This window comes from Dama dama, chromosome 23, assembly GCF_033118175.1.
Source record: "Dama dama isolate Ldn47 chromosome 23, ASM3311817v1, whole genome shotgun sequence".
In the NCBI taxonomy this organism is placed as follows: domain Eukaryota; kingdom Metazoa; phylum Chordata; class Mammalia; order Artiodactyla; family Cervidae; genus Dama; species Dama dama.
The window spans coordinates 70,267,517-70,411,695 of NC_083703.1; the positions used below are offsets into that span (position 1 = coordinate 70,267,517).

General features: G+C 43.9%; 1 long non-coding RNA gene and 1 other non-coding gene across 3 annotated transcripts; one reads left to right on the forward strand and one right to left on the reverse strand.

The window, feature by feature from the left end:
* Positions 1 to 855: 855 nt before the first annotated feature.
* LOC133044472 (uncharacterized) lies at positions 856 to 92,899 on the forward strand. Of its 2 annotated transcripts, none has more exons than XR_009689943.1 (3): positions 856 to 1,970; positions 3,066 to 3,229; positions 92,360 to 92,899. It is a non-coding gene; the product is annotated as an uncharacterized LOC133044472 (long non-coding RNA). The 2 variants fall into 2 exon arrangements; XR_009689942.1 differs by having other exon boundaries at positions 856 to 1,241.
* Positions 41,906 to 41,978, reverse strand: TRNAG-CCC (transfer RNA glycine (anticodon CCC)). The gene has a single exon. It is a non-coding gene; the product is annotated as a tRNA-Gly (tRNA).
* Positions 92,900 to 144,179: the final 51,280 nt, after the last annotated feature.

Sequence of the window (144,179 nt, forward strand, 5' to 3'; positions counted from 1 at the left end):
CCTGCCACTTCTCAAGGGAATATTTTTGGGTATAATCTTTTAATCTTTCTGGAAGGCTGGCAAAAACAGGGCCAATGCCTGCTTTTCCATCAGAAACATGCAATCTCTTTCCATCATAATGGTTTCTAAAGAACTTTGTCTTGCTCTCTGGGTTCATTTACAATTTCTGATTTATACCAACTTAGCGTCTTGGCCACGCTTTCCTGCCATTTCTCATTTCATTTCTTATGTTACTTAATATTTGCTGGAGACTTTTAGTGTCTTCTTTTTCACCAACGCTCTATTCTAGAATATTCTCATCACTAATATGTTGCTTTGCTCTACACTTCATTCTCAGATTGTAATAGGACAAACACGAGGTGGATGCAACAAAGCTAGACGTTCTAAAACCTTGTACTCCCACCAGAGGTTTCAGCAGCAAATTATCGGCCTCTGTTTTTTCTGGCCTCCCAGCGCGGTCCCAGTGCACTAGGTTTAGGCCTTAGATGACGTCTGAGATCTTGATTCCAGTGGCACCTACCTGTGAAGTTAGTGATGTATCTTTTCCCCACTCCAGGAGCACCTAGCAAACCCAAAGCGGTCGATTGTATTAACTGACGGTCTGGGGTTGTTACAGAAGCACGCAACAGCGGGGCAGGATCTAAGCTGGGTAGGGAAAGAAATGAAATGGGAGGGGGCCCGATAATGAGAAAAGAGACGGGTCCCGCGACTTAAGTTTCCGAGGAGACAAGGCATGGGTGAAGACAAAAGTGGCCGAATGAGAACAGCGCGTAGAAAAGATGAGGCGATAACTGATTCATCATCCAATCACTGATGAATGATTTATTCAGAAAAGCTTTGAAGCAGCAACTCCAGTGTCTCAGTTCGGCAGCTGCAGTGGCCAAGGTAGGAGATGAACACTGAAAGGTCCTCTAGAGCCAAGTTCAAATATATGCAAATGAGCGCTCTCATTGGCCAGCAGGGACGGCTCGGGGAGTGCTGAGGACGCCAGTCCCGAAGTCCAGACGGCCGTAGCAGCTCTGCCCACAGCTCGAGACGCCCCCTCCCGCAGCCCAGCCCAGACTCCAGAGCAGCTGACCACGCGGGCCACGTGACAAGCCCCAAGCCCGGCGCTAATTGGCTGCCAAATCCTCGCGGCCTCCCTCCGACTGTTTCCCAGAAATATTTTGGAAACTACGTTTCCCAGAGGGTCTTGCGACGCTGATTTCTTTCTGCTTTATTCCTACGGGGCGGGGTGTGAGGTACCGAGCTCGCTCTCTGTCCTTCCGGGGTGGGGGGTGGGTTCGGTAAGCTCTGCCCCGGGAGGGCGAGACCTCCGGGTGTGAAAGAAAATATCCCGCGCTGTGGAGGAGGGGGCAGCGAGCCGCCGCCGGGCCGCCCTCTTTACACAGAGGCCCCTGGGAGGTGCAGTAAATTGAAGTCGAGCCCCTCCAAGTTCAACTTGCGGGAGCTCGAGCCGCCCCGGCCCTCGGGGGTCGCGGGTGCGGTGGAAGTTCTAGAGGGAAGCGGAGGGACCAGGTGGGCCTTCCACACCTGCCCTGCCCCACCTCCCGGCGGCGCCGCGCCCGAGCGTCTATGCCTCTGCCTCCGGGTTATCACCAGCCGGAATGTCCCTTCTACAGTGTAGTCCTGAGAGTTTTCCAAGCTTAGGTTTCGATCAAGCGAATCTTTGAGAGATCTGAGAAGCTGGGGGCGCTATTTCAAAAGAAACATGATGACGGCCCTACATTATTTCCCCAGCTCTTGCTTCTCATCGGACACTTTTAAGTGGTGCAAAGAGTCACGGCGTCCGGAGTGTGGGGGATCTATTTTATGTTGGGACTTGCCGCGGGCACTGACTTTTCGCCCTCAGGGGGCGCCCGCGGGGCTTCTCACTTTCCTCAGCGGATAGCTGCCCCTGTTCTGGGCGACCCTCCTCTGGCCTTCTTGTTTCTGCCTTGGAGGATGTTCCTGCTGCCCAGCTTGCTGGGGTACTGTTCTTATCTTATTGGAAGGGAAAACTGAGGGTGTGGTGGATAAAGGTTGTTGACTTGACCAGACTACACAGCTGAGTTCTGTAGTGTGGTAAGAACTCAGTACGGTTGGAACTAATTCTGATTCTTGTCTCAAACCTGAGAGGAATGGAACCTACATCTTTCTGACCTTAATAGTTGAGGCCAGGGGACTTCCCTGGTGGTCCAGTGGTTAAAACGTCACCTTCTAATGTAGGGGGTGTGGGTTCAATCCCTGGTCTGGGGAGCTGAGATGCCTCACGGCCAAAACAAAACAAGGAGTCCCCCCCCCCCCCCCCCCCCCGCCCCAGGGAAAAAACCCAACCGAAAAAACACCCAAAAATATAAAGCAGAAGCACTATTGTAACAAATTCAATAAAGACTTGAAAAGTGGTTCACATTAAAAAAAAACAAAAAAAAAAAAAACAGTTGAGGGCCGCTAATACTTCCTTCATGCCCCTATTCTGGTACCTTTTACTGGTATAGACTTCTGAAAAGTTTAAGGAGTTGACTTCTTAAGTGCCGTCTATCTCTGGTGGGTCATTTGTACCTCTGCAATATCAGGTATGGCACAGCCAGTGGGGTTCTGCTCCTTCCAGAAACAAGTGACTCATCACTCTCTGCTTATGTCTGTATCTGAAGGGCCTGGAAGAACTGGCAAGATGCAGAAAATCCAGGAGAGGGCTGGTGCTGTCTGGTAGAACTCTCTGTGATGATTAAATTCTTCTATATAGGCCCTGTCTGATAAAATAATGTCTCAAATTCTGCCCAGACAGTAGTTCCAGTTTTCCCGGGTGGGCCTTGACTCTAGGCTGTTTCAAAAACAGTTCAGCCTCAGACCTCAGACCCTTGGGCTAAGTCTTCATGGGGCTCTCCAGATCCTTAGTTGTAACTATGCTATTCCTTTGTCAGCAGCTCGAGCCGTGTGCAAGAACACACATAGGGTACAGACAGATGGAATGTATATGGCATCCAGATATGGCTGATGCTTTGCGATCTTGCCACTTCAGCATCCTGCCCAGAGCAGATGCTGGTCAACATTGTGGATGGATGAACCTATCTTCTCTTCCCCAGGCTGGAGCTCTCTCAGCTACTGCAGTTGGCTTCTAGGATCCCTCGCCATCATCGTGGACTAATGGCCTTTGCCATCCAGTGGAGGTTAATGACACCAGTGTTTCATAAACCATCTCTTCCATCCTGACCCTTTGTGGGTGTGTCAAGGGGCAACTGCAAAACCAGTGAGTAATAATTCCTTGGAAACATGCTGGATCCAGCAATTTGGGGTGAGAATCTGATTTTCTATTTTGAGTCCCTGTGTGCAAAATAAAAGCCCAAATGAGCACCTGCTACATATGATTAAGGGCAGTGTCATTCTGGAGAAAGAGGACTAGATTTGGAGTCATCCTGGAGCTGTCAGTGAAAAGCTATATGACTGGACAAGGTGTTCAGGGTCTCTGGGCCCCAGTTTTCTCCTGAGTAAAATGAAAACATTGTAGACTCTAAGCTTCTTCCTGTGGTTAATGTGAATGCTTAAAAAATGGCTGGTCACGTTTGCGGTCAACTCACATTAAGTACCTTTCAAGTGATCTTCTTCCTGAATCAGGTATTTTTTTCTTGGTTTAGTTTTTCTAACACCTTTCACTTAACCCTTCCAACTTCCAGTGCCTTCCTCATTTGCTACATCTTCGCAATTTTTTGGCTTCTTCATATTCAAGTAAATCGTGTCGGATACCAGCCAGTGAATCACCTGCTCCTTTTACCCTGCCTGGAGTCTCTTTACTCCCCAGCAGTCTCACTTCCCTGACAAAGCACAGAGAATGGCTCTAGTCTCCATCTTCTCCCATCCCGCCTGCCAGTCCTTCGCACTTCCCTGAAAAAACAGGGAGGTTTCTAATCTGACAGTTATCATTCTTGCCACTAGGTGGCACATGTGTGCAAGTAATCAGCCTTTGACACACAACCTTAATTTTATGTATTTATACTCCAATTCAGAAAAGCTTTGAGAGGAATTATAAAAGCACAAAATACACAAAAGAGTAAAATGAAGATTGGACGGGATATAGAATAAGTAGAAGCGATAACTTCAGGGTGACATTAGCTCAAGGAGGTGGATGCCAGCTGAGGTTTATGAGGTTGACTCTGAGCTTCCCCACAGCCAAAGTAAAGAGGGAAACATGTGTGGTAATAAAATCCCGAATTTTACATGAGAAAAATATAGTAGTTATAGAAGAGAAGACACTGACTAAAGTATAGAAGACACCGATTAACTGTGGAACAAACACTTATGACTTAATTGGAGCTGTTTCTGTTGCAGGAAAGGAAACCCCCTTCCAGGTCCCAAGAGTGGGCTCTTGTCTAACACTCGGAAATGAATTGTCCAAGGAGACACATGTAATGACAAAGCAAGAGACTTTATTGGGAAGGGACGCCGGGTGGAGAGCACCAGGTTAAGGGAGCCCAGAACTGCTCTGCCACATGACTCGAAGTTTCAGGTTTTATGGTGACAGGGTTAGTTTTGGGTTGTCTCTGGCCAATCATCTGACTCATGGTCCTTTCTGATGGTGCCTGCACCACTTAGCCAAGATGGATTCCAGTGAGAAGGATTCTGGGAGGTTGGTAGGACATTAGGACTGACAGCTCCTCTCTCCTTTTGCCCTTTCCTGAATTCTTCTGGTTGATGGTAGCTAGTTCCATATTCCTTACGAGGACCTCCTGTTGTATTATGACTCATGCAAGTTGCTACAGTGGTGCCTGGCCAGGGCAGGTGGTTTCGGTCAGTGGTTCCCCTAATGCTTCTGTGATGTCCTTCTTTGCAGGCCTATGGTGTGATGCTGAAGTAGGGTTGAGGACAGGCAGTTAGTTCTCTGGGGTTCAAACACTGGGTTTCCAGGACAGAGTGAATTTATTTCTGTGTGCCTTTGTATTTTTAAACTGTGGAATTTGCATGCACTCCCTCTCCCTCACTGGGATTTGGGTGGAGTTTGGGGAGAGTCAGACCAGCAAGCTAAGTCAGTCCTTAGCTCTGTGAGAAAATTAATGTTATTTTAAGCTGCTAATTTGGGGAGTTAACTGGTTACACAGCAGTAGATAACTAATGCAGAGTTATTTAATGGAAACCCAGGGTGGCATCATGGATCATTTTACATGGGTGGTTCAACTTGGTTTCAGAGACAATGAAAATATTTTAGGAGAAATGAATAGGCTTCAAATCTGATAGACATGGGCACCAATTCAAGCTGTGTTTGTGGAAAGACAGAGGTAGCAGGACTCACATAAAATGTCTACAAAGGAGATTTCCCTGCAAGAGGATGGTAAAGACAAGGGCCTCAACTGTCCTGTTCACTGTGGCACTCTCAGGGCCTAGCACAGGGCCTGGCACATAGTAGGATTTCTACACATCTTTCTTCGATGTATGAATGAATGATGAACTATAACCTTGGGTGAGCCATTCAGTTATCTGGGCAACCATCATTAACTGAGGTTCTACCATGTGCCGAGTATACAATGTTGATTAAGGTCTCTGGGACTTTTGTGTCCTATCCAGGTTACATCCACCTTTCCCCCTCATTGTGCTTTCCCTGTCTTTTTTTTTCCCCCACTTGTTTTTAATTAATTAATTTTATTTTTGGCTGCACAGGGTCTTCATTGCTGTTTGAGGGCTTTTCTCAAGTTGTCGGGCGTGGGGGCGGCTCTCTAATTGTGGTGCACAGGCTTCTCATTGCTGCTTCTCTTTTTGCAGCTCCAGGGCTCTAGAACTCAGATTTAGTAGTAGCGATGCACAGCCATAGTTTGCTCTGCGGCATGTGGAATCTTGCCTGCCCAGGAATCAAACCTGTATCCCCTGCTTTGGCAAGCAGATTCTTAACCACTGGACCTCTGGGGAAGTCCCTCCTCACTATCTTATCGCCTTGAAATTCTTTATTATTTTTGTAGAGACTTGCATGTGCTTTAACTTTTATGCTGAAAACTTTCTCCCCGAAATAGTGTTCCTAGGTCCTTGTGCTATGCTTTGCCAAGCTGCTTCAGTTGTATTTGACTCTTTGCGACCTTATGGCCTGTAGCCCATCAGTCTCCTCTGTCCATAAGATTCTCCAGGTAAAAATACTGGAGTGGGTTGCCATGCCCTCTTCCAGGGGGTTCTCTTCAACCCAGGGATTGAACCCTTGTCTCTTGTCTACTGCATTGGCAAGCAGGTTCTTTACCACTAGCACCACCTGGGACGCCCTCTTAGGTCATTACAAGAAGAATGACCTCTTAGGTTATTTTGGTCACAATTTTTCTGTGAGAACCAGAGTTGCCCAGGGCATTGGGTTTATTTTGTATAATTTTGTCTTAGGGCCTGCCCTATTTCTTCCCCCCCTTTCTTTTTTGTAGAAAAATGACTTGAATTGGCTGATGCTCAGTAGTAACAGTTCAGTCTCCCTAAGATGACCACTATCTAGGGTCTGTTTTGTGCCTTTCACACTGACTTTGGTGCTGACCTTTTTTTTTTTTTTTTTGGCTGTGCTGGGTCTTTGTTGCTGCTTAAGGTCTTTCTTTAGTTTTGGTGAGCCAGGGCTCCTCTCCAGTTGTGGTGCACAGGCTTTTTCATTGTGGTAGCTTCTCTTTTGGTGGAGCACGGGCTCTAGAGCTTGTGGGCTCAGTAGTTGTGATGCACCGGCTTAGTTGCCCCATGGCATGTGGGGTCTTCCTGGACCAGGGATTGAACCTGTGTCCCCCAGTTGTAAGGCGGATCCTTAACCACTGAGCCACCAGGGAAGTCTGTTTGGTGCTGATTTTAACCAGATTGTACTATAATAGAAATTTTCTGGGGGTGGAGAAGATTGAAGCAGAGTAATTTGCTTCAGATTCTTGTCCCACCAATTTGTAAACCCTCCTTTCTCCATAATTAGCTCCTGGCTGCCGCCTATGGGGTCTCACAGGGTCGGACACGACTGAAGACTGAAGCACCTTAGCAGCAGCAGCAGTTCTTCTCTTCCTCCTCCCCCACTTCTTCACCTTTCTCCGCCTATACCAGCATTATCACCACACAGCCATTATTTATTGAGGGTCTACTACATGCTCATCCCCGAGTTATGCAGCTGCTACATGCATTATTTAAATCTATGTGACAGCCTGAAAATTGCCTTGCTAATTTTGTTAGTCCAGGTCCATCAAGAAGCAGACACCAAGCTGGAGTTAACTGTGCAAGGGTTTTCCTGGGAGGAGCACCTGGGTGGGAGCTAGAGAAGGCCAGAAGGGCCATCAGACCCCAAGTGAAGAAGAGAAGGCGGGGCAAGTGTCCCAGACTGCCCTGCAGTTTCAGGAAGATTCAGTCTAACAAAGGTTCGGCAAAGCTGTAGGGCCTTCTTGAGTCAAAGTTAGCCAATAAAGGAGTCCCTTGTCCCAGGACTGGATCTGACTTTGTACGCCACTGAACTCAGCCATAGGTTGGGGCAGCCCCTGGGAAGCATGGCCAATGGATTTCAAAGCACAGGAGCTGGTGTCTTCAGCTCCCTGAAGCAGAAAGAACATTTTTTGTGACAGCCAGTTTTTGTTAATCTTTCTTTTCATATAGCAGAAGCCTGATTTATTTGGGGGTGGCAAAGACCTGATTCTAAATGAAGGGATTTTAGTTCCTAGCCTTCCTTGCAACTAGGTGTGGCTCTGTGACAATATTGCAAGACTCCTGGTCATGCAGCATAAACAGGAATGTTATGAAGATCTGCCAGAAATGCTTCTTAAGGGTATCTGACTTGACTAGCAGGTGCATCCCTTTTTCCCTTCCTTCTTTCAGGGACTATAGACAAAATGGCTGTAGCCTTAGCAGCCATTTTGTGCCAAGAGGCAATATGTTAATAATGACACGGCATACCAGAAGACAGACAGCAAGAGTCTGTGTCCCTGATGATTAGAGACCTCATACCAGTTCTGGATTTCTTAGCTCCAACTTCAACCTGAGAGGAAAATAAACTCATTTTGTATAAGCCATTATTATTTTGTTTGTGTTATAAATAGGTAAATCTAATCTTAATTGGTACAGTTTCTCATCATTACCACAACTCTACCAGGTGGGCCTACTTCTGCCATTTTACAGCCAAGGAAGAGGAATCATAGCATGATTAAGTGTTAGAACCTAATTTAGAGTCCAGGGTGGTGCTTATAATACTTTAAGCTGCAAATAACAGAACAAACGAATTGCATGGGAAACTTGCTAAATACACAGATGGCCACACTCCTCTCCCCTGGAAATCCTCATTTCCATGTTAAGGAATCCATGTTAAGGCCTGAGAATTTGTTTTATCTCAGACAAGCAGTCCAGGGTGTCTTTATCCTTGAGGAAGATTGTGAATCCCAATGTGGATGACGACCAATGATAGGCACCTCGCCTAGGAAGGAGATGTAATTCTTCACATAAGATTTCTGGGCTTCCTTGGTGGTCCAGTGGTTAAAGAATCAGCCAGTCAATGCAGAAGACACGGGTTGGATCCCTGGTCCAGTAAGACTCCACATGCCTCGAGGCAGCTAAGCCTGGGTGCCACAACTACTGAAGCCCACGCATCTTCGAGTCTGTGTTCCAAACCAAGAGAGTAGCCCCCACTTGCTGCAACTAGAGAAAGCCTAAGTGCAGCAATGAAAACCCAGCGCAACCAAAAATAAAAATAAATAAACAAATAAATCTTTTTTTTTTTTTTTAAAGAAGACTTACGTGAGCATGAGAGTCGTGCGGGGGAGCTGGATAGAAGCGCAGATTCTAGGCTCCACTTTCATAGATTTGGAGTCAATAGATCATCTGTGCAACCTGGGGATTTGCATGTTTCAAATGCTCCCAGGTGACACTGATGTCTGTGATTCCCGGAGTCCAGCATGAGGGACCCCAGCTTCATGGTTCGGAGCACTGCCGGGAGAGGGCAGACCTGGGTTTGAATCCTGACGCTGCCATTTACTGGCTGGATGCCCTGTAGCAGGTTGATGAAGCTCTGTGCATCTCAGGTTTCATCATTTTCAAACTGGAGAACATAATAAGGCCTACCTCACCGAGTTGTTGTGAGGATTAAACGAGGTAATTTATGTAAAGCTCTTAGCTCTGCATAAATAAGCTCTCGGTAAATGGTGACTGTTGTTATTATCATACTTCATGCATAGGTCTTGCAAACAGGATGAGCACAGAGTTCTGTCACTATGGATAATTTATACAAATCCCTAGGGAACCATGATTCTGCTGAGGCTGGTATAGGAAGCTGGACTCCCACTTTCTCTCTCTTCTGGCCTTGAGCATGAGTAAACTGCCTGTGCAGAGGCAGAAGTGGAGTGAAGGTCCTCTGAGCCCTGCTCCTAGGTTCCCCCAGAGGCCACGTCCCCACCTTTCCCTTTCCGACCAGTCTGCCAGCCACCGACATGTCTGCACTCAACGGCCCTGTTTTCTCACTTCCCATTCCCTCTGGAATCACTGCAATCTGGATTATGCTGTCACTGCTTTACTGAAGTGACTCTCAGGCAGGTCACCAGTGGCTTCTGGACTGTTACATCCAACAGTTATTTTAATTTATTTATTTGACTGCCCCAGGTCTTCGTTGCAGCACACATGATCTTCAATTTTTGTTGCAGCATGTAGGATCTAGGGCTTCCCTGTGGCTCAGACAATAAAGAGTCTGCCTGCAATGCAGGAGATACGGGTTTGATCCCTGGGTCAGGAAGATCCCCTGGAGGAGGGAATGGCAAGCCACTCCAGTATTCTTGCCTGGAGAATTCCATGGACAGAGGAGCCTAGTGGCTACAGGCCATGGGGTCACAAAAAGTTGGACACGACTGAGTGACGGAGCGCACGTGCATGCACGTGTGCACGTACACACACACACACACACACACACACACACACACACACACACACACACACACACACACACACAGGATCTAGTTCTCTGACCAGGGATTGAACCCAGCTCCCCTGCATTGGGAATGTAGAGTCTTAGCCACTGAACCACCAGGGATGTCCCCTCTGTAAGGTGAGTGCGGAGAAGAAGAGAGCGATCTGGGCATTCAGGCAGAGAAAAGATTTATTATAGGAAGAAAGAAAGAAAGAAAGTGACTGGCTTTAGAGAAAAACCAGTGCCCTCCCTTTACAGCCAACCCTTCTTGCACGCTATCGATGGGATATTGTGCCCTGAAGGGAGGGGGCCTTAGTTCATCTTTAACCCAAAACTGGGGTCTTGTGGTCACATAGTCGAAGGGGTATCATGGTCGGGTGGTCACGTAGTCTTGAGAAATTGACACCAGCAGGGGAAAAACAGGATCTCGCCTTAAGGGAAAAAAAAACAGGATGTCCACTAGGGCAATGTGGCCACTGTGACTTCATCCCTTGTTTGTCATGTCACCACAATGGGCCATATTTTAACTATACACTATGAGCCCCCGGTTATTTTAAAGTCTTCTCCTGCCTTGAACCCCTGCAGCAACTGTCCTAGCTGTCTCCTTATTCCTTCCAGGAACTTGGCTCTCTTGGCTTCCAGGACTCCATGGCTCTTTTCCTTTTTCTAAATCTGTGATCACTTCCTCTAGCCTTTGCTGAAACTCTCCTTGCATCCTTGTCTTACACAGCTTTGTTCTTTGCCCTTTGAATCCTTCATTTGCCTTGAATTCCTTTTCACTCTTCCTTTCCTTCCCCTGACCAGAACCCACCATCACAGGTGAATGATCTGCCTTCTCAGGGAATCCTGAATGTCTTCCTTCATCCTTCCATGAGACAACTTCAATCAGGCCCAAGCAGCGTGCTTCAAAGTCTTCTTCCCTGGTGTTCCTAAGGGGCCTAGCAATGCCCATGAAAACAGGACCTGGGTTTCCTGTCAATCAGGCCCCAGCGGGACCCTGAGACACCCTACACTGTCCCACATTATACAGGTATCAGAGACAGTCACTCCTCAGGGTATGTTTCCCATCCATTCTCTTAGCTCAGATGCTAAGGCCTCATGTCCAGTTTATTGCTCCACTGATAGCCAGGGCCTTTCAGAGGAGTCGGGGCCATTCTTCCTTCTGCCACTGACCTATCTGACTTTGGAGCTCACTTTCTCCTTACCAGTTTTGATTTTCTCCCCAATAAAATGCATGAGTTGGACTAGTCATCTCTGGATTCACCTCTAACCATGGCCACCATCCCAGTCAGCTTTCTCATCCATTGAATGACACTTGACTCAGTGGACATGAATTTGAGCAAACTCTGGACATAGTGAAGGACAGGGAAGCCTGGCCTGCTGCAGTCCATTGGGTTGCAAAGAGTCAGACACAACTTAGCGACTTGAACATCAACAACAAGGCACACAGATATGCTCATAGAGGCATAAAACATTTCTGGAACAAGTCCTAAGAAATGAACAGGGGTTTCCTGTGGGGTATGCATGTGGGATTCTGGGGTGCTGGATATCCAGACTCTTCTTTTGTACATCCAGCCTGCTCTTCAGTGGATCCTACTCTGTATAGTGGCTGGAATCTGTTCTGATGGGTCTGCACCCTTCTTGCAGTTGTAAAATGTTTTGAACGCAATTCCTGTTATATCCTTTTGATGACTGAACTTTAAAAAATAACAACTGTGGGGATGTATCACTTTCATATTTAGGCACTGGAATCAAAGAGATGTTTCCAACTTTGTTTTTCTTTATTTTTTTTTTAAACTGTGTGACTTTCAGAGTCTTAGTTCCACAACCAAGGATCGAACTCAGGCCCTTGGCGGTGAGAGCATGGAGTCCTAACTTCTAGACTGCCAGGGAATTTCCTCATTTCCCTATTTTAAAACAAACTAGTTAGAGAATACTAATGCTTCTAGAACTCTACTGCTGGGTAACAAGCCTCCTTCTTTTCCACGTTGCTTCCCTCTATTCTCTGTGAATGAGTCCGTTCCCTTTGTCCCATGGCTGGCAGCTTGCCTCCTGCAGATCCATTCACCCTGAAGCCTTTTGGATTACAGCCTGGTGATGAAGACGGCCCAGGGGCCACAGGGTTGATTATAGTTGTAATTTACAATTATACAATGATTTTTCACATTGCTCATGAAATTCTGACTTCCTGATTGAGTTGGAGAGTTACAGTGTTCTGATTTGGCTGAAGTAGTATAGGCTGTGCTTACCATAAGAACTTGGCATATGAAACTGAATTCGGAAGTATTGGACAACAAATGTAAATGATTTTCTTCCGTTCCTTTACTCCTACACAGCTACGCATGTATCGTTTGCAGCTCACCCTGTGCGGAAAAGTGAAATGACTTATCCTGATGCCTTTAAATTAAGAATTGTTGTGACATCTAAGTGGCCTCTTTAAACAAGATGCAGACAGACTGTGCTGTTGGAAGCTGCATGAACCTAAGACAGTGTTGCTGGAATCTGGTAGTTTTTGGTTCAAATGCTCTAGGTCCACTCTGTGTGTATGTGTGTTCAACATAAGTAAGTATAGTTCGTTTACAGTGTTGTCTTATGTTCAGGTGTACCACACACTGATTCATATGTGTGTGTGTGTATATATGTATATATAGTCATAAATATGTGTATATATGTATGTATATGGGGAAATCTGAGGTAGTTCAGTGGTAAAATGGTTAAAAATCTGCCCACGATGCAGAAGACATGGGTTCAATCCCTGGGTTGGAAAGATCCCCAGGAGAGAGAAATGGCAACCCACTCCAATATTCTTGCCTGGGAAATCCCATAGACAGAGGAGCCTGAGAGGCTACATAAAATCCATGGGGCCTCACATAGTCAGACACAGCTTAGTGACTAAACAACAACAACAACAACATGTATATATATGTGTATACACACACACATTCTTTTTCAGATTCTTTTTCCTTGTAGGTTATTACAAAATACTAAGTATAGCTCCTTGTGCTATATAATAGGTCCTTGTTGGTTATCTATTTTATATATAACAATAGTGTGTATATGTTAACCCCAACCTCCTAATTTATCCCTTCCCCCACTCCCCATTCCCCTCTGGTAATCATAAGTTTGTTTTCTATATTTGCAGGTCTATTTCTGTTTTGTAAATAAATTCATTTTTTTCCAAGATTCCATATAAGAATCTTGTGGGGCATTCTCCTACATGACCCCATTATATGAATTGGTCTCTGTTTGACTTACTTCACTTAGTATGATAATCTCTAGGTTCATTCATGTTGCCGCAAATGGTATCATTTCATTCCTTTTCATGGCTGAGTATTATTCCACTGTATATATGGACCACGTCTTCTTTATCCATTCATCTGTTGATAGACATTTAGGTTGCTTCCACATCTTGGTTATTGTAAATAGTGTTGCAATGAACATTGGGGTGCATGTATGTTTTCAAATTATAGTTTAGTTTTCTCTGGCTATATGCCCAGGAGTAGAGTTGCAGGATCATATGATGACTCTGCTTTTAGTTTTTTAAGGGACCTCTCTGCTATTCTCCATAGTGGCTATACCAATTTACATTTCCACCAATAGTGTAGGAGGGCTCTCTTTTCTCCATGCCCTCTCCAGCATTTATTATTTGGAGACTCTTGATGATGGCCATTCTGACTAGAGTGAGGTGATACCTCATTGTGGTTTTGATTTTCATTTCTCTAATAATCAGAGATATTGAGCATTTTTTTCATGTGCTTTTTGGTCATCTGTAGGTCTTCTATGGAGAAATGTCTATTTAGGTTGTCTGTCTACTACTTGTGCTTTGATGCCGGTTTTTTTTTCCTTTAATTTTTGTTGTGAAGTTTTTGTTTTATTTCTGTGTAATAAAGAAGTTGGCTGGCCCTCGTCCTTCATTCCTAGGGATAACTTCTAAATCCTTGGAATTTCCTGAGTGACAAGAATGTCTTTGTTATCATGGTGGGGCAAGAAGAGTTTATGTAATGAGATGACTCAGGATGGAGAAACGCCATATCAGAAAGACCAATGGTGTATTTAGAGGGTTGGAGCTTTGAGCTGTGTGCTATCGGCTTGAGCTCTTGGGAAGGAAGAAGGGCATTGCCAAGGATTCAGTTGATCATGGTCATGTAATGAAACCCCAGTAAAACTCTTGACACCAAGAATTTTGAATTGTGAATTTTCCTGGTTGGCCATACTCTATGTGTTTTTTTTACAATTTTGAGAGATTAACATGTCCTGACTCCAGAGGCAGAGAACAATGAAGATTCTATATTTAGAACACTCCTAGATCTTGCACTGTTTGGCTAGTTCTGCTTATTGTTTTGCTATATAAAACTAATCAGAGACTTCCCTGGTGGTCCAGTGGCTAAGACCCTGTGCTCTCAAAGCAGGGGGCCTGGTTTCCGTCCGTGGGTGGACTAGATCCCACATGCCGCAGCTAAATATCCTGCATGCCATAGCGAAGATCCAAGATCCTGCGTGCTGCAACTAACACCCAGTCTTTATATATAAAGACTGATCACATAGGTATAGCACTTTCCTGATTCTGTCAGTTGGTCTGGTGAATGACCGAATCTGCGGGCGTTGTGATTGGCAGCCAGCTGATCAGACGTGAGAGTGGCCTGAGGATACCCAAACCTGCAGCTGGTATCTGAAGTGAAGGTAGTCTTCTGGAGAGCTGGACCTTTAACCTGTGAAGTTTGACCCTAACTCTAGATAGTTGGTCTCAGAAGTCATTGCAGTTTCCCTATTTAAGAAATTTAAAACTGAAAAAATTCCCAAGAGGAATACAATATTCACATACCCTTCACATCTAGTCTTCAATTTGTTAACATATTTCAGTATTTGGTTTATTTCTCTGTCTTTCTATATATTAAATTTTCTTTCTTGAACTAGTTGAAAGTTGCCAACATAGTATCCTTAAACACTTCAGCGTATACTTCCTGAGAACCAGGGCGTTCTCCTACATGACCCCAATATCATGATCACACCCAAGGTGTGTAGCATTTTCTCTAACATACCATATTTAAGTTTCCCCTTTTGTCCCTATGGGGGAGCAAGTTTTGCCACCCCAAAGTGTGTCTCTTTGGTATAAGAATTAATTCAGGCTAGTTGTTTATTTATTTTTTGGCCATGCAACATGTGGGATCTTAGTTGCCCAACCAAGGTTCAAATTTGTGTCCCCTGCATTGGCAGCTTGGAGTCTTAACCACTGGACAGCCAAGAAAGTCCCTAGGATAGTCATTTTTAAGAAATATAAGACTCAGGAGATGTTTCTTTTTATCTCCCTCTTAGCTGCTCAGAGAATTTAGGTAGAAGTTCTCTTCCCCACTAGAGCTATCACCAGAGATACTTGCAAAGAATCTCGTCTATGACGTGGTAGTGGGAAACTGGGCAGGGCTTAGAGATCAGAGTCTGTTCTGTGTCCCTTCATCTCTGCAGAGCCCTGAGACACTAACTTTTATATCTCCAAGTGAGTTGTCTTCCACTCCTTAGAAATTCCAAACCACACCCCCAATATCCTCTTTTGTCTTTAGCTGAAGATGGTATTTATGGTGAAGGCTTTGGCCATTTTGGTGAATTACTCTGTTTCCCTGGGTCTCTCCCATGTCTACATGTTATTAAACTTGGTTTGATTTTTCTCCTGTTAATCTGTCTCATGTCAATTTAATTCTTAGGCCAACCAGAAGAACCTAGAAAAGTAGAGAAAAATTTCTTCCTCCTTAACTTCCCCAAAATATCCTTGATAATTTTTAATCTTTTGACTTGTGATCTAATCAAGGAGCATGCATTGCATTTGATTGTCATGTTTTTCTCATCATCTTTAAATTCTAGAACTGCCCCCCTGATTTATTTTATCTGATTGTTTTTTTGGTCTTTCACGACACTGACAGTTTTGAAGGGGCCAGGCTACTTGTCGTGTCTTGTACCTGGATTTGTCTGATTGTTTCTTCATGATTAAATTCAGGTCAGATATCCTCGGCAAGAATGCAAACTTTGGAGATGGTGTTTTGATGACAGGTTTGGATTGGAAAAGGGAAAAAGTACACTAGCAGTAAGATATGAATATGCTACACACGGCACACAGAAGGACTTCTTGGGCCAATGGCCAAAGGGCATGATGGAGACAGTTTTACAGAGCAGGATGGTTGGAGTTGCCCACAGATTCTCTTGTCTTCTCACTCTCCTGACGTCATCTCATCCGAGCCCAAGTCAAGGCGTAGAGGGCTCTCGCTTGTCCACCTCCAGTGCAGACTCCTTCTCCAGACAGTCTTTATTTCATCTCAAAGGTGTCTCTAGAGTCCTGCATATTCAACATGTTCAACAATGACCTTGTGAGTCTCCACAGCAGCCCCCTCCCCAAGTGTGGTCCTCCTCTGGTGTTCCTGGTTGCCATGAATGGTGCCACCCATTCACTTATATGAGCCAGGAACTTGGACATCATCCTTCATACAGGCTTTTCTTTCCCCTCCTGTAGCCAGCCCATCATCACCTCCTGTTGCTTTGACCTCCTAAGTAGCTGTCAAACCCATCTGTTTTCTCCGCGTTCTCTACCACCAGCTTAGTCCACTCTTGCCTCACAGCTGGTCTTTAGACTTCCACACAAGCTCCCTTTGGACTCTGCTCTCCACGAAGTGTTAAGGCAAGTTTGTGTGACTGGCACACAGTGAGGCCAAACAAATGGAAACGTTGGGTTTTGGCAAAGCATTTTTAAAGTGCAGGTGGCAGGGGAGGGTGGAAGGGTACAGTTCCCTTTGGCTCATGGTGAGGCAGCAGCATAGTGCCACGTGGGTTAACATGGTCAGTCCTTAGACTCCAGGAGGCCCAGTATTATGTGCTCATGGTCATCAAGTAGTTCTTTCACTTGGTGGGGGGCTTTCACATTTGCAAAACAACTCAGGAGATGTGCATCAAATACTATATCTAGGTACTTGAGAGAGGAGCTAAAGAAGAAGATATGGGGGGAGGCCTGTCCAGGGAAGACCCCACAGGGTCCTGGCCTGTTACAGGAGCAGCCAATATGTTTTTCAAATATGTAAATTTGATCATACCATTCTCCCACTCAGAATCTTTTAATGGGTATTCATTACTCTTTCAAAAAAGGCCAAAATCTTTACAAGGGCCCCTGGCCTCAATCCACCTCATTTTTTTGCACCATTCTTCCCCTTGCTCTCAGCTCTGCAGCTGCACTGTTCCCCTTTCAATGTCTTAAACTTCAAACAACTCCTATCTTCTGCTCCCTAAGATGCATGTACATGTGTTTTCCTTATGTATGTTTTTCCTTTACATCTTTGCTCCTTAGTCCCTTCCCTTAGGGAAGCCTCCACCCCGCCCCATTCCACAGTCTTGTGTGTGTCATATGTGTTAGTCACTCAGTTGTGTCCGACTCTTTGCGACCCCGTGGACTGTAGCTTGCTAGTGTCCTCTGTCTGTGGAATTCTCTAGGCAAGAATACTGCTGTAGGTCACCATTCCCTTCTCCAGGGGGTCTTCCCAACCCAGGAATCGAACCCGGGTCTCCAGCATTGCAGGCAGGTTCTTTACTGTCTGAGCCACCAGTGAAGCCCTGACAATCTTAGAGCACTCTATTTTATCCTCTTATCTCTCATTACATATTATGTTTCTGTAGTTGTTCAGTGTTTCCTTAAGATGTATTTCTTAGATTGCCAAGCTCTGAAGGACAATTACAGTATCTGTTTTCTTGTTGGTAATGCATGTAGCACAGTGCCTGGTGTAGGGGAGGAAGAAATATTCCTATCATTCTAGCTTCTTCTGGCTGGTCTAAAAATTAAATTGGCATGAGACAGGAGAGAATCCAATGAATTTTAATAACATGTATACATGGGAGTGGATCCTGGTGAGCTACAGTCCATGGGGTAGCAGAGTTGGACATAACTGAGCACCTGAGCATACACGGGAGAGACCCAGGAAAACAGTAACTCACCAAAGTGACCAAAGCCCTTGCCTTAAATACCATCTCATACTTCTTAGTAAACTTATGTAAGTAACTATATTGTCATAAAAATAAGAGTTTTCTTTTCATTCACTAAGAGTTTCTGAATTCTGGAGGGATTAGGTAGGGAGAAAAAAGATAAATGTTTCAATTCTGCTTACAAAGGCATAATTTACCAAATTGCTGTAAGTAATAGTTAGCATAAGAGAAAAGGTTTCCTTATAACTGAAAAACAAAGATAAAAAAGCCAGTAATATTTCATACAAAGTCATAAAAATTATAATCATATTCATCAGTTCATTCAGTCCCATGTAATTAATTCTCGTTGATCTTGATCTTTTGTTAGCAGTGTTATGAAGCCATCAGATTTTACATTAAAGTTCTATAATTTCTTACCCAGTTCAGTGGTATGAGGTGAAAGTTATCAGAAACATGTATTTGTCAAAAAGTTCTTTTGATGAATCTTCTTGAATATGAAGCATTTTTGTAAAAGCATCAGAGTAAAACAATAATTGTCTAAAAATGACAAGACAAATTGGCATGGTTAAAGATTGGATTCATTATAATGCAGTTGACAGGGGAACTTGGTTATTTCTGTGATGCATAACATTTTAGGATAATAACTAGAATTATGACTGATAACATTATACCAAGACATCAAGTTTTAGTAATTTCATATAATTTTTAGAACAAGTTTTAATAACATTCTTCTATGCAATAACCTAAGAAGATTTATCAACACTTATTTAACAATGCTTCCAATGTAACTTATCATGTTAAATAAACCTAATTAGTTTAATTTCTCTCTTTGAGATATTTCAGGGACCTTCTGAATAAGCTCCAAGTTAGCTAGAAGTCAAAAGGACTTCATTTATAATTTGACTTGGGAAGTTTGTCAAAGATATTAAAAGGTTTTTAAACACTTGGTCAAGTAGGATCATAGGTCACTCTGAAGTAATACTTAACTATCCATTTAACCAAAGTCACAATAAAATATTTCAAAGGCAAATATAGAAGATTACAACACATTACTTAAAGAAACTTTTACAGTATGTTATCAAAAGCAGATCCATAGTCCATGAATACTTTGTCTTGTTAGCAAAGTTTTTATTTTTTAAAATTTATTTTTTAATTGGAGTATAATTACTTTACAGTATCCAGTAGACCATTCAGGTATGACCTAAATCAAATCTCTTATGATTATACAGTGGAGATTTAAGGGACTAGATCTGATAGACAGAATGCTTGATTAACTATGGATGGAGGTTTGTGACATTGTACAGGAGACAGGGATCAAGAGCATCCCCAAGAAAAAGAAATGCAAAAAAGCAAAATGGCTGCTTGAGGAGGCCTTACAAATAGCTGTGAAAGAAGAGAAGTGAAAAGCAAAGGAGGAAAGGAAAGATATACCCACTTGAATGCAGAGTTCCAAAGAATAGCAAGGAGAGATAAGAAAGCCTTCCTCAGTGATCAATGCAATGAAATAGAGGAAAACAGTAGAATGGGAAAGACTAGGGATCTCTTCAAGATGATTAGAGATACCAAGGGAACATTTCATGCAAAAATGGGCTCAATAAAGGACAGAAATGGTATGGACCTAACAGAAGCAGAAGATATTAAGAAGAGGTGGCAAGAATACACAGAAGAACTGTACAAAAAAGATCTTCATGACCCAGATAATCATGATGGTATGATCACTAACCCAGAGCCAGACATTCTGGAATGCAAAGTCAAGTGGGCCTCAGGAAGCATCACTACAAACAAAGCTAGTGGAGGTGATGGAATTCCAGCTGAGCTATTTCAAATCCTGAAAGATGATGCTGTGAAAGTGCTGCACTCAATATACCAGACAATTTGGAAAACTCAGCAGTGGCCACAGGACTGGAAAAGGTCAGTTTTCATTCCAATCCCAAAGAAAGGTAATGCCAAAGAATGCTCAAACTATGGCACAGTTGCACTCATCTCACATGCTAGCAAAGTAATGCTCAAAATTCTCCAAGCCAGGCTTCAACAATACGTGAACCGTGAACTTCCAGATGTTCAAGCTGGTTTTAGAAAAGGCAGAGGAACCAGAAATCAAATTGCCAACATCTGCTGGATCATCGAAAAAGCAAGAGAGTTCCAGAAAAACATCTATTTCTGCGTTATTGACTATACCAAAGCCTTTGACAGTGTGGATCACAATAAACTGTGGAAAATTCTGAAAGAGATGGGAATACCAGACTACCTGACCTGCCTCTTGAGAAATCTGTAGGCAGGTCAGGAAGCAACAGTTAGAACTGGATATAGAACAACAGACTGGTTCCAAATAGGAAAAGGAGTACATCAAGGCTGTATATTGTCACCCTGCTTATTTAACTTATATCCAGAGTACATCATGAGAAACCCTGGGCTGGATGAAGCACAAGCTGGAATCAAGATTGCAGGGAGAAATATCAATAACCTCAGATATGCAGATGACACCACCCTTATGGCAGAAAGTGAAGAAGAACTAAAGAGCCTCTTGATGAAAGTGAAAGAGGAGAGTGAAACAGTTGGCTTAAAACTCAACATTCAGAAAACTAAGATCATGGCATCTGGTCCCATCACTTCATGGCAAATAGACGGGGAGACAGTGGAAACCGTGTCAGACTTTATTTTTTTGGGCTCCAAAATCACTGCAGATGGTGACTGCAGCCATGAAATTAAAAGACGCTTAATCCTTGGAAGGAAAGTTATGACCAAACTAGACAGCATATTAAAAAGCAGAGACATTACTTTGCCAACAAAGGTCCGTCTGGTCAAGGCTATGGTTTTTCCAGTGGTCATGTATGGATGTGAGAGTTGGACTATAAAGAAAGCTGAGCGCCAAAGAATTGATGCTTTTGAACTGTGATGCTTTTGAACTTTTGTTGGAGAAGACTCTTGAGAGTCCCTTGGACTGCAAGGAGGTCTGACCAGCCCATCCTAAAGGAGATCAGTCCTGACTATTCATTGGAAGGACTGATGTTGAAGCTGAAACTCCAGTACTTTGGCCACCTGATGCAAAGAGCTGACTCATTTGAAAAAACCCTGATACTGGGAAAGATTGAAAGCAGGAAGAAAAGGGGATGACAGAGGATGAGATGGTTGGATGTCATCACGACTCAATGGACATGAGTTGGGTAAACTCCAGGAGTTGGTGATGGACAGGGAGGCCTGGCATGCTGTGGTCCATGGGGTCGCAAAAAGTCCGACAGACTGAGCGACTGAACTGAATTGAACTGTTGTACTAGTTTCATGAGCTTACTTTTGGTATTAAAATTCATCTACTCAATTAAATTCATTCTAATCTTACCCTGTCTTGATCAGGCGCAACACTCTTTTTCTCAGGATTCCATTCCATAAACTTTTATAACTCCCTCTTTTACATTCAGATTTTGTCCTATGCTTTTCATTTTGTAGAGCCCCTTTTTAAGGCAAAATTACTTTCTTTTTCCTTAACAAAATGCTTTCCATTTTTAATATATATTTAAAAATTTTCCATGTCTATGAAGATGTTTTCTTTATTAATTTTAGTTGTTTTAATTACACGTATTAATTAGAATTTGATTAATTATGAATTTGAGTTTGAGCATGCTCCAGGAGTTGGTGATGGACAGGGAAGCCTGGCGTGCTGCAGTCCCTGGGGTCGCAAAGAGTTGTACACGACTGAGCTACTAAACTGAGCTGATTAATTAGAATTCTTAACCCTCAGAAACCTTAATTTCTAGTGAAAACTAAGAAGTTGTGAGCTATTTGTTCTGCCAGTGCTTTTTAAATTAAAAAAAAAAACGATTTATTTTTGGCTGTGCTGCGTCGTTGCTGCTGCACAGACTTTTCTCTAGTTGCAGTGAGCAGGGGCTACTGTCTAGTTGGCGAGTGGGCTTCTCACTGCAGTGGCTTCTTTTGTTGCAGAGCATGGGCTCTGGGGTGTGCAGGCTTCAGGAGTTGAGGCACTTGCTCAGTAGTTGCAGCTCATGGGCTCTAGAGCACAGGCCGGATAGTTGTGGCTCAGGGGCTTAGTTGCTCTGCTCTTCCTGGACCAGGGATTGAACCAGTGTCTCCTGCATTGGCAGGCAGGTTCTTTACCACTGAGCCACTGGGGAAGCCCTCTATCAGTACGTGTTGATTGGAAAACTTATGGATACATTTTATAATTTCTAGAAACATGCATTTCCTCATAGCATATTTTTTCCCCAATATGGTACAAGTAATGTTTACTGATAAATCCAGCATCTTTCTGTAATAAGACTAGAGTAGGTAAACTTAGACTTTTTTAGTAATTAATGTCTTTGTGTTTTATCTTATTTAGAAATGAACTAGACATCCAATGGATGCCTATCACTGACCTTAACTTAGCAAAACTCTACAGTTTCAAGTTACCAAAAAGATTTGCAGAAGCTCAAGTCCATGTACCGTAATTATTGCTATAGACTTCACCTGTAAACTTTTATCTCATTTACATCATTTAAATCATTTGTCCTCAACAATTATGTTTAATTACCCATGAAACCTTCATGAGACTAAAGTTAGCCATCCAGGCTATTTTTCTTGCTGATAAGTTTTATAACAGTGGTAATATAAACCCATTTGAAGTGGTACAGCCAAGTAGAGTTAAAGTTTTATTTTTAATGCTGATAACTCTATAGACATGTCTATTTTAAGTAAACAAATAAGTTAAATTTTGTTTCTATTTACTGAAGATTAATCCTAAATCATGTGAACTTTAAAAATATTTGAATTAGTTTCTGCTATATATTTGAGAATTTTTCATAAGCACTTGTTTGTTTTAAAACCAATTAAATAGAGCTCATTTTTATAAATTAATTTGACAATAACATCCAGAGGTAGAAAAATACTTTATCTATAATGTACATACATTGACATCAATACATGTAGATACAGAGATCTCATAGTTTTCATTTAAAAACTAGTCATGAATTAGGTACAATATAAAACTCTAGCTTATAGCTAGCTTTTAATTTAATTGGAATAAATTAAGTTTATCTGCTCAGAGGGCCAAAGCTTTTTGTTATTTTTGAAAAGACGTTTAAGCTTTGTGAGATTGACCCTTGAGCAACATAGGTTTGAACTTTGTTTGTCAGTTGTATGTGCATTTTTCCCAACAAGTTTATTGGAAAATATTTTGTAGATTTATGGCAGTTTGAGCAAACTCGCAGATGAACTGCATTGTCTAGAAATATTAAAAAGACCTAGGAAAAAGTTAGGTATGTTATCAATGCTTAAAATATATGTACATGCTATTTTATTACTATCGTAAATATACTCAGGTCTAGAATTTATTAAAACTTACGCACACAGGCACTTACAGGTTGTGCATGGTGTCATTCACAGTCATGAGAAATGTAAACAAAGATAAAGATGCAGTATTAGAACTTCCCTGGTGGTCCATTGGTTAAGAATCTGCCTGCCAGTGTAGGGGACATGGGTTCAGTGCCTGGTCCAGGAAGATTCCAATGCTGTAGATTCCGGCTAAGCCTGTGGGCCACAACTACTGAAGCCCTTGCCCTAACTACTGAAGTCCACATAGCCTAGAGCTTGTGCTCTGAAACAAGAGAAGCCGCTTCAGTGAGAAGCCCGTGCACTGCAACTAGAGAAAGCCCCTGCGCAGCAATGAAGACCCAGCACAACCAAAAATAAATAGATAAATAATTTTTAAAAGATGCAGTGTTAAACCATAAGTGCATAAAAGTAACTCTAGTGTGTACTGTGTACTGTCGTAATAATTTTATAGTCACCTCCTGTTGCTGTTGCAGTGAGCCTAAGTTTTGTGTATATCTGCTTAAAACACTATGTGATGCTAATCATCTCCATGTGAGCAGTTTGTTTCTCTAGTAAGTGGCAGATCCCAGTAAAAAGTGATTTCTCATGGTTCTCACATATTTTTCATTGTGTTTAGTGTAATACCATAAACCTTGAATGACACCATGGGACCCATAGGAAGTGCCACTAGTGATGCTAAAAGTGCTTTCAAGATGCAGAGAAAAATCATGACATTACAAGAAAAAGTTGAATTTTTGTTATGTATGATAGATTGAGGTCTGCAGCTATAGTTGCCTGCCATCTCAAGATAAATGAATCCAGTGTAAGGACCATTGTAAAAACAAGGGAAATTGGTGAACCTATCACTACAGCTACTCCATCAGAGACAAAAACCTTGCACTTGTGCAAAATGCCTTTCCATCTGGCGTCAAAAATGCAGCTTTTATGTGGATGCAGGATTGCTATATGAAAGGAATGCCTATATATTTTAATGATTCAAGAGAAAGGAAAGTCATTGTATGACAAAGCAAAAGGAAGGTGAGGGATCTAAACCTGGAGAATTTAATGCCAGCAAAGAATGGTTTGATAATTTTAGAAAGAGATTTGACTTTAAAAAAATGTCAAGATAACAGCAAGATAACAAGAGACAGCAGATGAGTTCCCAAGCCACTAAGAAAATCTTTGAGGAGAATGACTGTCTGTCTGAACATTTTTTTTTTTTTTAAGTTGAAGGATAATTGCTTTACAATATTGTGTTGGTTTCAGCTGTACAACAATGTGAATCAGTCTTTGTTGTTGTTCAGTTGCTAAGTTATGTCTCTTTGTGACCCAAGAACTGCAGCACGCCAGCCTTCCCCGTCCTTCACTATCTCCCTGAGTTTGCTCAAACTCATGTCCATTGAGTCAGTGACACCATCCCACCATCTCATCCTCTGTCACTCCCTTCTCTTCTTGCCCTCAAACTTTCCCAGCATCAGGGTCTTTTCCAATGAGTCAGCTCTTTGCATCAGGTGGCCAAAGTATTGGAGCTTCAGCTTCAGCAGCAGTCCTTCCAGTGACTATTCAGGGTTGATTTCCTTTAGGATTGACTGGTTTGAATCAGTCATAACTATATATATATATTTATATCCCTTCCCTCTTGAGCCTTCCTCCCCTCGCCCCCAATCCCACCCCTCTAGGTCATCACAGAGCACCAGGCTGGGCTCCCCACATTATACAGCAGCTTCACACAGCTATCTATTTTACACTCAGTAGTGTATATATGGGCTTCCTTTGTGGCTCAGTGGTAAAGAATCTGCCTGCAAGGCAGGAGACCTGGGTTCGATCCCTGGGTTAGGAAGATCCCCTGGAGGAAGGCATGGCAACCCACTCCAGTATTCTTGCCTGGAGAATTCCATGGACAGAGGGGCCTGGCGGGCTACAGTCCACGGGGCTGCACAGAGATGGACACGTCTGAAGTGACTAAGCAGCAGCAGGGTATATATGTCAATGCTACTCTCTCAATTTGTCCCACTCTCTTCTTACTCCACTGTGTCCACAAGTCCACTGAGCAGGTTTTTATCACAGATAAAAGTGCCTAATTCTGGGGAAAATGCCTGGGGACAAAAAGGACATTTGTTAATAAGGGAGAAGTGAATACAGGATTTAAGGCAGGAAGGGATAGGCTGACTCTGCTGGTTTGTACAAAGGCTGTTGAGTTTATGATCAGGACTTCTCTCAACTATAAAACTGCTAACTCCTGGGCCTTGAAGGGGAAAGATAAACACCAGCTGCCAGTCTTTTGGTCATACAACAAGAAGGCCTGGATAATAAGAATCGTTTTCCTGGATTTATTTGTCCCTGAAGTGAGGAAATACCTTGCCAGTAAGATACTGTCTTTTTAAAGTTCTTTTGATATTGGACAATGCCCTGGTCATCCAGAACCCCATGAATTAAACATGGATGAATTCAGTGTGTATGGTGTTGCAGTAGTTTATTTGCTCACAAACACAAGGCTTCTAATTCAGTCTCTTGATCAGGGGATCACAAGACCCCTTCAGGCTCATTACACACAGTACCCTATGGAAAGGGTCATCAGTGCTGTGGATGAGAGCCCCAACAGAACATGACGAGAGTCTGGAAAGATTGTACCATCAAAGATGCCATCATTGTTTTAGAAAAAGCCAGGAAAGCCATCCAACCAAGAATAATAAAATCTTGCTGAAGAAAGCTGAGTTCAGATGTTATGCATGACCTCACAGGATCTATGATAGAGCCAATCAAGGAAAACATGAATGAGATTATAGATATGGCCTAAAAGGTAGGGACTGAAATTTTCAAGATAAGAATTCAAAAGCTAATAGATCCTCTGGAGAAGGAAATGGCAACCTACTCCAGTATTCTTGCCTGGGAAATCCCATGGACAGAGGAGCCTGGCAGGTTACAGTCCATGGGGTTATAAAGAGTTGGACATGACTTAGTGCCTAAACAACAACAACAATAGACACCACACCAGAGGAATTAATAGAAGACAACTTGATGGAGATGAATGCTTCTGTACCAGTGCCATACAATGAGGAAGAAGCTGAAGAAGCAGTCCCGGGGGGCTTCCCTGGTGGCCCAGTGGTTAAGAATCTGCCTTGCAATGCAGGGGATGTGGGTTCAATCCCTGCTTGGGAAACTAGGATCCCACATGCCATGGATCAACTAAGCTTACACACTGAAACTAGAGAGTTCATTTGCTGCAATGGAAGATCCCTCATGATGCAGCAAAAATCCCATGTGCTGCAACTAAGACCCAACACAGGCAAATCAATCAAACAAAAAAAGAAAAAAAAAAAAAAAAGAATCAGTGCCAGAAAACAAATTGGTATTAGGCAATCAGGCAGAAGTGTTCCAACGGTTCAGGACTGCTTTTGACTTCTTTTACGACATGGATCATTCTGTGATACGGGCCCTGAAGTGAAAGCACATGGTGGAAGATGGACTGGTACCCTGTAGAAGCATTCATTACACCCAGAGTGCCTGTTTCTCCTGCTGCCCCTTCCACATCCTCCACTTCTTCCTCCTGTGTCTCCCCTGAGACAGTAAGACCAAGCCCTCTTCCTCAGTCTACTCAACGTAAAGACGATGAGGATGAAGATCTTCATGATGATACACTTCCACTTAATGAATAGTAAACAATCATCGTGCTGCCCAGTTAATAAACTAGAACTATATGAGACTTTTTTGTATTATCGTCATTTCATCAACACCTGAGTATCCCCTGGAGGAGGGCATGGCAGCTCACTCTAGTAATCTTTGCTGGAGAGTCCCATGGACAGAGGAGCCCGGCGGGCTACAATCCATAGTGTCACAAAGAGTCAGACACAACTGAAGCGACTTAGCACATGTGCGTTCATCATGTAGAACATCATGTGCAAAACCTGTATTGAAGTGGACAGCCTGTTCTTACATAGGCATAGGTGAATTATATTTAATGTAAAGTTAATGTTGTGTTTAGTTCTTTTTTTTTTTGTTTTACTGTTTTATAACTTGCTTTCCGGACTTCCCTGGTGGCACAGTCAGTAAAGAATCTGCCTGCAATGCAGGAGACCTGGGTTCAGTTCCTGGGTGGGGAAGAGCCCCTGGAGAAGGAAGTGGCATTCCACTCCAGTATTCTTTTTTTTTTTTTTTTTCACTCCAGTATTCTTGCCTGAGAAATCCCATAGACAGAGGAACTTGGCAGGTTACAATCCATGGGATTGAAAAGAGTCAGACACGACTTAATAAACCACCAACTTTGCTTTCAGAGAATTATATTACCATACAGTATCTCTCTCTGTGTCTCATAATTGGAGAAACTCCACATATCAACCTATCATCACAGGTAAGTGGGTTCTTAAAAAAAAAAAAAGTAACAATGTTTCCTATGCTGTATTATGAATATGACTGTAATATTTTATGCCATAAAATTTTGATAACGATTCACTTATTAATGTATAGGCTAAGCTACTCTGAAGCAATCATACACCAAGCTGCCGTAAACCAATCACATTGCTGCTTCATCATTATCAATGTGTGAATTGTTATACCTGTAAATAAATGTGAATTGCTTTTCACATTATCTTTTCATTTTTTTAATGTTTAGTGTTAGTAATACATATAATATTGTGGTGTTTTGTATCGTATAAGGCAATATTGATGCAAGTAGTGACAATTCATCTTATAAACATAAACGTACAGTATTGATAGCTGTATTTTCTCTTCTTTGTAATTTTCTTTAAAAATTTTTTTAAAAAGATTTGTTTATTTTTAGATGTGCTGGGTCTTCACTGCTGTGCTCAGCCTTTCTCTAGTTGCGGCGAGCAGGGGTACCTCTTCATTGTGGTGGCTTCTCTTGTTGAGGAGCGTGGGCTCTAGGGTAAGCAGGCTTCAGAAGCTCTCAGACTCTAGAACTTGGGATCAGTAGTTGTGGCACATGGGCTTAGTTGCCCCGAGGCATGTGAGATCTTCCCAGACCAGGGATTGAACCTGTGTCCCTTGCCTTGGCAGGCAGACTCTCAACCACTGGATCACCAAGGAAGCCCCCCTTATGATTTTCTTAATAACACTTTCTTTTCTCTAGCTTGCTTTATTGTATTCTTACAATAACATATACAAAATATGTGTTAATCGACTATTTATGTTGTTGGTAAGGCTTCTGGTCAATAGTGGGCTGTTTACTAACAGTTTTGGAGGGGAGTCAGAAGTTACATGTGGATTTATTTTTTGGCTGTGTCACATGGGATGCAGGATCTTTAGTTTCTTGACCAAGGATTGAACCCAAGACCCCCACAGTGGAACGGCAGAATCTTAGCCACTTGACTGCCAAGGAAGTTCCCTACATGCTGCTTTTTAACTGTGCCAGGGGCCTCAGTCCTCTAATCCCTGTGTTGTTCAAGGGTAACTGTATTTGTCTTTGATAAATAGTCTTAATTAAAGTGGTTGTGATTTCATAAAGATTTGTAAGACAAAGACAGTTGTTTTCAATTCCTTAAATAACTGAGCTGCTGTCTAAATGATATCAAAAGGCTGATCTGCCCATCCAACTACATTTTCTTCAGTTTGCTTCTTTATACAGAGAAGATTTCCAACTAAAATGGAAATCCAAAGATTTCTCTGTTCTAGATCTTCAGGATTCAATGCATCATATCTTCAAAAAGTTGAACACAAAGGTGTTTAACAAGGGTCTTCTTTTGGGGTACACAATTCACCTTAGGGTTAAAAAGCTCCACTATTACTCCTGTCAACCCTGGAATATCAATCCCCAGCTTCCATTGCACACTGTGTGGACTCAGGCAACCCTCCTGACTCCCTATTGATTACTTTATTGAGCTGCACTGGGTATTAGTTGCTGCATGTAGGATCTTTAATTGTGGCATGTAGGATTTTTTTGTTGTTTTTGTTGCAGCATGTGGGATCTTTTAGTTACAACACGTGGAATATTTCCCAGGTGGTGCAGTGGTAAAGAATTTGCCTGCAATGCAGGAGACCTGGGTGGGCTACAGTCCATGGGGTCACAAAGAGTAGGACATGACCGAGCAACTAAGCAAAGCACAGTGGAACATTTATCTTTATTTTAAAGAAGATTTATTTATTTGCCTATGCTTGGTCTTAGTTGTGGCATGGAATCTTTGATCATTTGTTGTGGCATTCAAACTCTTCATTGCAGGATCTTTAGTTGTAGCATGTGGGATCTAGTTCCTGGACCAGGGATTGAAGCAGGGCCCCCTGCATGGGGAGCATGGATTCTTAGCCACTAGACCACCAGGGAAGTCTCAGCATAATGTTTTTATTAGCATCTGTAAGACCCATGAGGGGAAGATGAGACCCAAATTTCACTAAGTCTTTCCAAACTTTTTTTAAAAATTAAGGGAGTTTTTAACAATAGCTGTTTTATCTGTCGTTGTTGTTGTTCTGTTGCTAAGTCATGTCCAGCTGTTTGCAACCTCAAGGACTGCAGCATGCCAGGCTTCCCTGTCCTTCCCTGAGAGTTTGCTCACACTCATGTCCACTGAATCGTTGATGCTATCCAACCGTCTCATCCTCTGTTGTCCCCTTCTCCTCCTACCCTCAATCTTTCCTAGCATCAAGGTCTTTTCCAATGAGTTGGCTCTTCGCATAAGGTGGCCAAAGTATTGGAGCTTCAGTTTCATCATCAGTCCTTCCAATGAATAGTCAGGGTTGATTTCCTTCCGAGTTGACTGGATTGATATCCTTGCTGTCCAAGGGACTCTCAAGAGTCTTCCCCAGCACCACGATTCAAAAGCAACAATATCTCTTTGTATTCACCTTTTAAAAACACTCCCTACCATTGTAAATAGGCTTCCCTGGTGGCTCAGCAGTAAAGAATCCACCTGCCAATGCAGGAGACATGGATTCGATCCCTGGGTCAGGAAGATCCCCTGGAGAAGGAACTGGCAACCCACTTTAGTATTCTTGCCTGGGAAATCCCATGGACAGAAGGAGACTGGTGGGCTACAGTCCATGGGGTGGAAAAGAGTCAGACACGACTTAGTGACTAAACAACAGCGACAGTCCACCTTTTAGTCTAGTCTTTTCATGCTGCTGCTACTGCTGCTAAGTCGCTTCAGTCGTGTCCGACTCTGTGCGACCCCGTAGACGGCAGCCCACCAGGCTCCGCCGACCCTGGGATTCTCCAGGCAAGAACACTGGAGTGGTTTGCCATTTCCTTCTCCAATGCATGGAAGTGAAAAGTGAAAGTGAAGACGCTCAGTTGTGTCCAACTCTTAGTGACCCCATGGACTGCAGCCTACCAGGCTCCTCAGTCCATGGGATTTTCCAGGCAAGAGTACTGGAGTGGGGTGCCATTGCCTTCTCCGAGTCTTTTCCATAGGCACCAGTTAAACAGCTGTTTATGATGAGAGCTCTGTAAAAACTTAACAATTTCGAAGTTTTTTCAATTCGAGGGTTCAAAATGTGGTCATTGATAAGTAGCATCTTGAAAGCAACTCAAGCCCATAAGCCTTTTTATAACTTAGCTGTGGGTGAAAGGGGAGCCCCACAAGAGAGTACGAACGATGCTGCCCTCATAAGATCCAGAAACTTCTAAGGCACCAAAGTTCTTCGTTGCGCAGGTGCTAAGGATGGTGTGGGGACAGCACTGACAAAGGAACAAAGGTTGAGACCACAGAGACCTCTCTGGACTGGAACCTGTCTTTGAAACCACTAACTCTGATTGGGGCTTGAACCCATGTGGCTGGGGCTTGAACCTGGCCAAAACCCATTGTTTTTTTAACTGAGATAATGCACCAGGTTTCAGGACCTAAGCTCTGATTCTTGATGTCTCATCACAGAGAGAATTCAGTGAGAGACAAAGTGATAGATAAGAAATGGATTTGTTTAGAGAGAAACACGGGTCTTCCCTGGGACTTCCTATGTGGCACTAGCGGTAAAGAGCCTGCCTGCCAATGCAGGAGATGTAAGAGACGCAGGTTCGATCCCAGGGTTGGAAAGATCCCCTGGAGGAGGAAATGGCAACCCACTCCAGTATTCTTGCCTGGAGAATCGCATGGGAAGGGGAGCCTGGCAAGCGATAGTCCATAGGGTTGCAAAGAGTCAGACACTACTGAAGCGAATTAACACAGAGACACACACACCGGCCTTCCCTGGTAGCTCAGCTGGTGAAGAATCTGCACATAGTGCAGGAGACCCCAGTTCTATTCCTGGGTCAGGAAGATCCCCTGGTGGAGGGCATGGCAACCCACTCCAGTATTCTTGCCTGGAGAATCCCCATGGACAGAGGCTACATACAGCCCATGGGATTGCAAAGAGTCAGACATGACTGAACACAGCACAGGGCACTCCTACTTAGTTTTCAGAGTTTCTCCTGTATCTGCTATTTTTTCGAAAATAACCAGCTTGAAATAGTTAATATGCCAAGGAGACATATTTTGGGGAGACACATTCTGCTCCCCTACCCTGGCACTAAGCTCTCAATAAATATCTAGGGATGCATGACTGGCCTCTATGGAGCCCAGTGAGAATTCCAAAGAGTCTGCGTGATCATGCAAATGTAAAAGGATTCATTCCACACTCTCCTCCAGTCTTGGCAAGTTTGATAAAATATTATCTATTTTATCTGCTCAGTCTGACTTCAAAAGTCCATAGGGAAATTTTTATTTCAAAGCGGTTCCTATATTTAAACTTTTTGAAGAGGAAAAGGGACCAGCATTTCTCCCATCTTTCCATTATGTCTTGAGCCATCTAAGCTCAGGGGGTGGCCGAGGCAGTAAATGAAGTGAGAGGCCATTGATATGCAAATGTGGTCATTAGGATGAGAGGCCCCACCCCAGAACTCTGTCTCAGTTCTTTCCAAGTCAGAGTCAATTTGCATTAAAAAAATGAATCTCCCAAACTTGAATTTATTCTCCAAATGCGTAGAAATTAAACTATTCAGAAACTGGAGCTTTCAATAGAACACATTGCCATTTCTTGGAGAGAGAGCAATCTGATCTTCAACAGTTAGATTCAGTTTGGCCTGTGAAAGGGCTACTGAGTTGTTAAGGACAGACACTCTTAACCTTGCTCGGACAGTGGGTAGTGAGAAATTTTATAGTAATGGTTCAAAGAGGGCGTGATCAGCTTGTATCATTCTTCTGATTGGTTGGTGGTGAGGTAAGTGGAAGTCAGCATCACCAACCTTCTGGTTCCAAGTGATCTGGAATCTATGTGCTTGTATACCATTAATTTCTCCCACCTAGTTGGGTCTGCAAAACAGCTCAAAGGTATGATTATGCATATTCCTTGATGGGAAACCAAGACCTTGCCCCAAGGCTTCATTGTTGTTTCTCTTGACTGTTCCTTCCTTTGTCTCCACAACCCCTCCCTTCCCTAATGAGCTTCTGTTTGAACCTACCCCTTGGAACTGAGCGTCCTGGAGGCTGAATGAAGCTTGTTTCCTGTCATCAAGAAGTGAGGGGCACAGGAAGGCTTTTGTGCCCAGGAGCCTCACAGGGCCAGGCTCAGTATCATTTCCATGGGGCAATCAAGGCAGGTACTGCTGGAGGTGCTGCTACCATTTTCAAGTTATGGAAACTGAGACCCAGAGGGATCATGTTTTAAGACTTAAACCTGAGCCTCCTGATTTCAAGGACAGAGCTCCATTCTCAACAGTGTTTTTAAACAGTCAGATCATCCAGAGGGCTGTGATTCTATTTAGAGCAGAGACCAGACTCACCAACGTTTGTTCATGCCCACTCTTGGCCCAGTAGATTTCACAGGAGTTTTGGAGTGTATTTCTAATCTCACAGAAAAGAGGCAAAGCAAATTTCCTCTAGGTAATAGCAAGAGGGTAGAAGCCCTTCATCCCGCCGCCTAAACTTGGTTTCACACAAAGCCCTAAGGTGCCATAAAATCACATTAGTGGCTGGATGCCAGGGTCAGAATTGATGACTTAAGAAGCAGAGGAGCAGAGCTTCTGTGATGATCTCAGGAAAATGGGATGTGACTGCTGAAGTCCAGAGCCTGGCTTCCTGCAAACCTCAGTCCTGGTGGCCAGTGCTATCTCCTACGGCTGATGGATAATGGGCCAGCAACTCATGCACCTGTGGACAGCTCCAGCTTCTGCTTGGAACCAGCAATTGTGTCACCTTAGAATATCGTTTTCTGATTCAAGTGTTCTTTCTTCTCTGCAACTGGGCCATGGTAGGAGGTATGCAGTGGGTGGGACTGTGCTGCATACCTGCTCTGTGGTCTTCAGCAGATGATTTCCCTGACTCTTAGTTTCCCTGTCTGTAAATAGAGACCACATCTCATAGATTTCACATGAGAATCAAATGATATGCTGTAATGGGAAAGTCTTAGCTTGGTGCCTGGTGCCAAAGATAAACAAATCTGGGCACTGGTTAAAGATGGTAAGGACAGATTTTAATCAGTAACATAGAAAGGGTCTAGCATGTACTGAACTCAAGTCTGATTTGTTGGGGTGTTTACACAGGTGACTGGGCATTTTAAAGGGAGAATGAGGGGATAGGGTGGGGGTGAGTGGAGCTCAGTAGAGTCAGGGAAGTGGGAATTTACAAAAAATGGGAAAGTGGGGGGAGTTGGCCCATGTGAAGCCTGTTTGGGTTTGCTCCCAACCTCCCACATAGGCTGCTTATGATAAAGGGTGACTGTTTTAGTTGGGTAATCAAGGAAGGTTTCTCTGAGGAGATGACACCTGAACATATAAATGACAAGAAGGAGCCAGCCATGAGAAGATGTTGGGCATGGGTGTTGCTGTTCCAGGCAGAGATAGTTACCAGGCCGTACTGAACTTGGAGAACCTGAGGACAGAAGGCCAACAAGAGGGAGAAGGGTCTTAGAGTGGATCACAGAATCAGAGGTCAGATACTGCAGAACCTTGGGGCTGAGGAAAGAAACTGTATGTTATTTGTCTAGCATGCTGACTTAGTGTAGCCCTTGGCTAGGGATTCTCTAATGTCAGACCAGGATCTAAGTATCCTATCTTTCATGGTAACAATGCTCACACCTCCATGCCTCTGTGTTAATACAAGCTGTTCTCTCTAGCTGCGATGCCCTCTTCACCTTCTCTGTCCAAAGATTGCTCAGGTATCCTTTAAAAAAATTTTTTTTCATCCAATTAAGCAACCTAAGCCCTCCCACCCCACCCCATCCTTTAATACCCAGCACACATAGCTCCTGCTCTCCAAAGCCTTTCAGGATAAAGTGGTCAGCGAGCCAGCCCCTCCTCTGTGCTGTCTCAAACCTTTGTAAATACACTTTTGTTTGCAGTGTATCATCACTTTATATTCTGTTTCTGTCTTCCATCACTCTCTGCTCTTCCTAGCAGGGCCAGTGTATGACTCCATGTTCTGCATCTACCACCCAGTCAACATCAGCAGTATGAATGTGCAATGAAGGCTCTAACTGAGAGACTGTCTCCAAAATCAGTCTTCCTTACCACCTCCTCCTCCTTCCTCTATCTAATTGCTTCTTCCCATGTAACTTGCAGCCATGCTGGGCCAGGAGCTCTAACTCTTCATTGCACTGTTAGTATCAAGCTTTGAGTCTTGGAAAGTGAGCTTTGGAAATAGACAAATACACATTGTCCTGCCTAGAATCTCTGCCCCCATGGTAGGTAGACATCAATTTTTGGCCATTCAGCATCTAGTCCCTCTTCTTCAGAACACCTATGGGAAGATCATAATAAAATCCTTTTATAGCTCCTTCTATGCCATAGGTCATGTTCCAAGTGCTTTATGTTTTTTAAAAATTTATTTCTAATTGGAGGATGATTGCTTTACAATATTGTGTTGGTTTTGTGCTTTATGTTTACTAATTTGTTTAAACCTAGGAACAACCCTAGAGCTGAGTGTTGTCATTATCCTTATTTTAAAGTGTAGCAACAGGGACACAGGGAGGTAAAATGACCTTTTGTTTTTTTTTTTTTAAATAACCTTTTGAGGGTCTTACAGCAATAACAGGCAGTCTGGCTTCTGAATCCATGCTCCTTACCATTACTTTACTGCCACGGTATATAGACATGTGCTGTTCTCCCCACCGCAAAGTCAAGGGTCCCTACAGTTTGAGAGAAATCCTTCCTCTCGCATCTCAGTAGAGCCAGAGAGTGGTAGGTGGTGTCGATTAGTCACTCTTCTCTGGGATTAAAGCCAAGAGCCTGTGAGGTGTCTGGAGCTGCAGTGGCCATCTTGGAGTGATGTGGGGTAGGTCTGCCTGGGAAGGCAGTTGAAAGGGGACAGGGAAGAGAGTTGAGCAGAGAGATCATGAGAAGAGGTGATAATGACTGCATTAGTTTCCTATGGCTGCTGTAACCAATTTCCATAACTTTGGAGCTTTAAACAACACATATTTATTGCCTGATAGTTGTGGAGGTCAGAAGTCTGAACTGGATTTCACTGGGCTGAAACCAAGGTGTTACCAGGATTATATTTTATTAGGAGGCTCTGGGGAGAATGCATTTCCTCACTTTTTTCAGCTCCTAGAGTTCCGTTCCTTGACTCAGGGCTCCTTCATTATCACAGCCAGTTGCTTAGCCTTTAAATCCCTGCTTCCATTCTCACATGGCTTTCCCCTTTGACTCTGAGCCTCCTATGTCCCTCTTATAAGGACTCCTGTGATTACATCATATCCACCCAGATAACCCAGCATAACCTCCCCATCTTGAGTCTTCCTTTAATTAAACATGGTAAGTCCCATTCGTCCTATAAGTTAACATGCATCGGTTCCAGAGCTTAGGATATGGACATATTTGGGGAAACGTTATTCATCCTACCGTACCAACAGCCTCCCCTCTGGGCCCTGCCGGGTTGGCAGGGTGGCCACCCTGGGGAGGAGATGTTCTCAGCCAGCTTCCCCACTTTTGTCAGTCCCAGCTGGCAGAATGTAGAGCAGCAGCAATGAAAGTCACCTTAGACTGCAAACTCTGGAGTCATGGCTACGGTTCAAGGACAAGCATTTCTTTGGGAACCATCTCCTGGGGTGCAGCAGCAGGATTCCATCTGCTGGAGTAATCTTGCCACATTCTCAGCACCTCTAGCTGAACCTCATATCTTATCTGAGAGGCAGCTGGGACTGTGTTGGCATGCACACATGTCCAGGTGGAATTGTTCCTTCCAGAGAAGACTGAAAATAGGCATTTAGTCTCCATAGTTTCCTGTTTCTCATCCTTCTTGGAGAAAAGGGAGGAAGGCAAGGAGGTAGGAGCCAGACCTTTCCAGGGAGCCAGAGGCAGGAGGCCCTCAAATGCCGTGTTAGCCAAAAAAATAAATATACATCCATTACAATAATATCATCAACAACAATATTTAATACTCAGTGGCACAGAGTTCTTAACACTTGACATGATCACTTATTAAAAATCATGAATGTAAAATTAAAATATTAATAGTGTGATATGAAGTAATATATAAGTCCCCTTCCCACTCCAGGCTCTGTTTCCCTCCTTAAGAAGCAAATATTGTTTCTTGGGTGTCATTTCAGAATGTTTAAAATTCATAAACCACTATATATGGGCATGTCATTTAGATAAGAACAAATGATTGCATTTCATGTATTTTGTGTGGCTCCTTGATTCTTACATGTAACAATATATCTCAGCAATTTTTTTCATTTTAGCCCAAAGAGATCTATTTTATTTATTTATTTATTTAAATTTATTTGTAAAGCTGCATGGTATTCTATTTTGTGGATTTGTCATAACTTATTAACTTATTTTCCTTTGGAGAGATATTTAGGTTGTTCACAGTCCTTTCCTCTTACAGAAAACAAGGCAGTGAAAAACTTCCTATGTTATTCCTATGCATACAGGTGTGAGTTTATCTGTAGAATAATTTCCTAAAAATAAAATTGTAGTAAAAGTGAAGTCACTTTAGTCATGTCTGACTCTTTGCGACCCCATGGACTGTAGCCTGCCAGGCTCCTCCATCCATGGGATTTTCCAGGCAAGAATACTGGAGTGGGTTGCCATTTCCTTCTCCAAAATAAAAATAAAATTGCTAGGTCTTATCTCTTTAGCCCTCACAGCAATCCTATGAAAAAGGCACTGTTACAATTTCCAGTACATAGGGAAACAGAAATACAGGGAGGCTAAAATTTGCGCAATTACTGGTGGAAATAGAATTAAAATGAACTCTGCTGAGCACTCTGGAGACTGCAAAGCATATCAAAACCTGAATCTTCTAGGAACTTTAGACTTATTGATATTATAAAGGGTTCCAGTTTCTTTGCTCAAGATCCTATGAGAATCTGCATCTACAGATGCATTAATCACAATAGGCTAGGTTACGCTGCTGTAACAAATCAGTCCTCAAATCTGAGTGTTTTAACAGGACAAAAGACTGGAGGATGGCAGATGGGAGGATTCCAGGGGCTTAGGTTCTTGTCAAGACTGTTGAGTTGTCTCTCCCTCAATCTACTCGTGAAATTCTTAAGTACAACAAATGTTCTTTTCTTTAAAGAAAGTCCTTATTTATTTGGCTGTGTTGGGTCTTAGCTGCCATGCGTGAGATCTTCACTGCACCATGCTGTATCTTTTGCTGCAGTGCTTCGGCTCTCTAGTGTGGCCCAAGGGCTCCAGGCACAGGCGCTCAGTAGTTGCCATGTGGGCTTAAGTTGCTCCACGGCGTGTGAGATCTTAGTTCCCAAATTAGGGATTGAATCCATGTCCCCTGCATTGCAAGGTGGATTCCTAACCGCCAGGGAAGTTCCAACAACAAATGTTCTTATGGTTTTTAAGCTGCTGTTAGTTGAGATTTCTGTTACTGCGGCTGCAAACATTCCCAACTGCTACAGTGCTGTGCCTTGGATTGGATGCTGGGGTGTGACCCTGACTCGGATACATCTTCTGCCCTCTGTGAGCTCACAGTCAGGTGGAGGAACTCCTTTTTGGAGTTGAATCTGGGCTTGAACCGAATGCAGTTGATGATAATGAGCTGAGAGCAGGTGGTGATATGGAAGGGTCAGATGCCTGGCCCCTGGGACACCCAAAGTCTCACATGTCCCCTGTCCCCTCATTCTTAGTCCCATCACACTCTCTGGAGGTAAGACATGATTGCCAGGAACTAGGTAACTCTCTCTCTGTTTCTCGTTGTAGGTAGACGTTCATTTTTCTGAGAAGCATTCAGATCATACTGGGGCTACAAATTAGCACATTATTTTAGGCCATTTCTGAGCCATCATTTCATCCTCCCCTTAGCTATTTACTGCATGCAAATTTTCCACTCCATGCAAATCGCTCACTTTATGCAAATCATCTACCGTATGTTCCTAAGCCCCAGCACCTGTGCTGTGCAGAATCGGATGATTCAGGCCTTGGAGCATTAAAGCGCAAACACTTAACTCAAGACATAGCTGAGCGGTGGGTGATGGGAAAAGCAACCCCTGCAAGCAGGCCCACTTCCCTTACAGCATGCCGAATCCCACTGCCTCCCTCACTTCCTCCTCCCTCGCTACCTGCAAGCCCCTTCCAGGTGGTAATAACTATTTGGAGTAAATATTTTGATGTGAGTGGAATGATTAAGCCCCGGCTGGCTTTGCACAGAACCTGAAGGCAATTAGGTTTCCCAATCAGTGGAGACGAGTGCATCGCTGAGCCTGGCTGGGCTCAGCTGGGTGTGCTCAGGAGCCTGCTTCTTTCAGGTAGGCCTCCTGGGGGAGGGTGTTCAGGGGGCAGCTTAACCTTGGACACATGTGGCAATTACCTGGGGAGCTTTAAAAAATTGCTAATGCCTGGGTCCTACCCTCAGGAATGCTGATTTAATTGATCTAAGTTGTTATTATATCTTTACAAGTTTTTTAAAAAAATTTATCTGACTGTGCCAGGTCTTAGTGGTGGCACTTGAACTCCTAGCTGTGGCATGTGGGATCTAGTTCCCCAACCAGGGATCGAACCTGGGCCACCTGCTTTGGGAGACCAGGGAGGTGCCTATTATTGTATCTTAAGTTTGAGTATCCATGGCCACACAACTGAACTATGATTCAAGGATACGTTGTCGTATAGGACGCAGGAAAACCTCTCCCAGGACACTGACCACTGTGTTCTTATGCATCCTCACGCCTAGCAGTGGCCTCAGCATAGAGCATGGCAACCGAGGCCCTTTTGTGGACACTATGTAGGAACCCCCCTCAGAAACTCTCTTGTGCAACCTATGATTTAATCATTCCAACCCTCATGGAAGGTAGCACTGGTCTCATTTTACTGACAAAATTCTGGCTCAGAAAAGTAGCTTCCTTAATGTCTCCCAGCTAGAAAGGAGCAAAGTTTCCCCTGGAAGCCGAGACTGCTGCCTCCAACTGCATGGCTAGCCACTCAGTCCTAGGACACACTTGTTTCCTTCTCGGATTTAAACCCTGTCGTAGTCACCCCACTCTTGGTCCCAAATCGAGGACCCTGAACTTTAAAATTCTGCTTCTCAGGTGAATTCCCTGACCCTCTGTAGACAGGCAATCTGGGCTTCCCCTTCCCATCCCAGGGACCATTCAGGAGATCTGGCATCACCTCCTGGGGGCTTCCTGGTAGTTCAGCTGGTAAAGAATCTGTCTGCAATGCAGGAGACCCCAGTTTGTTTCCTGGGTCAGGAAGATGCCCCGGAGGAGGACAATACAACCCACTTGCCTGGAGAATCCCCGTGGACAGAGGAACCTGGTGGGCTGCAGTCCATGGGGTCGCATAGAGCTGGACATGACTGAACGACTCAGCACAGCGTAGCATCACCTGAGGGGCCCACCCAGCTAGACCGGAAGATCTTTCACATTAGCTCTGTGAACTAGGCTTGAAGACAGGGGAGCCTTGTGCCAGAGGAAGGTCCTTGGCACCAAGTGGTTCTATTACTGGATTGGGAGCGTCGAGTGGAGGAAATTAGCAAAGAATACCATGGAGGAGGATGCGTTTAGAATCCAATACACCAGAGAGTTCCAGTCCAGCCTCTGCTCTTTGGAGAGACTGGAGAAGTCTCTTTTCCTCTCTGAGCTTCAGATTGCTAATTTATCAAATGAGGATTATAGCCACATGTTGCTTTAGGGGTTTCAAGGAGGCTGACCTAAGTCAATGGATGTAATGCCACTGGAACAGTGCCTGGTGCGTAGTAGGTATTCATCCAAGGGTAATTCCTTTCTTGTCCTCTTTCCCTCTTCTCTTGATTTTATTTGACAAATGACATAGATTGTGATTTTTAGAAAGCTTGTGACTAGCAAACAGGACACAAAGGACATAATCACAGAGAAGCTGAAATGGGGACATTATTGATTTAATTCTTTAATGTTAAAAACATTAAGCTTCTGAAAGAGTCTTTCAATCAAACATATTGTGTGGTTCCAAAAGCCCCAGCAGGGTGAGCACAGCGCCTGCTGTTTCACGTCACATTGCAAACCTGTACCTGCCGGGTTGTTCCCAGGACAGTAGTGAATGCGGAGCCACGGCTGGGCATTGCCGCACCCGCTGCGGGCCCCGTGGTTCTTTCCTCCTTGCCTTCCTTGGAGCATGGCATCTGAGCTCTTGAGGACCATTCTGATGCCTCCACGTCCAATAGAAGGCTTCTGTACTGGCTGACCTAAAAACAGCCAGACCAAGAAATGAATGAAGGTGGGAATGCGTGCTTCCCAGGTCTTGGATCCCAAGGGGAGTTTCCTCACTTTCCAGCATGACTAGGGTCCCATGGCCTTGGTGCACGGAACAGGCTGGGTTTGCTGAGGGGTCCTGTGTCCTGTGTGGTGTAGAGCTGGCTGCTCCCCTCGGCCAGCCTGCGTGCTGGGGCTGTGTAAGTAGCTGCTCTCAATTCACATCGCCTCCAGGTTCCTCCAGGCTGCAACCCTTTGCCCGATCCTCTGGTCCTTGGTTTTAGGTGCTCTCAAGCCCCTACATTCACATTTTGGCTCCACACCTAGTTCCCACCCTTAACTACAGCTGGTCTCCTGGAGCTTGGCTTGATCTCACCCAGCTTTTCTTCAGGACATGACTTCTAGCCTCTGTGCCGGCTACATACCCTGCTTACCATTGGGGTTCCCCATCCCCCACCTCCTCCCCAGACCAGAGGATTCAGGAGTCAGATTTTCCGTAGTTGGTTGATCTGGAGTTGGGTCCTGACTCCAGCACTTACTGTTTGTGTGCACTGAGGTATGTTTGTCTCCTTGAATTTCAGGGAAAGAACTGAGTCTCAGAAGGCAGCAGCCATCACTCATGGTCTCACACTGGATACTTTTTTTTTGCATGTCAGAAATGCATTTTTTATTTGAAAGCAAGTTAAATTTTTCAGCAAATGAGTTTAGTATATAAATTCAATTTTGTTTTTAGGCAGAATATAAAGATTTCCCTCATTGATCTTCCATGCAAAGGACATTACAAGCCTGAAGGAAGAGTCTTTTGCGTACATTGTGTGTATCTTACATGTAGGGTGTGAAGTGAAAGTCGCTCAGTTGTATTGACTCTTTTCGACCCTGTGGACTGTAGCCCACCAGGCTCCTCTGCCCATGGGATTTTCCAGGCAAGAATAATGGAGTGGGTTGCCATTTCCATCTCCAAACTTGCAGGGTTTGGAAACCAATGTGTAGTGCTCCCACACATTAATTAGGTCAAGCGACACCACATGTTATAAAAGGGATAAGAGAAATGTTCAATTAGTCAGATTTAAGAAGCAAGCATGACACAAGAACTGCAGCTAAGACCTAGTGAGTAACTTTAGTTAGGGCACTGCAAGTTATACTGGAAAAACAGGTTTGTGAAACTAGTGTGGACCACACATTGTATTCCATTAAAAGAATATTTATCTATTTATTAGGCTGTGCCAGGTCTTAGTTGCAGCATTCAAACACTTAGTCAAGGCATGTGCGATCTAGTTCCCTGACCAGGGATTGAACCTGGGCCCCCTGCATTGGGAGTGCAGAGTCTTAGCCACTGGACCACCAGGGAAGTCCCCCACACATGGGATTTTGTGAGACCCGGAAGAGAAGACTGGCTGATTGTAAATGTCTAACCAGGAGCCTGTCTATCTCCTACCTCAGTCTTACCTTCTTTTTACACAGGATTATATTATACTTTTCCTTATCAGATAGGCCAAGCTGAGTTAGTTTTTCTGTTACCTGCAGCTGAAAGCATTCTAAATGATAAAATGTGAAGGGATTTCTGGTTAAAGATGGTGGATTCACCAGGGATCAAACCCACACCTCCTGCATTGGAAGGCGAAGTCTTAACCACTGGACCACCAGGGAAGTCCCAGGGAAGTCCCAGGTTAGTCTTTTCTTGAGAAATTGGATGGTCTCAGAGAGGTGGTCTCTAGTCTTTGGCATCTGGGGTGGGTGGATAGAGCTCACAGTTCTTTTAAGGGAGAGATGGAGAGATTGTTGGGATAATGGCTCTGGACAAAGAGAGGGACAGAGGCCACTGCACTTTCCAGGAAACGTGTCCTGGGAGAGGAGGGAGCTTGGCTGGAGGCAAGACAAAGGCTCCAACCTAGACTCTGGGTGTCTGCTGGGCTGAGGAATTATTTCGAGTAAGACTCAGAATGGTGTCAATTTAAAAAAAATTCTGACTCTTCCCCTGGAAATCCACCTAAGTTCTTCGGCAAGGAAAACTAAGCAGAAAGAGCTCTTGCCTCCTTTTGGAGGAGGGAAAACAGTTGCTGACATGGCTGGAGAGCGAAAGTGATATCCCCGTGGCTTTGAAGGTAGCTGTCTGCCTCTTGAGAAACCTGTATGCAGGTCAGGAAGCAACAGTTAGAACTGGACATGGAACAACAGACTGGTTCCAAATAGGAAAAGGAGTACGTCAAGGCTGTATATTGTCACCCTGCTTATTTAACTTATATGCAGAGTACATCATGAGAAACGCTGGGCTGGAAGAAGCACAAGCTGGAATCAAGATTGCGGGGAGGAATATAAATAACCTCAGATATGCAGATGACACCACTCTTATGGCAGAGAGTGAAGAGGAACTAAAAAGCCTCTTGATGAAAGTGAAAGAGGAGAGTGAAACAGTTGGCTTAAAGCTCAACATTCAGAAAACTAAGATCATGGCATATGGTCTCATCACCTCATGGGAAATAGATGGGGAGACAGTGGAAACCGTGTCAGACTTTATTTTTTTGGGCTCCAAAATCACTGCAGATGGGGACTGCAGCCATGAAATTAAAAGATGCTTACTCCTTGGAAGGAAAGTTATGACCAACCTAGATAGCATATTAAAAAGCAGAGACATTACTTTGCCAACAAAGGTCCGTCTGGGTCAAGGCTGTGGTTTTTCCAGTGGTCATGTATGGATGGGAGAGTTGGACTGTGAAGAAAGCTGAGCGCCGAAAAATGGATGCTTTTGAACTGTGTTGTTGAAGACTCTTGAGAGTCCCTTGGACTGCAAGGAGATCTAACCAGTCCATCCTGAAGGAGATCAGTCCTGGATGTTCACTGGAAGGACTGATGCTGAAGCTGAAACTCCAATACTTTGGCCACCTCATGCGAAGAGTTGACTCATTGGAAAAGACCCTGATGCTTGGAGGGATTGGGGGCAGGAGGAGAAGGGGACGACAGAGGATGAGATGGCTGGATGGCATCACCGACTCGATGGGCATGAGTTTGAGTAAACTCCGGGAGTGTGTGATGGACAGGCAGGCCTGGCGTGCTGTGATTCATGGGGTCGCAGAGAGTCGGACACGACTGAGCGACTGAACTGAACTGAACTGAACTGTCCTGTGGGAAAGCTGCAATTGCTGACTATGGCCACCAGATGGCAGAGTGGAGAGCAACGCTATTTACAGCCTCCATTTGGTTCAGTTCAGTCGCTGAGTGGTGTCCGACTCTGCCACGTCATGGACTGCAGCACGCAAGGCTTCCCTGTCCATCACCAGCTCCTGGAGCTTGCTCAGACTCATGTCCATTGAGTCGCTGATGCCATCCAACCATCTCATCCTCTGTTGTCCCCTTCTCCTCGTGCCTCCAGTCTTCCCAGCATCAGGGTCTTTTCCAATGAGTCAGTTCTTCACATCAGGTGGCCAAAGTTTTGGAGTTTCAGCTTCAGATCATAGAAAAAACAAGAGAATTCCAGAAAAACATCTACTTCTGCTTTATTGATTACACCAAAGTCTTTGAATGTGTAGGTCACAACAAACTGTGGAAAAATTCTTTAAGAGATGGGAATACCAGACCAACCACCTGACCTGCCTCCTGAGAAATCTGTATGCAGGTCAAGAAGCAACAGTTAGAACTGGACATGGAACAACAGACTGGTTCCAAATCGGGAAAGGAGTATGTCAAGGCTGTATATTGTCACCCTGCTTCTTTAACTTACATGCAGAGTACATCATGCAAAATGTCGAGCTGGATGAAGCACAAGCAGGAATCAATATTGCCAGGAGAAATATCAATAACCTCAGATACACAGATGACACCACCCTTACGACAGAAAGTGAAGAGGAACTGAAGAGCCTTTTGATGAAAGTGAAAGAGGAGAGTGAAAAAGCTGGCTTAAAACTCAACATTCAGAAAACTAAGATCATGGCATTTGGTCCCATTACTTCATGGCAAATAGATGGGAAAACAATGGAAACAGTGAGAGACTTTATTTTCTTGGGCTCCAAAATGACTGCAGATGGTGACTGCAGCCATGAAATTAAAAGACGCTTGCTCCTTGGAAGAAAAGCTATGACCAACGTAGACAACATATTAAAAAGCAGAGACATTACTTTGTTGACAAAGGCCCATCTAGTGAAAGCTATGGTTTTCCAATAGTCATGTATGGATGTGAGAGATGGACTATAAAGAAAGCTGAGCGTGGAAGAATTGATGCTTTTGAACTGTGGTGTTGGAGAAGACTCGAGAGTCCTTTGGACTGCAAAGAAATCAAACCCGTCAATCCTAAAGGAAATCAGCCCTGAATATTCATTGGAAGTTATAGCCTAGGCAGAACTTGACCTGTGGCAGGAAACAGAAGGTGCTTGGGCTTCCAAGGATGCTCCAGTGAGGCCCCAGCTGGCCTGGCTTGGCAGTGTGGGCTGCTCGAAGGGAGAGGAGCACTCTGTTGTTCTTATGTCCCTATCAGTCCACTGGGCTGAATGTTTGGTGACCAGCATCCTTGGGGTTTTCATGACTCCTGGCTTCCCTCTGCCCACTTCCACTACCAATGGGCTCAGTGTGTTTGCTGGGAACACCATCAGATGAAAAAGAACGAGCAAGTCATCTTTTGTACGCGTGTCCACATTGCTTGGGAATTAAGGTGTGTATCCTGTACTGGCATCTACACTACGGCCAGGCTCCCACCTCCTCAGTCCTCCACCCCAGCTCATCACTGGCCAGGGTCCCCAGCAGCCACTCCCTGATCACTCAGAGGGGAGTTTGGCAGCCCTCCGAAGACCAGAGCGACTGGACCATTTGCTTTTGTAATTTCATCAAATAAAAGGGCAGGAACTACATTGCAACACAGTTCACTCCCTGCTTCATTCTCAGAATAATGTGTCTGGAAATGAATTAGAAGCTGATTTGACACGGATTTTAAATGAAAAGGTCAAAGGCATTGCAACTCAAAACATTCCTCCCTGTTTAGTCATGCCTGACAGCCTGGGACAAGAGCCTCCCAATGAGGGAGGTAAATAGACACTGGTGCTCATGGGCCAGGCAGGTGGCAGGGGCTTTCAGCTACTTTCTCTCTGTGAAGTGGGTGTTGTTATGACGAGCAGTTCCTAGCTTACAGATGAGGAGAGTGAGGCCCAGAGAAAGTATGTTAGCTATTACTGCATAACGAATTCCCCCCAGAACTTAGATGCTTAAAATCACAGCTATTTATTATCCCATGTGGTTTCTGCACCCTGGAATCTGGGGGTGGTGGCTTAGTTGCGTAGTTACAATTTAGGGTTTTTCATGAGGTTGCAATCAGGATGTTGGCCTAGGCTGTGATCACCTGAACATGTTGCTGTGGCTGGGTAAACTGCGTTCAGGATGGTGTTCTCACATGACTGTCGGCAGGAGGCCTCAGTTTCTCCCTGTGCAATACTGATGGGGCCTCCTCCCCAGGGGCCCTGAGGTTCAGTTGATTTCCACCAGGGCTGTGACCCAAGGGAGAACAAGGGGAAGCCACATGCCTTTTTATGAACTAGCCTCAGAAACCACATACCATCGTGGGTGCATGCTCAGTCGCTTCAGTCACGTCCGACTCTTTGTGACCCCATGGACCGTAGCCCACCAGGCTCCTTGGTCCATGGGATTCTCCAGGCAAGAACACTGGAGTGGGTTGCCATGCCCTTCTCCAGGGGATCTTCCCGACCCGGGGACTGAACTCGTATCTTCCTGCGTCTCCTGCATTGTAAGCCGATTCTTTACCCACTGAGCCACCCAGGAAGCCCCATAAACCATCACTTCTGCCTTATTCTATTGGGCACACAGACCCGCCATGATACAGTGAGGGAGGGGAATGCACATGTATATCAGAAGACAGGGATCACTGGGGGTTTTCCTGGAGACTGGCTACCACAGAGACTAGTAACTGGGCCATCAAGTGGAGAGACGGAACTTCTATTCAGGAACCCACAGCTCCCTCGCAGTATGGGCAGAGGCCTTGAGTGACATTCAGATAGGCTACACATTCAGTCATTCACCTTTTGCCCATTCTATCGAAAAACTGGAAAAATACTGATGATTATTATTTGTCAGGGTATGGGAAAAACTGTCACTTTCATTCACTGTAGGTGGAAGTATGATCAAAGTTTAAACTTTTCTTACATCTTGAATCAACTATCCTCATTCTAAGACTATTATTTATATATATAATACATAATGATCTATAAATATAGTATTTTATATAATTATATTCTATATATATTCACACAAACAAACACGTACAATACATACACAAGGTTTTGTAGCAGCATCATTTATAATAGGGAAAAATTGGAGACAAATCTGAGATTGGTTAAGGACGTGTTTATTATTATAATGGAGTAGTACACAGTCATGAAATAGACAAACATATAATCCAGGATATATTGTTGAATGGCCATAGAATGTCATAAGACCATATATATAATGTGCATATATGTATATATATATATTAGAATTCCATTTATGTATTGTACATAAGACATATGGATATCTTTGTTTTATTTATTATATCATCTTTGTTTTTTTAGATTTTTATTTTATATTGGAGTATAGTTAATTTACAATGTTGTAAATATGCATATATACATACATGTATATATATATTTTCAGATTTTCCATTATAGGTTATTATAAGATGTTGAATATAGCTCCCTGTGCTATACAGTAAATCCTTGCTGCTTATCTATTTTATTTATAGCAGTTTTTATCTGTTAATCCCATATTCCTAATTTATTTCTTCCTCCCCGCTTTCCCCTTTGGTAAACATAGGTTTATTTTCTATGTCTGTGAGTCTGTCTCTGTTTTGTGTATAGATTCATTTGTATTATTTTTTTAGATTCCACATATAAGTGATATCATATTTGTCTTTCTTTGACTTTCTTCACTTAGTATAATAATCTCTAGGTTCCTCCTTGTTGCTGCACATGGCAATATTTCATTTTTTTTGGGGTGGAGTAATGTCCGTTGTACAGTATACCACATCTTTATCCATTCATCTGTTAATGGACACTTGGGTTGTTTCCATGTCTTGGCTATTGTAAATAATGCTGCTATGAACATTGGGGTACATGTGTCTTTTTGAATTAGAGTTTTCATCTTTTTGGGATATGTGCCCAGCAGTGGGAATGCTGGGTCATATGGTAACTGTATTTTTAGTTTTTAAAGGAATCTCCATATTGTTCTTCATAGTGGCTATACCAATTTACATTCCCACTAACAGTGTAGGACGGTTTCCTTTCCCCACACTCTCTCTAGCATTTATTATTTATCGACTTTTCAGTGGTGACCATTCTGACTGGTGTGAGATGATTCCTCATTGTAGTTTTGATTTGAGTTTCTCTAATAATTAGCAGTGTTGAGCAATCAATACAATATTATTAACGATGCTACAGACTATTCAAATTTCATCAGTTTTTCCAGTAATGTCCTTGGGTGCAGGATCTGATCTAGGACCCTACGTTGCATCTAGTTGTAGTGTTTTCTGAATTTTCTCTAATCTATGAGAGTTTCTCAGGGTTCTTATTTTTTGGGAGGGAGGAGTCTTCCTAACCTTGATTGCTTTTGAAGAGTACCGGCCAATCCTTTTGTAAATGACTCTGTTTGGGTTTGTCTGGCTTCTCCGGCGGGAAACCTGGGTTTGATCGCTGGGTTGGGAAGATCCCCTGGAGAAGCAAATGGCAACCCACTCCAGTACTCTTGCCTGGAAAATCCCATGGACAGAGGAGCCTGGTAGGTTACGGTCCATGGGGTCACAAAGAGTCGGACACGACTGAGCGACTTCACTTTTGGGTTTGTCTGGTGTTTTTTCATGATTCAATTGAGTTTATGCATTTTTGACACGATATCACAGAGGTCACAGAGGTCAGGGGCTTCCCAGGTGGGAAGAACTAGTAAAGAACCTGCCTGCCGATGCAGGAGATATAAGAGATGCAGGTTTGATCTCTGGGTTGGGAAGATACCCTGGAGTAGGGCATGGAAACCCACTCTAGTATTCTTGCCTGGAGAAGGCCATGGACCAAGGAGCCTGGTGGGCTACAGTCCATAGGGTCACAGAATTGGACACGACTGAAGTGACTTAGTATGCATACCCAAAGGTCATATGTGACCTTCTCAGGACATCATATCACAGGTGTGGAAATGTCTTATTACCAGTGTCTCTGCTAGGTTTCTTCACCATGAAGTTACTATTTTCCTGTTTGTATTTAATAAATATCTTAGGGGAGATACTTTGAATTTATGCAAATATCTTCTTTCTCTTTGTACTTTCAGTGGTATTTAACTTGTGACAGTTATTACCTTGGAGTTTGCCTGCTGGTGATTTTCTATTTCCATCATTCCTTCTACATTTATTAAATGATATTCTTCTGCAAGGGAAAGCTGTATCTTTCCTCTAGTTTATTCAATGATTTATTTATATCTGTATGGAAAACATGTTTTAAAAATCTGCTTTTTATGACACTCATACAAATGAAAAATCTTGAATTCTGAGGGTTTCTTCTTTCCAGAAAAAAAGAACCAGTAATATTTGGTGAAACAATTCCCTATCATGCAGGGCAAGAGAAAGCAGGGGCTTTCAGGGGGGGAGAGCCTAGCCTCGGGGACCAGAACAGAGCAAGGGCCTCCTTGCAGCATGCTGCTGCTGCTGCTGCTAAGTCACTTCAGTCGTGTCCGACTCTGCGTGACCCCATAGACAGCAGCCCACCAGGCTCCCAAATCCCTAGGATTCTTCAGGCAAGAACACTGGAGTGGGTTGCCATTTTCTTCTCCAATGCATGAAAGTGAAAAGTGAAAGTGAAGTCGCTCAGTCGTGTCCGACTCTTCGTGACCCTGTAAACTGCTGCCTACCCGGCTCCTCTGTCCATAGGATTTTCCAGGCGAGAGTACTGGAATGGGTTGCCATTGCCTTCTCTGCCTCGTAGCATAGAGATTCTTAATTTCATTTTTCAAATGATGAAATACCTCAGAGGAGTTAATTATTGATATTATGCTGAAGCCAAAGCATTAGAACCCACATCTGTCTAAGACTTACGTGCATTCCACCATCAGTCAGATAATGGAAGGAGCTAAGTTTGAAGGTCCCAGAAGTTGTGTACCTATGAGGTCCCTAACTATACTGAGCCGTAACCCCATTTTCCCTTCCTTGGGAGACTCACGCTGGAGACTCATGGCTCAGGGGCAGTCTCAGCTGCTGTTCTACAGACTCGCCTTGTCTGTGCCTTGGAGATAAGGTTTCCTTTTATAGAGCCTTTCAGCTTTTCCCCACCTGAGCAGGACTCCATCTGACTGCAGTTCTCATCTGCACATAATTTAATTCTTCAGCACAAAGAAATAACAAATCAATTGTGCATGTGCATGTATGTATGCATATGTGTGTTTCTGATGGTGGTGGGGTTGTGAGAGGGGACCAGACAAAACACCGTCCAAATTGGTGACCAATTCAAATCCTATTGTTCTTAGGACTTCCCTGGTGATACAGTGGTTAAGACTGGTGATCTAGTGGCTAAGACTGCCTGCTTCCAATGCAGGGGACCTGTGTTCGATCCATGTGCCACATACTGTGACTAATTCAAACAAACAAAAAAATACCGCCCTCCAAACAAAAACAAAGAACTAATCCCATTGTTCCCAGCTGTTGTATCCCCCAGGCTTGCAGATGAAATGCACTGAAAGTTCTTGTCCTCTCTGAGTTTCCTGGAAGACAATTTGGACTTTTAGGTTTGGTTAAGCATCACAGGGGAAGCCTTATATAAGCCCCTGGACTACATCACACTTGCTGGCCCATCAGAGTGGTTCAGGCACCATGTCCTCCTTCATAGCACTTTCTCTGGGGCCCTGTTATTACAGGAATCTTTTAATTGATGCCTGACATCCTAACTGGACTATATGCAGCATGACGGATAATTACCACGTTTCCTTTTAAGACTGAGAAAGGAGTGCCTCCATAGGGAGAGGACGAAGACGTGGGAAGTGTAGTTTCCCTCTAGTTTGCCCCTGGATATTGCAGCCCAGTTAGCTCAGCAAAGGCAGATTTACTGTGGAAAGCTCTGAGTTTTCTGAAAACACAAAGGTCATTGGATCCACACTGAATTTGGAGATGGACTTTATGTTTTTTGATCTTTATAAAGGGTGAGCAGTGGGCTAGATTCTTAAGTAGTAGGACAGATGGCCTTATTAAGATATCAGAAATTGTGAATTCTCAGTATGTGCGGTACACACCCAGACGGAAGGGGCTGAAACAACCCTGTGATGTTCTCAAAAGAACCACCAGATGGCGCTGCTGCCGCTTTCCAGGCCAGGCAAGTCGCGGCTGCTGTAGTGGCTGTTAATGGAACTTTACAACCTAGAAATGATGGCATAACAAAACCCCTGGTTGTCTAGCAGTAGAAGCAGAGTCAACGGTGGGCCAGGTTAGTATGAGGGGTCCTGGCGTAGAACCAAGCCATGACTGACCTCCAAGAGATCGGGGGTGAAGGGGTCCTAGCAGTATTTCGCCAACAGGACCACTCCCGGTGTAGCCAGAAACGCCAGTTTTAGAGTTAAGCAGAATTGGGAACCAGAGAGGTGGCTGGTTGTCAAAGCGTGAGAATAAGTGACCAGTTAAAAGTGACACTAAAGGGGTTTCCCTGCTGGTTCAGTGGTTACAAATCCACCTGCCAGTGCAGGAGACACGGGTTCTATCCCTGGTCCTGGAAGGTCCTACCTGCCCGCGGAGCACCTAAGCTCATGTGCCACAACTACTGAGCCTGTGCTCTAGAACCCGGCAAGTGCAACTACTGAGCCCTTGCGCTGCACGTCCTAGAGCCCGTGCTCCGAAACAAGGGAAGCCAGCGCAGTGGGAAGCTAGAGAGCCGCTGTGCATGGCACCTAGAGTAGCCCCTGCTCGCTGCAGCTAGAGAAAAGCCCATGCAGCAGTGAAGACCCAGCACAGTGAAAAAGAAGTGAACAAATGGTTAAAAGGGGACACTAAGGAATTTTGTCAAATGTTTTATTAGTTCAACACAGCATCTGTTTCCCTTTGAGATGTTGTTGGAGGGGTGAGTCGGGCCAACCCCAAAGTCCTACTTAAACCACTTGCAAGGGATTAGCAATGCAGTCCCTTTGTTTTGGAAGGACTGATGCTGAAGCTGAAACTTATACTTTGGCCACCTGATGTGAAGAGCCGACTCATTGGAAAAGACCCTGGTGCTGGGAAAGATTGAGGGCAGGAGGAGAAGGGGGTGACAGAGAATGAGATGGGTTGGATGACATCATTGACTCAATGAATATGAGTTTGAGCAAACTCTGGGAGATAGTGAAGGACAGGGAAACCTGGTGTGCTGCAGTTATGGGATCGCAATGAGTCAGACACGACGCGGTCAGTGAACAACAGCAGCCCCTTGTTTTGCAAGCCTAGTGAGAGGGCCGTAGCCTCAGCAGAGAGAGGCCTTCGTACAGCCACACACCTGAGCTCTGACCTGCAGCTGAGCGAGGCCCCTGGGAGGGACAGTGGGGTCAGCATCACTGAGAGATGATGCCGGCGTGACCCCCAAAGAGAGCACGAGAGTGGTCAGCAAGGTCCTGCCAGGGGAAGACAGGCATCCAGGGGTCACTTGTTGCTGGAAGAAAGAGAATGAATAACCACCAAGAGAGGAGACAGGGCTTGCTCTTCTCCCCTGAAGCACTGCCTGCTAGTCAGGCCCTCCCCCACCAGGCAGCCCTCCACCCTGCGTGGGTTGTAGAGCTGCTGGGGTCTGTTTCTGCAGAACCACAGCTCTGCCCTTGCCTACGCAGAGTGTTATACATTGTTGGAAGAGGACAGGGAAGTCAGCGTGAGTCCCTCGGATTCCCACAGAGGAGGCTAATTAACCTCTGAAAGCCTCACATTTTCTCATCTTTAAAGACTTAAAAAAAAACAAAACAAAACAAAACAATTTTCTGGCAAGTTTGCTCCCAGGATTAAATGAGGTAAACAGGTACAATAGGTCTGGCATAGTCTCTAGATAGGTCTGGCATAGTGTCTAGCTCACAGTGTGTGCCTGGATTCCAGAACCACTGAACTCACGGCTCCCCAGACTTGTTTCATAAACCTTTCTTCCGGGCCACAAGGTCACACTTGTCATCACCTGCTGGGTCATGTCAACCCCTCTGCCTGCCCTGCACAACACTGCAAACTTGGTCACCAAACAGCCGGATATTCAAGAAGGTGTCAATACTAGCAATCAGTAGTCAGAGTTCACATCTGTGAGGGCCTTTTACAGTGTTTCCACAACTGTGACATTGATTTAAATGGCATTAAATCTTTTCTGAAACAAAGGTGAGGTGTAGGTTAACTTTATTTAAAAAAAAAAAATTATTTATTTAGCTGCGTCAGGTCTTAGTTGCGGCATGTGGAATCTTTCATTGCCGGATATGGGCTCTCGAGTTTCAGCACTCAGGCTTAATTACCCTTCAGCATGTGGGATCTTAGTTCCCCGACCAGGAATCGAACCCTAGTCCCCTGCATTGCAAGGCGGATTCTTAACCACTGGACCTCCAGGGACGTCCCACTGGTTAACTTTAAAGCAGACCCAATCTATATAATCTGAACACTAACCTGATTTGATTTTTAATCCTCATTTTATAGATAAAGCATCTCCCCGACCATAAAACTGGGTGTGATCTCTCCCCCCGTTTCCCTCACTGAGAACCAGGTTCTTCGCTTCTACCGCTGCTGCCTGGGTCAGTCTTCCTTACTTCTCATTTGGAACACGGCTCAAGTCTCCGTTCTTCCTGCCTCAAATTTCCCTCCCTCCATCCTAACGCTGTAGCAATTGGTCTTAGAGTAAAAAAATAATCCTACTACCCTCTGTTTAGAAAGATGCAAATTAGTCCCAAACACCGTCCCCTCCCCCACCCCCACCCCCAGAGAGCCCGCATTTGTTACTGAAGCCCAGGACTCTCCGCGATCTAGCATCTGCCTTCCTTTCCCTGCGTTCTCTCTCATCACACCTTGCCTTGCACCCCACGAGTATTCCTTCTTCCAAGCCGGTGTAGACTTCTCTCAGTCTGATAGTATACTGGTTTATCTATTTTATTATTAACATGTTGGGGGAGAAATTTGAGCTCTGGGAGCTTTTAAAAACAAATAGCTCAGTGTTTTCTGTTTTCAAGTGAATTCGTTCCTGTGTTCCCCTCCCGTGAGGATTTCTCTGCTCCTCATTCCAGGTGGGCTCAGTCTCCCTTGACAACAGTGAGGGGGTGGGCGGAACCGCACCCCGGCAGAAGTCTCCCTTGCTTGTTTTGATCTTAGAATTTGCCTCTCCAGCGCATGGATACTTCTGTGCAGCCGCGTCGACTGGTAGGATGGTGAAAGCTCGTGGATTGTTACCTGCCCCGACTGCCGAGGGTCAGTAGGGAGAAGTCAGTCCGTGGTGCCCCCAGCGGATTGAAACACACAACTTTGGTTTCACGCATTTATGAAGCTGGAATCTGCCGACTTTTTCCTTTGTTCAGGTCTCCATTTGTGGCTCCCTTGGCGGGGGGGGGGGTCTTCTTATTGCCACTTAATCCGACACCATTTTAGGCCGGCACTTGTTTCTTTTATCATGTTGTTTTAAAATAGGTTTTGTGGTCCTAGACAACATTGTTTGTGGTTCAGTTCAACCTTGTTTGGTATCTGTGAAATAATAATGAGAAAACTATATATCTTGTAGTAGCAATACCTGTATAGTTGTGCAAAGATGTTTGAGTAAGAATGTTCATTGCAGCAGAATTTTAATATCCAAAAATTGGAAACAACCAGAACATCAATCAACAGCAGACCTATTAAATACATATAGTCATCCATACATCATCATTGAGAGAAGCTTATATGTGCTAATATGGAAAGTTGCCATTTACATTGTTAAGTGAAAATAATTGTATGTCAAGTGTGATTCCATTTCAGTTAAAGAAAGATTACTATCATATACATTTGTTTTCTTATTAGTAGTCTAGAACAAATTTGAAGGAATATTCGGATTGTAACATTAGTTAGGGGAGTGGGTGGTGCGATAGGTGAAATTATAGAGTACTTTCTCATCTAAGCCATACATTACTGAATGTTTACTTTTTTATTTATAAAAATATTACTTTTATAATCAAGAAAAAAGTTTTAAATGTTTCTTCAGGGAAGCAACCAAAGCTACCATGGGTGGACAATTCATTGCATTTAGTAATAGTATTGCTGAACAGAAAGAATGAAAATAAACTTTGAGATAAATATTTATAAAATTAAGTTTCATGGTGATTTAAAAATAACTGGACTTAAGAAAGTAATTAAAAAGGCACAATTAGATGTACAAGGATGAGTAAAAAAACACAAGTTAGTTTTAATACCAGTTGAAGCCAACAACATATAGTGGGGAAGAAATTTAGCATCTATCTAGTTACGCTTCTTTGCAAAAGTGTGGTTTGCAAAACACTTGAAAGGAGTAATTTGAATTCGTAGTACATACAGTCAAATACAGTTTCAGTTGTGATTTCTGTTTGAAGCAACTTTTTCAAGAGGCAATTTATTTCTTAGAGATTTGGGTTTCTTTCTTTTTTTGTGTGTGTGTCAACTTTTGAGCTATGTTTTTATTATTCAGTTTTATGTCTTATATTTGCTATATACTCTTTCCATCTTGGTGAAGTTACTAAGGTTTTCTTTAGAATTAACTTCTCCAAGTACTCCATGGGTCCTTGAAAAGAATATGCCTCTTTTGAGGGTGTTGTGTTTGAAATTTATCTACTGGTTCTATCTTATCAATTTGATTGAGTCCTGTATAGAGCTGCTTATCTTTAGTGTCTTTGATCTGTCATTGGATAAGAACTGAGTCTTTTTTTTTTTAAGTTCTTATATTTACAACAGTTTTTCTATTATGTATTTTGATGACATGCTATTTGGTACTTAATATTTCAAAATGTCTGTATTTTCATTGTGGCATAAAACATTCACTATAAATGGCCCCATTCTTCCAGTTTAATATCTTTTTACTTGGAGTCAAAATTTGATCCTATTATCAAGAACACTAATTTTTAAAAAATACAATAGCTTCGGGACTTCCCTGGAAGTCCAGTGGTTAAGATTTCACCTTCTAATACCAGGGTATAGGTTTGATCCCTGGTCAGGGGACTAAGAGCCCACTTGCCTCCTGGCCAAAAAATCAAAACATAAAACAGAAGCAATATTGTCACAGGTTCAATAAAATCATTATATATATTTATATGAACAGCTTTATAGAGATGTACACTGTCCACCCATTTAAAAAATACAACTTGATGGGTTTTAGTATATTCAGAGAGTTGTGTAACCATCACCACAATCAATTTTAGAATATATTTCTCATCTCATGAAGAAATCCTACACTGCAATTAGCAGTCACTGTCTATTTTCCCCAGTCCTCTAAAACTCATACAATCACTAATCTACTTTCTGTTTCTATTGATTGGCCTATTCTGGGCATTTCATGTAAATGGCATGATATAAGATGTGGTGTTTTGTGATTGGCTTTTTTTTTTTAACTTAGGATGTTTTCAAGGTTCATCCATGTTGTCGCCACGAAGAAACAGTACTTAATTTCATTTTGTTGTTGAACAATATCCATTGCATGCATAGATCACATTTTATTTATGGACGTTTGGGTTGTTTCCACTTTTGGCTATTATAAATAATCCTGCTATGAGCATTCATGTACAAGTTTTTCTGTGGACAGATGTTTTTATTTCTTTTGGATATATACTCATGAATGGCATTTCTAGGTCATATGCTAACTCATTTTTCTTTTGGTGATGTTCATTTTTTTCCCTTACTTTTTTTGGTAAAGTTCTGTGTCTCTATGAGTAACGGTAACCTTTTGTCTGTAACATATGTTGAAAATATTTTTCCAAGTTTATTTATTGGTCAAACAGAAGGTTTATATTTTTATGTAGTACAATCTGTCAGTCTTTCCTGTTTGGTTTCTATTCTTGACTTGATGTTTAAAAAATTGCCCTTGTCATTCTGGAACTATAAATCTATTTACCTGAATGTCCTTATGGTATTCTCCTGCACATCCTTTTAATGTTTACATCTTTGATGTGTCTGGATTCTATTTTGGTGTTTGGAGTAAGATAGGCATCCAGTTTATTTTTTCCCCTGGAGGACTATTCAGTTGGGAGAGATCTAGCAGGGCTGTTTTCCTTCATCTTTCTCTGCATCTTGGTCCTATGATAGATAGTTGCAGCTTCAGCCCATTTCTGGGTCCCCCTTCTTGCATCCTGTGACCTGAGGACCCATGCCTTATGTACACAGATGTGCACCAGAAGTCCGCACCACCCCAGCTTTCTGCTTGGGTGCATGCATGTGTGTGTGCTAAGTCGAATCGGTCCTGTCCAACTCTGTGTGACCCTATGGACTGGAGCCTGCTGGGCTCCTCTGTCCATGGGATTCTCCAAGGCAAAAATACTGGAGTGGGTTACCGTGCCCTCCTCCAGGGGATCTTCCCGACCCAGGGATCAAACCCATGTCTCCTGCACTGCAGGCAGAGTCTTTACCACTGAGCCACTGGGGAAGCCCCTTCATAGCATATCACAGGCATCTTGCAGGGTACCTCCAAGGCAGTAACTGGCTCTCCCCAGGTTGGGGAGTGACAGGTATCATGCAGTAGAGGCCATCTTGGGACTCAAGGTGCCTGTTGCAGATGAGTGGGGTCAGGTGTCCTCTTGCCAGTGTGTATTCTGACTGTGTAAAGTGTGATATGTACTTTATACAACTGAGGATGCCATAAAGAGAGGTGATGTGAGTTGGAGGCTGGAAAGAACTGTGGGGTGTGGTTTTGTAGAAATGAAAAGTTAGCAAGAAGGGACATGATAAAAGAAAGAATAAAGCTAATGAGGGGTAGAAAGTCGTGGCTCCAGGAAATAGCCAAGGTGGACAAGTGATACTGAGATGGTGAGTCTCAACGAGCCTGTGTGGATAGAGGCAGGTATGGAGCAGCCTGGGTCAAGGGTGCTGACTTAGGAAGCTCTTCTTTCCTTCCTTTTCCAAGAAGATTCAATCTGGGAGCACAGCAGGGCTTCTTTTTTAGTTTGCTTGCTTTTAATTAATTATTTATTTGGCTGCATTGGGTCTTAATTGAAGCATGCAGGGTTTTTAGCTGCAGCATGCGGAAACTTTAGTTATGCCATGTGGGATCTAGTTCCCTGACCAAGGATGGAACCTGGGCCCCCTGCATTGGGAATCTGGAGTCTCAGCCACTGGACTACCAGGGAATTCCCAGAGCAGGGATTCTTAATGTGGGGTCCATTGAAGGGTCTTAGAATTCTGGGAGTCTGTGAACTTAGATGGGAAAAATTATATTTCTGTTTTCACAAACATCTAATTGAAATTTACTACTTCCTTCAATTATTAAATGTAGGCAAAAAAACTATATTAGTATTACCAATACCTGTGACTTTGTTACTGATGAAAATCACTGATATTTTAATTTTATTCCACATTGTAGTTATTGCAGAGATCTCAAACATCATTCGTGTTCGTCACTACTTTGAAGTTACGAAAGTTATTAAAGCCTCTGATAGATCTTCTGTTTAAAGCATTAATATATCCCCACATCACATGTTAAAAATATATTGATAAAAAACATTTGAAAATATTCTGAGAAGCAATTCATAGATTTCAACAGATTTCTAAGGCAGTCCCTGGACAATAAAGGTCAAGAAACTCTGGGTGGTGGGAATTCCCTGGTGACCCAGTGGTTGGGAATCTACCTGCCAGGGCAAGGGACACAAGTTCAATCCCTGATCTGGGAACCAAGATCCCACATGTTACAGCGTAGCTGATCCATGAGCCACAACTACTAAGCCCACACACTCTGGAGCCTGTGTCCCGTGGCAACAGAAGCCACTGCAGTGAGAAGGCGGCCTACTGCAGCTAGAGAGCAGCCCCCACTTGGCACAACTAAAGAAAGCCCTCTCGCAGCAATGAAGACCCTGTGCAGCCAAAAAACAAACAAACCACAAAGAACAACAAAACCTCTGGGTTAGATGGTTTGGAAGGGGGCAGATAGCTGGAGAAACTCTAAACCCTCTGAGCCAAGAGGGATGAGGTTTTTTTTTTTTTTTTTTATTGAGGGATAATTGCTTTACAGAATTTTGTTGTTTTCTGTTAAACCTCAACATGAATCAGCCATAGGTACACATATATCCCCTCCCTCTTGAACCTCTGTCCCATCTCCCGCCCCATCCCGTCCCTCTAGATTGATACAGAGCCCCTGTTTGAGTTTTGGTCAAAGAGAAAAGTGAGAAGATGCTCTGGGATATGCTAGGACCTGTGTCTGATCTCTGACCACCCATTGCTGCACCCATTGGGTGGCCCTCAGGTTTACCCTGCTCTCAGGGTGGAAGATGGAGCCAGAGGACCTGGGTGCCAGGAGCTGTTGTTCAAGGTCAGTGCATGTAGGTCTGGGAGGATGGACTGGGGTAGTGATGCTGGCTGCCTCATTGGTCCCAGATTGATAATTGAGTAGGCACATCTGAGATCAAGAACCAAGCTTTGCTCCAGACTGACTGTGTCACCTTGGACTAGCTTCTCAGCCTCAGTTTCCTCATCTGTGAATCACTGTTTATTCAATAATATTGATTATGCTTCAAGCACCGAGTAGAAGGATGATACTCCTACAGTCATTGAGTGGATTGAGATGATGTGTCTGAAAGTACTTTGAAAATGGATGCTGTCTCTGAAGATTAAAAAAAAAAAGTATCCATCTCTTTTTGCTTTTAGTCAAATTGCCCTTTAAAGAGAAATGACTCGAGTCTTCCCAGAAAGGGTCCAGGCTTGGCGATTAGCAGTTCCACTGGGTGAACCCTTCCAATCATCCTGACAACACAGTGTAAAGTGTCAGGACCAGATTCCAGTTGTTCCTACTCAGACTGCTGGATTCAATTAGAGCTGTCAGCCTGGCTAACAGTGGATGCATGGTTATTTATGTACTGAAGTATCCTGATAATTAAACCCATTCAAAGTCACGATGATTGGTTACATAAGAGGACCGAATAACCATAAGTGAGGACTGTAATTTGAATGTACGTCACACTGTTTGGTTTAGAAGTACAGTGGAGTTTGTGGCAAGCAGGGCAAAGAAGAAATGCTCCTGTGAAAGAGGCAAAGCAAGAATGTTAGAGCAAGCAGAGCAAGCCCTGCGATGATCCGGAAGGCATCCCAAGCTTAAAGATGCCTCATTCTTTAGGTAGAACAAAGAAGCCACCCTCACTCCTCAGAGCCAGAGTTCCACCTACATCAGATGCCTTCTGGAGACTAGATACTAGGCCTTCACTGAAGATGATGACCGTTGCTGGACCACACCTCTTCCATGGTCTACCTTCCAGCCTTGGCCACCAGCCTGGCTAACAGCAGAGGCCACCGGAGACGCTGGAGTTTAGGCTCTGGCACCAAACTCCACATATCCCACCTCTTATCTTGACTGGCTGGGTCAGCCTTAGCTAGCTGCTTAGCCTCTCTGAGCTTCAGTTTCTTTCTTTTTTTTGATCACGCCATGCAGCATGTGGGATCCTAGTTCCCTAACAGGGATCAAACTTGCGCCTCCTGCAGTGAAAACAAGGAATCATAACTACTGGACTACAAGGGAAGTCCCTGGGCCTTGGTTTCTTTATCTGCAAAAAAAAAAAAGGAATGACAATAGCTATCATACTAGGTTTTCCGAAGATTAAATGAAAGAACGATTATAAATCACTTGGCTCAGTGCCTGGCCTACAGAAAGTGCTAAATCAGTGTCAGTTGCCATGTTGTTATTATTATTAGAGGGTTGCGATGGATGGAAGCAAACTCCCTCTTCTCCTCTGGCATCCTGTCTTCTGTACCTGTCGGCTTCTCTCCATTCCTGGCAAAATTCTAGCATATTGGTTTCTTAGCCCTTTAGCTCAAAAACTTGGCCTGTATTTGCCCCAGGAACAGGACATGAATGCTTGCTTACAGGGGCTACAGGATTCTGATAGGAAGTTTCTTTGGCATCTTAGGACGAGGTCGAGAAATGTCACCTTCTGATCTCAGTGTTTGGAAAGTTAGCATAAATGAGAGCAGGGGAGGGGAGGGGAGGGACTTGGCTACTTAAGCTGAGGGACAGTCACATCATCTGTGAGTGGCATGCTCTTGGATAAATGACTTTGCCTTTCTGAGCCCAGGGCTGTTGAGGCCAACACCACTACGTGTCCACCACCAGCTCATTCTGCCCACCCCCGCCCCCCGGCCCCAGTGTGGCACGGTCACTGAGAGAGGTCTGTCTAGCCAGAGCGTCCTCAGCCCAGCTGCACTGATGCCCAAGTGGGGCCCGAGGATCATTCTTCCCAAAGGGATGTAACTGGTAGCGATGTGTGTCACTTCTGAGCAGAGGCGCTCTCTCTGCTTCCACTGGCCTAAACAAAGGACTTTGAGTCCCTGGGAGATGGCAGGGCCACAGAATGGAAGGCACCTGGGTCCCTGATCAGCAGGTAGAAGAAGGCCATCTGTGACCGGGAACACTTTTCTGTTGGGTAAAGATAGTGACAAATGTTGAGTTTCTTGTTATAGCAGCTAGTATCACTGTTAACTACCATAGATAAAGTGAGTCTACTGGTTTGAAGTGTTCCACAAATTCAGGTTGCAAATCCCGTATCCGTTGATTTATTCATCTGTTTATTTATTTAAGATTTTTTGTGGATAAGGATCATTTTTAAGTTGTTATTGAATCTGTTACAATATTACTTCCATTTTGCACTCTGGTTTTTTGGCCATGAGGCACGTGGAATCTTCTTAGCTCCCCAACCAGGGACTGAACCCACACCCCGTGCATTGGAAGGTGAAGCCTTATCCAATGGACCACCAGGGAAGTCCCCATCTGGTCATTTTAAAACTTTATTTCTTGAGCACCTACTCAACTCTGTTATAAGAGTTGGAGACATGATGATGAATAAGACAGACAAGGGCCTGGCTCTTATAAGGGATTTATGTTCTGGCTGGGGAGAATGCAAACAAAAAACCCAGTAATTGAGGTTTAACTTTAGAGAACGTCAAATGTCACAGAAAAAAAAACAAAACAGGGTGAGGCCATAGGAAATCACAGTATTTTTAGTAGGAATGGTCAGGCAAGGTCTCTTGGAGGTGACGTTCAAGCTGGGGTCTGGCTGGTGATAATAATCATCTCCTTCCCCACTTGCCGTTTGGGTGAGGCTTCAGCCATGCCAGATTACTCAGCCTTCTAGACTGTGCACCTTCTGGCCTCCTGCTGTTGGAGCACCTTTCTCTCCTGTGAGCCGCTTCTCCTTTAGACCCGGTGCCCCATCAGGAGCCCCCAAGGAGATGAACTGCCCTGGCAGAGACCACAGCTCCCGCGGGGTGAGCCTGCCTCTGCGGCAGCAGCCGTGTTGTATTCTGTGTGCTTTTTCACACATCAGTTTCCCCCAGCAGCCGGTGACCTCTTCTTCATCTTCGTATTCTAGACTCTTGCACGGTGCTGGGCACATGGCAGGGGCTTGATGAATATTTGTGGAATTGACTGAATATAAAACCAACCAGAAATGATTATTTAATCATCATATTTAAATTATTGTGTCGGGAGCCTACATAATGCATCGTGTTTTGAAGGAGGCTTTTGTTTAGTCTTGGTGTCTAGACCAGACTCTTTTAACTGTGTGCATATGGTGACTGAGCCAATTTCAATTAAAATGTACGCAAATACTCATATTTCTCAAGCACAAGGCGGAATCTTTGTTTTCTTGTCTTCTTTCCTCTCCCCTGGTTGCAAAACATCTTTTCTAGCTCCTGGTGAACCTGACACCCCTTCCTCAGGTTGACAAAATGGTTCACTAAATGCTCTATAAGGAGGGGCATGAGGTTTGGGGTAAGGGACAGATGAGACAGTTTCTACCTGTGAAAGCCTAGACTTCTTTTGATTTTGACTATGCTCATAGCTTTCAAGATCTCAGTTCCCTAACCAGGGGTTGAACCCAGGTTACATCAGTGAAAGCCTGAAATCCTACTAGACCATCTGGGAACCCCCGAAAGCCTAGACTTTGATCTCCCTTCTTCAGACCCTTATTGGACTGGCAACCAGTGATGCATGGGTGAAGATAAAACCATATTTGAGAAATCTTCAGTTTATGAGAAAGGTCATTCTATCATCATTCCCTGGGGAATCTGTTACAGGAAGGTGGGGAGGAAGAGAAGAGAGTGCTTATTTGGTGAGAACTTCTGTCCGTAAAAGGTCCCAGCTTTCCAAAATGTCAGCCCCATGTCCCAAGTAGCGTCAACACTGCAGTGTAATTTATGCTCCAGAGGTCAGGTCAAGGCTAAGGCTAGACTTTATCGCATCCTTCCTGGGCCCCGCACCTTCCCTCCCTCCCTTTCTGGTTTCTTTTGAGAGCTTTCCTTCAATGCATCGTGTATCTGGATCCCTGTCTCAGGCTCCATTTTCGGGGGACTCACCCCAAGGTGCCTTCTCTGTGCCGGGTGCCTTGTAGCCACGCCCTGAGGAGGGAATGCCACACACACTGCTCCCCTGGCCAGTGAGGGCGCTTTCAGGCTCCTCTGCACCCTTCCTACGGTTGGCAACCTAGTTGGCCAGAGCTTAACGTGCCTTGGTCCACGTCCTACCAGTGAGTGATGTCACTGCTTACTCGTGAGCCAGGCCTCTGCTCCTCCTGCCACTGAGAAAGCCACCTCAGTTCACGTGGTGGGTGTGGTCCCTGGGCTCTGGGTCTGCTCTGACGACCTTGCCACATGGCTTTCTTCGTGTAGGAGAGCATGTCCATCCCAAGATTTAGAGTTAGTGGCGAGAAATAGGAGGCCTCACTCAGACCTCAGAGTGTGCCTGTGCTTTCCTGGAGACCCTTGCTTTCACTCATTGTGCATGTGCCTGGCCATTAGTAAAGCCGGGTTGTTGTTGTTTAGTCGCTAAGTCATGTCCGAATCTTTTGCAACCCCATGGACTATAGCCCACCAGACCCCTCTGTCCATGAGATTTCCCAGGCAAGAATACTGGAGTGGATTGCCATTTCCTTCTCCAGGGGAATCTTTCCAGCCTAGGGATCGAACCCGTGTCTCCTGCTTGGCAAGCAGATTCTTTTTTTTTTTTTTTGCAGATTCTTTACCACTGAGCCACCAGGGAAATCCTAATAAAGCTAGGTCTCTGTTCCTTTTCTGTCCTTGGATCCTGAGTGACTGATTCCTCAGTGCAAACCTAGAGGGGAAGAGGAATGAGTGGGAGAGGTTAAGCCCCAAGCCCTGCAAACTAAATATCATGATTCCCCTTTGACTAATGACTAGAAAGCCAAACTAAGCAAAGCTCAGGATGTTTAGATAGCCCAAGGATGCATTAGTGTTTTCTGAGCTGGGATTTGAATCTTGGATTGTCCAGCTCCAAAGCTTAGTCTTTTTCGTCCACACCAGAGGTTGACAAGCTGCAGGTGATTTCCTGCCCACAGCCAGTTTTTGTAAATGAAGTTTTATTAGAACATAGTTATGCTCATCTGCTTATGTTATGCTATGACTGCTCATGTGCTACAGTGACAGAGCTGAGTAGGTATAATAGAGACCAAATGGCTTCAAAGCCTGAAGTATTTGCCACCTGGACCGTTACAGAAGATGTTTTCTGACTTCTGGTATACACTCTACTTCACTAAGGAGTGTTCTTTTTATAGTTCAGGGACCCCAAGACATTGAGGGGTGGAAAAATACCTGGCCTTAACATCAGAAGATCTGGGTACAAATTCTGGCCATGCAACTCTAGACAAGTTCATGGACCTTCCCTTAGTCTTGGTTTATTCATCTATAGAATGGACATAAGGACGTCCCCAGTGGTCCAGTGGTTAAGAATTTGACTTCCAATTCAAGGGACACGGGTTCTGTCCCTGGTCAGGGAACTTAGATTCCACATGCTCTGGGGCAGCTAAGCCTATGAACCAGATCTACTGAGCCCGAGCGCTTCCTATGTGCTAAGTTTGTGTGTACGTACATAACCTCTTTTCGGTCCTTAGAAATGTCTGGCTCATGGTAGACATTCAGTAAGTTGTTGAATGAATGAGGTAGGTAGTGTTACTTGAGGCTCATAAAAGGAAAATAACTTGCTCAGGGCTTGGCTCCCTGTCATGGTAGAAGCTGTTGGGTTTGGGACAGGCAGAGGCAGAAAGGGTTATGAAGAGTTGTGTCTTCCTGCTGAGAACAGAGCTTTTCTCCTTCTGGGAAGACCTGTGGTGTTTGGGACTGGTTTCTTCTCGAGGTAGCAAAGATTGCTTCCTCTAGGCTTCTTCTCCTTGGAAATCCCACAGATGAATCACGCTGTGTTCTAGCCCCTTCACTCTCCCCTGCATGATCTAGTGACTGAGATTGTCAGCAAACCTCTCCTTTTCTTGTTGATGCACATCCGTAAAACAAAGATCAGCTGCTTCAGAAAAGTGAGCACTTGGGAGTCATAATTATGGGAATCACTTGTAGCTTGGGTTCATTTGAATGCTATTCGGCCATACAGGAGTCAGACAGCATGTTTGAAAACGTTTCTAACTGTGGCACAGGTGATTTAGTCATGCAAGAAGATGTGGAGTGGTCACTTTGCCTGCACGGGGCAGATAAAACTACCTGTAACCACCAACTGCCCCTTCACTACATGGACAAGTAGGGATGGAATGACAGAATTCCGGAAAACTGCTTAGGAATTTAATAGCTTCCATAGGAAAGAATTTCAGTTCTATGAAAGGGGAAGTGAATGAATGAAGTTGATTTGGGAGAAAATCACTGGCTTAGTTTGGGTTTCCCTGGAAGCTTACTCTGAGACATAGATTGGAAAGCAAGTGCTTCATTTGGGATGGGATTCCAGGAGACACTGGTAGGAAAAACAGGGAATTTTCGAATTAGGAAAGGGAAGGAAAACGATACAGGTTGCATTTTCAAGCCGATAATCACTGTGGGCAAATGAAGATTAATTCCACTGGGGAACCCTGGGAGCCAGAACACAAACACATGCAGAGTCCTGCCCCTCAATAGGAAGAGGGAGCTAAATATTTAAACCTCAGCTCCCACCAGGTGGTGCTAGTGGTAAAGATTACACCTGCCAATGCAGGTGATGCAAGAGATGTGGGTTCCATCCCTGGATCAGGAAGATCCCCTGGAGTAGGAAATGGCAACCTGCTCCAGTATTCTTGCCTGAAAAATCCCACGAACAGAGGAACCCGTTGGGCTTCGCTACAGTCCATGGGGTGGCAAAGAATTGGACATGACTTATCACACACACTGCATCACAGCACCCACTTGTCACTGGGAGTATCCAGCATTCTTTAGTTTGCTTTGCCGGTGGAAGCTAGAGACAGAAATTGACTGATGTGTCCGGAAATGGTGAGGTTCAAGAAAATATGGGTGGGGCACCTACAAAATCTGCTACAAGCTCCCACTCTGAAATGAGACTACCAGGATTCAGGCCTCAGATTTGAGACTTTTCTTTCTATTTGCTGTGTGACCTTGGGCAAATTACTTAACTGCTCTAGTCTTATCAGTTGGATAAGAAATATGATAGTACAGACCCTACTAGGTGATCATGAAAATGAAAAGAGAGAGGAAGGACTTTCCTTGTGGACCAGTGGTTAAGACTTCGCCTGCCAATGCAGGGGACACCAGTTCAGTCCCTAGTCCGAGAAGATCCTACATGCTGTGGGGCAACTAAGCCTGTGTGCCACAACTGCTGAGCCCGAGCTCTAAGCCTGTGCTCCACAAGAGAAACCACCGCCATGAGAAGCCAGAGCACCGCAATTGGAGAGTAAACCCCCACTCACCACAACCAGAGAATGTGCGTGCACAGCAATGAAGACCCAGTGCAGCCAATAAGTAAATATATATATATTAAAAAGAGAGGCATGCAAGACACCTTTAGGGTACCTGGCACTAGGCAAACATTCAATGGGTTTTAGCTATTCTTATTAATAACTAGTATATTTATTCTACTGAAATTGAGTGGGGAACATTCAGACATAGAAGACATTATGGGGGGAAAGGGACATGAAGTAGTGACCCAAGGTTATGACCAATAGCTGCGTGATGTGGAATGAAATAATTCATAAATAAAGCCCTAGGGGGCCAGTCCTTGTGGCGGTGGGATGTTTTGAGAATGGCAGACAAGAAGTAGTCATGGGAGAAAAGACATTGGAGTCAGGCCACATTCAGTTCAAATAGATTCTTTTTCCTGATTATAATGTGGAGCTCTATAAAGCCCCTTCTGGTGACAGGGAGTATGGAGTCCCACTGCATGGAGCCATGGCGAAATTAGGGACAGAATTTGCAGTAGCCATTGGGACACAGAAGCCATTCTACTCAAGAACTTCAAAGATAACGAGGTTAAACTTCAAAGCTAACAGTTTGTCATCTACAGACAGCATTGTGGATATAGTGTCCCTTTGGTGTAAACACGGGGACTCTGAGGCTGTCTCTCAGATCCTAACCTGTCTGTTTAGGAGGATCTTTTGTACAGTTGATGATGCCCATGTACCTAGAATCAAAAGCTGCAGCATCCACAAGCTGAAGTTGCAGTAGCAACAAATGACCACTGTACCATACAGCCTGATACCCAAGGTGATGGGAACCAGCTGGGATGCAGGTTGTAACCATGACAACAATAGGTAACACTTGTTGAGAGTTTTCTATGTGCCAAGCCACATGCAAAACCTATCACAAGATGATGTCATTTTCCTATGGCAGTAGCCAAAGAGGTGTCTGTGCCATGGCAGCTGCAAACCCCCTTTCCATCGTGCTTATTAAAATGCCTTCTCTGCAACCCAACTTCTCTGCTGCTTTTCCAGCAGCCTTTTCTAGCCTGGCCTTTCATCACCCACCCCCAGGTGTGTTCTGAGTTGCTGGGCTGGCGATGGAGGAGGAGTTCTCTTCCCCGAAGAGCAAATGTGCCATACTGGGGGAGAACCACTGGCTTATTGTCTCTAGCGAAGCAGAGGCAGAGGGAGGACCCTTTTGTCTCTGGGTTCAGCAACCCTCCTGGTGGGTGGCAGACAGCAGCATAATGGCCAGCCGGTGTGACACTGTGCAAATTGCTTCGTAAATAAGTTGTAATACACAGGCAACAGGGAGAGGCCATAGCTCATGGATAAATGACTCCCTGCCATTTTGGAGTAATAAACCACGGCTAATCTGGACCTCTCTGTGGGGATTCATTAAGTGCTATGGGTTTCCCGCGTGCAGGCCTGCTGGGACGTGGGCACTTCACTTGGCACTTCTTTCTGCATTGTGGTGGGGGCAACACTCTGAGCAGGGCCTTGGAGGGGAAAGTAAATACCTCTTAAAACAAGCCGGGATGAACCCTGCAGGAATAACATATTTTCTCTGGAGAACTTGCTTTCTGAGAAAGTCTCTCTGTGGGGTAGAGAAAAAAAATATAATAATAATAATTATAATGATAATAATAATAGCTAACATTTGTTGGGTGCTTGCTCTGTGCCAGACACCATACTTTTAGTCTTTTCATGCATTATCTTGTGTAATTCCCACAAAAATCCCATTAAGTAGATACTATTATTATTAGTCTTATTTATTTATTTATTGGGCTGCTCTGGGTTTTAGTTGCAGCATACATGGGATCTAGTTCCCTGACCAGGGATTATACCTGGGTTCTCTGCATCCGGAGTGCAGACTCTTAACCACTGGACCACCAGGGAAGTCATTATTAGTCTTTTTTTTTAATAGAGGAAGAAACTAAGGCTCACAGAGATTTTGTTGCTTGCTTTGGGTTAATGTAGCCAATATGTGGTGAGTGTATTTGTTAGCTTTTGTTACATTGTGATAACAAATGAGCCTGAAATCTCTGGTTTAAAATAATTAAGGTTTTCTTATTCACTCCTATCTCATGTCACTCATGGACCAGCTGCCCTACTCTAGCTTTATTCCAGGATCCAGACTGAAGGAGTAGTCCTATCTGAGACATGCTATTACCATGGGAGAAGAAGAAAAAAGCAAGAAGTCTGGTGTAGCCCTCCATGGCTGTTAAGGTTTCTGTTCAGCATTGGCATATGTCACTTCTGCTCAGATTTTATTGGCCAGGGAGGTCCATGGTCCAGTCTTCTTTCAGTAGGACAGGGTATTTTACTTCTTCCACAGAGAAGTACTGCAGTTAGTGACAATGGGGGGAGAGATTTAATTCTCTTGCAGGAAAGGTAGAGAAAGGACAGAACTATAATGCACACAGGTGACTGAACCCAGGCCTGTGTGATTCTATGCTTTGTGCTTTTCATCTGTCTTTGGACTTCCCTGGTGGTCCAGACGCTCAGAATCCACCTGCCAGTGCAGGGGACGTGGGCTTAATCCCTGGTCTGGGGAGATCCCACGTGCCACAGGGCAACTAAGCCTGTGCGCCACAGCTACTGAAGCCCAGGTGCCTAGAGCCCGTGCTCTGCAAGAAGAGAAGCCACTGCGATGAGAGGGCTGTGCACCACAACTAGAGAGCGGCTGCCGCTCGCCAGAACTAGAGGAAGCCTGCGCACGGCCAGGAAGGCCCAGTGCACCGCCCCCACCCCGCCAGCCCTGAACTTGGGTCCTGGCTCTACACTGAAAAGCCGTGTGACCCCGGGCAAATCTCTTCCCCTCTCTGGGCCCTCGCATCCCCACCATAGATACACCCTGAAGCAGACCCAGAGACAAAGATCTGAGTGCAGATAGTTTATTTGGGAGGCGATCTCCGGAAGCCCTAATAAGGATTGGGAACGTAAGCCAGGAAAAGGAAGGAATTTAATCAAGTGTGTAATATCAAGTGGGTTATCCTCAGAGCAACTGGGGAAAAATTCTGCTGAAAAACATTGGGGGAGACACATCTGTTTATCTCCCTCGAGGGGATGAGGCATCTGGGATATTTATTCCCAACTTCCAGGCCATCATGGGTAGAGGGCTCCTTCTGGGGGCATTGACTCTTCTGCAGCCAGAAAAAAGCCTTTGGGCAGAGTTTTGTGTTTGTGAAAGGAATCCCTTGGCCAGCAGAGGTGAGCTAAAGACCCTGTCTCTACGGTGAGCAGTGTTGACTAGAGAAGATTTAAGGCGCTTCTACTTTTTGTCACCTGTGCCTACAGTCCTGCCTGGCATGGGGCCAGCATGTTTGTTGCCTGGTTGAGTCCAGGGGGTGGCTAAAGGGTGTTTGCATTTCCCTTGCACCCCACTATGGAGTCTGATGACCCATTACTAGCTCCTCCTCTTTCCCCTTTCCCAGCAAAACCCTCTTTGCTTTGCACGCTGCTCTGTTGTCTCCTGAACTTCATGACCCGGGCTCTTCCCCAGGGCACAACAACTCCTGCTGCCTGCTTGAGTGGGCGGTGGGGGGTGGGGGTGGGGCTCTTTTCCCCACAGATCATACTTTCTGTGGCCTCGGGAGGCAGCATCAATGGTATTCTGCCTTCCCATTGTCACTTGCAAACCAGGCTCTTCCTTTCGAGGCAAAATGCCCCTTTGCTTTGAAGCCCTTGCCGTGGCCATCTGGCACCCCCTTTGCTGAGATGACACGCTTTCATGTACCTTTCACCATCCTCCCCTGACCTCACCCAAGCTCCATCCTCTGAAGCCTGGCTCCCAGTCTGCCCTCCGCTCTGAGCATCACCCTGGGGCCTCTTCTTGTCTATGAGGTTGATGCACCTAGAGTTTTTGCACTGATGTTTCCGCCTAGTTCAGGTCCCTTATATCTTCCTCCAGGACAACAGAAGCAGCTTCTTCATCCATCTTCTCCTGCATTTCTTCCATCAACCCCCTCAATTTCTGTCTTCCTGTTCATCCATACATTGGCCAAAGCACCATCTCTAAAACAGGAGTGGGTAGAGAAATAGTGAAGTGTAGTGGTAAAGAATGGGGACTCCAGAGACAGGCTGTCTGGGTTGAAATCCTGTTGTTGTTACTGTTGTTTAATCGCTAAGTCATGTCCGATTCTTTGTAATCCCATGAACTGCAGCACACCAGGCTTCCCTGTCCTTCACTATCTCCCAGAGTTTGCTCATACTCATGTCCAATGTATTGATGATGCCATCCAACCGTGTCATCCTCTGTTGCCCCGCCTCCTCCTGCTCTCAATCTTTCCCAGCATCGGGTTCTTTTCCAACGAGTTGGCTCTTCGCATAAGGTGGCCAAAGTATCAGAGCTTGAGCATCAGTCCTTCCGATGAATACTCAGGACTGATTTCCTTTAAGATTGACTGGTTGATCTCCTTGCAGTCCAGGGGATTCTCAAGAGTCTTCTCCAGCACCACACTTCAGAGGCATCAGTTCTTCAGCACTCAGCCTTCTTTATGGTCCAGCTCTCACATTTTTACATGACTACTAGAAAAATCCTGTATCTTACTTAATAACAGTGACAACTTGAACAAGTGGCTTACCCACTCTGTGCCCCATTTCCTCATCTACTAGATGCACCTACCTCATGGGGTCATTGCCGTGGTTAAATGAGTTAACATCTATAACGTGCTCAGGGCACCACCTGACACATAGTGCTGACTGAATGCCTATTTGTTAAATAAGTTGAATCCAGTGGTGGTATCTTCTCCCTGCCCAGTCACACAGGGCAGAATTTGAGCCGATCAGTCTTGGCACGTGAGGCCCTGGGTCACTGGCTAAGATGGTGAAAACTTCAAACCTCCAAGCCATGCCACCTGGGTTCAAATCCCAGCACTGCCTCTTCTTAGTAATATACTTTTGAGCAAGTAATTAATTGGAAAATGACTCTGTGCTTCATTTTCCTACCTGTAAAATGGGCTTCTCCTACATCATAGGTTGTTATGAGGATCAAACCAAGCTGGAGTGTGTTAAAGCCCAAGAGCAGTGCTACTTGGTAAGTATGGTTGTTCCTGTAGTCATGTACAGATGTGAGAGTTGGACTACAAAGAAGGCTGAGCGCTGAAGAATTGATACTTTTGAACTGTGCTGTTGGAGAAGAGACTCTTGAGAGTCCCTTGGACTGCAAGGAGATCAAATCAGTCAATCCTAAAGGAGATCAGTCCTGGGTGTTCATTGGAAGGACTGATGCTGAAGCTGAAACTCCAATACTTTGGCCACCTGTTGCTAAGAGCTGAGTCATTGGAAAAGACTCTGATGCTGGGAAAGATTGAAGGCAGGAGGAGAAGTGGACAACAGAGGATGAGATGGTCGGATGTGATGGACACGAGTTTGAGCAAGCTCCGGGAGATAGTGAAGGACCGGGAAGCGGGGTGTGCTGCAGTCTATGGGGTCGCAAACAGTTGAACACGACTTAGCGACTTGAACAACAACTCGGTAAGTATGACGTCAGTGTTTTTCTTCTTCCTCTGGAGTGTGGCTGGCCTGGGGCCCTGGCACGAGGCTGACAGTCCCAGCACATCTAACCAGGCTGGGCATCTTGTTCCTTGTTGGGGAGTGCCGTGCAGTTCTAGGCTAGTCTGTGAGCTCCTGTCTCTGTTCTTTGAAGGGCTGGCTCTGCAGGAGAAACGTCCTTGGGCAAGAAGCAGGACTGTTAACTCCATCCCCCAGATACACACACACACTCACACACACACACACAGAGGCCCGCCCACCCTCTTCAAGGCTCTCTCCAAGCCCTTCACTCCTTGTTCAGCCTCATCAGTGCTTCATTATAAAATCCTCTCCCAGTTCTCTGTCCAAAGGTCAGCATAATTATAATCACTGCAGCAATCAGGTCCAATTTCTCACCCCCCACCGACGAGAGCATCGTCATGGCCTGAGAGGTCTGGTTCTGCGGGGCCTGCCTGTCCTACCTCTCCACTCTGGGCATAGCAAGGCCGCTCCCTGGCCACCAACCCCCTGCCCCCCCTGCACAGGGATGGTGGTGGTTGGGGGGCCTGGCCCTGCACCCCCTGAGACACTCTTTTTATTCAAGCCAACTCTCTCTGAGACCCACTGTCCCTAGGGCGCTTTCTGCCCCTGGGTGGGCCCAGCAAAGGAATGTCCACCAGTGTCACACCAGGCAGGGATGACAGTTTTTCTCCCGTCCTCCTGTGAGGCTCTGTCTCCTGCTGTTCCTGACCAGAGTGCAGACCGAGTAAGGGAGGGAACTCCACACGGGGCCATTGACAGCCAGGGTCTCCCCAGTGGCAGGGTGGAGGTGAGATTCTCATGGCAGGTGAACAAATTCTGCCTTTGAAGAAGGAATTCATAGGGCTTGGATTCCACCTTAGGCCTGTCCATGCTGATCATGCTCGGCCACCTCTCCAATGGACTCTGAACTCTGCTTAGCGCCTATGGAAACTACAAGAGAAGGATAAGACCCCCTCTGGACAGGGGAATCTTGAAGATTGTATCCAGGTTACTCATCGCCTAAGAGAAAACAGACTCTAATCACCCCTGCCTCCGGACAGGTCATAAATTTTTTCTGTATCTATCGGAATGTAACCACAGGCTTATCGGTTATTAACTGGTTAGAATGTAACCGCAGGCTTATTGATTATTAACTGTTTGAACACATAACACATGAATGATGGGGTTATTGTGATTGTATTTACCCTTCCTTTGTTTATGTAAGTCTCAAGGAATTTGGGGTGGTGGGTTCGGACACATACACATGGGGTATAAAAGATTTTCACAATGCTGGTCGGGGTCCTCGGCTAAGAGCAGACTCTGACTTGGGCCCGCTGGTGTAATAAACTGCACTCCACTTTCTGCATTGTCCTTCTGAGTGAGTTTGTTTCCCGGAACGCGTGGCTATAACACCTTCATGCCACAGAGTTGGGCAGGCCAACCTTGCACAGGATTCTGCAGCCAGGCTCTGATCTCCAAGGCCTTCACACCTTGAAATGCCTTGCCCATTGAACCATGTCCCCACCATTCCAAATTCAAATGTTGAAGTCTTGATTGCTAGTACCTCTGAATGTGGTTATGTTTGGAGATGAGGGCCTTTTAAGAGGTGATTGTGTTAAAATGTGGTTCATGAGGGTGGGTCCTAATGCAAAGACTGTTGTCTTTATAAGAGGAGAGCATGACACAGATATGCCCAGAGGGAAGAACAGGTATAGATACACCTGCCAGGCAAGGAGTGAGACCTCAGAAGAGATCAAATGTGCCAACACCTTGACCTCAGAGTTCTAATGTCCAGAAATAGTAAAAAATAAATTTCTATAGTTGAAGCCACCCAGTCTGTGGTACTTTGTTATGGCAGCCGAGACCCTGATCCCTTATTTCCCTGAGGGCAGGTGGGTAATCCATGTGAGTCAGCTTCTCAAGATGCTCATTTAGGAGCCAAGGGGCCATGGGATTTAAGTTTTGGTTGAGGAGAGATTTTTCCAGTGGCTGCAATACCCCAACCCTACTAGGTGGCCTCTTGTGAGGGAGAGCATCTGGGAGGTAAAATGAGCCATTTCTTGCGCGTGCTACTGGTTAGTAATTATTATGTACTACATATTTTCTTGGACATGAATCTGAACAAATTCTGGGAGATAGTGAAGGACAGGGGACCCTGGCTTATTGCAGTCCATAGGGCCACAAAGAGTTGGACACAACTTAGTGACTGAACAACAAGAGCCACTTATATTTTTCTGTGCAGGGCGCTGTGCCCATCTTTTCAGGAGCATTGTCTGTTTTGTCTTAACAGCAATCCTGAAGGAGTCTTTTGGGCCTAGAAAAGAGAACAACAGTCTCAAAGGCCCCTTGCTGAATCATCTAACTTTGGAGAAAACAAAGCATAACTTTAGTTCCATCCTGATGCTCCAGGCCAGCTGCATCTATCTGGGACTTATCACCCCCTGTCCGGAAACGTACCACCCCCTACACCCGCCCAGAAGACTTATCACCCCCTGCCCAACTACAAGTGTCATCTCAACAAAAGAATACTCAAAATATCCTGCCTGATTGACGTTTCCCTTATCGTTTCCACAAACCTCCCTATAAGTATGAAGCCTTCCTGATCCCTTTCGGCGCTCAGCCTGGTCGTTAGGCCGACTGTCGCCCCTCCTTGCCTGAATAAAGGTAACCTACTTCTGTTGAGGTCGTCTTTCCTTTTCTGCCTCGCCTGAACTGTACCTTACAAATCCAGTGAGGCAGACTTTATTCCCAGTCTCATTTCTTGAGCATTTCAAAAATATTTATTTATTTTTGTCTGTGTTGGGCCTTAGTTGCGGCATGTGGGATCTTCGTTGCAGTGCTCGGGCTTAGTTGCCCTGTGACATATAGGATCTTAGTTCCCCGCCCAGGGATCGAACCTGGATCCATCCCCCCTACATCGGAAGGGGAATGAATTGTTAATCACTGGACTACCAGGGAAGTCCCTCGAGTCTTGTTTTTTTCTGAGGAGGAAATTAAACTCCTCAAAGGAGGAAAAGAGGTTAAGATGCTGGAGAGCTCATAACTAGGGAGTACAGGGCTGGTATTTGAACCCAGGTTTGTCTGAGGCCAGAGTCCTGGCTGGTCAGGGACTATGTTATTGGGACTTTGAGAAGTCTTAGAGTTCACTCCTGCTTTCCACACACAAAACTCCCTTCAGGTGTCCTGTCTGTGTTAGTTTTGCTTTTATTTCCTGGGGCAACCAAAAGAAAGCTTCACTTATTGGCTCTAATGCTCTGGTCTCTTTGTAGACCATCCTTATGGGAAGCAAAAGTGAAAGTGATAGTCACTCAGTCATATCCAACTCTTTGAGACCGACCTCGTAGATTGTAGCCGCCAAGCTCCTCTGTCCACGGGGTTCTCCGGGCAAGAATACTGAAGTGGGTTGCCATTTCCTTCTCCAAGGGATCTTAACTCAAGGATTGAAGCCAGGTCTCCTGCATTGCAGGCAGTCTCTTTACCGACTGAGCCACCAGGAAAGACCCATCCTTATGGGAGGCAGCCTTTAAGATGACGCGTCCAGGTGTTCATGCCCTTGCGTGGTTCCCTCCCATCTGCTGAGTGCGGGTCAGACCTATAACCTCCTGACTCACATCAAACAAACAGAATGGGGCAAAAGAGATGGCCTGTCACTTCTGAGGTCACGCTATAAAAAAACTGTGGCAGGGACTTCCCTGGCGGTCCAGTGGTTAGGACTCCAAGTTCCAATTCACGGGAGAATGGGCTTGATCCCTGGTCGGGGAACTAAGATCCCACATGCCCTGTGGAGTGGTCAAAAAGTAAAAATAAAACAAAAAGAGTGAGGTAACTGTTGCTGAGCACCTATGACGTACTAAATTTTTCACTTAGGTTACCTTGTTTATTTCTCACGCACAACTCTGTGCAGTAGGTAATATTACCACCTATTACAGGTGTGAAGGATAAAGAAAGAAATCCCAGTAAGTGATACGTGGTTTTTTTTTTTTTTTTAAAGGCTGTGACTTTTGTTTTGGGTGCTTGCTTTCTCTTGCTTGCTCTGAGGGAAGCCAGCTACCATGTCCTGTCCCAAGGAGAAACCCACGTTCAGGGAGCCGAGGGAGGCCTCCAGCCCGTGGACAGGTGAGGGAGCGTGGAAATGGTTCCTGCTGCACTGGAGCAGTCAGATGAGGCGACGACCGGGGGAGGCATTTTGATCGCAGCCTCGTGAGAGGACCTGAAAAGACCCAGCTCTGCCACATCCTGACTCCTGCCCCACAGTGATTCTAACACGGTATGTTTTTGTTATTTTGAGCTGCCGCCTGTTGTTGCAGCAATAGTTAACAAATACATACCCCTTCCTTCAGCTCTCCTAATGGGGCTGACGAAGGTGCAATTCTTTGTTTTTTTTCTTTCTTTTAAGAGGTTTTTTGTTTTTGTCTTTATTGCATTTGTTACTGTATTGCTTCTGTTTTATGTTTTGGTTTTCTGGCCCTGAGGCCTGCGGAATCTCAGCTCCCTGACCAGGGATCGAACCCGCACTCGCTGCATTGGAAGGTGAAGTCTTAACTACTGGACTGTCAGGGAAGTCCCTCTGTGTTTTTTTTTTTTAAACACCGGCTAAGTTTGGGCTCTCTTATCATGGGGGTGGCCTGGAGCTGTGCGTGGTGTCTGCTGCCTGGCCCACCAAGGCTGGCCAGGGTGGCTGAGGGGTACGGCAAAGGGATTCAACGCCTGTCCTTCTGTGGTGATCCACCTAGTCCTGGTCTCAAGTCCTTCCCCTCCGCAGTCTCCACTGCCTCACCCTGGCAGTCTGTCCTGCTCATACAGATACCCATTTTGTTGTTGTTGTTGGGGGTGAGGTACATTAGCAGGGAGTTAGCAGAATCCAACAGAGGTAGCAGTGGAGGAGTAAACAGCATGGGTGAGCTCCCCTAAAGGGGCAGCCTCACCGAAACCCTGGGAGATGCTGGGGGCCTCGGCTGGGTCTCTCAGGAGCATGTGTATTTGCATGTGGCCTGGTGGTCATGGCACAGGTGGCCCCTGTGCTATGTGAGGAAAGTGCTATACGGTGACTTTAGCCTTGTAGAGTAGCTTCCATACCCCCAGCTCTGCTGCAGTGTGGCTTCTAAGCCAAAGGCAGAGGTCAGTGTCAGTGGCTTTGCCAGGCTTAGACATTTCTATAGCAGACCCTGCTCGGCAGCTAGGGACTGAGCTAAGGCAGGAGGTAGCTGCGATGACTGTATATAATTCTCAGGGACACCCCCAATACAGAGGAGATCTTGAGGGCTTAAATATCCTTTGGTAGTGCATACAGTCAAAGCAAGAGAAATACCCCAGGTGCTGAGTCTGTGACCCACTTTTACAACCAGACTGGTGTGGCCTAGAGTTTTGGCAAATATTTAAGTGTTTGTAAAGACAGCTCATTGAGCATTTGCTATGAATGTAGTGCGATCAGGCAATGTGTTACTACTTGGCACTAAGACATTTAATCCTCATAACAGACTACACAGGAGGGCTCTTCTCAATCTCCTTTTATAGAGGTTTAGAGAGTTAAAGTAACTTGTACAAGGTCACTGACCCAGGAAGTGAGAACATGACCCAATAAACCTGATCTCTGACTTGAAAGTCCATGTACACAACTGCTTGGCTGCCATCTATCCATCCCCAGGAAGACTGACAGCAGGAAGCAGTGTATGGGTAGACTCATGGTTTGAATGGTAGTAATACACCTACTATGTGCCAGCATTGTGCAGTTCACATAGTTCATTTAATCATTAACAAGGCTCGAGGCAGTTAGCAATAGCTGCCTTTTGCAGATAAAGAAACAAACACTCAGAAAGTTCAGGTCATTTGGTCATAGTAGCCCACTAATGTACATCTGGGGTTCATATACAGGCTGTTTGACATAAAACCCCTCTCTCTTTCCAGCCTCATGTTAGAGGAAACAGCAGGGAATCTATGGAGAGGTTTGTTGTGGGCCTCAAATCACCTGACTGATTGCATTTGGCTTTCCAGAAGCATCTGGGGGTGCACCAAGGCAGGGTCCAGGCATCATGCCCGTGGCGTGGATAGAAGGCTTCCCTGAGCACGCACACCCCGCCCACTCGTGGGAGGGCTGAGCTGGTTCCCTTTCCTCTTTATTGATGCGGAGTGAGTTGAAGGTTATTGCAATGAATAATAAATGAGCTATCATAGCGGAGCCGATTATTCCAAAGTGTTACCGATGTTTGTGTTGATAAAAATGAATAAATGGCTGAGTGTTTGCAGGGAATGGAAGAGAAAAGACATAAAGAGGAAATTCATATGTGTGCCTCTGCTAGTTAGAAACAATGAGTCTTGAAACAGAGGCAATCAGAGAACGGGATGAAGCAGCTCTGTGATTTGTTACGTAGGGAAAACAGTGACAGAATCTTTCATCTCTGACCATGTTGGCTGCAAAGAGGTAATAGACATTGGCTTTGAGCAGAGGAGATAAGAGACCAAGAGAAAAATAAAGTTCAGAACAGTGAATATGAGAGCCAAATCGTTGCTTGGTTTTTCTTACTGGGAGACAAGATGCAGAGGAAGGTGCAGCCATTTCAGGTTTCTCTGCAGAGAGAGGAGAGGACCTTACTGGTCTCAGATGTAGGGGAGGGTTACTCCCTGGATCAGAGCCAAGGTCAGATGCAGGAGGATTATGCAAAGTCAGATTCAATGGAGGGGATCATAGAGTTGCTTCTTTATACTCACGGCTCTAATCCAGCTATTTGCAACCTCTTCCTTTTTTTTTTTTTTTTTCTCTTGCTTAGATTCCCAGATTCAGTTCCTGAAAAACTGGTCACAATTATTCCTCTTTCTTTCCTACTCAAAAGGCAAGCCATAATCCAGAAGAGTGAGAATGACGTTATGTCCATGGAACCCAAACTGTGTGCCAGGGTGCTACAGAGCACCACAACAAACTCGGGAGAGGGCGTACCTTGGGATATTTTAATTGTTTTGAGGGAAACTTGACATCCTCTGGACATCATGCTAATGACCAGCTCAAGGAGATCCACAGTTTCAATGTTAGTTTGTGCTACATTCCTTTTCATGACATCATATCTTTGCAAAGCCGGGTTTTCAGCTTCTGTGATTAAAAATCAAATATGGTATGTAGTGAGCAGTGAGGGTTGTGGCCACCTCACTGTCAGATTCAAAAATGTGAGAAGTTGTGCAGTGCTCAACAGCTACACATGTTATGTTACTAAGTTAAGTTACTTGAGAATGAAGTACAAAAATATATATATTTTTTCTATCAATTTATGTACAATAAAAAATTAGTTACTAATTTAGTTAGGACTTAAAATCTTATTAAGTTTGGCCCTAACAATTAAATAAGTAATTGTTAGGTAATTCTATTAGCCTAGTACTCCCATGAAAAAATTACAGAGACACTAAGGGTTCTGTTGGCAACAAAAATTTCGGGAAGTTCTGTGTTATCGATCAAGTCTTAGCGGGAAGCCAATGGCGCACATTCTAACTGGGTAATTTGAAGAGAATGTAAGAAAAGAGTTCATTCCACAGGTGTGGGCAAAGTATAGAGAAATCAGAAGGAATAAGCAGTATCCTGGGGTTACAGTGGAGAAGGGTTACAGAGGGAGAGAGGGTTGTTCCCTGGCGGTCCAGTTGTTAGTATTATGTGCTTCCACTGCTGTGGGCGTGGGTCAATCCCTAGTCTGGGAATGAATATCTCATAAGCTGTGCAGTGTGGCCAAAAAAAAAAAAAAAAAAGGAGAGGGGGATGGGGAAATTGAGAGAAAGGAGGGAGGGACTGGTTACCACAGCTGCGGATACAGAAGGTTGTCGGGAGAGGCACGCCTGCGAACGACATGATCAGTTTCAGCTCTCTGCGTGGAGGGACCTGGGAAAAGAAATGTCCTTTCCTCACTGATATCCCTCTGTCCTAGTTCCCGCAGGTGCTCCCCACTGGCCACGCACAACCAGTAGCCAGAGGACAAGGGCATCTCTTCAGAGCACCGTAGAAATCACAGAAGGAGGTGGCAGAGAGTGGAGACTAGCCATGAGGGGCACATAGGAGTTGTCTGATATGTGCTATTATGGGGCAAAATTGGAAATTGCTCTTTAAAAATTTTTTAAAAAATTTATTTGGCTGTACCAGGTCTTAGTTGTGGCACGCGGAATCTCTGGTCTTTGTTATATCATGCGGGATCTTTAGTTGAGGCAGGTGAACTCTTTCTTAGTTGCAGCATGTTGGAGCTAGTTTCCTGACCAGGGATAGAACATGGGCCCCCTGCACTGAGAGCATGGAGTCTTAGCCACTGGATCATGAGGGAAGTCCCAAGTTGCTCTTGTTTATACAAATATAAAAAGTCCTTCTCAAAATTATGGAATCCATTAGAACTACAATGAGCATTTATCAAGAACTTTGCTGTGTGCGCTGCTGAGTTAAGCACCTGACATGCATTCTTTCATCTAATCTGTCATCAGCCTTCCCAAGTAGGTTGTATTATTCTCTTTCTTCAACACGGAACCTATAGTCAACACGTGGTAGAGTTATCATGAAGAAGTGAGGAAATACATTAAAGCCACTTTGTCTATTGCATGCACAGTGGGGCTCAGTTTTCATGTAAAATCTTTCCAACAGAGAAGAGGAATATGGGCCAACTAACCTAAAGGTATTCTTTTCTTTGGCAGTTGCGTTTCCCAGTGGAAATTAATAAAATAGCATCTGGCCTTTGTGAATTACACACGTATGGTTGAATCCTCCAGAATCCAGTCTCTTTTGCATTTCTCATCCTATAGGGCTGTGGATTGAGCCGACACCATTGTGCCTTGCCGAGGTGCTGTGTCACAGAGCTCGACCTGCAGTACTGGCCTAGCATAGCTGCACTATGCTGGTGGTTCTCAAACTGTGCCCAGGTTCCTAAAATCCTGATCAAATGTTTCCCGAAATAGGTGGCCCTTAGTTAGGTCTGGAAGGACAAAGGGGATATGTGTGAGTGGAGGAGGAAAGGGAGGCATTCAAAGGTTGATTAACAAATAGGCAAGAAGGGAGTAGGTTTCAAATGGTAAAGTCAGGCGAAAATTAACTCAAAATAAATTAAAGACTTAAACATAAGATTTAAAACTGTAAGACTCCTAGAAGAAAACACAGGAGAAAAGCTCCCTGACATTGGTCTTGGTAATGATTATTTTTTGGATGACACCAAAAGTACAAGAAACAAGAGCAAAAATTAATAAGTGCTACATCAAACTGGAAAGCTTCTGAACAGCCAAAGGAGTGATCAACAAAAGGAAAAGGTGACATTGCAAAACGGGAGAAAATAGTTGCAAAAATATGTATCTGATAAGGGGATAAATAATACCCAAGTTATATAAATTACTCATACAAATTAAGACCAAAAAAAAAAAAAAATCAAATGGTAAAGTCAGGTTAAAGCTGAAAGGTAGCAGTCAATAAAACCTTGACTGAAAAGTGAATGTTACTGGATCTGTCACTGCAAAAATAAGGAGAGTGGATGGCATCTCTACTTGTTAGCTGGGAGACCGATTCCATTCCACAGTGAGGAGGTAGCCATGGTTCTCTCATGTCTTCCCCCACTTGCCGCTAGACCAGGGGTCAGCAAATGTTTTCCACAAAGGGCCAGGCAGTAGATATTTTAGTCTCTGTCGTCCATATAGTCTCTGTTGTAATTCTTCAACTCTGCCACTGTGTGAAAGCAGCTGAGGCAATATGTAAGTGAACAGGTATGGCTGTGTTCCAATAAAACTTTATTTATAGACACTGAAATTTGAATTTCATATAATTTTGATGTGTTATGAAATATTCTTCTTGTAATGTTTTCAATGATTTAAAAGATTGAATAACACTCTTAGCTTGCAGGCTGTACAGAATCAGGTGGTGGGCCAGACTTGGGCTATAGGCTATTGTTTGCTGACCCCTGTACTATATAATAGATGTCATGAGGGCAGAAGAAATTTGTTTCACTCATTATCATTCACTCAGAACCCAGCAGTGTACTTGGTACAGAGTGGCCACTCCAAAAAGAAAAAAAAAATCTGTTGAATGAATGAATATGATACATTCTCCTTAGTTTCTTCTTCTCTGCTTTTGTGCAAGAAAATTTTTGGTAAAGGAGATGTAAGGGAGTCATAAGGAATTCAGTGCCTTCTCTTGTCTACATTTTAAGCGGGAGTTAAAAAGTTTCTGATTTTAGTGAAAGGAAATATTAAATAACAGTCTGCTACAGAGCTTTAGTTGTCAATCTGTTATGATGCTCTGAAATGAGACCCAGAGCAAAACCATGCCAAGAATTTTTTTTTTTTTTTAAATCTCAGAATGAATCCAGAATTATAATGTTGTTTCCTATTTAAGTGCAGAGGGAGTTTTAAGATTAGATTAAACATGATCATCACTGAAAGTTAGTAGAAATGTGTTCATAATACTAAGAACTGTGTGGTTTTAAATGTTGTAAGTCATGAATTACTTTTGAAATATATGGTAACTAGATAGGAGTAATTGGTGTTGGGTTGGGACTGGCAGCTTCTGTAATATGTATTCTAGGCTGTGCATTCAACCTGGAAATATGCCTGACAGACACCCCCCAGCCCCGTGAATACTGACTGAGCTGGAGGCCATAGCTAAGCCAGTGTTGAGCATCCTGGAAACAAGCGAATGAACTTGGACTAAGGAAGCATCCTGGAGATATTTGAGATATTAAAAAAAAAAGTGAGTTTCAAAGAGTGATTATGTACATGGGAAGAATAAATGGGAAAGAGCCATAAAGACTGACCTTCCTCCTGGCAGAGGTATGCCCCAACTCACTTACGTGAAGGGAACAGGCAGTCAGGGTTGTGGGTGCTGACTGTACATTTGTGCTGGTTGGAATGTCCCACCGCTCAGGATCTTCCTTTTCTGGCTCATTTTTTAAAAAAATATCTATTTATTTGGTTGCATTGGGTCTTAGTTGTGACATCAGAACCCTTAGCTGTAGCATGTTAACCCTTAGTTGTGGCAGGTGGCACCTTGTTCCCTGACCAGGGATCAAAGTTCCAACTAGGGCCCCCTGCATTGGGAGCGCAGAGTCTTAGCCACTGGACCACCACGTAAGTCCCTCTGGTGCCTTTTTAACCATTATAATTATACTTTAATAATGCAGGGTAGAATGCCTATACGTACATATGACTTCTTGAACAGAATGAGCTTCACCAGGCAGAAGAAGGAGACATTCACTGTGTTTACAGGACTCCCTTCTGTTCCCAAGGGTAGTGGAAATCCTTTGTCTTTTTCTGTTTCTCCAGCGTTCGTTCCCTCCCCCACTGCCAGCAGTACCCCTCTTCCCTCATTTAACTGAGGCGGCTCCCATCCCCCTGGACCAGGCAAGGGCACATGGTCCTGGCCGCATCTGTCAATGCGTTACACTCACCTGGCCATAGTGACTGGTTCAAGCATGAGCATGTGATCTAAGCTAAGCATGTGACCTAAGCATGAGACCAATGAGGACCCTTCCCAGGTGTTTGGTGAATAGACCCATTACCTGGTGTTCTTCAGTGGGCAGTTAAATATGGAGGCTGCTAAATGGGAAACAGCTGCTGGTGGTTCTTGCTGAGGAGGAACTCCTGAGAGGGTAGGCAACATGGAGGATGACTTCCGTCAATTTACTTTACCTTGTGAAATGTTTGTGTCCTTAGTCTGTAAAGTAATGGAGAATAATATGAATACCTATCTCACAGTATTGTTTTGTGGATTAAATGCCAAATACGAAGTATTTGAAAAGCATTTCCATCTTCCTTTACCTCCTGCCTTCCTTTATTAAAAAAAATAGCTTCTTTGTTATTTATTTATTTATTTCCTTTCTTTCTTTATTTATTTTTTCCAGTGGGTTTTGTCATACATTGATATGAATCAGCCATAGATTTACATGTATTCCCCATCCCGATCCCCCCTCCCACCTCCCTCTCCACCCGATTCCTCTGGGTCTTCCCAGTGCACCAGGCCCGAGCACTTGTGTCATGCATCCAGCCTGGGCTGGTGATCTGTTTCACCATAGATAATATACATGCTGTTCTTTCAAAACATCCCACCCTCACCTTCTCCCACAGAGTTCAAAAGTCTGTTCTGTACTTCTGTGTCTCTTTTTCTGTTTTGCATATAGGGTTATCGTTACCATCTTTCTAAATTCCATATATATGTGTTAGTATGCTGTAATGTTCTTTATCTTTCTGGCTTACTTCACTCTGTATAATGGGCTCCAGTTTCATCCATCTCATTAGAACTGATTCAAATGAATTCTTTTTAACGGCTGAGTAATATTCCATGGTGTATATGTACCACAGCTTCCTTATCCATTCATCTGCTGATGGGCATCTAGGTTGCTTCCATGTCCTGGCTATTATAAACAGTGCTGCGATGAACATTGGGGTGCACGTGTCTCTTTCAGATCTGGTTTCCTCCGTGTGTATGCCCAGAAGTGGGATTGCTGGGTCATATGGCAGTTCTATTTCCAGTTTTTTAAGAAATCTCCACACTGTTTTCCATAGCGGCTGTACTAGTTTGCATTCCCACCAACAGTGTAAGAGGGTTCCCTTTTCTCCACACCCTCTCCACACACCAGGAATGCAAGGATTCTTTAATATCCGCAAATCAATCAATGTAATACACCACATTAACAAATTGAAAGATAAAAACCATATGATTATCTCAATAGATGCAGAGAAAGCTTTTGACAAAATTCAACACCCATTTATGATTAAAACTCTCCAGAAAGCAGGAATAGAAGGAACATACCTCAACATAATAAAAGCTATATATGACAAACCTACAGCAAGCATCACCCTCAATGGTGAAAAATTGAAAGCATTTCCCCTGAAATCAGGAACAAGACAAGGGTGCCCACTCTCACCACTACTATTCAACATAGTGTTGGAAGTTTTGGCCACAGCAATCAGAGCAGAAAAAGAAGTAAAAGGAATCCAGATAGGAAAAGAAGAAGTGAAACTCTCGCTGTTTGCAGATGACATGATCCTCTACATAGAAAACCCTAAAGACTCTTCCAGAAAATTACTAGAGCTAATCAATGAATATAGTAAAGTTGCAGGATATAAAATTAACACACAGAAATCCCTTGCATTCCTATATGCTAACAATGAAAAAACAGAAAGAGAAATTAAGGAAACAATACCATTCACCATTGCAACAAAAAGAATAAAATACTTAGGAGTATATCTACCTAAAGAAACAAAAGACCTATACATAGAAAACTATAAAACACTGATGTTATTTATTTTTAAAAGGTTTATTTATTTAATGTGTTGGCTGTGCTGGATCTTGGCTGTGTGCACGAGCAAGGAGGGGCTATCCTTGGTTGAGGTGGGTGGGCTTTTCACTGCGGCAGCTTCTCTTGTTGCAGAGCTCGGGCTCTAGCGTGCAGGCTCAGTAAAGCTGTTTACAGGGCTTAGTTGCTCCTTGGCTGTGGGATCTTCCTGAACCAGGGGTCCAACCAGTGTCCTTTGCAGAGGAAGGCAGATTCTTAACCACTGGACCACCAGGGATGCCCTATTTAATATGGCTGAGTGCAGACTTTCTCTAGTTGCTGCGAGTGCAGGCTACCCTTCCTTGCAGCGTTTGAGCTTATCATTTGGTGGCTTCTCGTGTGGACCACCAGCACATGGGATCTTCCTGGACCAGGGATGCATTGGCAGGTGGATTCTTAACCACTGGACCAGCCCGGAAATCCCCTCCCTTCCCTTTTTCTTTCTTCCTTTCCTCTCTCTCTTTTTCCTTTCTTGCTCTCTTTCCTTTAAGACCCTGCCCCATCCCAAAAGAGATGGAAATTATTTGGGCATGGACTCAACAACCTTTACCAGTGACTGCTCGCTCTTCCCTGGGGCTGGGAAGCCATGGAACAATCATCTTGGAGGCTTCAGTGAAAGTGGGGCTGGTGTGGCCTCCCAGAGGGTACGGTTCTGAGATAGGTGGAGGGTAGAGGTTATGGGAGCAGATCTTTGAAAGCTCTTTTCCATATGGAAGAAACTTCTATCCAAGAGCTTTACGCTAAGATAAGGGTGTTTTTGTTTTTATTTTTTTTTATGGCCACAGCACGTGGTGTGTGGAACCTGAGTTCCCTGAAGAGGGATTGAGGCTCTACTGTCGAAGCATGGAGTCCTGACCACTGAATCACCAGGAAATTCCAAGGGCATTATTTATTACTTTAAAAAAAATCAGAATATAATTTCTTTGCAATGTGTTAATTTCTGCTGTACAGTAACATGAATCAGCCATATATGTGCACATATACCCCCTCCTTCTTGAGCCTCCCTCCCATCCCCTACCCCCATCCCACCCCTCCAGGTCATCACAGAGCAGTGAGCTGAGCTCTCTGTGCTACACTGAAGCTTCCCACTAGTTAACTAATGCTGCTCTCTCAACTCATCCCACCCTCTACTTCCCCCACTGTGTCCACAAGTCTATTCTTTATGTCTGTGCCTCTATTCCTGACCTGCAAATAAATTCATAAGTACCGTTTTTCTAGGTTCCACATATGTGTGTCAATATCTGATCCTTATTTTTCTCTTTCTGACTTCACTGTGTATGACAGGCTCTAAGTTCATCTATATCAGTACAACTGACTCAATTTTGCTCTTTTTTATGGCTGAGTAACATTCCACTGTATATGTGTACCACATCTTTTTTATCCATTTATTTATTTATTTAAAAAAAAGTTTAAAATATTTATTTGGCTATGCTGGGTCTTAGTTTCAGCATGAGATATCTTTAGTTGTGTCATATGGGATCTTGTTCCCCGGACGTGTGAGCCACTGGACCATCAGGGAAGTTCCCCAAGGGCATTTTTAAAGGGTTGATGAGTTTCTAGTCCTGGGGGGCATCTGGCCAAAGATGGACAGCCATGTATCAGGAAGGCAGTAGAGGGCAGTTGTGTGCAGGGGGCGGTTTGGACTAAACTTCCAAGATGGCTTCTGGCTATGGTCTATGATCTCTCCATCTAACACTGAGATAAGGCATTCCTTTTAAGCTAAACTGAGAAAAAACAACAGGGGATGAAAGTATCATTTCCTTATGACAGTGGTTCTCAAACTCTTCAGCAAATCAGAATTGCCTGGAGGACTTGATAAAAACACAAACTGTTGGGTCACATCCCCAGAATTTCTTAAAAAAAACCTTTTTTTTTTTGTTTTGATTGGAGGATAATTGCTTTACAATGTTGTGTTGGTTTCTGTTGTTAAAAATCAAGAATCAGTCATAATTGTGTTTATAAATCCCCTCTTTCCTGAGCCCCTCTCTCCCCACCCCAGAATTTCTGATTCGGCAAGTCTGGGATGAGTCCCCAAATCTGTTTCTAACAGGTTCCTAGGGAATGCTGATGCTTTTGGCCTGAGGACAGTATTTTGAGAACTGTTCTCCTGTGGGCTCACCAGGCTAGGAGGTAGAGACCTGAGTTCTTGCTACTTGCTACTCTGTGTAGCTATGAACATCAGGCAAGTCACCTACTCTATCTGAGACTCACTATCCTCATTGCTAAAAGGAGACAAGTTAAACTAGATCATTACTGATCATCTTTTCAATGCAATGGGTCTCCTTCAACTTTCCTTTTTCTTTGGTGGACATCCTATTTAGAGAGACGTTGCCCCTGGATGTATAATGTGTCATTAAATAACAGCCGGCTTAGCCTTCGCTTCCATGGTGGCTCAAACAGTAAAGAATCTGCCCACAATTCGGGAGACCTGGGTTCGATCCCTGGTTTGGGAAGATCCCCTGGAGAAGGGAATGGCTACTCACTCCAGTATTCGTTCCTGGAGAATTCCATGGACAGAGGAGCCTTGTGGGCTACAGTCAGGGGGTTGCAAAGAGTTGGACACGACTGAGACTAACATTTTCATTGCTTAGCCTTATTGTTGGCAAATATCTGATTTTCTTCTTTTTTCTTTGTTGGACAGTTGCTCAGGGTTCTCTGGATCTATAACCACTGAGTCAAGTGATATTTAAGATATCTCCTTAAATATCTTAAAGATGTGACCTTCTAGGATATTCAAGATCCAATGCCTTGAGTTACTTTTTGGAGGCTGGTGAGCCTCAGCTCCCATAGCTTATTAAGGATGTAGTCAGGAAGCCCTTGACATCAACGGGAAGTTCAGGTGGGTGGCTTTGAAAGCTTCTTCCTCAGTTCTCAGACAGGTGTTAAGTCCCCACGGCTTCCCTGGTGTCATTCTTAGGGTACCACGTTTTGAGAGTTTGGGGCTGGTACTGATTCAAAGATTTTGGGGTTCATGACCCAGATATGTTCTTCAGGAGAGCCATTAGTTTTTAAAAGAGATGAAAGGATTAATATCTCTAGATGTTTCCACTTAGAGATGATTTTGGTTCTCATTAGGCTGAATCAGTGCAGATGTGTGTTTCATTGCTAAGTATATCACCTACACTTCACACACCTAGAAGAGGTGCCTGCCGAACATTTGAGCCTCTGCCAGCTGCTGAAAATCCTGCCTGTACTGCTTGGTAACACCTTTGTACCCACATCTTTTTGAGCTAAGTGAACTGTTAGCTTGTGCTAAAAACACATTATTAGCTTGATCATTTGTATGCAATGCTTGGAGCTGAACTGCTGCCCTTCTGTTGGAGGGAAGAGGGGGCTTGCTGTTTTGAATATCTTTGTCTCTCTGGGAGCAAGTAGAACCAAGCCTGTCTGTGAATTGGAGTGATTTTGAGAGGCTTTCTCCGCAGGCTCAAGTTGATAAGATTCTTCTGCACACAAGTGTTTTCTAAGCACTAAACTTCCTTCCAGGCTCCATGCAAGTTATGAGATCCTGTCTGTCCCCCCTGCCACCGCCAACCAGCTCCTAACAGTTGAGCAGGGCAGCCAAGTCTCCAGACAGATGTTCAGGGAACAGAAGGCTCAGTGGAGACTGATGAAAATGACCCCCTTGGGCTCTCAGGAGAGGCTGCTCTTCCGACCAGCTGAACAGCTAATGTGGAGAATGATGCAAGCAAGGTAGAAGGTTGGCCCTCCACGTGGGGGAACTAAATGGACACTTTTCTAAATTTTTTTTAATTGAGGGGAAATTGCTTTACAATGTTGTGTTGATTTCTGCTGCAGAAGATGTGGTACATATATACAATAGAATAAATGGACATTCTAATGCTGGATCTTTGAACGATTGTGGAGACCTCGGTGGAGTGGTCAGTCAAGATAAATTAGATGGTGGCTGAAGTAGTTGAAGCAACAGATGATGGGCGAGGCCTGAACCTGCTGGGGTTAAGGGGGTGGAACGAGTGGTGCTGGGCTTTCAGCCTAGAATACGGTTCCTGTGTCCTCAGCCCACGCTGGCTCCCAGTTCAGTCCCCTTGGCCTGTGAGTCATTCTGCAGGTGGGATCACTGGGGCTGTGACTTGCCCACCAGGTCCATCCAGGGCTGCACAAAGGGCATGGCACTGCCTCTCCATGACAGGAAAGAGAGATTATTTTTTAGCCAAATTCTGCAGGATGAGCTATTGCAGTTTTCATTTTCTCAGCACATTTTATTGAATTTTATTAGGTCATTTAGCAAATAATTTTAATTTTCTGCTTAGATCAGAATTTCAGAAAGTAATGTACTGTTGTACCGTTAATGAGTCCCTTAATAAGCTCCAGGAGGATGCGATTTGCAAATCACTCCCGAACATATCTGTCACTCAGCCTGGTTGCCAATTAGCTCACTCCTCAGCTGTTCTCCCTGAGAGGGCCGGGAGATTTCTGGAAGATTCCTGTACCTGGTTGGGTCTTCTGTGCAGGGGAGCAGGTGAGGAAGCCAGAGGTCATTTTAGCGTCGAGCTGTGGCACCTGCTGTTTTCTTGTTTCCTCCCTGTGGATCTGGTTCATAATCTCAAAATTGATCCTGGGTTGCTTGGATCCAGTAATCATGACACTTGGCAGCTTAACCACGCAGGCATCCTGGGATTTCAGCTGCAGGATGGTGATGAGCAGAGAAGCAGATAGGATGCAAAACTGATTGAAGACGTGTTTATGCTGGGCACTGGACCAGGACACTCTGTTTATTAATATTATCTTTTCTACAAATAAGACATTAATACTTTTCTTGTAAACTATTTTGTGCTGTGCTGTGCCCAGTTGCTCAGTCGTGTCTGACTCTTTGTGACCCCATGGATGTAATCTGCCAGACTCCTCTGTCCATGGGGATTCTCCAGGCAAGAATACTGGAGTGGGTAGCCTAAAAATCCAGGGGATCTTCCTGACCCAGAAATTGAACCGAGGTCTCCTGCATTGGGTGAGCTACCAGGGAAGCCCCAGTACTAACAAAATCACTCCTTACTCTGCTAACAGTTTTAGGACAAGGGTTGGTAAAACTTTGGCCCACAGGCCAAATCTATTCTACAGATTGTTTATGTGAATAAAATGTTATTGGAAATTGAGGGAACTGAGGCCAAATTCTCTCAGCTACATGTTGTCTATGGCTGCTTTCATGCTACAGCGGCAGAGCTGAATAGCTGTGACAAAGACAGGGTGGCCTGCAAAGCCGAAGATATTTGCTATCTGGCCCTTCCTGCGGTTTGCCCACCCGTGGCTTAGAATATGGACTCTCATGCCTTTTTCTACTCATTTGTATGCCAGGCGTGTTCACAGATTCTATTGAATTTTGCACATAACTGAGATTGTACCATATGCCTTGTTCTGAGGTCTGACCTTTTTTTTCTCTTGATTATATGTCTTGGGGATCATTCCATGGCAGAATATTATTTTATTGATTTATATTTTATGACTACATAGTAATCTATAATACAAATACCTTGTAATTTATTTATGCTTTCTCTCTTTTTGTATTTCAGTCAATTATCTTCATGAGTTTTTCTAAATAAACTTTTCATTTTGGCATAATTTTCAATTTACAGAAAAGTTGCAAAGATAATACAGAGAATTCCTGTAGAGGGTCATCTAGTTTCTCCTAATATTAAGAGCTTATGTGACTGTGGGGTATTTGTCTACTGAGAAATCGACGGTAATACTATTTATTAATTTTTAATTATAGCAGTAATTCTTATCAGCTCACTCCTTGTAAAAATAAAACAGTATTGCTGTTGTTCAGTCGCCAAGTCAAGTCCTACTCTTTGTGACTCAGTGGACTGTAGCATGCCAGGCCTCTGTGTTCCTCACCATCTCCCGGAATTTGCCCAAGTTCATGTTCATTGCATCAGCGATGCCATCTAACCATCCGAAACAGTATAGATTAGGCTAAAGTTCTCTTTGATCTTCCATCCTTATCTCAGGACCCTTACCCCAGGGGTTCCTGCCCCCACTTTGCTATTTATTTTTCAAGACTTTTCTATACACAAATGCACACGATATTGAAAGTGTAATACAGTTTTATAGTTTAAAAATGTACCATGCTTATCATTCTTCAACTTTTGCTTTCCTTTCAAATGGTCCTGGATGTCTGCTCATGGTCATGAACAGAGATTGGCCTCATTCTTGTACTTGCTGCTTTACTTTTCCAAATATGATATAACATAGTCAGTTGAGCTGTTTCCTTATTGATGGCAGTTTAGGTTGTTTCTATTTTTTCACCATTATGAACAATGCTGCAATCAGCGTCCTTGCACATTCAGCTTGTTTTTTTTTGCACGTGTGTAATTATTTTTTTTTTTTGAGGGATAGATTCCTGTAATTAAAATCACTGGGTCAATGGGCATGTATGTACATTTTTCAGTAGATACTACACAAAATTGTCTTCTAAAAAGCCTTGTCATCATACAACTCCACCATGATGTGTGAGAATGCCTTTTCCTAATAACTGTCACCCATGAAAACTACATTTGGGGGGGGCCAGATTGAGAAATGCTATATTCATATAGGATAAAGTAGACTTTAGAATAAAGAAAATTACCTGAGATAGAGAGGAACATTATAGAATGATTAAAGGGTCAATTCACTGAACACAAAACAGAGGACATGATCCTGTTATATAGACATGGTTATAAAGAGGCAAAGTACAACAGCAAAACTGTATCTGCTAAATCTAAACATGCTGCCCCTTGAGCCAACAATTCTAGCCCTGGCTACACACCCAAGAGAGAGGAGTGCATACGTCCACCATACATCAGTGGCAAAGACAAATGGGAGTATGTTCAAAACAGCATGATTCATAATGGCCAGAAACTAGAAAACCACCCAAACATCTAGCAACATAAAATGGATATATAGGCTGTAAAGTATTCGTGGGTTGGAATATCACACAGTAAAGACAAAGAATGACTACCATTACATGCAATGAGTTGGATGAACATCAGATATTATGTTGAATGAAAAAAGCAAGTACCAAGAAGCAGATAATGTGCGATGTCGTTTAAATGAAGTTCAAACACAAGGAGGGAAAATTAATCTGTGGTGTATAAGTCATTATGATGGTTCCTCTGTGATTGGGAATGGGTGTGAGAAACTTTCTGGGGCAGACTACTATATCTGGAAATGTATTTATCTTTTTTTTTTTTTTCAGCTGTGCAGAGTGGCTTGCAGGATCTTTGTTCCCCAATCAAGGGACTGAACCCAGGCCGTGGCAATGAAAGCCCAGAATCCTAACCACTGGACCTCCAGGGAACTCCCAAGAAATGTTTATGTCTTGATCCGTGTGGTGGCTACCTGGATGTACACATAGATAAAAATTCGCTGGCCCCTAAGACTTGTGCCCCTTATTTATGTCTTCATAACGAAGTATATAATACATGACAAACTCTGATTGAGCAACACTGTTAACTACTTACTTTAATGCTAGACTCTGCTGTCATCTCCTGAGCTGCAGTCTTCCGTCATCTCTATCATGGGTTACCTGACTCAGTTTCCCTGATGCATCCTAGTTCTTTGCTGGATCTGAGTGCAGCTCTGCTAGTGTCCCTTCCTGGGGGAGGGCCTGGGATTTTCTGCCTCCAGCCACTGGCTGGGCTCCATTCATGGGGATCCTGTTTGTTCCTTGTTTTTTGTTTCCCCCTGTAACTGACATTTGTTGTAGTTATCTAAAGCCCTGAAAGAGAAATTAAAATTCAACAGTAAATGTGGGAAAGTAGCTTCATAGCATATTCTGAGGTCCTTTCTCTGTTCATTCCTTTCTTTTTTTCAAGTTTTTTTTTAAATTTATTTATTTGTCTGTGTCTTAGTTTGCGTCTGGGATCTCAGTTGCACCATGTGAGATCTTTCCTTGCGGCGCATGGACTCTCTAGTTGTGGCTCGAGGGTTCTGGAGGGTTCTGTCATGTAGCTTAGTTCCCCTCCCCTGTGGCATGTGGGGTCTTAGTTCCCCATCTAGGGATTGAACCCGTGTTTCCTGCATTGCACAGAGGATTCTTAACCACTGGACCACCAGGAAAGTCCCACTGTTTGCTCCTTTTTGACCATACATATTCTTCCTGTTTGAGAGGTTGACTGCCAGTTCCAGAGCTGGGCTCCTCAGCAACTTGCACAGACTGCCTGGGACATTTGCCCTCTTTGCTGAGGACCCCCTAACCCACCTCAAGGTTCCCACCATCTCCGCTTTCCGTCTTCTCTGCTTCTGGACGTCCCCAGCCTAGTCCCCCTCCCACACCATTGCAGGTGCCTGTTTAGATGATTATAAACAGCCCTCTGTGACATGGCAGAGCTGTCTCTGTCACAGGCATCCGCTGGAACACGGCTGAGCACTGAGGCAGCCCCTCTCCTGTCCCCTCTAACTTCCCCTCTAATGGGCCTCCCTGACTTTAAAGGTGCTATTTCCTGGGTGGTTAAAGGGACATGAGATGTTTATCAGGGGATGTACCCAAGCATCATCTTTGCCAGTGAATCCCCCTGGGCGTCTTTGCTACAAATATGCCTATTTGTCATTTCTTGCCTTGCTTGGAGCACTGACTTTACTGCCAGGAATGATCAAATTTCTTCTTGCAAAACACCACCAGAACTGATAGCTGGAAAGATGACCCCAGTGACAGCCCATTACTATAGAAATTAAAAAACGACTCAGCAGTTAGGGGACAAGAGCTCCATGTGGGCGCACAGCCTTCTCAGTCTTGCTTATGGGGTAGGCTGGGAGTTGGGCTGTTGGTGGGTGATGGCAGGTGCTTTATTCCTGAAACAAATGTGTCCATGTGCAATTGTGTTTACCAGAACACTAGCTGGACTCATCTGTGGGCTAGTCTCACAGTCTCTGGACTGGTGGGTCCAGATTCCTTGTTTTAACTGCTTTTTCTTTTTATACGGAACGAGAGTAGGAAGCAGCTTATTAACCAGTTCACTTTGACCAGTTTCCATTCCTTCACCAACCTGCAATAATTTGCAGTATTTCTGGAACAAAAGCAGGAGAGGGCTTCTCTAAAGTTAGTACTGATGAGTCAGACATTCAAGAAGGAGTGGTCATCAGTTTTGTAGGGTGAGAAGCGAGCCTTAGGCCTGTAGGGTGCTAGCTGTGCATGGCTGTTCCCTCCTTGGCTGGGAGTGGGGGAGGGTGAGGGCTGTCACTGAATGCCTGTCTTCTAGCAGTAACCTGTTCCCTGTCACCAAGGTACCAGGGATCTGGGCCTGGCTGAAGTAGACCTGGGTTCCAGTCCCAGCTCTGCCGTTTTCTAGCCTCCCCACTTTGCACCAGTCGCAGGAGGACATATTCCCAGAGTTGGAACAGCTCTGTGGCTTGACCTCTCTGCATCAGCTCTGCTTGCTCAGCCTGTCTCTGCTTGGATGCTTCCAAGACTAGAGTACTCACTACCTCTTGAGAGGAACCTGCTTCAATAGCCCCAAAGTCTGAATATCAAACGTAAAATGGAGTTCATGCATTCCTTTATTCACTGGATGTTGGCCGTATCTGTAACCACATCTCCAGGTTCTTCGACCTCTGGGCGCATAGATAGTCATAGCTTGTCCATTGCAGGAAGGAGGTCCCATGTGGGGCCCACCTAGGCCTGTGACAGGTCCACAGATTAGACCTGGCCAGTGTGGCTGTCAGCCCTGGACCACTGGGGCGAGCACAGCAGGACCGCTCCCCTCCCCACTCCTCCCCTCTCTGAAACATCCAAGTACAGGATTGTATGTCGGAAATCAGGGGAGTGATCCTCTTCCCATCTCTGTGCTGCACTTGGTTGCTTGGGTCGCAAAGGGGCACTGACCATGAGCAGTCTCACGACCTCCTCAGTGGGAGCATCTCCTTTATCTTCTGTGTGATCCTTCTCTTCCACAGGGTCTCTGACTCATACCTAACCCGCCTTTCCCCACCTCTTCTCTTTGCTCCAGCTGAACTAAACGTTCCCCTTCTGAGTTAACAAAGCGGGTATGCAAGAGACAGGGACAACTCTTAAAGAGGAAGGAATATTGTCTAAGTCCCACTCATAGGAAGCAATCATTTGCCACCACTGGCTTCACCATGACACTGTGGTGCTAAATAAGAGCAGCTATATAGTGCTTGGCACAGTGAATCCTCAGTACAGTTATAACCATACAGTGGCCTTAGTGCCCCATGCCAGGTCCGGTGTGAGACATTGTGGATCCTGGGATGTGGGCAGGATGGAAGGTGGGAATGAGGTTGGAACAGCAAGGAGGATGGGGAGTGTCACTCTTGGCAGCTCCAGCTCACCTGGTTCCCACCACTGGCAGCAGATGGGACCATCAGCAAAGGTCGTTCACTTTCTCCCTCTGCCCCTCTTCCCTCCAGAAACCATTACGATTCTGAAATCTAGGTCCAGCAAGAATGAGGCTCAAGCTTGGGCCAAGATTATCTCAAGAGACTGAAAAGATTGGCTTCATAGAAGATGTACCCTAGACACACTCTGGGCGTGGGTGGGCTCTCTGGGGGCTTACTACCTCCAGGTGAAACTCTGATGGCCTCATACCCCACTCTACTCTGTTACTCCATTCCTGTTCATGCTTCTGTGGAAATACCAGGTTAAGACTCCCGGATGCACTGATTGTTGGAGGTTGGTGCTGGGTGGGAAGGCTGTGGGGCTTTTTCAGGTGGGTCCTGAGGTAGGGAGACCAGAGAGAGAATCTGAAGGTTAGAAAGAGAGGAAGCAAAGCCTGTGGCTGAGATGTGGGGCCCCAGATCAAGTGACCAGAATTTGTCAAGATTGAAAGTGGATTGCAATGCTGCATGCAGAGTGGGTCAGGGAGAGCCATCCAGACTAAAGCAGTGAAGGCGACAAGGTTGTGTTGGAGGCTTCCTTTCATGCTCTGTGGGCAGAAGTCTGGGTCTCTGAATGGCATCAGAGCCATGTAAGGATGGGCACTTTCACTGTATTCCCTGCAATTGGTCGGGTTTGCTTCTATTGTTTCCAAAGACCCATTGGGCATTCACACGAGTACATCTCACAGCCACTTCAGTCTTATATCCCCAAAGCTTCCTATTCCTTTCTTCACACTTCCTTTCCTGGGAGTGGCTCTACCATTCACCTACTCCCCCAGGCAGGAATTTGTCACTTCCTTGCCATTTGCCATCTCTTGCTAAGTCTGCGCTCCCTCCTCAGTGTCCTTTGAAAACCATCTCCCTTCCCTCTCTGCTCTATGGCTGCCAGTTCTAGTGGGTCTCTCCTGGGGCACAAGGTCCCTCTGGCTCTGCTCTCTCTCTTGCAGATCTGCCGTTCACATGGTCACCTTTCTGTGCCCAAACCTTAAGCATGTCTCTTCCTCCTCCACAATGAATCCTTGCTACCGTCTGGGTGATGTCCAGACCTTGCACGAGACCCTTCTGAGTTGCAGAAGTGTCTGGTTCTGTCTCTCTGCAGTCGCCCACAAGCACTTCCCCTACACAGCACCACTGAAATGTACTGAGTACTTACTGTGTGTTGGATCCTGTGCTGGGAGACATTCATATGTGATTTCACTGACTCCAAGAACCACCTGATCTATACGTCTGTCTGTTGTCTGACTTCTACCTGGAACCACTTCCCTCCTCTCCAGCTATGAGTTTCCCCCTATAATCCATGTCTTTTGGAACACAATACATTTACACAGACTGTGTATTGGACTTACTGGATTTGAAGCCTGACTTTTTCACTTAGAAGCTGGGTTACCTTGTGCATATTATGTAGCCTTTCAGTGCCTCAGTTTCCTCATCTATATGAGTAGTGATAGCCCCTACCTTGTAATAGAACCCAATACATACTACCAATAAGGTGCTTAGCACAACGTCTGGAATGCTAGAATTGCCCCCAGAATGCCAGGTGTAACTCCACTTGCTGTTTTTAAATTGAAGTATAGTTGATTTGGGCTCCCCAGGTGGTGCCAGTGGTAAAGAACCCATCTGCCAATGCAGGAGACTCTAGAGACGTGGGTTCAATCCCTGGGTCAGGAAGATCCCCTGGAGGAGGGCACGGCAACCCACTGCAGTATTCTTGCCTGGAGGATCCCATGGACACAGGAGCCTGGTGGGCTCGTCTATAGGATCACAAAGAGTCAGACACACAACTGAATCGACTTAGCATGGCATGGCATGCATAGTTGATTTACAATATTACGTTAATTTCAGGTGTACAACATAGGTATTCGGTGATACAGATATTTCTACCCCAATGCTGGGAAAGATTGAGGGTCAGAGAAGAAGGGGGCAACAGAGGATGAGATGGTTGGAGAACATCACTGACTTAATGGACATGAGTTTGAGCAAACTGCAGGAGATAGTGAAGGACAAGGAAGCCTGATCCGCTGCAGTCTGTGGGGTTGAAGAGTCAGACACGACTTAGTGACTGAACAATGAACAAAATCTATCTGTCCTTCTTCAGATTCTCTTTTACAGGTTATTACAAAATATTGGGTACAGTTCCCTTGTGCTATAAAGTAGGTCCTTATTGGTTATCAATTGTATATGTAGTAGTCTACATGCTCTTTACACCCGTTGTTCCTTCTGGAAGGATTCTATGCCAGCTGGACAATCTGGCTCACTTCTCATTCTTCAGGAACATTATTCCCTTCCCTTAGAGGCCTTTTGTGACCCCCTCAAGCTGGAAGAGGTACCCTTCTTAGTTATCCTAGAGTATCCTGTGCTTACCTCCAACACAACATAACACAATGTTCCCTGGGGCAGTTGGGCTTTTCTTGTTTCTCTGATGTTTGAGCCCCTCAAGGTCCAGTCTGTCCTTGGTCACCTGTGTGCCAAGGGGTGAGCACAGAAGAGCAAGCCCTCAGTGGTGGGTGCTCACCAATGGACAAAAGGAACCAGCAAGCATGCGCCGGATCCTGGAAGGAGGCGGGGTACCTTCCAGGTCAGCTGTTTCATTGAGTGCCCTGTCCTACAACCTGATGTGTCAAAGAACTTAGGTGGCCTGTCGCACCTCTGACCTCCTGACAAATTTAATGTAGGTTTGGGGCTGTCTTTATCCTGCACTCCCCACTTCTCAGTCCCCAGCTGTAGAGTCACATTTGCATACTGCAGCCATGATCAAGCTGAAAGCATAGCGGAGATGAAAGGCGCCAAAAGCCAGGTCTCTTGGGCAATTTCCCTGGTAATGTAGGAACAGAATTATCCAAGGAGTGATTGACAAATTAGAAGCACTTTGCACCTAATTTTAATGCATTTGGCTCCTTGAGAAGAGGAATATGTTAAACTTAAAATTATTCACCTTGCAGAAGCTTCTGTCTTTCAAATCAAAATCAATCTTCACGTGGGGTACTAAATCTTAAGGAAACAAATTGCTTTCTATGGTACATTGCACTCTTTAAATGGCTTTATTTGGAGGGCCAGCTGAGCAAGTTAATTTCAGCGGCACAGCTGGTTGGCGATTGTGGAGTAGGCGCTATCCAACTCGCCTGTCATTGGAGAAGGCCTGGCCTGGCGCTCATTAACCACCCTTGGCTCAAACAAACGGTGAGAGTAACCAGAACATGCACTGGACCATGGGGTGAAAATTAAAACAGAGTTTCAAAACTCAAGTCAGTTTGTTGATATACAAGACTGTGAACTTGGTCCTTGGAGCATCTTTTTTCCTCTTCTGCCCAGTGGTTCCCAAATATGAATGCTTTCATAGCATTCATATGAATAAATGCTTATGGTCCTTATCAAAGGACCACATAGACTCATTCATGTGGAGGGGGTCGTAACTGGCTAACAATTTATAGTTTTTAATCTCATATGACATCTTAATGTCAAAAGAAGATAAATCCAAAGGAATGTATCTCTACTTAGGGAATTTGAAGCATGAACTGGTGAGTAGAGACTTGCTGCCATTCCCCCGGGGACTGCCTACTTAAGAATTTTAACATTTTTTGAGCTGCGAAGAAACATAGAGATTGTTCTAGTCTAGTCTGCATTTTCACAGAATGAAGAAATTCCATTACAAAATACTTTAATAGTTGTCCATGCTTGGCTTGAATGTTATCAGTGATGGAAAACTCACCACATTATAAGGCAGCCCATCCCATTGTTGAGTAGTTTTAATTTAAAACAATTCCATCTTATTTTCCACTAAAATTGGTCTTCCTGAAACGTTCACCCATGAGATATAGCTCTGCATTCTAGATCAAGTGTCTTTTGAATGACAGTCCTTCAGATGTTTGAGGGTGACTCCCGAGTCCCCTATTTCATCCCTCATTTGTCATCTGCTCTCTGGGTTAGACAGCCATCGTTCCTTCTGTTGTCTCTCAGTATGAGTCTTCCAGCTGTCTCCTGCTGTTTTTTTCTTTGGACATATTCCAGTTTGTTCACATCTTTCCTTTTTTTTTTTTTGCTGCATTGTGTGGCATGTGGGATCTTAGTTCCTCTACCAGGGCTCAAATACATGCCTCCCTGGAGTGGAAGTGAAATGTAGAGCTTCAACCACTGACTGCCAGGGCAGTCCCCATGTCCTTCTTAAAATGCAGTTAATATAAATTTTCTAAATGTAGCCCAGTTTTGGAGGGAGATTATCTCTCATTCATGAAGTTTTGAAGCAGAGCCTGCCTGTCCTGGAGCTGTGTGGTTGGGCTTTGACAGTCTCCCAGGCAGGAGTGTGTCCTTCGACCTGTTACATTTGGTTTGGTCTGTTCTGGTCATCATTCTCTTCCATCCCATGTGTTTACTACTCTTTTTAGCGACTTGCCATCCTCACATTTGATGAGCTGTCTTCCTGCCAGTCTTTCTGATGAGATAAGACAGGCCATTAAAGATAATTTACTTGGTAACAAGAGGTGGCAACAACAGCAGCAGTTTAAAAAAAAAAAAAAAAAACAAAACCCGTCTTCTAAAAGTCATGTATATATTTATTTAACACATAAACACAAAGAAGATAACAATGATCTAAACCATTTTTGTTTGTGTCTGTTCGTAAACATTTATCCGAGGGGTTCATATGTTTTTGCTGTTTTACTTGCTATGAACATTTTCCATGTTAAGTAATCTTCTACAAGACCATTTTTAATGCTTCCCATTATATGGGCATACTATAATTAATCCCCTATTGTTGGGCATTTGGGTTGGTTTCTAATTTTTCTGTCTTGTGAACTGTGCTGCTAGGTTCTTGTACTCATCCATGATAAATTCCTAGAAACAGATTTGCTGAGGGCAGTGGGTAGACAAAACCTTGGATATTTGTTGCACTTCAGAAAGATTGTGAGATTTTAAACATACAGTTTTATATCCCAAAAAGAAGGAGCAGAACTAAATGCCCAACTTAAAATCTTTAAATATGTGTTTCTTTTTTAAGAAAACTTTGTTATAGAATATCCTTATTATTTTAGGCTTCCCTGTTAAGAAAGTTTATTTCTTTAAAATTAAAAAAAAAAAAAGATTGTGGGGCCTTTGGAAACTGAACTTGGTATCATTTTTCATTCAGACCATGGGATGATAGTTGGTAATGATGAGTGTTTCAAACTTCAGATCCCACATCTCAGGGCCTTTGAGGAAGTAACCTAGAAGATTCACCTTGTCTAAAACCCTGACTGAAATATCTGGTCAGTCTTACTCAAAACAGGCCCTAATTTCTGATTGTATTGTAGTGGAATCAGTTTGGGTTGCAGAAATTTCGAAACTGTAGTAGAATTAGTTTCTGGATTTTTGAGATGTAGCATAGTTAAATGGACCCTTCAGATGGAATCTGATTATTTTATTGTTTTTTTCAAAAGATACGGAATACACGGATATCAAGTAAATATAGTAGGTCCAGTCTCTCTAGGAACGAATGAATATAAGGCAATCAGACAGCTGCTGACTATCAAAGAAACTGATGCTTCTAAGATTCCAAATTGTTAAAATGTAAATCACTTTCTTATACATATACAAAACTACAGAATTCCACACAGAAGCAAATCTTTATTTTAGCCATAAAACTCAGAAGATATTTCTAATCTGTTGTCCATCTGACCATAGGGAGGTTGTAGAGCAGCTGGGATTGCAGTTGGTTGCAACTAACAGAAACTGACTACAGAGCTTTAACCAAGTTGGGGTTCATTTCTTTCACATAACAAGAAGTCCAGAGTTGGTACAGAGGTTGCCAGGAATCTAAATACCATCTAACTTCTTGGTCTACCATTTTTGTGAGAGATTTTTATCCCCTGAGTGGCAGGATGCCCAGAAGATGGGGAAGAGCTAAAGCTGTCCACAGCTAGTTATGTTCTTTTTATTAGAAAAATACACATTTGTTTCCAGTTTATTGCTTCAGAGTCTACATGGCCACCCCCTTGCTGCAAGGGAGACTGAAAGTGCGAATATGTGTCTTTTTCAAATCAAGGTTATTAATAAAAATGAAGGAGGAGAATGTGTTGGAAAAGCATTACCCTGAAGACTAGAACTTTTCATTTCCAGGATTATAATTTCAGCTGTACCACTTGTAGACTCTGCAAATGTGGACAAGGCACATTTCCTTTTTGGCTTTAGTTGCATCATCTCTGAAGTGATGAGGTTGGAGAAAATGATGTCTGAGGGCATCAATGTCCTGGGGCTGGTTCATACTGACTCATGAGAGTGGAGTGTGTCTTCTCAATCTGTATCCAGTGATGTTATGGTCTGAATTTGGCCCTGGGGTGATGGTGGTATTTACACCACAAAAATTGGCCAATGCTGTGAATCAAGGCTTTTCATCCATCTCTTCCCAAGCAGATGGTTAAACATTTACCACTAAGAGACCTTCCAGTGTAATCAGTCTCTGAATCTGTCACTTTATTTCCAGAATTCAGATCCAAAGGGCAGTGAGGCCTCACCACAGAGAACTCGAAGTCTCTCTAGCTCATTTTTCCTATCCCATTACTATGGGTCTTTCTTTACCTCCTTCTACACTCCCTTTAGTCTTTTGTTTTCTGACTTCCCCCCTTGTCAGCTTTTTCTTTAAGTGACCATGTGATAAAGTTTAAGAACAAATGTATTTGCTATGATTATACATTAGAGTTTTGTGTTTCTGATTGTAAAATAAGATTGATGTTTTTAAAAGTAAATATTGAAAACCAAATCTATTCCTTTCTGCTGTTACACCTAAAATTGATTTTACTTAAGTACAACTCTGATTCACTTTGTTCTTGTTTGTTTTTTTTTTAATCATCAACAACTACTTGTAATGATCTGTTAACCAACAACTCAACTGAGTTCTTTTTCAATTTTGTTGAAAGCACAGAATTGGAAACTATGAGTTACCAAAGTATTGGTTACCATCTCATTAGAGTCATTCACTTTCTTGGAAGACTTTTAAAATTTAACCTTTTATTTTGAGATATAGATTCACATTCACATGTAAAAAATAATAGAGATACAGTAACATCTTGCAAAACTCTAGTATGTATCAAAACAAAGATATTGGCATTGATACATCCTAGTATATTAAAAATTTTCAATCAAATATTTAAGATTCCATGGCATGGTTTGGGATATGAAGGGGAGGGGTATGCATTCCACTATTATTGGCCCAGAGCAGATACCAGACCTTTGGCCAGCTTCCTGCTTCTCTTTAAGATTTGTTCCAATCTTTTCCCTTCCTAGCACTTCCACAGCTAAGTCTTGTTTGAGCAGAATGAGAAAAGCAAGGAGGGTTTAATATCTTGTTCCTCAAAAATGTGGTTTTGAACTAGCAACATGGGCATCCCCAGAAAGCTTGTTTAAAAAGCAGAATCTTGAATTATGCCCAGACCTACTGAGTCAGAATGTGCACTGTAACAAGCTCCCTGGGTGATCTGTATGCTCTTTAAAGTTTGAGAAGTTCTGGTGTAAAAGGTTACTGGACAATCTCTAAGCCAGATACATCTGTCGCTTGGGCCTCACTAAGGAGATCTACCTGTAATTCTAAGCATTTCCTTGAACTTCCCTGGCAGTACAGTGGTTAAGACTCCATGCTTCCAATGCAAGGGGCACAGGTTCCATCCCTGATCAGGGAACTAAGGTCCTGCATGCCACATAGTGCAGCCAAAAATAAATAAGACTGATGTCTATACCTACACTAAACACCTCCTTGCCACAAGGAGCTGTGACCAGTCTTATGGAATAGGGCATAGGGTCAGTAGACCTAGATTACCGTCTGAGCTCTCTCTTCCCTCTAAATGACTCCCTCTTTGGGACCCATCCTTGTGCCACTAATTCCAGAGTTTAGTCTTTGAATGGATAATTGAAGGCAGGAATCCCAATAGTCTGTGACAGTTTTCCCTTTCATATGACTTTAGAGTCTGGAGAAATTGTCCTCAATTTGCTTTGTCATTCATGACTTGATCAAGTTGTCATGTTTGAGCCTTCCCTTTTCTAAGGCTTAAGCCTTTTCTTAGGAAAAGGATAGACCTTTGATGGTTACCTGTTTTGTGTCAAGTACCAGAAGCTTAGTTTATGTGATCTCATTTAAGCTTTACCTCCCACTATGTAAAGTACACCGTATCACACTCCTTTTGCAGACTTGAAAAAGCAAAGAAACCCAAGGCTCAAAAATTAAGTAACTAGGGACTTTCCTAGTGGTTCAGTGGTTAAGAATCAGCTTTCCAATGTAGAGCATGTGGGGTTGATCCTTGGTTGAGGAACTAAAATCCCACATGTTGGGGGGCATGTAAGCTTACATGCTATGACTACTGAGCCCATGTGCTGCAGATAGATAGAAACCCTCAGCTGCAACTAGAGAAGTCCACGGGATAGCTCCTGCATGCTTCAACTAAGATCTGATGCAGCTAAATAAACAAATAAATATTAAAAAATTAAGTAACTAGCCAAAGATCATTCTTAAATGAGAAGATAGTGATTGTTTGAATGGTAGACCTTGAAAAATTTTCCTCCACTAGACAGAAATAAATGACTCAAATATCATTTCCTTCCTCTGGTCTTGGCTTTTTTTTTTAAAAACTTCCCACCTGATTATAGCTACTAGAATTTCATGAGTGATCTGGTCCATGCCCACAATGCTTGGGCATATTTCTAAATACTGGTCACGGTTTGAGACCCCCTGGCAGTCCAGTGGTTAAGACTTGGCCTTCTACGGCTGGGCTGGGGGTTCGATCAGGAAGCTAAGATCTCACAAGCTTCATGGAAAGCAAGCCAAAACTTTAAAACAAGAGCAATATTGTATCAAATTGAATAAAGACTTTAAAAAAATGGTCCACATTAAAAAAATCTTAAAAATATAAATGCTTTCTATGTTTCATTTAAACTTCATGGGAACCCTGCATCACTGCTTTTATAACTCCATTTTACAGATGGGGAGTACTGAGTGTCAGAAGTGGAAAATAGTCTGGAAGTTCCTAAAATGGTTACATATCAAGAGTTACCATGTTGCTCAGTTGCCAAGTCCTGTCTGACTCTTCATGACTCCGTAGAATGCAGCATGCCAGGCCTCCCTGTTCCCCACCACCTCCCAGAGTTTGCCCAAGTTTGTATACATTGCCAGCAATTCCAGTCCTATATATAGGTATATAGCCCAGGAAATTAAAACATATGTCCACACAAACAGTTGTACAGAAGCACTCATAGTAGGGTTATTTATGACAGCCAAAAAGAGGGAAACAATCAAAATATCCATCAACTGATGAATGGCTAAACAAGCTGTGGTATATCCATATAAATGAACATTATTCAGCAGCAGAAGGAATAAGCTACAGATTCATGCTGCAACATAGATGAAACTTGCAAACACTACGTGAGAGAAGTGAAAGAAGCCAACCACCAAGGACCACGTATTATATGATCCCATTTATAGGAAGTGCCCAGAACAGGCAAATACATTGACTCAGAAAGTAGATTAGTAGATGGCTAGAGCTTGAGGAGTGATGGGGAGAGTAAAGAGGGTGAAAGCTAATGGAACGGAGGGTTTTTTTGGACATTGCAATGTTCTGAAATTGATTGTGGTGATGGTTGCAGGATTCCCTGAATATAATAAAAGCTATTGAATTATATATATTTAAAAATTATTATATTTTATATATTTTTAATTGGAGGATAATCGCTTTACATAATTGTATTGGTTTCTGCCATGTATCAACATGAATCAGGTATACGTATGTCCCCTCCCTCTTGAACCTCCCTCCTACCTCCTATACTTTGAATAAGTGAGTTTATGGCAAGTGGATATCTCAATGAAACTGTAAAAAACAAACAAACAAACCCAAGCTGAAATCAAAACAGCTATGCGGCAGAGTCGACAGTGGAAACGAGGGAGTCTCTGTCCAGTCCTGCACCCGTTCTCCTTACTACACCCCGTTCAGTCACGGCTCCCACCCCAGGCTCTGCCCTGACATCCTGCTGCCCGGCATCCCCAATCAGTTACATTCGAAGGTCTGGAGTGGAATCTGGGAAACAGTATATTTTAAAGCTCCCAGGTAATTCCCAATACGCACCATGATCTGTGCACGGAGAAGCTTTTCTCGAGCCTGGCAGCATGGGCTCTGGTACTATGCGTCTTTGTTCAGAGGCTGTGATCTACATGGAATCTAAAAGATTTGGCATGAAATTTTGATCAAAGCAATTACCTCTATGCTTTTTCAGTGGAGGTTGTTTATGGCATAGCAGTCAGAGAAATTGAACTGTCAGAAACTAATATAAGAATAATAAGGGAATATTTCTTCTTCATTGAACACCCAAGATGAATATCAGGCAAAATAAAAATTTTAAATTTAATTGACTATGTATACAATGTTACTCTTTTGTTAAAAGACTATATTAGAAGGAGACAACCAGATCCTCAATTTTTTCCAATAATGTTAGTGTTGTATATCCTGGCTTGAATAAAATACATTTCATAAAACACCTACACAGTTCTGCAGTGCATTATGAATGGCCTCTCTGGAGAAATCTTACATGCCTTTCAACTTTGACATAGTGAGATAGTAATAATAGAAAGTCTTTGGCATATCATTTTGCAGACATTGTAAGCATTTTTAGCTTTACTGATGGAAAGCCAGGGCTGACCTCTCCTGGTACTGACCTGCAGTGGTTTGGGAGAGGTGAATGGGGCAGGAAGGGCCCTCCCTCTTTGTTCTCTGCACAGGTGGGGCTATGGACACAAAAGCCAAATGGGAATGTATTAGAAATTGTGTGGGTTGAGATAGAAGGTAGCTGCTCTTGGAGAAGCTCAAAATGAATGTGGCTTAATAAATGAGAAGTTTATTTCTATCTCATGTAAAATCCAGGATGGTGTGGCTGCTTTGTCCTTCGCTAGTGCTCAAGGATCGGGCTTGTTCTATACTTGCTGCTCTTCCATTCCTAGGCTATTGCCTTTCTCCATTTTGTCAGATGTGGCCCACCATGACCACCACCAGTGTATCTGCTTTGGAAAGGGGTCGGGGGTCAGGGGGTGGAAAGCAGAGACTGCCTCTTCCTTCTATGGGCAGGAACTGGGAGTTGCATGCATCACTTTAGCTCTTAACCATCCTAACCATAGGACCACATCTAGCTACAAGGGAGGTTAGGAAATGTAGTATTTATTTTGATTAGCCAAATGCCCAACTCAGAGTCCAGGGTTTCCATTACTACAGAAAAAAGGAGAAAATGGATATTGGGGGCTTCACTAACAGTTTCTGATAAAGGGAGACCAACGGGCTTGAAATCATGGATATTATGAAGGAAAATGAGTTTTCTCCTTGGAGTTGTCTAGTTTTACCTCTCAACCGTGTAATAAGGAAGCAGGCACAACTAACTCTTTCCTTTCTCCAATCCTGATTGTCTCAGGGTCTGACAGAAACTCAGGTTCAGGGAGAACTTAGTGAGGTTTTGAATGTCTAATGAGGCTTCAGTTTTTCATGACAATCCCATGAAATAGGTCTTATATTCATTTACCAATGGGAGACAAGTGGATCAGAGAGGCTAAGTGACTGTCCCAAAACCACACAGTTCTCGAAGAGGTGCATCTAGATGCTAATGAGTTAGATCTTTAAGGAGACCACACCTCGGACATGCGGGGAGGGTAATGGTGCTTAGAAAGAGGTAGCAGTCAGTACTTAAAGGAAACACAGCTATAAGAACTTCCATCAAGTGGAGATTGAGAGTGTGTCTGGGAGTGGTGGGAGATGCAGTGGAAGGATCAAGCAGGGGCCAGTTACGTGGGACACAAAAATAGGCTTTTGCAGGCAAAGGGGAGCCCTGATGGGTTTAAGCGAGAGAGGGACATGGTCAGGTTTGCCTTTTGAGAAATCTGCTCTGGGGGCAAGAGATCAACTGGGACCTGGAGAAAAGATCTAAGGGGGCGATAAACTAACTCCTTTGTGGTGCAAATGGAAGCACGGGGACAGAGTCAACAGATGTCAAGGAGGTAAACCTTCAGTTCTGATGGAATGTGGGGATGGGAGAGGGACAGAATTACGGGAGAATTCCTAGAAGGACCCCGGTTTATGGTGTGGATGGTTGGTTTGTTGATGGTTCCATTCGTGAAGAAATGTTTCACTAGTTTGTCTCCAACTGCATAAAATCATAGTTCCAAACATCTTCATCATAGAAGACTGTACAACTGAGAAACATGTGGGAGGAGCTTCCCTGTGGTCCAGTGGCTGAGACTCCATGCTCCCAGTACAGGGGCGCTGGGTTTGGTTCCTGATCAGGGAGCTGGATCCCACGTGCTGCAACTAGGAGTTCGCAAGCCGTAACTGAAGTTCTCCCCTGCTGCACCTGAAAAGATCCCACGTGCCACAGCTAAAGATTCTGCAATGAAGATCGAAGATTCCTCGTGCTGCAACTAAGACTCAGTGCAGCCAAATAAATATTAAAAAAAAAAAAAGAGAGAAATATGTGGGAAAAATAGAATCTGATGACCAGGGCAGTTACAAATTTATTAAAACCCCTATTAATACAATTTTACCCCTACAAAATTAAGGCAATAACAGAGTCCTGAATAAAGATGACGTCAATGACTTTTTCCCCCCACGTCTTCAATTAGCAAAACAGCAAAAATAGGTACTGTATCATTTAACTCCGACTGACTGTAGCTCTCTTGAAATTTTCTATACTATCTTTCCCAATGGTTTTGATGGACTGCATGGAGATATATTTTGCTCTATTGAAGATGATAAGCATATTCAGAGGCATTTTTCTTTTAGTGTCTAGTGCTCCATCCCAATGCTTAATGCCTTTCTGATTTTCTGATCTGGACTGTCAAAGTCATCATATCTAGGCCATGACTCAAAATTAACTATCACCAATTCATGCGTAAACTTGATCCAAAGTTCTCATAGCTATAATGCAAAAGCATAGAGAATGAAGTCCATCTAAGTACAGCAGAGTAAGGGGAGATTACTGCTGGGGAGAGATTGCCACATTTTAAAGCCAGTTAGGGGTATGTACTGTTGACCATAAAGGTGTGAGTCAGCTTTCAGTCCCCCCTTGGTTTCTAACACTTCATGCACCCTCTGCTGTTCACTTGACTCCCGCAGGGGGCTCAGCTTCAGTGCAGTCCTTCAACAACGTCTCCCTGAGATCAATGAGGATGGGAGAGGAGAGAGGCGGCTTATAGGTCTTAGCTCCACATCCTCTCATGGCTGAGCTGGCCTTGACCTTACGTTTGAGCTCTGATAATGGCTTGTTTGCCTTGTTCCTGAGAAGCTGAGCTACACAACTCATTGACATGTCGATAACCTCAGATATGCAGGTGATGCCACCCTTATGGCAGAAAGTGAAGAGGAACTGAAGAGCCTCTTGATGAACGTGGGAGAGGAGAGTGAAAAAGCTGACTTAAAACTCAACATTCAAAAAGCTAAGATCATGGCATCTGGTCCCATCACTTCATGGCAAATAGATGGGGAAACAATGGAAACAGTGACAGACTTTATCTTCTTGGGCTCCAAAATCTCTGCAGATGGTGACTGCAGCCATGAAATTAAAAGACGCTTGCTCCTTGGAAGAAAAGCTATGAGAAACCTAGATAGCATATTAAAAAGCAGAGATCACTTTGCCAACAAAGGCCCATATAGTCAAAGCTATGGTTTTTCCAGTAGTCATGTACAGATGTGAGAGTTGAACCATAAAGAAGGCTGAGTGCTAAGGAATCGATGATTTTGAACTGTGGTGTTGGAGAAGACTCTTGAGAGTCCCTTGGACAGCAAGGAGATCAGACCAGTCACTCCTAAAAGAAATCAGTCCTGAATGTTCACTGGAAGGACTGATGCTGAAGCTGAAACTCCAATACTTTGGCCACCTGATGCGAAGAGCAGATTCATTGGAAAAGACCCTGATGCTGGGAAAGACTGAAGGCAGGAGGAGAAGGGGATGACAGAGGATGAGATGGTTGGATGGCATCAGCAACTCGATGGACTTGAGTTTGAGCAAGCTCTGGGAGTTGGTGATGGGCAGGAAATCCTGGCATGCTGCAGTCCATGGGGTCGAAAAGAGTTGGACACGACTGAGCGACTAAACTGAACTAAAATAGGGTTTTGAAGGATAAATGAGTTCTTTCAAGGGAAACAAGCAGAGAAATAATAGCATATTTCTATAATTTTGTTAGAATTTCTCTCTACTCACCCCTCATAAGAGGAGCCTGGCCTTAGAGGATAGTAAATGTGTGTGTATGTGTGTTTCTAGTCTTTTTCTTACATTGGGTGGCAGGTTCTTTACCACCAGCACCACCTGGGAAGTCCTCTAGTCTGTTTCAAGATAAACAAAATTCTGAGGATTTTCCCTTCATTCCTTTCCACCTATTTTTGGACAAACTTTGAGGCATAAGTGCTTTGCAAGAGCCACATCGTGTTATAGCGTGATGATGGATGAGAGAAATTTATCAGTGTTGGCTGAGAAATTAATCTATGAGGTTAAAGTTTTAAAACTTTAATACATCACATCTTTTAAAGCCGGGATTTAAAACCCATCCAGAGGGACAGTAGTAGGGTGTTGGGTTATATGCCATTCTGCTTCATTTGCTGGGGTTTCGGGGGGCCTTTACCCCGGGACCTGCTTCGCTGTGACTCCTGCCACGTTGTAGTCCAAAGTTCCCTTCCGTTGATTAATGTGATTTTTCTGTATTTTCCTGGTAACTCAGAACCAATGAGAAACAATGATCCTGGAAATCACCTCCTCCAGGTCCTTTTGATGGATGGAGGAGCCTGGTAGGCTACAGCCCATGGGGTCGCAAAGAGTCAGACACGACTGAGCATCTTCACTTCACTTCGGCAGAGCAGAACAGTTAATTATGGGAGGCACCCACGGAGGGTGCTTTTAAACATCCACAGCAGTGACAGTCACGGCAGCCCAATATCACTTCCACCAGCACCTTTCCTTTTTTAAATAATTTTTTTTTTTTTACTGGAGTATCATTGATTTACAATGTCATGTTTCTGCTGTGCAGTGAAGTGAGTCAGTTATGCATACACGTACATCCACTCTTTTTAAATTCTTTTTCCATATAGGTCATTACAGAATATTAAAGAGAGTTCTCTGTGCTATTCAGTAGGTTCTTATTAATTATCTGTTTTATATATAGTAGTGTGTATATGTTAATCCCAGTCTCCCAGTTTATCCCTCCCTCCCCCACTGTAACCTCATGGTTGTTTTTTACATCTACAACTCAACTTCTATTTTGTAGGTTGATTTGTACCATTTTTTAGATTCTACACGTAAGCAAGATAATATGATATTTGTCTTTGTCTGATTGATTACACTCAGTATGACGATCTTTAGGTCCATCTATGTTGCTATGAATGGCATTATTTCATTATTTTTATGGCTGAGTAATATTCCTTTGTATGTATACCAGTTCAGTTCAGTTCAGTCGCTCAGTCATGTCCGACTCTGCGACCCCATGAACCGCAGCATGCTAGGCCTCTCTGTCCATCACCAACTCCCGGAGTCCGCCCAAACCCATGTCCATCGAGTCGGTGATGCCATCCAGCCATCTCATCCTCTGTCGTCCCCTTCTCCTCCTGCCCCCAATCCCTCCCAGCATCAGGGTCTTTTCCAATGAGTCAACTCTTCGCATGAGGTGGCCAAAGTATTGGAGTTTCAGCTTCAGCATCAGTCCTTCCAGTGAACACCCAGGACTGATCTCCTTTAGGATGGATATACCACATCTTTATCCATTCTTCCACCGATGGACATGTAGGCTGCTTCCGTGTCCTGGCTATTGTAAATAGTGCTGTAATGAACTTTGGGGTGCATGTATTCTTTCAAATCATGGTTTACTCTGGGTATATGCCCAGGAGTGGGATTGCCTGATCATGTGATAATTCTGTTTTTAGTTGAGGAAACTCCATATTGTTCTCCACAGTGGCTGTGTCAATTTACCTTTTTACCAACAGTGTAGGAGGTTTCCCTTTTCTCCGCACTCTCTCCAGCATTTTTTGTAGATTTTTTGATGATGGACATTCTGACTGGTGCGAGGTGATGCCTCACTGTAGTTTTGATGTGCATTTCTCTAACAGTTAATCAGTGATGTTGACCATCTTTTCATGTGCCTCTTGGCCATCTGTTCCACCAGCCCCTTTCTACACCCTGGGAGGCTGTGTGCTGTCAGGGTTGTGGACCAGAGAGACCAAGACTTTTCTGGGCCAAACTGGCGCTGATTTTGTAAGCATGTGTGGAAAGGGTCCTATTTTAATGATGTCTCCTGGGGTGAAATCAGAAGGTCAGGGCAGTGAGAAAGCGATCAATGCATCAGGGGACTCTTAAAGGGTGATGTGTACAATCTCGAGTGGCTCATGGATATTTCTTTTCCTCCTTCCAAAAGGGGCCAGGAGGGTGGGTCACAGGAGGCCTCCAGGTACCAGGAAGCACCACCTATGCTTTGTCTCTCTGTGGGTGGAAAGTATTCTGTGACTCAGGGAGGCAGCTGGAGACCAAAGCACCACTTGAAGCTGGGCAGCAGCTCAGCAAGGATGAATGGCTTGTAATTAAAGCTCTGCTTCATTGCAGCGGCTAAGAGGTCAGCTTCAAGAATTGTGTCCTCTAGTTTGTTAGGACTCTCAGTGTTGGCCAGGTTTCAGAAATGTTTCTTTCTTAGCACATCTTCCTTTACAAACTTTAAAAGTGAGATCTACTAGGACTTCTCCAGCGGTCCAGTGGTTAAGAATCCACCTGCCAATGCAGAGGACACGGGTTTGAACCCTAGTCTGGGAAGGTCCCACATGCCTCGGAGCAGCTAAGCCCGTAATTACTGAGTCTGTGCTCTGGAGCCTGAGAGCCACACCTACTGAAGCCCATGTGTCTAGAGTCCGTACTCCACAAGAGAAGCCGCTGCAGTGAGAAGCCCGCGCAATTATAGTTGGAGAGTAGCCTCCACACCTAGAGAAAGCCCATGTACAGCAGCAAAGTTCCAGCACAGTCAAATAAAGAAGTGAATAATTTTAAAAGGGGGAGGGATCTATTGGCTTTTGAGGGAAACTGGCTATAATTTGACTAGACTGTCCCGGCCCTGTCAGTCAGCCTGGATGCACTGATTATTCCGATTCGCTCACCGTGCACCCTCCCCCAATTCAATCTGCACCTTACGCTTCTGCTCTGTGCCAGGTGAGGCTATGGAATCTGTAGATTGCACTCCCTGGGATCCCTCATCTTCTGGCTTCTGCTTGAGTCTGGCCAGTGAGAGGACATCGTGGTGAAGGTGGGAGAGAAGCGATGAGGGTCTTGATTCCTACCCATTCTGTGGAGATACAATGTCTCCGACCTTAGCCCCCTTCCACATCTCCTGCTTATGGGGTCATTCCTCTTCCATGGTTCTATTTTTTTCTCCTTTTTCCTAAATAGTTTTAACTTAAAAATTTTATTTTATTTTTGGCTATGCTGGGTCTTCATTGCTGTGTGTGGGCTTTCTCTAGTTGCAGCGTATGGACTTATTGCAGAGGTTGCTTCTCTTGTTGCAGAGCACGATCACTAGACACTTGGGCTCCCTAGGTGTGGTGCACGGGCTTAGTTGCCTGGCATCATGTGGAATCTTCCTGGACCAGGGATCAAACACCCCACACTGACAGGCAGACTCTCAACCACTGGACCACCAGGGAATTCCATTTCTTACTGGACTTTAAGTAAACTACTTGCTCTGGAATCCTTATCGGAGGGCCAGCTTCTGGGGGACCCCACCGAAGACACCACCTACTTGGCCATCTTAAAAGAATGGTCAGTGTAAACATGGGTAAGAGATGTTAGGATTCAAACAGCACTTGTGCTGTTACGGTCCTGAACCAATCAAAGAAGACTGTCTTTGGAGTTCAGTGGGTTATCAGTGGGATTTAATCCTGTTAAATAACTGCTTCCAGCTACTTGGGGAAAGAAAGCAAGCACATGGCCCTGTTTAGGATTCACCTTGAATGTATGTCTAATGTTGCTTCTTCTGGGTTGCTGCCATAGTAACAAGAGTAATTAATTTTAGTTACTACATCTCTTTCTTTCTTTTTTTTTTCTCACCACCTCCCTCCACTCCAGTTTATTCTGAACTGGCTTTGAAGTATTTTAGTGAAGCAGTCAGCACTCCCATCTACCTTCATTTGAATGTTGATCATGTCCTCTTTCTGATTTTATGAGGCTACCTGTTCCTGTTGTATGTACCTCCATTTCTTTGGTGATAAAGCACATATATGTTATAGCTCAGGCCCTTAAACAGGATTCAGCAATTAGAAAACACAGGTGCTATAGCAACTGGGGCAGTGTTTGGGCCCCTTGTCAACTCAGAACATCTGCTTGGCCAAAGAGGGCACCTTGGTTTATTGCTGTCATTAGGAGCTGTCAGTCAGAGGAGCTGAGACTGGCATTGCCCTCCGAGGTGTTCAATATTAAAAACCTGCATTTCCAACCAAGAGCTGAGTCCTACTTCACTTTTTTTTTTTAAGGTCCTGAGTTTTTGTTCACCAGTGTGATTTCTAGGAGTTGTTCCAAAGATACATGATGGTTCTTTTCAGTTGACACGTCTGCCCCCAAAGTAATAGACATTATAAATGTAGCAGCTTCTTGTGATTTTCTGTGCTACTCCCCCCAGCCAGCCTATTTGATTTCAGAACCTCTAGGGTAGATGGTTTCATGTTGATACACCTGAACAATGGAATACCAGGCAACTTAAAAAGTCATGGGTTGGTTTACTCATCCACTCAGTAGCACCTGGCCATGGGATGGGTTCTTGGAAATAAAAATGTCAGGTATGACCCCTGATCCAGTATAGTTTACGAGACTACCTCCATGAGACCCATGGGAGCTGATGAAGATGGAAAAAGGTAATTAAAATATACTCTGGAAACTTCATGGAAATATAGGAATTAAGGAAGGTTGGCATGATGGGTATATTTTGGGCAGAGACCCCATATCCCAGTATGTAAATTGTGGCAAATATTGTCAGTTGTTGTTGTTGTTCAGTTGCTAAGTTGTGTCTGATTCTTTGTGACCCCACGAACTGCAGCACGCCAGGCTACCCTGTCCTTCACTGTCTCCCAGAGTTTTCTCAAACTCATGTCCATTTTGACCAGACTTAAAGACTTAGCCTCAGAGGAGACAAATAAACTGCCCATTGTTCACAAGACTTTTTGTATTATAAGACCTTGGATGTCAGCTGGTCTGATCCTCAATTGGCTCCTCTCTACAGCATCCCTGCAAGGGATTCATCCAGCCTCACTTGGCACCACCTGGCACTTTGTCTGGTGATGATCTGCAGCCTGACTGGACAGCACAGACATGAGGAAGCCATTTCTTGTGGCTTTGCTCATTGACTCTGGTTTTACCCCAGTATATCTGCTTCTTCCACACAGCAACCCTTCCTACTGGGCCAGCGCTTTGCATATTCCCTTGCAGAAAGGACAAACTCTGTTTTTTTGTTTTTTTTTTTTAAGCTGTTTGCTATTCACCAAATGACATCTGGTAGTACTGTTCATTCTTCCTTCTAAATATCTCATGACTCTGGCTCCTTCTTTTCACCTCCATAGTCAGTCAGCACAGAAAAATAGGACAAAAATCCCATGTGGCTATTACTGTCAGTTATTCTATTTCAGACACCCCCCTTTTCTGCTTAAACAAATGCAGCAGTCTCCTAGCTGGCTTCCATTTTGCCTTTTCAGCTCCATTTTACAGTAGGCATAAATTCGTTCAAATATAAAAACACCACTGTGCCATTTCCCTATTGAAAACCATTCAGTGGCTGCCCCATGCTCTTCACTCAAAGGACAAAATCCTTAGTATTCCCCTCAAGTTTTGCAACATCTGGCCCTTTCCAATTAAGACTCTCAGCACTTCCTTTGGCAGCTGACTTGCTGGCCTTTTTCAAGTGTTTAACATCTTGATTGTGCCACAGCTTTTCCAGTGCCCCAGGACTCACATAGATGTGTCTCTCTGCCTGCGGTGAGTTCCTCTGAGCCACCTGACAACTTCTGCTCATCTTTTTGGTCTGAGTTTGTTTATTTGATCATTTATTTTGGTTGTGCCTTGCAGCATATGAGATCTTAGTTCCCTGACCAGGGATCAAACCTGTGCCCCCTGCAGTGGTAGTCTTAACCACTGGGCCACCAAGGGAAGTCCCAGGTCTGAGTTTATAAGTAACTTCCTCTAGCAAGCCTTCCCTGAGAGGTCCCATCTCTTCAGGTTAGGTGTCTATGGTACAGACTTCTTCTTTTCTTCTTCTTCTTTTTTTTTAAAAAAAATTTATTTGGCGGTGCCAGGTCTTCATTGCTGGATGTGGGATCTTTAGTATTTGTTGAGGCATGAGGGATCTTTTTTAGTTGCGGCATGTGAACTCTTAGTTGTGGCACGTGGAATCTAGTTCCTGGACCAGGGATCAAACCCGAGCTCCCTGTGCTGGGAGCTCAGAGTCTAAACTACTGGACTGCCAGAGAAGTCCTTTTTTTTCTTTTCTTTAATAATTAAGATAACTTATGTACACTTAAGTGAACCCATTTTCAGTATACAGAAGCCAAATCAAGATATAAAACAGCTGCAGCATTCCTAAGACTCCCTCATATTTCCTTTAGCAGATACTTTTCAAAAGTAACTGCTATTCAGACCTCTGTCCCCATAGATCAGTGTTGCCTCCTTTTCAACTTCATGTAAGTGGAATCACGCTGTGTTCACTTTTTGCATCTGGCTCTTTATACTCATCTATGTTGTGGCATGGGGCGGCAGCTCACTCTCTCCTTCCTGTGTGTTGCCCCATTGTATGAATATGCCATAATTTTTTCATCCATTTGGTTTTTGGTGGGCATTTCAATTATTTTCCATTTTGTCTACTATGAATATTGCTGACATGAACATTAGTATTTTTTTCTGGGCATATGCATTCATTTTTTTCTTACACTATATATAAGAATATATGGGCTTCCCTTGTGGCTCAGTGGTAAAGAATCTGCCTGCCAATGCAAGAGACATGGGTTTGATCCTTGGGTCAGGAAGATCCCCTGGAGAAGGAAATGGCAACCCACTCCAGTATTCTTGCCTGGATTTCCCATGAACAAAGGAGCCTAGTGGGCTATAGTCAATGGGGTCACAAAAGGAGCAGGCACAACTCAGCGACTAAACAACTGTAAAACAACAAAATATAAGCATATATATTAAATGACACAAATAAACTTACAGAACAGAAATAGTCACAGATGTGGAAAACAAACCTATGTTTACTGGGGAGAAAAGGGAAGGGGAGGGATAAATGGGGAGATTGGGATTAATAGATACACACTACTATATATAAAATAGATAACTGATGAGAACCTACCGTATGACACAGGGGACTCCACTCAGTAGTCTGCTACGATCTATATGGGAAAAGAATCTAAGGAAGAGTGGATATATGTATAACTGACTTTCCTGTACAGCAGAAACTTAACGCAACATTATAAATCGACTATATTTTTCTACTGATAGATTTTATTTTTTCAAAATATTTGCTCACTCTTCCATTCAACCTCTTCCCCATTGGACCCATCCTTGCAAGAGGATTTTATGTCCACCAAACTGAAACAAGGGCTGTCCTTGTAACTAATACTTTGTCCACTAGAATGTGATAGAGAAAAGTATAAAATTTCTGATCAGGAGCTTTAAGAACAAGTGCCACTGCCATTGTGCTCTCCTCTCTCTGAGATTGACATAGAGCCTGGTTCTCCATTCTGGATCCTAGAATGAAGAGCAGGAAAGAAGAGAGCCACATGGATATCATTAGACTGAGAATTCAACATTTATGGTTACAAACAGCTGAAGCCTAGGGATCGCTTGTTACGACAGCAAAAGTTAATCTAAGTTGACTGATGCAATGCCTCTCCTTGGCTCCCTTTGTGCCTTATATGAGTGTGCTCGGTTGCTCAGTTGTGTCCAACTCTTTGTGACCCCGTGGACTGTAACCTGCCAGGCTCCTCTGTCCATGGGATTTTCCAGGCAAGAATACTGGAGAGGGTTGTCATTTCCTACTCTAGGGGATCCTCCTGACCGATGGATCGAACCCATTTCTTGGGTCTCCTGCATTGGCAGGTGGATTCTTTATCACTGCAACTGCCTGTGAAGCCCCTTGTGCTTTATATATTGCCACCATAAAATGTACACATTCCAATGAAGCATTGTTGAAATTTCTCCATTGGCCGCTTCCTGCCACGGCCCAGTGTCTAAAGGTAGAGACTATGTATGTCTTGACCATCACTGTTAACCCAGTACCTAGTACTTGGATGAACCAACAGTAGGTTTATAATACATACTCGTTCAATATGAATGGCTTTCAACGTTTTGTTGATGGGAAAGTCAATTTTCCTAGGTGCCTTCCCCATAGTGGGAGGCCTAGAATGAATCACCATTTCCAAGTGTTTGATTAGTGAAGAGAAGAGAGTCACTCTCCCCTCCTTTCCTGTGAACACCTGTTTCTGATGTGTAGCTCAAGGTGGCCTTAGTCTATTAATAGTCCCACATTCCACGGTTGGTTCTTGTTGACCTCACTATTGACTCAAACTCAGGAATTTCTCTTTATGGCACTACTGCTAAGCCAATCTTCCCATCCCAGATTTGGGCAGAGATGTCTCTGATGAACTTATTGATCCTCATGTGCCTCTCTGTCAATAAGCCCACTCTCATCTTTCCCTGGAGTCCGAGTTTACTTGTTTGTTTATTTGAGCCATGCTTTCCTCCCCGCTTTCTCATTTCTCATATCTGCTTTTTCTATCTCACCCTGTCCTCCAGCAACACCAAATTACTCCATTTCAAATCTTATCGCAAACTTCTGCCTGCTTCTGATTGATGCAGGCATTTATCGCTTCTAGCAAATTGAGCTTCATTGTGCTGGAGTCTAAAGGTGCTGGAGTAAGAAATAGCTTGGTCAAAAATTAGCACCTGCAATTTCAGGCACCTGTTATTGTAACTTTTGATTCCAGGATCACCGTATTTGAAGACTCTGTATTTTCTTATTGATTTGTAGATGTCCTTTACATACTCTGGGAATTAATTTGTGAGTTGATGCTATATATCTCAAACAGCTTAAATCACTTGATTTAGTCTTCTCACTTTGTTTATAGTAGCTTTTTTTTTTCCAGAGAGAAGGTTTTCATTTTAATTTGTCAATCTTTCCTGTATGATTTTTCTTTTATCTCTTAAGAAATTCTTTCCAGTTATGAGGTCAGAAAGAAAGTGTACATTTTCTTCTAAAAATTATTTTTCACATTTAGATCTTAATCCCCCCACAATTTAAAAAATCATGTGTGGCCTGAAACAAAAGTACAATTTTTTTTGATACAGAAGGCAAATTGCTCCTAAACAGTTGAAAGGTGGTATAGATGTGTAATGCTCTCATATATTTCATTCGTCTACATAGATGAATCTGCTTCTATCTTCTCTATTTTGACCTAGGGGATCGCGGTTTTTTACTCCTGCATCAATACCATGTGCTCCAGCTGGTACAGTTTAGCCATATCTTTCCTTTCTTTTTTTTTTTTTTTTTAAGAGAGTACATGCCTATATGGTTCCATTTTTAATTAATTGCTTAAGTTAGTTGGTTGTTCTGGGTCTTCATTGCTGTCCTTAGTCTTCCTCTAGTTCTGGCGAGCTGGGGTGACTGTTGCGGTGCACGGGCTTCTCATTGTGGTGGTTTCTCTTGTTGTAGAGCACAGGCTCTAGCTGCACAGTCTTCAGTAGTTGCGGTACTCAGGCTCAGTAGTTGCAGTGCTTGAGCTTGGTTGCTCCAAGGCCTGTGGAATGTTTCTGGACCAGGGAGAGAACACGTGTCCCCTACATTTGGCAGGCAGATTCTTATCCACTGCACCACCAGGGAAGTCCTCTTTTCTATCTTTTAACCACATCTTTTCTTGTTCTTTTTTCAGAATTGCCTTGGCTATTCTTAGATTTTTTGCTCTTACATGAAAATTTGGAGTCAGCACAAGTTCCATGAAAAGCCCCATTTGGATTTTGATTAGAATCCTATGGAGTACAAATTAATTATGGAGAATTGGCATCCTCATGATATGTCTCCCTTCTCATCCATAATAAAGCTTGCCATTTATTCAGGCATCCCAAAAATGTTTCAATATGCTTTGTAATTATTTTCATAAAATCTCACACATTTTTGGGTTAGATTTATTCCCAGGTACCTTGATTTTTGACTATGTGAATACTGTTTTTTTTTCTTTTTTTTTTTCATTTATTTTTATTAGTTGGAGGCTAATTACTTTACAATATTGTAGTGGATTTTGTCATACATTGACATGAATCAGCCATGGATTTACATGTATTCCCCATCCCGATCCCCCCTCCCATCTCCCTCTCCACCGGATCCCTCTGGGTCTTCCCAGTGCACCAGGCCCGAGCACTTGTCTCACGCATCCAGCCTGGGCTGGTGATCTGTTTCACCCTAGATAATATACATGTTTCGATGCTGTTCTCTCTAAACATCCCACCCTCGCCTTCTCCCACAGAGTCCAAAGGTCTGTTCTGTACATCTGTGTCTCTTTTTCTGTTTTGCATATAGGGTTATCGTTACCATCTTTCTAAATTCCATATATATGCATTAGTATACTGTATTGGTCTTTATCTTTCTGGCTTACTTCACTCTGTATAATGGGCTCCAGTTTCATCCATCTCATTAGAACTGATTCAAATGAATTCTTTTTAACGGCTGAGTAATATTCCATGGTGTATGTGTACCACAGCTTCCTTATCCATTCGTCTGCTGATGGGCATCTAGGTTGCTTCCATGTCCTGGCTATTATAAACAGTGCTGCAATGAACATTGGGGTGCACGTGTCTCTGTTTTTAAAAAGATTCTTTATACATTTTCTAGTTGGGCTATATAAAAATTACCAATGGAATTTTTAAAAATTTGGACTTCAACAAACCAACTGAACTAAAATCTCATTTGTTCTAGTAATTTTTAGATTCTCTGAGATTTTTTAGGGTGGCAATCAAATTGTAGGCAGATCATGACATTTTTACCTTTTATTTTTCCAATCCTTACAGCAAATATTTCTTCTTCTTTTGCCTATGAAATTGACTAGGATTGGCAGAAAAACAGGAGGGGAAATAACAGACATTTGTGTGTTATTTCTAATTTTAATGGAAATTCCCTTGACATTCAGCCATGAATAAAAATGTTTAGCATAGCTTTTATTACTTTTATTTATACACACACACACACACACTCACATTTAGGTTAAAAAACCTATTTTTCATTTGCTAAAATTGTAGGAATGCCTGTTGAATTTTATTGGATAGTTTTCTGCAAGTATCGAGATAATATATATGTTTTTATCTCTCAGCATGCCAATGTGATGCATCACATTGTCAAATTTTCTAACTTTTACCTATTCTTGTATAAATTTCTGGCCTAAATTGTACCTGATCAGATATTATGATATTTAAAAAGTTGGATTCAATGGACTGTTTTGCTTAGGGTATTCATATTAATATTTATAAGTGAAATTGGTCTGTAACTTTTTTCTTATACTATCTGTGGAGGATTGCATCATTGTTAACAATGATTTAATGCTACATTCCCTTTTGTCAAGTTTGATCTTGAACCTGTGTGTGGAAGTGACTGTCAGTCCCCAAGTTAAACTAAGAGATTTTAAGAGGCTTAACAATTCTTTACTAGCTCCGTGACTTTTTCTCTGCCCCACAAATGAGCATGTTCCACAAAAGGATTGCTCCTTTAGCCTGGATCCCTGAATGCAAGAACAGATGGAACACAGATGCAGCCTGGGCTGTGACCTCAGCTGACCTATAGTCCACATGTAATATGAATGAGGAATAATCTTTGTGTGTGTAAGCCATGGAGATTTTGGGGTTTTCACTGCAGTAGAACTAGTTAATTATCCATATCTGGTTTTAGAATCAAGGTTAATACAGTCTCATAAAATGGTCCAGTACCTTTCTTTACTCTGAAAGAATTTATATAATACAGAAATAGTCTGTTCCTTGAACGTGTGGTAAAATTTGATTATAAAACTGTCTGGAGGACTTCCCTGGTGATCCAATGGTTAAAATTCTGTCTTGCCACACAGGGGATGTAGGTTCGATCCCTAGTCAGGGAACTAAGATCCCACATGTCATGGGGCAACTAAACCTGAGTCCTTGTCGCAACTACTGAGCCTGTGCGCCACAATGAAGATCCAGAATGCTGCAACTAAGATCCAAGGAAGCCAAATAAATATTTAAGAAAACCGTCTGGGCCTAGTATATTTTTGAGGGGGAGAAGAATTTTGAAAAATGACTCAATTAAAAACTAATTATTGGCGTAGTCAGATTTTCTGTTTTCTTCTCTGTCAATTTTTGTCTTCTGTACTTTTACAGAAAAATTCTCCTTGTATCCATTTTATGTCAACCTAAAGTAATTTGTAAGAATCTATTATCATTAAACTTTTCTGGTATATGAATCATGATTTAATACCATTTTTCTTTTTTTCTGTGATCAATTTTGTAAAAAGTTTATCTCCGTGATTATTATTGTCAGAGAACTTGCTTGTTCTTTGTTAAAACTTCTTGTCAAGTTCTTTCAGAAACTTTTTGTCAAAACTAATTTTTCCAATTTCATTAGTCTTGCTCTTATTTTTACTTGCTTTTTCGAGTTTTCTTTCTAGGTTTGAAAGTGAATGCATAATTCATTTACTCTCAATATTTCTTATACTAGTTAGCATTAGAGAATTGACTGCATATAGCAGAGACCCAAAATAACTACAGCTTAAATAAGGCAAAAGTTAATTTTTCTCACATGTGGAAAATTTAGGAGGTAGGAGATTCGGGGCTGGCATAGTCACTGTGCTTCATGAAAGCCTTAATGACTCAGAATCCTTCTGTTTCCTTGTTTATAGGGTTTTGCTCTTGTCAACGTGTTGCAAGATAATTTATCTCTATGACTATTCCAGCAAGCATAAAGGAGGGGAAGAAAGGAGTCCCTCCCATGAAGATATGACTTAGAAGTTATATGCATCCTGTCTGCTCATATCTCATTGGCAAGAATTCTTCTTATGGCCACACAAGAGATGCTGGTAAATTTGGCTTTTATTCTGAGAAACCCTATTAACATTAAGGGATCTGTTACTGTGGGAAGAAAGGACAATGGATACTGAGAACAACTAGCAGTCCTGGCACAGTCCATCCCTTTGTTACCCAAGCATCCATATGTATTCATCTTCCCAACCATCCCTACACCAAGGGGCCCAGCTCCAAGGTCCCCTGCAGTTACTGAACCCAACTCAAAATCTAGGATCTCTGGATTTTGGTCTCCTCCATTAGGTCCTTGTGTGGCTCTTTATGGTGCAGTGACTTAAAAAGTACAAGACAGGGACTTCCCTGGTGGTTCAGTGGCTAAGACTCCGTGCTCCCAATGCAGGGGGCTCGATTTGATCCTTGGTTAGGGAACTGATCTCACATGCCACAACTAAAGATCCTGCTTGATGGAATGAAGATTGAAGATCCTGCCTGCAACAACTAAGACCCGGTGTGGCTAAATAAATAAATAAAAATAGTTTAAAAAGATAAATTATCTGCCTCTCACATAATCAATATACAGTGATGAAGGAGGATCAGAAGAACAATAATAAAAAGTCCCATTGGACATAGGGGAAGGTGACGCACAGAACAGCAAATGCTCCCTAACAATTGATCAAACCCCATTGCCCATCCAGTAGGATTCCCTGTCTTGGAGGAACTCTTTAATTCATCATCTTTGATGTCTTCTGGCATTACCATTTTGAGTGTTCTTTCTTGCCCATGATCTTCCCTGGACACGTGTGAGGTGGGCCGTTCAGAACAGGTTCTCCTTGTGGATAAGAAAGCTTTGGAACCCACTTCTTATTGGTATATGTCAAGTTAATTCTTTGTCAAATACCCACAGCCAGCTCTTTCTCTTAGAAATAAACTTTTAAACCTGTTTTGAATTTACTTCTGGGCTTTGCTCATTACTCTGTCTTTCAACTTAGTGACAGCTAACTAGTTACACCTAAAAACAAAGACTTCATTTATCTAATCATTTCCTTGAGGCTGGCTCCAATTTTCCGGCAAAAATATCTTTTAAAAGAAGGGGTTGAATAAATTTGAGGGCCATGGTTTTATCTGCTAAGTCTGACACTACAGAGCTATCACTCCTAATAGCTGAGTTTTGGTGGTATGGAAGCAATTTTCAACCCTGAAAAACCCCAAGCAAATAAGCTCCTGGTCAACTCAGACTGTAAACCATAGACAGAGTATGCTTCAATGCCAGCCGGCTAGCTTTATTTTGGATTTATATCTCTTCTCTAGGATTTTGTTGAAAGACACAAGAAGTGATAATTCAGACCAACATACTATATATATTATATATGTATTCCTCTAGCGCTACAGCCTCACTGAATCTGTGCTCTATTTTCCGAAGCAGTGCAAGGCTGTTTTGCCAAATATTTAGTCTCTATGTAACAAGGATTACTAACTTTCCAACCTGCAATATCCGAGTCAACACTGCTATCACCCAGGCAATCGTCACTTGGGTATTTGTTGTGTTCAGCACTCTACTTTAAGGCACCCAAAGTAGATGAGTCTGTGTTTAACAGAAATAGTGACTTTAATGGACAAATATTTATTTCTCACATAAAATGCTAGAAGTAGCCAGTTCAGGCCTAAAAGGAGGAGGAGGTTCTGCTCCATGAAATCCTTAGGGACTCAGGATCTTTTCTCTTTTTGCTCTAGCAGTCTTGAAGGTGTTGCCCTTGTCCTCAGGCCTTTATTTTTTATTTTTAAAATTTATTTATTGTTATCTTGGCTGCACTGGGTCTTCGTTGCTCTTCATGGGCTTTCTCTAGTTTCGGCGAGCATGGGCTGCTCTCTGGCTGTTGAGCATGGGCTTGTCTCTGCAGTGGCTTCTCTTGTGGAGAACGGGCCATAGGGCACACAGACTCAGTTGCTCTGCGGCATGTGGGATCTTCTTGGACCAGGGATTGAAGTCGTGTCCCCTACATTTCAAGACAGGCTCTTAACCACTGGCCCACCAGGGAAGCCCTCCTTATTCTTTTAGAAGAGCCACAACATAGAGCAATGGTTTGTCTGGGACTTTTTTGGTTTTAGCACTGAAAGTCCTATGTCCTAGGAAACCCCTCCATGCTGGGAAAATGTGTACAGTTGTTCACTACTCTGTATCCACCCCAATTAGAAGTATTGTGATAACAATTCTGATGCAAACCATCCAGAGTTGGCATCAAATCCCATTAGTTAAGGGCTTATCCTTTCACAAGACTGCCCTTCCTTTAGATAGTAGCTGCAAGGAGGTCCAGGCCACCCAAACTTCTGACCAGTTGGCTACTAATCTTGGAAGTTCCCACAACTCCACACAGGGGTGATAACTTGTTAGAATGATCCATAGTACTCCCTGAAAGTATGATATTTATAGGTTCAAAAGGATACACATAGGAAGGGGTCTAGGAGCATCCTGACACAGAGCTTCCATGGCCATGCCCGTGGGGTCAGGGTGCATCACTCTCCCAGCACATCAGTGTGTGCACCGGTCTGGAAGCTCCTCTGAGCTTTGGTGTCCAGAGTTTTTATTAAATGGGCATGACTGATTGAATCATTGATCACTTAATAAAATTCAATATCAAGCCCACTGCCCCCTCTCCAGAGGTTGGGCACTTGCAAGTTTCAGCCTTTTAATCACGTGCTTGATCTATCTAGTGACCAGCCCCTATCCTGATGCGCTCTAGGGTCCCATCCTCAGTCATTTTCATTAGCATAATAAAGATGGTCTCACCACTTAGAAAATCTCCAGGGATTTTGACCCTTCAAGCCAGGAACCTGGGACAAAGACCAGACAAATTACTTACCATACAATCACCACCATGTTTACATTTCTACCAGCAGGAAGGTGAAAGGTGTCAAGAAATCCCTTTGAGAACACGATCAGAAAACTGTACATATTACTTTGGTTTACAGTCCACTGGCCAGAATGTCAACACTGGCCATTCAGACTATGAGACAGGCTGGGAAACATGGTCTTCATTCTGAGAAACCATGTGCCTAAAAACCAGAGGTCTTATTATTACAAGAAAGAGGGATGATGGACACTGAGGTACAGTTCCCAGTCTAAGCCACATTTATTTCTTTGGTAATTTATGAAGCCTACACATTTTCCTGATGTCCTGTTTTAGCTTGTAGCACACTGTGAGATTGGTATGTAGTATTTTCATTGCTTCTCAGTTCTAAATATTTTGTAATTCTCTTGTGATTTCCTCTATATCCCACTTAAAGAGTGTTTCTTAATTCACAAAACAATATTTTCCTTTTTAGTAGGCAGTTTGATGATTTAAAATTGAATTTCATTGCTATCATAGAATATGAGCTAATGATATCAAGTCTTTGAAACTTATTGACTGTCTTTTGAAAGGTTGCTGCTGTGAGCTATGTGTTATGCTGGGATTCATGACCTCTGGAGGAGAGGATTTCGATCTGGGGTCAGAGACGAGGCTTGACTGTTTGGATATTTTTGTGTAGCAAAGTTTTATTAAAGTATAATTGACATAGGGAAAGCTTCTGACGTAGACATTAGAAGGGGACAGAAAGAGTGCGCCCTTGCTAGTTTTTAGCAAGGTGTTTTAAGTCTGTTCAGTTCATTTCAATTCAGTTCAGTCACTCAGCCATGTTCAACTCTTTGCGACCCCATGGACTGCAGCATGCCAGGCCTCCCTGTTCATCGCCAACTCCCAGAGTTTGCTCAAACTCATGTCCGTTGAGTTGGTGATGCTATCCAACCATCTCATCCTCTGTCGTCCCCTTCTCCTCATGCCTTCAATCTTTCCCAGCATCAGGGTCTTTTCCAATGAGTCAGTTCTTCACACCAGGTGGCCAAAGTATTGGAGTTTCAGCTTCAGCATCAGTCCTTCCAATGAATATTCAGGACTGATTTCCTTTAGGATGGACTGGTTGGGTCTCCTTGCAGTCCAAGGGACTCTCAAGAGTCTTCTCCAACACCACAGTTCAAAAGCATCAATTTTTTGGCACTCAGCTTTCTTCACAGTCCAACTCTCACATCCATACATGACCACTGGAAAAACCATAGCCTTGACCAGACGGACCTTTGTTGGCAAAGTAATGTCTCTGCTTTTTAATATGCTATCTAGGTTGGTCATCACTTTCCTTCCAAGGCTGCAGTCACCATCTGCAGTGATTTTGGAGCCCAGAAAAATAAAGTCAGCCACTGTTTCCACTGAAGTGATGGGACCAGATGCCATGACCTTAGTTTTCTGAATGTTGAGCTTTAAGCCAACTTTTTCACTTTCCTTTTTCACTTTCATCAAGAGACTTTTTAGTTCCTCTTCACTTTCTGCCATAAGGGTGGTGTCATCTGCATATCTGAGGTTATTGATATTCCTCCCCGCAATCTTGATTCCAGCTTGTGCTTCTTCCAGCCCAGCATTTCTCATGATGTACTCTGCATATAAGTTAAATTAGTAGGGTGACAATATACAGCCTTGACGTACTCCTTTTCCTATTGGGAACCAGTCTATTGTTCCATGTCCAGTTCTAACTCTTGCTTCCTGACCTGCATACAGGTTTCTCAAGAGGTGGGTCAGGTGGTCTGGTATTCCCATCTCTTTCAGAATTTTCCACAGTTTATTGTGATCCACAGAGTCAAAGACTTTGGCATAGTCAATAAAGCAGAAATAGATGTTTTCCTGGAACTCTCTTGCTTTTTTGATGATCCAGTGGATGTTGGCAATTTAATCTCTGGTTCCTCTGCCTTTTCTAAAACCAGGTTGAACATCCGGAAGTTCACAGTTCACATATTGTTGAAGCCTGGCTTGGAGAATTTTGATTGTTAGTGAGCTGCTAATCAGATAAACCTCAAGGCTGAGGGAGTTTCACCAGGCTCCTCTCCTGCAATATGCATTTTTGAGATAAGATGGCATGAGGTTTGTTATCCCTGGCTATAACACAATTGACATGAATACTGGTTTGTTGAGCCATTATCAGCCCAAGGTTTGAGAAAAGGGAAGAAAAAGGTTAGTCTTAGACAGAACCGGTTTCATCAACAGAGAAGGGGAAAAAAAAAGTCTGCCACTTGCAGTTTATTTCCTCTTGCTGCCTGGGGACCTCTGGCCTTCCTACCTGTTACCCTCTCATTTTGACAAAGACTTACTATATGATCAATTTTTGTAAAGTTTTGATATGAGCTAAAAAAAAGTCTCTTGTCTGATGCAAGATTAAAATATGAACTTTCATTACTTGTGTTGATCAAGTCTATATTTTTTTCCAAAAATGTAGAATCATATTATACATATTATCATGCAAAGTTCTTTTAAAAATGTAATATTATAGAAATATTTCCATGTAAATATTTTAGGACCTGGTGTGTGTATGCTAAGTCACTTAGTTGTGTGTGTCTCTTTGCGACCCTATGAACAGTAGCCCTCCAGGCTCCTCTGTCCATGGGATTCTCCAAGCAAGAATACTGGAGTGGGTCGCCATACCCTCCTGCAGGGGATCTTCCCAACCCAGGAATTGAACCCACATCTCTTAAGTCTCTCGCATGAGCAGGCAGTTCTTTACCACTAGCGCCACCTGGGAAACTCTAGGACTTGGTACATAGCCTTAATTATTTCAACAGGATAAATTCCGTGTGTGGAATTGCTCCTTCAAAGGGTATGCTTTAAAAAAAAAAATTTTTTTTTTATTGTGATAAAAGTCACATAAAATATACTATTTTACCTGTATTTGACTGTACCTTTCCATGGCACTAAGTACATTCACATGGTTGTGCAGCTCTCAGCATTATCCATCTCCTGGATTTTTCACCTTCCTAAATTGAAACTCTGTGCCCACCAAACACTAAGTCCCCCTTGCCCCTCCCCCCATCCCCTGGCCCCTGGCATCTACCACTGTACTTTCTGACTCTATGAATTTGACTCTTCTAGTACCTCATATATTAACACACATATATAGAATCTAGAAAAGACAGTACAGGTGGACCCATCTTCAAAGTGGAAATAGAGACACAGATGTAGAGAACAAACATGTGGATACCTACAGGGGAATGGGGTGGGGATAAATTGGGAGATTGGGATTGACACCTATACTTTCCTGGTGGCTCAGATGGTAAAGAATCTGCCTGCAATGTAGGAGACCCAGGTTCAACCCAGGGTTCAGGAAGATACCCTGGAGAAGGGAATGACAACCCACTCCAGTATTCTTACCTAAAGAATTCCATGCACAGAGGAGCCTGGCTAGCTATAGTCCATAGGATCACAAAGAGTTGGACGTAACTGAGCAGCTAACATTTTCACTTTGGCTTCCCTAGTTGCTCAGACAGTAAAGAATCCGGCTGCAATGCAGGAGACCTGGGTTTGATCCCTGGGTCAGGAAGATCCCCTGGAGAAGGAAATGGCTACCCACTCCGGTATTCTTGCCTGGATACCACTCTGTGAAATACTAAAAACGTATACACTACTATGTATAAAATACATAACTAGTGAGAAACTTTACTGTCTGGCACAGAGGGGGGAAAAGGGAGGAACAATCTGTAGGACATATATTAAGTTAACTCAAGTAGCACTGAAACATATCATTACCATATGTAAAACAGATAGCTAGTGGAAAGTTGTTGTATAACCCAGGGAGCTCAAACTGGTACTCTGTGACGACCTAGTGGAATGGGATAGGGGCTGGGGTGGGAGGGAGGTTCTAGAGGGAGGGGCTATATGTAACTTAGGGCTGATCCATGTTATTGTATGGAGAAAAGAGCACAACATTATAAAACAATTATCCCCCCATTAAAAATAAATTAATAAAAAGAAAAAAATGCATTCCAATATATAGTAGATGCAGACAAATACTGTTTGATTCAAAAGGTATGCTTTTTAAAAAGGCTTCTTCTAAGTTCCTGCCATAGATGTCAGTTTGCCTGCAAGAGGGGTCAAACCAATTTTCACTCCTTTCCATCTTGGAGAACACTGTCCATTTCTTATACCATCTAGAGCATTGTGTATTAAATATCATCATAATTTTATCTTTGCTGATGGTCAAACTACCTCCTTTGGCTAATGAGGAGAGAGAAACTTGAGCGTATACAGCAGCTGGCAAAATAAAGCTGAGGGAGCTCCGGGAATGGATCGTGATTCTCATTTCCTGCCCGGGACAGGGGGTGGAAAAATGACAAAATCCAGCTGTGCCTGTCTTTTTCATCCAGAATTGTGAATGCTAGAGTTTGTTTATTCTATCCAGCACCGACTAAGCTGAAATTCTGTGAAAGAGGTGTCCTTCTCTGGAGGGATGAACCAAACCTGCCAGGCTCTATGCCTCATCCCAGGACAGGAGAGCTTGACAAATATGTTTCAGCCAAATGTGTTTTCTTAGCTGGAAGCCCGAGAGCAATCAAGTTTCTCTTTTGCTGGCTGTGTAGCTCAGCTGGGTCCTAGGAACTCTGGTCTCTGCCCAAATGTTTTTAAGACTTCCGTTCAGAAGCTGGCAGCAAGGGGACCACCCACCTCTCCCAGTTAAGGTTATTGCTCCTTTGGAAGCAGAGATGTAACCATTTAAGTGCAGAAACTAAAATAACAATTGAACGTTCATGCTTCTGGTCCCATTTGAGCCTCACATCACTCTGTGAGCTAAGAATGATTATTGTTCCCCTTTCATAAATGAGTACACTGTGGGTTAAAAAAGGCTAGGGAAATTTTGCTGGTTTACACAGCTAGAAAGAGGCGCCTCTCCTGACTACCTTCCTTGTGTAGCCTGCTGTCCTTTATCAGTCGCCATCAACATTACTCTCTTTTCTTAACATCACTGATCACAACGTGCAATGTTTTGCTGTCTTTGTCTACTTATTGTGTTAGATAGTCTCCAGTGTGGCACTCCATGATCCTCACCTCCTAGTATTCAAGTCATTGTACAGTCTTCTCCCACTTTGAATCATGCTGGTGTGACTGATAGAGTCTAGAAGAAATGATGACATATGACTTTCGAGGTCACATCATAGAGGGTAGAGTTCTGCCCTGCTTCAGGAATGCAACAGCCCTTGCCATGGGGACGCTCAAGCATCCCAGGGAGAGACCCATATGAAGGGTAACCAGGACCTCCTGTCAAAAAAAGGACGAACTTGCCAGCCACGTGAATGATGCACCTTGGAGGTGATCCATCAACCTAGTGAATCCTTTGGATGACTGCAGCCGAGATGACTTTAACTGCAGACAATCTCAGCAGAGACCTTCAGTCAGAACCTCCCAATCAAGCTGCTCCTAAGTATCTGACCCACATGTGATTACATTCGAGCTACTGGAATTGAAAGCGTGATATATAATAAATGCTTATTGTTGTTGGAAGCGATTTGTTGTATAGCAGTAGATAACTTAAGACACTCTGTTTCCCCTGGTAGACTGTAAATGCTGTGAGGGCAGGGCCTATGTCTCTCTGATTCACCACTCTCACACCTAGAATGATGCCCAGCACACAACAGCAACTTAAGACATATTTAGTGAATAATGAATCACTGAAAGACGAAATAGAGAGAGGACAAAAATCTTCACGCTCTCTCCTCACTTCTAGAGACTTCCCACAGACTCTATTGCTTCTCTTTCCTCATGGAGTTGAGTCACACACAGCCACCTGGGGAGTGGGCTTTTTCCTGTTGCCTACACAGCAATTCATAGTTAATTAAACCTTCGCATAAACAGAACAAGGGAGGATGTAAAAGTAATGAGCTGACAGCCCAGTGTGTATTACGTGGGGCTGAGAAGAGAATTTAATTTAGAGAAGAATTATGCACAGGCAGAAGAGCGGTCCATTAAAACAAACCAACTGTCTGGAAAGAGATAAAACAAAAATGGATTCTGCATCCTGCGAAATAAATAGCGAAACCTCTTATCCTGGGCGCTTTGGGATCCTCAGAGATGAGCTCGAGGATAAGTGGGAAAGGGAAACACTGGATTAGGGAGATGGAGGTGCAAAAGGGGGCCCTTCCAGTTCTCCCATGTGGGTTGCAGGATGTCTTGCTGGAGCTTAGCCCTCGTACTGGAATTGCTTTGCTCACAAACTGTCTGTCTTAGTGTGGGTTTCCCGCAGAGTGGACACTAAGCTGTGGATTCAGCTGCAAGCACTTTATTGAGAGTTGCCAGGAATACAAGCAGATGGGGAATTAATCTAAGGAAGGAAAGCCAGTACATAGAGAATGGGTTATTATTCCAGCTACTATGGGGTCGTAAAGAATTGGACACGACTGAATGACTGAACACCATCACCACCACACTAAGCCACTGGAGGTTAACTCCATGGGGGAAAACTTTGAAAGACCTCAAAAAACACATACATTAGATTTATCTCAAAAGGTGAGGGAGTTGGGATAGTTGTACCCCCATACCCATCGAGGGATTTTAACTCTCAAGCACTAGGTAGATGCTTACCATGGCAAAAAGCCTGAAGGCAGGCCACTGGCAAAGTTGTAGGTGTCACTGCTGGAAGTGAGGCTGGTGTGCATAGAAAAAGTAAGGGGACTTGGGGATTACGGCTGGGGCGTTGAAGAGAATTGGCTACATCGTTCCTGACTCCTAAAGAACTCTGCAAGTTTGACTCGTGGGCCCCTTGATTCCAAAGACCCAGAGGTCCTCACTGACTTTCTTGGCCACCTCTGAATCTCAGATGAAATCGGTTCTACTCTTCCATCATTAAAAAAAAAAATATTTATTTGGGTGTGCCAGGTCTTATTTGCAGCACTCAGGATCTTTGATTTTTGTTGTGGCATGAGGGACCTAGTTCCCTGACCAGGGATTGAACCCAGCCCCCCCCCTGCATTGGGAGTGCAGAGTCTTAGCCACTGGGCCACCAGGGAAGTCCCTGTCACTTTTAATATTCTCATTTGCATTATCTTACTTCATTTTATCTGGATCATCTATTTACTCCACAGACTTATTTCTAGCCCCCTGAGCTATGTGCTGGGGACACAGAGTGAACAAACACCGATGTGGAAATGATAGTCTGGCCTTTAGAGTCCATAGTAACTCTTTAACATGCTCCCAGAAAAAACAAGTTGGAATATAGGATTTACCAAAGCCATATAACTGCACAAGGCTCCCTAAATTCACACCACAGGCTCAGAACATCTCAGGAGATAACAAGTGCCTAAATCAGCCATTCTGTCAGAGGTATTGCAATAACAATGATTTGGGGAAATCTCTTTTTCTGATTTGTCTGCAGCCTGAGGCCTCTTCTCTAATCCTAAAGTATTTACCGAAAGGAGGCACCATCATGCTATCACGCTTCCAGAAATTTATGGGGTAAATATCAAATTAGTACCTTAAATTTAGCCCAACTTGTAATGATATCTCTATGATATACACTGAAAGTAAAGAGTAAACAACCATGTTGAATTTTTTTAAGAGACAAATTCATGCACATGCCAAGAGAAGACCACAATGTTCATTCATTCATTCGCTGAAGAAACATCTATTGAGCACTTATTATGTCCCAGAGTCTATACTAAACACTGAAAACTATCAGTCACGAAAAGAAGATGACATTTGAGATCAGGAGGGCCAGGTCATGTAGGCTATGGTGAGGCATCTGGATTGTATTCTTTGTGAGATGCTATGACTCCAGTTCTTCACTCCTCCTTATGTGCATGACTGTCGTTATGTAACTTAGCGTATGATTCTGGGCTTGGCTGTGTTACTTGCTTTCACCAATGGGATATTAGCAAACAATTTAAGTGGAGGCTTGACAAACACTGCACAGTTGGTCTTCCTCACTCTAGCTCCTTTGCCTTGGCCAGCCTGCTGGAGACTAGAACTGTGGAACAGTGGCTGGGGCAATCCAGTTATCCAGTTGAGAGGTCAAACAATGTGCAGCTCACCCCTTGGTTTGTCGCATGAACCCAACCAAGGTCAGCTGAGCCCAATCCAATCAGCAGAACCTCTCATATTCGTGATTATATTCCACTGGGGTTTTGTGGTTATGTGCTATGCAGTATTATTGAGACGATAGATAACCGACACAGATGTAAAATCATTGGCAGGTTTGAAGCCGAGAGGGGTATCATCTTATCAATGTTTTCAAAAGAATTCTCTGGTTATGGTATAGATAATACATCATAATATGACAAGGATAGAATCAGGGAATCTAAAATTATTCAAATATCAATGGCAATCTTTGGGTGGACTCGGAGTACACACTGCCATTTTCTCAACATTTTCACAATAATAGTTTCACTAGTGGAGGTCAAGGACCTTGCAAATATCATGATAGAATATTGAACACTTAGGCACTCCTATTTGATGTGGAGTATTTTTAAAGCCTTTATTGGGTTTGTTACAGTATTGCTTCTGTTTTTTATTTTTTTGGCTGTGTGGCATGTGGGATCTTAGCTTCCCGACCAGAGAAATGAACCTGCATCTCCTGCATTGGAAGGTGAAGTCTTAACTGCTGGCTCACCAGGGAGGCCCTAGCACTCCTATTTCAACTTCAGCTGATTTATTTTCCTTGGGGTAGCTTCCTTTAACTGTTAAACACTGTTTACTTTGGAGAAAACATCCCTGACACCCCCTAGATGAGACTAGATTACCCTGTCGTAAAACCTTCCCCAACACTTAACCATAATTGTGATAAAAAATGACTTAATCTGTTTAATGTCTATCATATTTCACTGGAAGCTCCATATGGGCAGGAGCTATGCCTCTCTTCTTTAGTCCTATCTCCCTGGCACAGTGCTTGGTACACAGAGGGCTCTCAATATATATTTATGATAATGATAGAGTCTAACTCCTGCTAGGGAAAAATAGTTACATACTATATTAGTTAGTGTTGGCTAGGCTGTAGGAGGGTCTTCCGTGGTGGCTCAGATGGTAAAGAATCTGGGAGACTGGGTTCTATACCTGGGTTGGGAAGATCCCCTGGAGAAGGGAATGGCTACCCACTCCAGTATTCTTGTGTGGAGAATTCCATGGACAGAGGAGCCTGGTGGCTGTGGTCCTTGGGGTCGCAACGAGTTGGACACGACTGAGCAACTCACACACACAGACTGTAGTAATAGAACATAATAGAATGCTTTAAGTTTTTTAATATACAATTTAAAATCTATAGAAAAGTTGTAAGAATTGAGCAAAGGACTTCTATACTTAATCCAATTCTTCAGTTGTTACTATTTTATCATATTTACCCTTTTGGTGTGTGTTGCTTTTCTGAACCATTTGAGAGTAAGTTACAGATAGCATGGCTAATTACTTCTAAATATTTCAGTGTGTATTTTCCCCAAAGACTCCTTTATATTATCCCAACAAAAATAGAAAAACAATGACATTAACATTGATACAGTAATACTATGCAATCCACAGGTCCATTCAAATCTTGCCAGTTGCATCAATAAACATCCTTTGTGAGCACCCTTGTGTTCCTGGTCCAGGATCCTACCTTATATTCAGTTGTCACATCTCTTTAGTCCACTCCAGTCTGGAACAGTCTCTCAGTTTTTCCATGTCTTTCATATCTTTGACATTTTTAAGGAGCACTAGCCGGATAGTTTGGAGAAGACAATGGCACCCCACTCCAGTACTATTGCCTGGAAAATCCTGTGGACGGAGCCTTGTAGGCTGTGGTCCGTGGGGTCACTGAAAGTCGGACACGACTGAACGACCTCACTTTCACTTTTCACTTTCATGCACTGGAGAAGGAAATGGCAACCCACTCCAGTGTTCTTGCCTGAAGAATCCCAGGGACGGGGGAGCCTGGTGGGCTGCCGTCTATGGGGTTGCACGAGTCAGACACGATTGAAGTGACTTAGCAGCAGCAGCAGCAGCCGGATAGTTTATAGCATGTTTCTTAGATTATCTCCTTAGTCTGAAGTTTCTTCATGATTAAACGCTGGTCATACATTCATTTGTAGATATTAAACATTGTGAGTTCACATTGATGTCTCCAATTTCAATCCAGCTTCTAGCCTCCCTCCTTTCCATGTTTGCATGTTCTTCCTCTCTCTGATGATGAGAAACCTGGCTTGCCTTGGGTACAACCAATAAGCCTGGTCACTTATTTTTCCCAACTGCCCTGGATGCAACCAATCTCCTGATTACACAGACCAGCTCCTTTGCCTCGATTGCTATACATGTCACCCTCATGGACCGTGTCCCTTATTTCATTGTGGCTTTGCTGGACAAACCCCATACCCCACAGCCTCCACCATCCCAACAGGCATGGTGAGCCTGGACCCCAATTTCTCGATGCTCAGGCAGACTAAGTGAGCGCCAACTCTGACTCCACAGACGCCCTCGAGGGTACTCAGGTGTTTGTTTTTGGTTCACATAACAGTGTGGGCAGTTGGAGAGCTTTTTGGTGTTGGAGGAGGTCAGGGAAAGGAGGTGACCTCTGATTGACCTGCAAGCTGGACCAGGGCAGTCAGAGGCTTCCCCTTCTTCCCCGTTCACTTTTTGGGGATGTAAGTTCTGCCCTCCATCCCCAGAGTGGGAACCATTTTCAAGGACTCAGCCAGGGAGGATAAGGTGCTGAGAGCCTCTGGACCGTGTCCATGGCTGAACCCCGCTAAGCCTCTAAATATTTAAAAGGCTGATGGGCAGGTGCGGAGGTCTATTCATCTTGAGGGGTCCAGGACAAGCCTCATGAGTTGCTTGCTTAAAACCTGCCGCCTGTTAACCTGGACTGGCTGCTTCTGTCTGCCGGTTCTCTGTGTCTGCAGGCTGGTTTCAGATTTCACTTGGGAAACTCCTGAGGTTGTGAATTAGCAGAAATTACAAAGCTTGAATTCTCAGCCTGCTATTCTCATTCCTCAGCCTGGACTTTCCAGTCTGCCATCTTATTCTTTTTTTCTAATTTATTGATTTTATTTTGTCTTTATGGTGGCACTGGGTCTTCACTGCCGTGGGTGGCTTTTCTCTAGTTGTGAAGAGTGGGGACTATTCCCTAGTTGCAGTGTGTGGGCTTCTCATTGCAGTGGCTTTTCTGGTTGTGGGGCATGGGGTCTAGGGCATGGGTTCCATGGTTGTGGTGCAGTTTAGTTGCCCTGCGGTATGTGGAATCTTCCCGGACCGGGGGATGGAACCCATGTCCCCTGCATTGGCAGGCAGATTCTTACCCACTGGACCACCAGGGAAGTCCTCTGCAGCCTTATTCTGATTAGAGAAGTTTCACCTTGGTGACACTGATGTTTTCAGGTGGCGCTGTTTCACTTTTCACTGAAAACTTCCCACCATCCCCTGTCCCTGTCTCCTTTAATGGGAGAGACTCCTCAATCCAACGAATCCCCCATGTTAGGTGGTTGTGCACATTCTGCTGCTTTTAAAATTGCCTTTTTACTGCCTCTTCCAGGTTTAGAAGACATGGAACAGTATTAGCAAGATGGGATTTGGAGTGGCAGAGTTCTCGGTTCAAATTCCAGCAGCACTGCTTCCTGGCTGTGTGACCCTGGGTGAGTCACTTCACTCTTCTGAACCTTATTTCTTTGTCTGTGAGAAACAGTCTCCGTCATAGGGCAGTGGTGGGGATTCGGTAACGTAATATATAGAGAGAACTCAACTTAATTCTATGCTGGCCGTTGCTCTCTTGCTCCTTTGTCGTTTTGCTTGTTCCGGTAAGGATGTTGGAATGTGCTATCCACAAAGTAAACATTTTAATATGTTGTCCAGTGCAGTGGGTTAAAAACTATGCTGAAAGCCCTCCCCTAACCCTGGCTGCCAGTAACTGACCTGTCCATCCACAAGCACACACCCACCACCTGGACACGGGCAGGAATCTGCACCAGGCCACCCTCTTTTCTGAGCATTGCACCTACCGGCATCCCAGACTTTAGCTGCAGAGCAATGAGCAGCCATCGTCTTTTGAGCCCTGAGAACAGCCAGCGCTAGAGATTGGGGCTCGTTTGATTGAGCCTCTGGCAGCAAACAGGCCCTCATTATAGCGCAGACCGTGGAGCAAGTATTTGAGGGCTTGGGGAGGGCAGGGTCCTCCTGTTGGGAAGACCGCTTTTGCCTTGTCAAGACTCGGCTCTGATGGGTACTAAGGAGGTTGTCAAAATCCCCTCTAAACTGGGAGTTGGACCCAAGGACCAGTGTTTCCTGACAACCAGCCAACCATGCAGGTCTAGGCCCCCAGGTCCCTCCTTGGAGCTGGTACCTGTGTCTCTCCTTCCTGTCCACCAGCCTTTAACCTGGGGGCAGGGCTGAGAGAGACGACTCGGGGAGTCCGGCCCTTACTGCAGTATCAGCACATGCCGGCTAAGGCTGGGAGTTCCCTGCACCCTCTGATGCTGCCCACGAGATACTCGGAGATCGTGGGCTGATTATCAGATAATGGACCAGTTAGTGGGCCTCCTCGGGTATGTGTGGGACCACTGGATTTGATCCTGGCTTCATGGGGTGGTTTGGGCTGATGACTTACCTTTCTTCCATACGGGGGACTTCCATGCAGAGAAAGCTGCAGACAAATTAACCTTGAAGACTGACTTGAAGTTACCTTGGCCACTGACAGTTACACCGAGCTGAGTGCAAAGGCAGGCCCTTGTTGCCTTGTGAACCTGGTGGTGTTGCTATGGAAACCAGAATTCTGCCATCTCTCTGGTTCCCTGGGGTGGGGGGTGGGGGGTGGGGGATGGGGTAGGGGTTGGCAGGGGGGCAGTAGGAGGTGTCCCCTGGGAGTGGAGAGGCCTGGCCAGACTGGGAAGGTGGGTGCAGGAGGTAGGGAGGTAGAAAACATGAGCTTGGTAGGTGAGGTTAGGAGATGAGCTGGGAGCATCTCACTTTCTGAGATGTGGACTGAGTCTCCATTCTCACCTGGGCTCCAAATTGAGCCCCCAGGAAGCCTTCCTTCTGGAGACGTCCCCCTTTCCAGGCTTCACAGCTGACTGGGGGCAGGGTGGTGGCTGGGTATTCCCTCAACAGAAATCAACAGTTCAGCTTAGCTGAGAAAACTCCTAGCAGAATGGGGTCCTGACTGACTTCTGTCCTCATGTGAGTCTGCAACCCAGCAGCTTGTGACTTGTGAGCTAGAATAGAAGCAAGACTTCTGCTCTGACATGTACACATTTGGACCTGATGTGAGTGATGAAAATACAATTCCCATCTACCTAAAAAGACTCTTTTGAAGGTGAAAAGTAATAATGGCCTGTGAAAACACTTTATAATCTTTGCTGCCCCAGACCCAGGAGGCTTGGTGGATCTCCACTTTAGGGAACGGTGGTTGGTGGTGGGTCCTGTTTCTATTGTAAATATGAGGGTCTAATCTGGAGACTTAAAGCTGGCTTGATGCATCTTCCGTTTCCTGCTTTCTCCTCTGTCTTTGCCTGTGTGGTTATAAGTCAGCTTCCCTGCCCCCAGCTAAATTGTCAGTGCTGTCCGAGGTGGGGACCATATTGCCTTCATTTCTGGAGCTTGGTTCCTCCTCCTGCCCCGACTGTTTCCTACCCTGTGTCCTTTCTGGGGCGAACACAGAACTTCATCTCTGCAATACCAGCTAGGTAGGGTTCTTGGCTTTTCCTGGTCAGTAGCAATTGACTAGAGCCCAGACAGGGAATTTGGGCAAGGCTTTATTAGGGCTCCTGCACATGGCTGCAGGAGGGAGCAAAGACAAGTAACAGGTTCCCTTGCTTGCTCCCCTAGTTGGCGAGCTCATTCCTTATATGGGGCGAGGGTAGGGGTGTGCTGGGAAGGATGGCCTAGGTGTTTTGCCCACTCCTTAGGTCGTGTTGTGTGCAGGGGGCATGCGCAGTACCCTGCTTTTTCTCCAGACACAGTGATTTTTGCTCTCGCTACTTCAGAAATGGCAGTTGGGTTTTTTGGTCTTTGTGTCTTTTGGTCTAGAATTTGCCCCCACTGCGCATGCACACAGCTATTTTTAGTCCTGCTTCGTTTCTTTGTATTTTGTAGCTCCAGGTGAGGTGTGTCCAGGTGCAAGCACTGAAGTAAAGGGTCTCAGGCCCCAGGCCTGTCTCACCTGGTAGCAATGCAGTGATTATTATTTGGATCTATAGCATTTTAAAATCTAACCAAGATTTATAATTATCTCAATGTCTCTGGCTCTCCTCTGTTTTGAGGGGGCCTCTCAGGATCAGACCCTGAGAGGATTCAAGGGCAAGGAATGTGTTTAGGAGGTAATTCCAGGAGCATCAGTATCAGGAGGGGCAAGTGAGACAGGGTGAGGAAGGAAGGCAGTAAAGATGCAGGGTGGAGAAGGTCAGCACTGTGGGTAGCCGGCCTCAGCCCTGCTGGGGATCTCTGGGAGGCAGCGCAGAACTTGTCTCACTGTTACTCCCCCGTCCCCCAAGGAACAAGGAGCTGGGGTACTTATCTCTCAACGCCCATCAGTGTTAGAGGAGGTCATTGAGAGGACATGCCTGCAGGTTGACCCTTGAGCGGGACCAGGGCAACTGGAGGCTCCACTTTCTGCTTGGGATGCATGTTGTACCCACTGTTCCCACACAGTGGGCGTTGTTCCAAGAACACAGCCTTGAGAGGAGAGAGAAGTGTGTGTTTAGATCATCTGGATGGCTGTGTATGACTAAACGCTGCTAAGGCCCCTTCATAAGCTTTAAGATTCTGCTCTGTGCCAGTCTGGATGGGAGGCGGGTTTGGGGGAGAATGGATACATGTAGATGTATGGCTGAGTCCCTTCACTATTCACCTGAAACTATCACAGCGTTATTAATTGGCTATACCCCAATGCAAAAATGTCTTTTGGTATTTAAAAAAAAGATTCTGATGAGCGGGTGGGGAGATCCGGCCTTGCCCAAGACAAGCCTCGTGTGTAAGTTTCTTTGCCACCTGCCCATCTGGGGTGTTCTCTCCTTGCCCTCCATGTATGAGGACCAGTTATAGATTTCACCCTGAGGATAAATACCACATACATCATTCCTGATATACTGAGGGGCTTTTGTTTTATTTATTTATTTAGCACTAGTGTTCTTGCCTGGAGAATCCCAGGGACGGCAGAGCCTGATGGGCTGCCGTCTATGGGGTCGCACAGAGTCGGAGACGACTGAAGCGACTTAGCAGCAGCAGCAGTGGTAAAAAAAAAAAAAAAAACAAAAAAAACCCTTCTACTAATGCAAGAGATGTAAGAGATGCGGGTTCCATTCCTGGGTCAGGAAGATCCCCTGGAGACGAGAATGGGAATCCACTCCAGGATTCTTGCCTGGAGAACCCTGTGGACAGAGGAGCCTGGCAGGCTACAGTCTGTGGGGTTGCAAAGAGTCGGACAGGACACGGCTGAAGCGACTTAGCAACAGCCAGTAGTTATTTTACATGGTTGTGTTACTTTCTGCTGTATGTACTCATACATCTCTTCCCTCTCCAGCCTCCCTCCCACCGCCCCCACCCCACCCCTCTAGGTGTCACAGAGCCCTGAGCTGAGCTCCCTGTGCTGCAGAGCGGCTTCCCGCTAGCTGTTCACTTTACACATGGCAGCATACCTCTGTCCTACTCTCCCAGTTCATCACCCTGTCCCCTTCCCCTCTTGTGTCCACATGTCCGTTCTGTTGAGGGGCTTAACAATGCCATATTTCTCTTCCCCCCTCTACTTTCTCCGTGTCTAAAAGCCCATGGCTGCTTTGCTTGGTGATTAACTCATCAGGTGAGCAAGGTTGAATTTATAAGCTTGGACCCATGTGATTCCTCATAACTTTGCCCGACTCCAGGGCCATTGAAATGACCCCCATGATCCAGGCTGTCAGCTCAGCTCTGGGGTGGAAGACAGGTGAGAAGGGAGTCTGGTGATGCCTGTATCTGGGCACACACTGTTCTACAAGAGTCTCAACCACTCGTTTTGGCTCTTAGCTGTCAGGGACATGAACCACAGGGGCCACAGAGAAAACGCAAACCAGCCACTCGGGAGAGTCCCATCGCAGATAAGGCTCCCAGCCCAGTCATCTGATCAGAGTTAATACTGGGTTTCATGGGCTGTTTCTTAAGTCCCATAGGATGGGAAAGTAGCTGGATGCCAAAGAGAAGTTCATCAGAAGCAGTTCTTTGAGGGCTGAAGCAGCAGGGTCCTTCCATTCTCTGACGGTGTGGCCTAACTCAGAGACGGCACTTAGGACACCTGGAGGTTTGGATGGGCACTTTAATAAAGCGGCCATCTCTTGGGCAAGCATGGGGTCTTCTCCACCTTCCTAACAGAGGGATGGCCTCATGCTTATTGCGTAGCCAAGGATCTCATGGCCTTGGTATGGTTTTCCTCTGAGGCAGGTCTACACCTTCCATGACCCAGCATCCTGGAGCTGGTCATGGTAGTGCACCTATCAGGCCGACCTTCACAACCAGCCTTCCTTTTGCCCTGACTCTGTATCTCAAGAAAGGGCACGTTCCTTTTAACTTGGAACAAAAGCCATACACACTCATTTTTTATTTTATTTTTTTTGTGTGTGCCACGCTGTGCAGCTTAATGGATTTTAGTTCTCCAAGCAGGGATCAAACCCCGGGTCCTTGGCAGTGAGAGTGTGGAGTCCTAACCTCTGGACTGCCAGAGAATTCCGCACACATTCTTAATTACATTTTCAGATCAGTTCCTAGAAGTGGGATTATTGGTTCAAAGGATGTGATTGCTTTTACAGCTTTTGAAATGTATTGTCAAATTATCCTCTGGAAAATCTATTCACTCCTTCCCTTTCTTTGAACACTTGCTATCACTCAATAATATTATTCAAAAAACTTTTTTAATTTGGTAAGCAAAACAATGTTCTTTTATTATTTCCTTACTATATCTGTATAGGTTTTAATCTAGTCTATTATTTTTATGTGCTAATTTTCTTTTTTTTAATAAATTATTTTTTAAAAAATATTTATTTATTTATTTGGCTACATCTTGCCTTAGTTGTGGCACGTGGGATCCTCACCGCAGCATGTGGGATCTTAGTTCCCAGACCAGGGATGGAATCCCTGCCTGCTGCATTGGAAGGTGGATTCTTAACCACTGGACCACCAGAGAAGTCCTGGGGCTGATTTTCTTCCATAGAGGACCAACAGACAGTGATGTAAAAGCCTTGTCCCCTCGTCCTAATTTTTTTTTCTGGGTGTCTCAGAGTTCCATGAGACTGGGCTTCACACCAGGGCAGTCAGTTCTGTTTGAGTCCTCTACTCAATCCTGAGTGGTCACAGTGTTAGGAGTGGGTTGGGGATCTCTGTTCCCGGCATTCATGGTTTTCTGGACATAGTACTGGGAATTCCTTCGTGTCCTGCATTCATCACACACCGAGTCTGTCCTGGGCTGAGCTTCCTTGTCTTGTTTGGTGTTAGGAAGAGATTAGAAGTGTCCTCCGCAGGTGGGGAGCAGGGCAGTAACTGGGAAAACAAATGGGATCAATACCTAATCCTGTGCAGCCAGCCAGCTTTTTTCAAAGCCTCATCTGTATTGATTTCTGTGGGTGACGCTTCCCTTTCTTGGGTAATCACCCTTTGCTCAGCAAGTGAACAAGTGAGCAGTCTTATTCCTGCTTTGTAGGAGCAGGGATTGCCTGTTTAGCTCTGAGCTGCTGAAAGGGGAGAGAGGGAGGCCCAGAGGGGCCCCTCTGGGCTACCTTCTGTGTGCAGTGGCCTGGATGACCTGGGTATTTCTTTTGGCCTCATTCTTGTTCTAGATTGAAACCTCACATGTCAGGGGTGGGGACATGGAGCACAGCCATGTGACTTAGCAGCAGCATGGTGGGGGGAAGTCAGGAAGTTCAAAGGAAGAGAATGAACTTTATTAAATGCCCACTGTAGCTTCCAGTGAGATAAGCATGATGACTTTCATTCTACAGATGGAGGGTGTGGCTTAGGGAAGCTAAGTTACCTACCCCAAATCATACACAGCTGGTAGTGTTAAAATGCGAACCCATATCTGAAAGACAGCAAGGTTCCTACACAGCACGGTACCCTACAGCCTTGACCTGAGGGCCTCTACTCTAAGGTCATGTGGTCAACTAATACCTGGATGAAACTCTTCAGTCTGGGGCATTGACAAGAAACCAGGGATGGATACGTTTGGGGAAAGAAGACGTGTCCTCAAATACTGGAAGGATTGTGAAATGAAAGAGAAGTTTGAATTCTTTTTGTTGGTTCAAAGGGCAACATTAGGATGAGAGAGTGGATGTTACCAGAAGGCAGATCATGCCTCCCTAGAGTGAAACATCATCTAAGCAGCTGTATGTTTTAAATAAATGGATTGCCCTTAGAGCTTCCTCAAAAAAGAGATACTTTTGTATAACTCTGTGCATTTGATTATGCTGTTCTTTTGTCTTGGAGAGCTCAGTGAATTCCTACTTACACTTTAAGACTCTGTATGGATCTTAGGATCTAGAGATTATCATACTAAGTGAGGTAAGTCAATAGACAAAGACAAATACCACATGATATTGCTTATACTTGGAACCTTAAAAAAAAAAAAAGATACAAATAATCTTACCAAACAGAAACAGACCAATAGACATAGAAAACAAAAGTATAAATACCAAAGGGGAAAGAGGGGGGAAAGATAAGAGCTTAGGATTAACAGATACACACTACTATATATAAAATAGATAACCAAGAAGGACCTACTATATAGCACAGGGAATTATATTCAATATTTTGTATTAAGCTATAAGGGAAAAGAATCTGAAAGAGAACAGATATATGTATGTATAACTGAGTCACTGTTTTTACACCTGAAGCTAACTTAACATTGTAAATCAACTATACTTCAATTAA